General features: G+C 40.8%; 10 protein-coding genes across 15 annotated transcripts; 4 read left to right on the top strand and 6 right to left on the bottom strand.

Annotated features, from left to right (window-relative positions):
• Positions 1-12,425: 12,425 nt before the first annotated feature.
• On the bottom strand, positions 12,426-15,639 carry LOC102717724 (zinc finger protein WIP2). Its single transcript, XM_015838403.2, has 2 exons — positions 14,844-15,639; positions 12,426-13,462 (listed from the first exon to the last, which is right to left on the bottom strand). Exons 1-2 carry the CDS (start codon positions 15,591-15,593, stop codon positions 12,965-12,967), a joined length of 1,248 nt encoding a protein of 415 aa, XP_015693889.2. The 5' UTR covers positions 15,594-15,639; the 3' UTR covers positions 12,426-12,964.
• Positions 15,640-43,972: 28,333 nt separating this feature from the next.
• LOC102721283 (DNA-directed RNA polymerase I subunit 1) lies at positions 43,973-65,024 on the bottom strand. Its single transcript, XM_006656181.3, has 21 exons — positions 64,832-65,024; positions 64,288-64,457; positions 62,689-62,848; positions 62,288-62,581; positions 60,527-60,754; positions 60,240-60,419; positions 60,011-60,170; positions 58,124-58,311; positions 57,001-57,264; positions 56,259-56,347; positions 56,038-56,185; positions 55,624-55,836; positions 55,095-55,538; positions 52,899-53,145; positions 51,348-51,553; positions 50,965-51,167; positions 49,946-50,144; positions 49,565-49,842; positions 48,688-48,828; positions 47,540-48,407; positions 43,973-44,897 (listed from the first exon to the last, which is right to left on the bottom strand). The coding sequence occupies exons 1-21, from the start codon at positions 64,853-64,855 to the stop codon at positions 44,331-44,333; spliced, it is 5,271 nt and encodes a 1,756-aa protein (XP_006656244.2). The 5' UTR covers positions 64,856-65,024; the 3' UTR covers positions 43,973-44,330.
• A 1,282-nt stretch (positions 65,025-66,306) lies between these two features.
• Positions 66,307-67,990, bottom strand: LOC102720995 (exopolygalacturonase). Its single transcript, XM_006656180.2, has 3 exons — positions 67,742-67,990; positions 67,342-67,656; positions 66,307-67,237 (listed from the first exon to the last, which is right to left on the bottom strand). Exons 1-3 carry the CDS (start codon positions 67,967-67,969, stop codon positions 66,491-66,493), a joined length of 1,290 nt encoding a protein of 429 aa, XP_006656243.2. The 5' UTR covers positions 67,970-67,990; the 3' UTR covers positions 66,307-66,490.
• A 1,339-nt stretch (positions 67,991-69,329) lies between these two features.
• On the bottom strand, positions 69,330-71,163 carry LOC102720715 (exopolygalacturonase). The gene is made up of 4 exons (XM_006656179.2): positions 70,941-71,163; positions 70,513-70,824; positions 69,892-70,419; positions 69,330-69,793 (listed from the first exon to the last, which is right to left on the bottom strand). Exons 1-4 carry the CDS (start codon positions 71,121-71,123, stop codon positions 69,557-69,559), a joined length of 1,260 nt encoding a protein of 419 aa, XP_006656242.2. The 5' UTR covers positions 71,124-71,163; the 3' UTR covers positions 69,330-69,556.
• A 2,478-nt stretch (positions 71,164-73,641) lies between these two features.
• Positions 73,642-75,469, top strand: LOC102717447 (nucleolin-like). Its single transcript, XM_006657065.3, has 2 exons — positions 73,642-74,293; positions 74,649-75,469. Exons 1-2 carry the CDS (start codon positions 74,279-74,281, stop codon positions 75,225-75,227), a joined length of 594 nt encoding a protein of 197 aa, XP_006657128.2. The 5' UTR covers positions 73,642-74,278; the 3' UTR covers positions 75,228-75,469.
• Positions 75,470-77,215: 1,746 nt separating this feature from the next.
• LOC102717168 (pentatricopeptide repeat-containing protein At1g03540) lies at positions 77,216-83,177 on the top strand. Of its 5 annotated transcripts, none has more exons than XM_040524758.1 (5): positions 77,216-79,607; positions 80,473-80,697; positions 80,835-80,921; positions 81,026-81,109; positions 82,772-83,177. In XM_040524758.1, the coding sequence occupies exon 1, from the start codon at positions 77,327-77,329 to the stop codon at positions 79,205-79,207; it is 1,881 nt and encodes a 626-aa protein (XP_040380692.1). In that variant the 5' UTR covers positions 77,216-77,326; the 3' UTR covers positions 79,208-79,607; positions 80,473-80,697; positions 80,835-80,921; positions 81,026-81,109; positions 82,772-83,177. The 5 variants fall into 5 exon arrangements, with proteins under 5 accessions (XP_040380692.1, XP_040380689.1, XP_040380691.1 ...); XM_040524755.1 differs by having other exon boundaries at positions 82,769-83,177; XM_040524757.1 differs by lacking the exon at positions 82,772-83,177 and adding an exon at positions 81,186-81,525.
• Positions 83,178-85,440: 2,263 nt separating this feature from the next.
• On the top strand, positions 85,441-87,892 carry LOC107304363 (protein IQ-DOMAIN 1). Its single transcript, XM_040525355.1, has 5 exons — positions 85,441-85,650; positions 86,007-86,339; positions 86,429-86,653; positions 86,790-87,326; positions 87,453-87,892. The coding sequence occupies exons 1-5, from the start codon at positions 85,579-85,581 to the stop codon at positions 87,558-87,560; spliced, it is 1,275 nt and encodes a 424-aa protein (XP_040381289.1). The 5' UTR covers positions 85,441-85,578; the 3' UTR covers positions 87,561-87,892.
• Positions 87,893-88,192: 300 nt separating this feature from the next.
• LOC102720247 (65-kDa microtubule-associated protein 1) lies at positions 88,193-92,515 on the bottom strand. 2 transcript variants are annotated; one of them, XM_006656178.3, is made up of 10 exons: positions 92,395-92,515; positions 91,347-91,432; positions 90,975-91,178; positions 90,610-90,867; positions 90,065-90,280; positions 89,806-89,961; positions 89,399-89,710; positions 89,083-89,170; positions 88,774-88,922; positions 88,193-88,675 (listed from the first exon to the last, which is right to left on the bottom strand). In XM_006656178.3, the coding sequence occupies exons 2-10, from the start codon at positions 91,416-91,418 to the stop codon at positions 88,388-88,390; spliced, it is 1,743 nt and encodes a 580-aa protein (XP_006656241.1). In that variant the 5' UTR covers positions 91,419-91,432; positions 92,395-92,515; the 3' UTR covers positions 88,193-88,387. The 2 variants fall into 2 exon arrangements, with proteins under 2 accessions (XP_006656241.1, XP_015693723.1); XM_015838237.2 differs by lacking the exon at positions 92,395-92,515 and adding an exon at positions 91,976-91,994.
• A 2,649-nt stretch (positions 92,516-95,164) lies between these two features.
• LOC102716885 (aspartyl protease family protein At5g10770) lies at positions 95,165-100,848 on the bottom strand. The gene is made up of 4 exons (XM_040525184.1): positions 100,837-100,848; positions 99,265-99,580; positions 96,145-96,782; positions 95,165-96,062 (listed from the first exon to the last, which is right to left on the bottom strand). Exons 1-4 carry the CDS (start codon positions 100,846-100,848, stop codon positions 95,352-95,354), a joined length of 1,677 nt encoding a protein of 558 aa, XP_040381118.1. The 3' UTR covers positions 95,165-95,351.
• A 4,436-nt stretch (positions 100,849-105,284) lies between these two features.
• LOC102716608 (MLO-like protein 13) lies at positions 105,285-112,746 on the top strand. Its single transcript, XM_015838407.2, has 14 exons — positions 105,285-105,848; positions 106,855-106,912; positions 107,067-107,221; positions 107,478-107,594; positions 107,673-107,727; positions 108,812-108,930; positions 109,563-109,637; positions 109,719-109,807; positions 109,891-109,940; positions 111,055-111,095; positions 111,294-111,503; positions 111,588-111,655; positions 111,801-111,861; positions 111,947-112,746. Exons 1-14 carry the CDS (start codon positions 105,738-105,740, stop codon positions 112,241-112,243), a joined length of 1,506 nt encoding a protein of 501 aa, XP_015693893.1. The 5' UTR covers positions 105,285-105,737; the 3' UTR covers positions 112,244-112,746.
• Positions 112,747-113,265: the final 519 nt, after the last annotated feature.

The following is a 113,265-nucleotide window of genomic DNA, read 5'->3' as shown; positions in this document are numbered from 1 at the left end:
GATGGCGCGGGAAGGCGAGGGGGAGAGGAGAGGGGAGATGGGATGCGGCGTTCGATCGCGGAGGCGACGACGGTGCATCGCGGCGACGGCGGCGACGGCCGGGCGGCGCGCGCACGGAGGAAGAGGAGGGGGATGCAGCATGGCGGCGATGCGGGAAAGCGGGGGTGGCAAAACGACGGCGTGACGGCGAAGAGGAAAGAAAGAGGGAGAGAGGAGAGGAGTTGCTCACCGGCAACAGCGAAGGCAGGGGCGCGTCGGCGAGGCGCTGGCACACCCGGTGACGGCCAGCAGTGAGCGAGAGTGGCGGCGGCACGCGAGATAGATCGGTGGCGTGGTTCCGACGGCGGCAAAGCGCGGCGGTGAGGTCGAGCGCGAGGAAGAGGAAAAGGGAAGCCAGCGGCGGCCAGGGGAATTAAGTAGGAGCGGGAGGAGGCGGTGCTCGCGGGAAGGGCGGAGAGGTGGTTGTGATGGCCGGCGCGGGCGCGGAGGAGGCGGGGAGGTTGTTAGGGTGGCGGTCGGCGGTTGCGCGCGGCGGTTAGCGGCGCGGGACAAGCGGCGGTCGGTGCGCGTGACGGTTCTGTGGCGCGAACATGACACGATGAGGCGAGGCGGCGCGGCACAACGTGGCGAGCCAAGGGCGGCCGGCGTGACGGCGGAGCACCACGACAGCGAGGCGAGGGCGCGACGGTGCTAGCACAGGCGAGGCGCGACCGTGCGTGGCGAGCGGCTCGGCGGCGGCGCACATGCGGCATGCCTCAGCGAGGAGGTGCGCTGCGGCGGCGCGAGCACGGTCGGAGGAGGACGATGGGCAGGCAGTGGCGCACGCACGGCCAAGAGGACGAAGAGGCGGTGGGGCGCAGCGAGGCATGGCAGCGGTGCAGTGCGACGGCGCCAGCGAGGTGGCAGGCAGAGGAGGCTGGACGGACGCAGCGTGAGGGCGACGTGGCGAGGCAGCGGCCGACGGCAGCCACGGCGAGGCAGCGGCTAGTGGCTCGGCGCGGCATCTCGACACGAGGGAGAGGCAGGCGCCAGAGGATGAAGACGCCTTCGAAGACGGCGGGGTCACGTCGGCTATGGCGAGGCGGGGGTGACGGCCGGCCGAGGGGCGACGACAACGGCCGGAGCGCGTGAGAGCACGGCGGCGACATCGGCTTGGTCTGGGCGGCTGGAGGGAGACGACGGGGCTGATAGGTAGGGTCCACCTGTCGGCGACCCTGGGGAAAGGGGAAGGTGATCCGGACCTCGGGTGCGGGCGGCCGTGGGCTGGCCCAGCGGGAGAGGGTGAAAAGAGGGGGAGATCGAGCGGGCTAAAATGGGCCGGCCCAGCGGGAGAGGAGGAGGAGGCTGAAGGGAGAGTGAGGGAGGGAGATGGGCTGGTAGGCCGGCGGGGAGGGAAGAAAGGAGGAGATGGGCCGAGGGAGGTGATGCGGACTTTGAGCGCCGGTTGGGACACGACTCGGGAAATTGCAGACAGTACATGCATTCACACGACAGAACCAAATCATGCACGAATTAGAGATTCGTACGACAAATTAGATCCGATACGTGAAACCGTGAACTGTTAGCGGAACAACGGCAGGAGTTAACGACCCGTTAAATTGAGATTTAACGACTCACTAAACTAGAATTAGACGACTTTAATGTTAAACCAATCTACGTGTACGAAATTGAATTTCATACTGTAGATCAATCTCGCGTTAGCTAATTAGATTAGAAAATCTAAGCAATTACACGATAGATCAATAATAGATTGATTCGCATGAGTAAAACATATGTGAACCTGAGATTTGGTGGAGAGATCAGCGACGGATTGCGGTTGTTCCTCGCTGTTTGGCTAGAAAACCTAAACAATTAAACGGTAGATTAATTTAGATTGATTCGCAAGAATAAAATAGATGCGAACCTGAGATTCGGGGGAAGGAAAACCAGCGGACGGCTGCGCTGCTGCTCGCTGCTGGACAGGAGGTGGCAGGAGGGGCACGAGAGAGGGAGACGGGGAAAAGAGGCAAGGGTGTGGGGGTATTTATAGGGGGAAGCTAGAGATAGATCTTGTTACCCATCTCCTATTAAAAAGGAATAAATAAGGTTTCAAAGAGATAAAAGATATATTGGAATTAGTTTTAGGTGGAGAGGGAGGGATGCACGGACCAACCAGGAGGGGAAGGGAGATCGTGCAAAGGGGAAAGGGGCAGAGGGGAGTTCGGCCAGGAGGGGAAAAAAGGGAAAGAGAAAAAGAAAAGGAAAAAGAGAGGAAGAAAGGAGGGAAAAAGAAAAGAAAAAGGAAGGAGGAAAAAAAAACGAAATTGTCTTCAATTTTGCTGATTTTTATTATGTTTATTTAAGCAAATTTTACTGACTGTAATTCAAATATAAATCCTGTTAATAATTTAAAATGTTTTCGGGATATTTTAGAATATCCGAAAAGCTTCCAATTAAATTAAATTAATTTATTACACTGGGTTTTCTCCTGAACTTTAATTAACAAATTATTTTTAATACATTATTTTATTAAATTTTAGCTAAGGTAAAACTCAGGCAGTGATAAATATTGGCCTATACTGCACCTCACGATGGGCTATTGGCAACGGCGGGTGGCCGGGCAGCAACGATTCATAGCTCGATTTCTCTTCGATCTGATTTTGACGAGCCAGCTCGATTCAACCAAGCTGGCTCGATCCCTATTTTTTTTTATCAATGTTGGGTCCATACCCAACACCGATGGCTCTAAAGAACTAACGTAAATATGGCCTTTTGTATGCCGGCTAGAAAATTGTTTTTACTCTTTTTATATTATAAGGTATTTTGGTGTTATATATCTATGTATAGATGCTAATAAATCTAGATATATACAAAATTTATTCATTGATATGTAAATAAATCTAGATAGAATCAAATATCTTATGATACTGATGATATATATAGAAAGAGCTGGCACTGATCGCTATTTCCATAGCATGCAGCGAATGGCTGGTTGGTGACTTGGTGATCAGGCTTGTTGTTATTCATGAGATCGACGCACTGTAGTAAAAGAAACAATATAGACTGAATAAAATAATGTTGCCGCCAATAAAGCTTCTGGATCTTAAGGAAACAACAACGATCACTCAATTGTCTTCATCAAATCTAAGGCCATGAAATCTATTTGTGTATTATATATATTCTGTGTGATATACATAGTTAAAAGAGATAAAGGTATACCTTGATCAGAACTTTGCCGCGCATAAAGGTTTTCTTTGACAGAGAATCTTTATTTTAATTTGTTCAAACAAGAAAGGGCCCCGCTTAAGTAGTAACCTTCAAAAACATCTTTAAATTAAAAAGTGAACGTGTCCAACTAAGGTGAAATATGTTGGAGAAATATTGCATTTTAGGAAAGGCAATTCAGATGAAAATAATATTTAATTCTTTGCTACATTGTTTAAGCTTCCCTGAGGAAGTAAGTACCAATTCGAAAGATACCAATATATCACAATTTATAGTTAGTGCCTTATAGCATGTGCAACAACCATTAATAGTAGCCTCTTAGAGTTGTTAACAAAATAGATTTACTGGCATAAAAAAGAGAGGAAAGGAGAGGAACACACCGATGTTAAGCTTAACAACGGTTTGACATAGACTCTTAACACATTTATAAAAGAAAATTTTGCTGCATACAAAGATGGGAAATAGGAAAGAAGATTGTTTCATACACTAATGATTACAGCTTTTATCGTATCAAATTATAAGAAAATAGTATCTGAATATATAGACTAAGAGCCTATACTAGGCTAGCTCTATATTAGAACCTGTTATTGCTGATAAATCTTTGTAAGTTCTCAAGCAAATATGATAGAAAGGTACTTCCTCCGTTTAGAGAAAACAAAATCCTAGTTATATATGAACCTGTACATAAGCTATCTAAATTCGTAGTTAGAAATTTATTTTTTCTAAGATGGGATAGTAGGATCTACTGTTCCATCCCAAAATATATGAATGTTTAGGTTATTTAACAAATATCTATGTTAAGAAGAAAAGATTGTGGTATCTTAAAAATGAGAAATGAATAAGATGAGAAGGTAGGTAGAGGTAAAATGAAAAAAAATCAATGAGAAACGATTGACATAACAAGTAATAGCTAGAAATATATATATATATATATATATATATATAACTAAAATATTTAATCCTAAAAATAATTATACCTTGGAGTTCAATATGTGCAACTAGGTCGAATGCGCCTAACCCAGAAGTGGATAGGACGGTTAGGCGCCAAATGGTATAAAAAGCTTATTAAAAAGCCATTATGGTTCTCTTTCTATTCTTTATCCTAGACAGTGACGACACTCGGTGCCATTTTCCTTGATCCAACGGTCCCTGATCCACACCCTGTTCGATGGATAGATCGATTCTTAGTCTGATATGACCTCTCAAACGAATACTCTTCTTCCTTCGACTCTCCCTCATACAGCACACACACAGCCAAAACTGATGCATATATCCCTGCAGCAATGACAGGTTTCTACTACGCGGCAGGAAGTCCGAAGATTAATTATTCCTCCGTTTTTGCACGATCGTTCTCAAACTGCTGCTCCCTCACTTGTAAAAGTAATTTATTTTTTCTATGTCCAGCATTTGATCATCGGGCTTATATCAAATCTTTAAAAAATACTTTAAAATTATTCACATGTAAAATTTCATTTATATTTTATCATCTAATAATAATAATAATAATAATAATAATAATTATTATTATTATAACAAATATCAAAAACAGAAAAGCAAACATTATATCGCAAAACTAAAAAATAAATTTATTTTAGGTGGGATTAAATTAATATACTTTTTAAAAACTTTTATACAGAAATTACTCTTGCATATACAGAAATTACTCAAATCGTGGCAAACAACTCTTGCATATTTCTGCAGAAGCTATGATGAAGCAGGAGTACGTTAGCAGCAGCGCGAATATTAAATACTGGAAGAGCAGGTTCAATAGTATAAACAACTACTAGCCTAATTTTTATATAGTTAATCTAATAGTCACATCATATAATAGTTACCTACAAAACATTAATGCATGGTTCACATGTCATACGCACTAAATATTTTAGAATCCATGGTACAAATAGCTACAAATTAGTAGCCCACTGCTCTCTTTTTTCTCTTTAAAATATGTATATAGTCAGTTTATAGTCACTGCTCTAAGGCTGTACCTGCCATTGCTTTGCCTTGCATCAATGCTGAGGCAGAAGCTTTGAAAAGCCACATCCAACTGCATTTGGTGCAGGGAGAGCCATCCAGCAAGAACTACTATACCTTGCTGGGACTAGACCTCAACTTGTTTCTCTCTCTCTCTCTCTCATCTGACATCTCACTCACTGTACAGTCCATGGTATCTGGAAGAAATAAAGCATATGAACAGAATGGAGTGTACATGGAGCAGGGTGAAAGTGCTCACTTGTTGTGCTCAAGAAAAGCAATGGTGACAGGGATAAATGAGTAGCTAGAGAATATCTTCTTTCTTATCATGAAAAATAATAACCACTACTCCTAGGACAGTATATTTGCTGCAGTCAATTATGACATGCTCTTGGCCTTATTTGAAAGAATCTAGTGACCGGTCATGCAAGAAGCTAGCAATGCGACAAGTATATATTATCTTTATAGATAGAGCGAAAGAAAGGGCTTTCGATCTTGCAGTCCCCAGAAGAGCAAATGGACAGGGTAATGAATATATATTAACTCAAATTCACACTAGTCCGGCCCACAAAAAACCAACTTTCGGTTTTTATATCAGCATATAACCATTCGTCTTATTTAAAAAAATTTCAAGAAAATTTTTTAAAAAAATTAGTTACACATAGAGTACTATTCATATTTTATCATCTAATAAAAATAAAACTATTAATCGTAAACTTATTTAATAAGACGAAGAGTTAAACATTGTATAAAAACTGAAAAGTTAATTTGTTTTGGGACAGATGGAGTAAGTACGTGTAGAGAGATGGAATGATGGGCGTGTTTCTTAAGTCTGATTACTTGGCGTTTATAGGCAAATTACTCTGTGAACTATAAAAACAAATACAACAGCTGTTTTATAATGTAATATATTTGACTTTTCTGGTTTCAACGTTTGACCATTCGTCTTATTCAAAAATTTAGTACAAATATAAAAAATGATAAGTCGTGCTTAAAGTTTTTTTTATAATAAAGGAAGTCACAAGAAAAATAAATGATATTTTCATAATTTTTTGAATAAGACAAATGGTCAAGCATTGCAACAAAAAATATCAAACATCTTACGTTATGAAACGGATGGAGTAGTTTGTAATTCATTGAATGCAATAATAATAAAAAAGCTGACATGTCATTGATCTACCGTAGGTAATAGATCATGCTCCCTCTAGTTTTTCTTAATTGATGCAGTTAACTTTTGGGCCTGACCATACGTCTTATTTAATAATTTATATAATTATTAACTATTTTGTTATAATTTAAGTTAGTACTAAAATAATTTTAAGAATGACTTATAATTTTGTACATATATTTATATAAATTATTTGACTAAGAAGAATAGTCTAAATCTAAAAGTTAATGATATCAAATAAAAAAATCAGTGGGAGTATTATGTTCTACGTGCCCCTTATGATACCTCATTTGTGATGTTTTTTTACCTTGGTGAAAATCTGGGGTAAATTTCTGAGGAAAGTGAGCTCATGTTATATGATGGTGTATATATTTCTAAAAAATAATGGTGTAGATTACTTGATATAGTCGCATGCAAAATAAAATTGCATCTACAGAAATAGAAACTAATCATTGTATACAATATTTAAGCCTATAGAAATATAATCTAAGAGTTGTATATGAAATCCAAATATTATAGAAATAGAACGAGAAGTTAAGAGTTATATGTGAATCCAATATATGGATATATTGTATCTATAAAAATAAAGTTTTAGAGTTGTATATTAAATCAAACTATACATGAATTATCTAGCTCCTTGCAAGACTTGCACAAGGTAATCCCTAGATATTTTAATATTAGAAGCTTTGGTCCTATGGTCGGATGTTCCCGTAGGATGTCGATCTTTGCCCCCAAAAAACTAGCACATGGGATCTCGTTGGGGGCACGGGATAAATTAAGGGATAAAAACTATCATCGTATATGATTCTCTCATTGATTCATTTTTCTCATTTTTACCAGATTCGTCTCCCTCACTGATTTCTTCTTACTCATGTCAAGTAGTCAGTTGCTTCATCCTCCTCCTCCCTCCCTTGACTTCTTGATCATCATCCCCAATGCCACGACATCCCCTATCCTATTTCTCTCCTTCCTACACTGGATCCATGACATGAGAGAGAGTGGAAGCTCACGATGACATGGGGGTTGTCGGATTAGTGAGGTCTACATGAAGGGATCTAGTTGTGACAATGAGATTGAGGAGTTTTCATGTGTGAGAAGGAGGGAGACAGTGAGGCCAAGAGAACCGAGATCGTCTGCAGTACTGTCCCTGTAGTACTGCAGACTAATATGTGGGCCCTACGACCTGTGAGGCCCACCTGTCAGTCTGCAGTACTGCACGGGATATGCACCCGAGGTCAAGGAGGAGATCCATGGCACCGATAAGAAGAGGTGGAGGCAATTGGTCTCGACATGGAGGGCGATCTTGGAGTTGATGAAGAGGACAGGAGGCCATCGGGGTTCTTCATGCTGGCCTTAAGGTTATTGTGCAAACAACACTTGAAGCTGTCATGCTCCTTGCCATCCAGTTGCTTCTACTTGCTAGTGTTGCATGTAGATACAGTCAACATCCTATATGGTACTAAAAAACAGACGTGGTACCTAGGTACAAGGGGTCTAATAATTGTGTACCCATTGGTACCAAGTGCTTGGTATCGGGTACCATGCCAAGGCCAGGGAGAGGGAGCATGTTAAGTTACCTATCGTCGATGTCTCCTCTCATCGACACCTCCCTAATTTCCAGTTGTTGTTGAAGTCAGACGGGGCATGGAATAGACCGGGTTGCCACTGATTTGCTCCTTGTAGTGTGGGAGCTGGGCCGTATGGAAGTGGGAGGGGTGTGATCATATTTATAAAGTAAGCCGTTCTCACGGTACTATATGCTGCAGGAGTATAAAAAAATTTAGGATCCAAATATCAGATGTTATCAATAAGTATTTCTGTAGACATATATAGTCGCATCGGTTAATTAGCTCTTATATATGGGAAGCTAGCTAAAACTATTACTGGCTGCCGTGGTCTGCCATGGAGTACTCCACATCAGGGTTTTCCTTACCGCGCAAGCCGCCAAAACCGCGGTACCGCGCTCCCACGGATCCCGCACGGTAACCGCAAAAAACCAGGATAAATTTGAACCCAAAAAATTTGAATTTAAACTCGCGCGGTTTTCGTGGCTTACCGCGTGGTAGGCCACGAAAACCGCGGCACCTACCTGCTGGAACAACACACGAGAACGGCAATTACCGTGGCTTACCGCGCGATTTTTTAGCCGAAACCGTAGTTACCGCGAGGAAACCGAGGTTACTGCAAGGAGACCGCGGGTGTGATGTCAAATGCAAAAAAAACTTTAAAAAATCTAAAAATAGGAAAATATTTTGTGACTATATTTATGACAATAGGACATGTTATAGGGGAAACAAGAAAATTTTCACATGATATTTTCTAAATTCTTAATATATGTAACATACACATACACCGGCTTATCACCCTTCAGCAAATAATTCACTCCAATAACAAGTAATAACAATTTTATTTTGATTGTTGCGTCACGACTATACCTACTACCCATTATTACGAATAAAACTATTATGTACGTACTAAGATGCACGTATAATTTTTCTCTATACATATTTTCCATATATCCATCGTTGTATATTTATATTTCAACATTATATACCTTAGTGTCTAGTGTAAATTAATTATGACTCAACAAAAATATTTTTGATCATCTTCCTATGAAATATTACTTGCAATAGGCTATTTTATAATTTTGTTTTCCGAAATACTCGTTTATAATTTTTAATTACGCTAGGAATACATTTTTTTATTAATTTATTTGACAAAACTACATTATATATCGACATATACCACATTTTTTTTCATTAAATATCCTCAAATTTTTTAAATTTCCCTTAAATTTAAACTCGGTTACCGCGGCTTACCGAAACCGTGCCTCCGCGAAGAGCACGGTTACCACGATAACCGCCGCGGTTTTCGCAGTTTTGCAAACCCTGCTCCACATAGCTATGCTCGGCAACGAGAAGAGACGAAGAAGAAATTAACGGATAGGGAAGGCTTTATTTATTTTTCTTGAGAATTCAATGACAGAGCTACAGTAGTAGAGGTAGACAGCTAGTAGAACCCGGTACGCAGGCTGCCGGCAGTCATGAAAAAGAAACCAAAAGCTAACAAACAAAACGCTATCATGACACATTTTCTACATGACGCTTAAAACTGTATGTTGGCGCTAGTTGCGTCATATGGCTGACAGGTAAACAGGTCTCCACTGTGGAAATCTACAGTTAACCTAGTACTCGCATATATATGCATATACGTATTTCTTTCAAAAAAAACTCATTTTAAACCGATTTGCAACTTAAATTAATCAACTAATAATTATATATGCTTGCACAGGTCAGTGGCTGATATAGCATGCATCCATGCACTATCAGTTCTTGTTATGAGATGGAAAATGGAATTTTTTGTAAATAGTGCATATATAATTTCATCTTTCATTTCTTTTTTTGTCGTTGGTATCGATTATATATTCCTCTAAATAAACCTGAAAAAGGCATGCAGCAAAGCTAAAAGCTAAGAAAAGAAGAAAAGCTAGCTCAAGGTATCAAGGCAAGAGGAAAAGAAAAAAACTTTAAGCCCTCTTTTATAGCTTTGATCATTGCAGGGTGTAATCAGAGGCGGGTAAAGATAAAAGAAACTGTAGAGGACAAGGCATAGTTCATCAGATATAGGCCATTAGATTTTATGCAATCATTTATACCTTTATCTTTTATCACTCCCTTTTTTTCAATTAACCCATGCAAATTGGACAGGGATATATATATTGACCCATATATCTCGTGATTCTTTACTCTCTATCTGAAAGCACATTGCATTTGCCAAAGCTAGCTTGCATGCTTGGGCTTTCACACCCTTTGAAAGTGTTCTCTCAGGGGCTCAAGGCTTAGGTTAGGGAGGTCGCTCAAAGATATAAAGCCTAGCAAAGCACACATCTTTATGCAAAAGATGAGAGCATTAAAGCAAAACTAGCTATGAGATTCTCATGAATTGGGATCCACCAGGGTGTGTTGCATGCAGGCATGCATACTGAAAGAGCTACATGAAGCATATACACAGCTCCATATATATCTTCTATTTTTGTGAAAAACAAAACTATTCCTCTTTCCTTACAACTTATATGTCTGCATCTTGCTTGCCTATTGCATATGGCTGTTTTTTCCATTAAGTAATTAATATTATAAGATTAAGCTAAACAAACTTATTCCACCAACTATCCCATAATTAATTAAGTCAGTCTTCGGGGTTTAACTAATTGTTTCTATATATATGTATATATGTGTCTCCGTGCACCTTTAAGATAAACTTTTCCCTGTTCTCCCCATGCATTGCTAATTGAATGTGTCTCATCAGGAAAAAAAATGAATTTACTAGATTTTCCAATTAATATATATATCAGTGGGTACACACAATTAAACTGATCCACAGGGCAGTTCTACACAGGTCTAAATTAAGAAAAAATATATTCGAATGGTGTTAAAACACTGCATATGTATGAGGAAATGCTTATATTAACATATGTTGAATATAGGGGCTTTTATATAGCACTTATAATTATATTACTTTTATGTAATGCAGATGGGTCAAAGGGTAGAGACCTCTGCAGTTCCAAACATCTAAACACACCTATGAAAAATCATCTACGTGCATCCAGACAGTTGTGACGTTAGCTAGCTAAACCATCAACATAGACATTTGGTTATTTGATATATTTGCAATGAAGAAAACCCTTGCAAAATAACTCTGAATTGCATCTGTTCTATTTCAAAAGGAAATATCATTTTTTATTGTGCATAGGTTGTTAAATATGCACAGCATCTGTTCTGTTTCAAAATTAAATATCAGATTTTATATATTGTGCATCACAGGTTCAATTCACCACTGTTAATTATAAGTAAAAGATGTCCTTACCTTGTAGACACATTCAGAAAGACAATGTAATATATCCATGTAGTTGTACAATCAAGTTCCACACCTATACTTCATTTACAAAATTAAAGAAAATGTGCATGCACATAAATTATACTACGTTAGTATTTTTAGTCATAATTAATACGGAGAGGTATTACCAAGTTGATGTTGTTCTAATGTTAGTATCAATGCGTGTGTCACACACATGTACACGCACCTATATACACTACCACTGTTGCAGACCATTCGTATAACACTATCATTATGGTTTGGAAATACCGGTATTGATAAGGGGTTTCCCGCCCACCCCACCTAATCCAGGCCCGGTATATTGAGATGTAAATGTAGATTTACTGACGCATATATATATATCAAAATTTATTACCACCTGAGATACACGCATAAGAGCAAGTATAATAGCAGACTGTAAGTTGGCTAAATACTGATGTGGAGAAGAAAGGAGAGGAAAAAGAGGAGAAGCGGACTGTAAGCTTATAGCTAACTCGGACACAAGAACCAAGAAACTTTGTGAGAGAGATAAATAAGTCATGTATTAATAATGAAGAGCTAACTACTATATGAATAAGCTAAGAGAATGCTATAAAGAGTCTTATAACCGATTTGCTAACTATATTATTAGCCTCGCTCGATCTAAGGACTAAAACCTGCTATAACCTTTTCTAAGACCATAAAAACCCCATTGTATATACATGCACGCGCTTTGCCAAAGAATAAAACACATCAACCTCTTGCCTGGCAATACGTGCTGGATTTTCATTTATTTTGCATCATGGAAGAAGAGAAGCAAAACAGTAATGGCTCAGCGTAGGGAGTAGCTAGCACTAGCTCGTTATCTTTTGTATAACTCGGTCGGCCGTGTAAATTTTCCACTAAGAAATTTAAGCTGGCAAGGTTTAAATTAGATAACAACTTTTCTAGCTAATTATTTGCTGATCCTGTTCTCAGTCAAAATATATGCAACATTATAACTGTAAATATATATATAAGTATGTAAACAAAATCTTGGCTTTCATATATAAAGAAACAAGCAATTTTATATATAGTCTTTGAGAAGATACAAGAGATACCAAAATTTTAACCTAGGTACTAGAAGGTATCAAATTTTACACTAAAATTTTGGTACTCATAGTACCTACTCAATGCTAGTAAAATTGCTCTAAAGAAACACATGCGATGGCGCCAATCCACAGCAGGATCAATAGAAATCAACAAAGCTAGGAGCCTAGGACTAGTTAGCCAGTAAAATGAAAAGGGCAAACCCTGCTTGCATGCATGCATAATGCCACAATGAAAATATATATAATTCCTCTAAAATAACACTGATATATATAGTTAATTTAATTAACCCGTATCACCAATTTGACCATATACCAAATCAAATTAATAAGTCTGCACATACAATGAAGCCGCTAGGGTTTGTATATCCATCCATCCGAACGATTAGAACTCAACTCACGTAGGTAGTACTAACAAAGTACACATCTGCTCTTGCTTGCAGTAATTCATTAATCTGTTTCTCAACTAATTAATACCCCCGAAAAAACCCTGAAAAAAATTCGCACTATCATCATCATCATCGTCTATACCCCACAACAGCTTCAATTCGTGTAACACACACGGATCATCATATATAGCACGTACGTACTACCACCACCACGTATTGATCTGATCGACGATGATCATGCAACAATTATATATAATTAGCTCGATCGATCCTGTGGTACGTAGTGGTACTCACCGGATCAGGGGGCGATCGGCGAGGGGTCGTCGTGAGGCGGCGGCGGAGGAGGAGGCGTGGTCGAGGTCGGAGGAGGGGTCGTCGTCGGGGTCGAGGTCGAGGTCGTCGGCGTCGAAGGAGTCGATGCCGCAGGCGGCGTGGCCGCGGCCGAAGGCGCGGATGTGGTCCTTGAGGGAGCGCTTGTGCTTGAAGTCGGAGCCGCAGGCGCAGTACCAGAGCTTGCCGCAGTTCTTCTCGTGGGTGCGCCAGTCGCCGCGGACGGCGAAGGCCTTGCCGCACTTGCGGCACATGAAGGGCTTGATCCCGTGCTTCCGCTTGTAGTGCGTCTGCAGCGTCCGGAAGTCCTTGAGCGGCCGCGCCCGCGGGTGGTCGATGTTGTTCCTGCACCCCGCCGCGCAGCAGTAGCACGGCAGCCGCAGCATCGCCGTCGGCTGCGTCCCCCTCAGCGACTCCGGCCCCTTCCTGTACTGCGACCCATGCCCCCACATATGCATCTGCACCCCCACCACCCTAGCTTAATCAATTCCAGCTCTCCTTGCATTTGCATTCGATTCGCATTCCTAGGCTAGCTTAGCATAGCTAGATAGAAGTGTATACAACTGTGCAAGTGAAGTGTGCGTCACTCCCTCTCTCTCTCTCTCCTCGACTTGTCGTCTTCACGCGTTGGAGAGGCAGCGAGAGATGGGAGGAATAAGTTAAGCTTGCAGAGGGACCAGCTGGATCGATGTATCAGCAGAGAGCTGCTCTCTCTCTATCTCTCATCTCTCTCCGATCCTTGATTGATGTATCTACGCAGAGATAGCAGCAGTGAGAGGCATCCAAAGAAGAGGAGAGTAGAGAGAGAGAAGAGCAAGCAAGCAAGCTGCAAAAGGGATGTAACGAAGGAGAGGACTGAGCAGAAAGGACAGTAGTGGCAAGAGGAGGAGGGGAGTGAAGGCCGATCTGAATGGCACTGCTCGTGGTGGGGTTCGTTGCTTGCACTGACAAAATAGGGAGAGTGAGATCAGAGAGAGAAAGATGGAGGGAGAGACGTCGTCAGGGAAGGAGAGGCAAATGTGTTGCTTGAGATGCACATCTGTGTGAGCTTGAAGGAACTGATCGATCTGGGGGAAAGGAAAGATAAAGATGCCTTTTTGCTACTACTCCAGATCTTTCTCCTTCTCTCCATCAGATTTCAGATCTCTTTCTCTCCTCTTCTCTCTCCAAGCTATCTTGCACAAACTCCAAGAACACTGGCCACCGTAGCTAGCTTGCTAGGACGACGAGCTCAGAGTGATCGATCGATCGATCGATCTATGGCCGTTTGCCATTACTGCATGGTGCATGCCCCTGTCTGTCTGTCTGTCTGTCGCCATGGCTCTGCCTCTGCCCCGGTTCAATCAAATCATCAGAGATCCGGCGCCGGACACGGCGAGAGATGACGAGAGAGAAAGAGGGGACGTCAGAGAGATCAAAGCTACGACACTACTCGCTGTGGGTACAGTTCGTAGTACGTAGCAGTACTCGACTCCAGCAGCGGCTCTTCCTCCCAGATCCACCCCCACACATACACACAAAGCTACAGCTAGTCAACTACTGATCCCAGACAGCGTCTCATACACAGAGACACAAACACAAACCCTGCGGTTGCACAGATCGATGGATATATGGACCATGGATGCATGCACTCTCTCCTCCACTAATTCGATCGATCATGCAATCTATCAGCTCAAATTAACCCACACCAAGAATTTGTATTAGCTAGGCAAAAGATGCACGCCGACGAAGAAGGAAGAACGAAGAGATCGAAACCGGATCAAATCGATCGGATGAGAGTATGAGGTGCAAGAATATCATCAGATATGGTCAGGAAGCACGATGATGATGATCACGAACCTGCATGTTGTTGTATCTGTTGAAGGTCTTGTAGCAGACGGGGCAGGAGAATTGGGTGGGGCCAATGAGGATCTGGGACGGGGTGGGGATCCAGTACTGCCCCTTGGTCAGCTTCCCGATCCCTATGGACGCGCACCCCAGCGGCAGCGTCGTCGTCGAGCCCTCCTCCCCTCCTTCTTCTTCTTCCTCCTCCACCGCTACCTCCCGATCTCCTCCTCCTCCTCCTCCCTCCTCTCGCATCCTGCTGCTTCCTCCTCCTCCTCCAGATGCTTCTGCTGCTGCTGCTGCTGCTTCTTGGTGGCCTGCGTTGGCGGCGGCGGAGGGGCTGGGGCTCGGGAGGCCGATGTGCAGGGCGACGGTGACCTCCCCGGCGGCATGATCGCCAGCGGCGCCTTGCTGCTCGTCGTCGTCGTTGCTGCAGCTCTTGTTCTTGTAAGCGTCGTCTCTCTTGCCCTTCTGCTCGGCATCTTCGTGATCCTGATCATGGCGGCGGAGGGCGCCGTGCCGGTGGTCGTCGTGGTGCGGTGGTGGGTTGGCGCTGCAGGAGGGAGTGAGGCTGAGGAGCGGGAGGGCTTCCCTGATGGGAGGGGAGGAAGGGGGAGGTGGTGGGTGGTGGAGGTAGGAGGAGTAGAGGCCGGAGAAGGAGGAGGACGCGGCGGCGTAGGGCTGCGGCTGCGGCCGATGAGGGAACTGAAGTGGGTGCGAGCGGTGGTGGTAGCCTCTCAAGAAATTGGTGTAGGGGTCTCCCATGGAAGAGGATTGGTTTGGAGCTCAAGGTAGAAGAAGGAGAAGGAGAGGAGGAGATAGTATAATGGATGGAGAAGGCAACTATTATAAATAGAGAGAGAGAGAAAGATGTGGAGGTAAAGTAGTTGTGTGTGCATCTAGCCCTAAAGTTGTAATGAGGTTGTAGAGGAAGAAAGGCAAGTTCACTAGAGAGAGTGAGAGAGAGAAGGCAAGTTCACTAGAGAAAGAGTAATAGATGAGGATCATATCATCACTCACCTGGCTGACAAGCATAGAGAGAGAGAGAGGCTGGGGAGGAAAAAGCTGATGGTGAGAATGGAGGAACAAAAGAATCAAGAGGTTTGGAAGAGACTCTGGAGGGATATATATTCAATTACCACACATGTAGCATGCATATATGTCTGTGTGCTCAGTAAATGGTGACAATAGTTCTTGGGACTTGAAAACCATGAAGAAGAAACTACCCCTTGTTATCCATGCATGTTCTTCATCATGGAAGAGTATGGGTGCCAAATATCCCCTGCAATAATTTAATTGCCAACAGACAAAACTTGTTAATTATTTCGCTCACTAATTTTCTTTGCTTGCCAAGCAGTATACCCTGCAATGATAGTTATGCGACAATACTCCCTTATTAGAAAACATACTTTTGTTTGTTAAAATTATAAGAACTCCATCCGTACTAAAATATATAAAGAGTAAAAAGACTTGGGTCTACCTACTGATCAAATGTTTGAGATTTTAATTCCATCAATCAAATCCGTTCACTACCGTTGGATGATAATCTGAAGACATAAACGCAAGTTAAAAAATACCATGCACACCCTCCCCTAGTCCCCCATACATTACGTGCGTGTTTGACAGAAGAATAAAAAATCAAACAATAGCAAAAGTGAAAAGACTTATATGCCTTCTCAGGGTGGATCAGGTGTGGACCTAGACTAATTGGGGTGATAACATACGAAGATCGGGGATAGTATGGATAGTGTTGTAGTAAAATTCATTTTTTTCTAATATATTGGGCTGTTATATTTGAAACAAAATGTAAACCGTAAAATTGATATATTTTAGGACGAGAGAGTAGTAACCTGCAATGCAACATGAGAAGCACCAAGTCTAAGAAAAACAAGAGAAGTACCACCATTTGATTTATTATCAATATTCAGAGATTAATTTGTGCAATATCAAAGAACAGAAATTATAATATCATATGGTAATTATCACAACAAAAAATATTCAGGAATATATATTCTTTTAGCAGTAATCAAAAATATATATTCGAAGGATGAATTAGTATTCAGTCCAAGGCGCACATGCCATGACATGCATGCACCATGTCGTAAACAGAGAGAGAATCACAGAGAAGAAGAGACTAGATGGCACCAAGACAAGAGCCTTGCATATATTGCATGCTCGGCCGGCCCCCACAAAGAGAAAAAGGGTTAGAGAGAGATGTGTATAGAGCTACTAGTACCAACAAACAACACCACTACTATTCTACCATGTCCATCAATAGCTACAAATTGTTTCGAGCACTATGCATTACACCTATATTCTCAAAATAATGATATCTTTAAATACGTGCAGTTAAATCTAGAAAAAAATCAAAAATTTGTCAAGAAAATACTTTTATATAAGAGTTTTACTCACATCTTTCCTTTTGTATCTCGAGGTACCAAGTCGTTTCTCACCATTAGATCTAGCTAAGTAGGATGTGCACTGTTAGATCCAACGATCAGAAATGATTTGGTACTGCGAGATACCGGTACCTCGAGGTACAAAATGAATGATGGGAGTAAAACTCTTTATATAAACATGAACCTTTTTGTATACACATATATTTATTTATAATTTAAATGTATTGATAATATATATATATATATATTAAAAATTATATATGTCAATGTTCAAAATATGAGTAAAAGAACAGATCGAGTGATATCTCTCTCGATCGCCTACACTATCAAGAAAACTAATTTTGTGCTGTCGTATGCCTGCCTAGCTATGCCCAACTTTTGCTTTGTGTAGTGGAATACTAAAGCAAAAACCTTTTGGGCCTACAAAGCTTTTGCAAGTTAAGTCATAGATTGCCTTCGTGATTAATTAATGATGAGTAGTGTGTGTGGCTGTTGGTTTGTTGTTTGTATACATTAATATATATTTGTGTGTTTAATTAACTACGAGTGGCATGTCATGATTAATTAAATCTGCAATTCTTCTGGGCAGGGAACAGTCGATGCACCTTGACGGGCGAGCTACTTGTTTTCACGGCCGGCTTGAGAGAATAATAATTAATTAAGCCCGGGAAATATGGTACATGTGTATAACTCGGTGCTTGAGAGCTACTGGCCGTCAGGGAAAAAAAATAAAAAAAAGGCAAGAAATGTTAATTAAATACTCCTGCTATATATTTTAATAGAGAACATCATTGACTTTTTAATATGTGTTTGACCATTCGTGTTATTCGGATTCTTTTTGCAAATTTACAAAAATATAAGTTATGATTAAAATATATTTAATAATAAATCTAATTAAAAAATAAATGATATCAGTGCTCCTTCTAATGCAGAAATATTGTAAGATTTTTAGAGAAAACAATTCGATCATTCCCCTCCAAAATTCATGCGAAAGTTCTCCAAACCAAATAGGCCCTTGGAATAATTAATAAACAAGAAGGATATCCTTTTCCTTAGCCTTATAGGAGTTGCGGAGGTGGCCTGGTTCGGAGAGCGCAATTTGGGTTGCTAATGTAATGAAATGACACATAATCACCGATGCATCACATTGATTTTTTTTATAAAAAGTGTATTATATACTATAATGTAGAAAACTATAATTTTCTCAAATCTAAAACTGCATAAAAATAATAATATCAATGGCTATCAAAATATATAGATAGATGTACAGAATGCAATAATTTTGTAAAATGTTACACACAACCATACTTACCTTAGCCCACCTGCAATAATTTCACGCAGAAAACATATCAAAAGTTCAAAACCATCTCACCAGCTAGTATTTTAAGTCGTAAAGATGTAGGGAAAATAGTTCTTATATATCTACTCCCTCTGTCCCTGAATGTTTGATGTCGTTACTTTTTTATATATGTTTAATTATTCTTTTTATTCAAAAATTTACATGGTTATTAATTATTATTATATCATTTTATTTATTGTTAAATATACTTTTATTCATATATATAATTTTATATATTTTACAAAAGAATTTAAATAAAACAAACAGTCAAGCATGTGTTAAAAAATCAACAACGTTAGAAGTAGTATATAACAATTTCATAAATATTGTAGATGATAGTGAGGTTACTGATCGATGAGGAACATGTAACGTGTCATCGAAGGAAATAGTGATGTCGGCACTCACCATGTTAATAGAGCTGGGGTTGAGTGAGCCAACGCATATTTGAATCGAGCAGAGAAGTGGATGTTTGTGGTGGAGATAACGGTGAAAGTAACTTTGATGTTGACCATTTTCTTTTCTAGAGATTCCCTTACTTTCTAAAATAACATATTTGGAAAATAATAAGATTAATTTCTTTATAACTAGGAATATACTATTTCTCCACTAATTAATTTTTTTATAACTAGGAATATACTATTTCCCCACTAATTAATATTTGTTACCAAACACACTATCTACGTACCCAATGGTTTAGGTGATATTCATCGAAAGAGGTGATTGTTTGGTTTTTTTATAGAAAACCAAACGACATATTTACAAATAAAAAATATTTTATGAATAAAATTTTTATATACGTATTTTTAGCAATCTAAAAGCTAAATTGGAAAATAATCTACGGTGAAAACCCCTATAATCAACTCAAAATTTTAGATTGAAAATTCAAATTTTGGTGTATGAGCATAAGAATAAATGAAAAGACGTGGGTGCAATTTTTTTCTATACTATCAACTTGTAGTACATCGCCCATTCTTCGCATTAATTAACCGCATCATAATTCTTCTGTTTCTTTAATTGATGTTTTGAGATTAGTTTTGCTGGAATTGACAGGACAAAGATGACAAGGGGGCACAAGAAACAGATGCAAATCTTTCTTCAGTTGGGATATAACCTTGAAGATATTTTGGACGTCTCACTATGTGTACACACCCTTAATTACATTGTATTTTATTTTATAAAATTAGACCTGATTCATATGTCCAGCAATACATTCTTTTTCGCGTTTATCAGTAACTGAATAAACAAAAATAGAGTGCATCACCACAAACTAGGGATGAAAACGGTTTGGAATCTTTCTGGATTCTGGACCAGTTTTTGGAAACGGAAATCGTCGGTCGGAATTTTTTCAGAATTTATCAGAAACGGAAACGGATTTGGAATTTTTTTTCGGAAACGGAAACGGATACGGTAAGGGCACTATCCGTCGGAAATCGGAATCGGTCGGAATTTTTCTCGGAAACTTTCCGGAATGATTTTCAGAATTTTTCTGTAGGCCTATATGACATAAATTCACAATATCAACCAAAATGGCCCAGCCCACTTCAGCAAGTTAGCCTTATGGCCTTATCAAAAAACATATAAAGTCACTTTACTTTATATCAACTTGTATGATACATATTTTATTATATAATATGATATGTGAATTTTTATAATAATCCGTGTGATTTGTATTTACTATAATAATTTATAAATTATAGCCTTTACTTGGTATTTAGACAATCATTAACAACGTGATTTATGAACTTGGTTGTAATGGTAAAAAACATTGTGGTTGGTTGCTAATGTTTAAAATTTGATCTACTGTTTTAGAAAAAAAATTGAAACCTCGGTTCGAGAGTTTTCATAATATGATAAATATCCGTTACCGTATCTGCTCCGATTCGAATTCGATCCGTTTTCGTATTCGATAATATTCGATTCCGTTTTCATATTCGAGGTTTTCGATTTTGATTTCGATTCCGAAAAAAATACGGAAACGAAAACGGTAAAGGTGGTTTCCGTCCATTTCCGATCCGATTTCATCCCTACCACAAACCGCTGAGCAAGTACTACCCCCTCCCTATTTTTAAATAGTTACTTTAACCTACTAATAACAGAAATAATAATGTTTGGTATGCAAAAATCATATTAGCATTTTTTCAATAAAAAGGTTCTAGATGTAGTTATATTTTAATATTTGTATGAATATATGATATGTGCAACTAGAAAGAGAAGTGCATTGGAAATCGTGTGGTTAACGTTCTAATTAATTAAGCGTCATTAAAAGCAAAATCATAAAAGAAACATAGACAAATTACAAAAAATACGTTTATCATCATTGTTGAAAAATATTGTTGACTGCATATGTAAAATGATGAGAGTTAGTGATCGAAATTGAGCCATTCTAGCACTTACAATATAGTACCTGTCAGCAAGTATATAGATCGATGATATGCTTGAGGTAGATGTACGACACACAGTACGTAGTAGTAGTACATATTCAAATAAAAAAAGTCCCAACTGTAATAATTTGTTCTGAAATTTATTGTGAGATCAATCAACTAGATTGATATATGTTTATTCAATAAGAAAGCTAACAAATAAAATTAGCTAGGCTGATTCGTAATTTAGCCACAGCAACGAGAGCTAGGCAACAAAACTCTGAACAGAGTGTCTAACTAGTCATGCATGCAAAAGGTTGAGAGCCAAAAAGAAAGTCATCGATGCCATGAGTATGTATATTGTCGGTGCACCAACATGTGGGCCCCACATGATCATGTCTTGATCGATCATGCACCACTCGAGATTAAGTAATTAAGCCCCAAACTAATACATAATTGATCAGGAATTAATTAGAAATTAATTCTTGTTAATCAGTGTTTGTCAAACCATGCCCAAACAAATACCTTCTTCTTAATTAGTTGGAAATATTTTTACATGGCATTGCTTGCATGTCGCATTTCCTAATTTCTTGGTACACATTATCCAAAGTAGGGACCAGGGACACTGTATGTACAGCGCTTCTAGAGCTAATTCGTGAGGTGGTCAAATGGTTCATCTGATATTTATCCTAAAAATCACTGTAGCATGCAGTCAACAATGACGCCCTACATTGTTTGAAAATATAAATATTTTTAAATTATTTTGTATAGGCTAAGCAGATATTAAAAATATCTCTTGTAGTCACTTTAGTAGTCCATTTTTAAATTATGAAATAATTAGATTTTATAATCTGATTGACTCGGAACCATTGGAATAATGAAGTTAATTTCTCATAGTCGCTTTTGAGGGGATCTATCATAAGCTTAGTAAACTAATGGCATCATTAATTTGAAATAAAAATATGAGGATTTTTTAGAGATGGCCTAAATTATATAAAATTTATGTGTACAAACGAGCCCATAAACGGCATGTGTCGTACTTACGTGTGTACCTAGTCATATCAAATTTGTTGATTTATTTCTGTCGTTTAAATTCTTGCTAGGTTATTTTACTTATCCCATACGTTTGGAAACTTGTACACTGAAACATACATGATACAACATATGTATAATATATACGAATTTCACGAGAAACTGATAAAATAATTGTCGTTGGCAAATTTAATTAAAGTAACCAATCACAGGAAAATAAAGTACTATCTCCGTTTCACAATACATTTTTAATCATTACACTGGATTTGTATGGATTCTAATAAATATAGACATATGTATAATGATCTATATATAGACTAAAAAATTTTATATATATATATATATAGCAAGACTAATACGCGCACCTCTTATTATAAACTATTCTACACCCCTCACTTCCAATGCCTCCTAAGGCCCATCCTACCTCCCACCCCTTTTTACTAGGTCCAAAAATCATCCCCACCTTAATTAAATGTTGGTCAAAGAGTTTCTCACATGGGTCAATCCCTTATGGGCTTCTCCTCTTGTCTATCTAAGCCCACCCCTTGTCTCCGAGGAATTCTGCAGTAACACGAAGGAAAAAATACAGTAACATGACAACTAATTGACAGTAACAACGTCGAAACATAACCATGAGGGATCTACTTTTTAAAAGCATTTTTTTCTAATAATTCAATAGAAACATTTTTAAAAAATAGTATATGAGGTGAAAGATAAAGTTGTTTAAAGTTTGGAATCTTAAGAAATATCTATAGGATTTGTATTAGTATATTATGACAATAGCTGCAGTAACGCTATGCATTCTATGTAGCAATTTACTATAAAATATGAGTATTGTTACTGCAATTATGCAGTAACATATCGGTATAAGTGCAGTAACATGTGCGCGACAGTAATATCATGATATAAATATAATAACATCATGATCGAAAGACGGTATCACAAAGTGTGACTATATACTATTGCTACAACACAATTAATACATGTGGGAGAGCTAAAAGGTTGTATTTCTAATCTTTAGAGAGCAATATCTCATGTGTCTTATATTATTTTATAAAACCGTTTTCACTACCGTGGTTAAAAAAATATGATTTAAAAAACTAGATCTGTCATAATGTTGTTACTGTATTTTATTAGGTATGTTACTGTATTCTTGCATTCGTGTTACTGCACTTTTCAAACAGACGAGACTGGACAAATGTAAGGTGTGGAGAAAGTTTAAATAACGGATTTGACCGACGTGGGAGAGGTTTGATCAGGCCATTAGAGAGGTTTTCGGCCCTTAGAAAGAGGTAGGAGATGAGTTTGGGCCTTACGAGAGGAAAGGGCATAGAATAGTGTGTGTATATATATATATATATATATATATATATATATATATATATATATGTGTGTGTGTGAGAGAGAGAGAGAGAAACAGAGGGAGTATGTTTTTGATCCCACGTGATGATAGCCATCTGCAGCAGGCAGGCCCTGATAAAATGAAACCTGCAAAAGGAGAGGATCAACAGCACAATCAATCAATTTCCCTGACTCAACTGAACAGTGAATGGTTGGACCAGCTTTAGCTGCAGCGACCAACATCCAGCGCCTGCCAGACCTAGCTAGCTTACCTAAGCCCAGATGGCTGACATTTTGGGCCCCCATCTGGGCCTAAAACCCACAAGCCCCACAACCAGATATATGGGTCCATCCGTACGTACGTTCATGTGCAGGCACACGTGTATGAAACAAGGGGGTAATTAATAACGTCCAATATGATCTTGATCATTTGGGAGGGAAAGTATCATGAACAGATTTCGACTTAAGAAACAATTTCGAAAAAAAAATATTTTAAGTAACCCTTACAGATTTGAAATCCTCTAGAACTTTTTTTTGAAAAAAAAAATTAGTGAGCTATGTTCAGTGTCATCGGAGTTGTAGTGCATATGTGTCATTTCCGGTGAAGAGTTTCATTTCACGATATCCAATAGTTCCATGTCATCTTTTGAGGTTTCTGGTTGATGAAATAAAAGAACGTCTCTAAAATGCATGATTTTATTTTATGGTTTAATAGATTTGTTATAGTATTTAACAATGATACATGTGATTTGTTAGGTGTACGGGAAATGAAACTCGGTAGCCTCTGGTGTCAGTTTCAACTAGTTTTATAATGTTGGAAACAATATATACCCAGTTGATCATCTAGATAAAACTTATTCTCTCCCTATAATTATATTGCCATGTCATCAATTTTGTTTATATGACCTCTCATTTATTGAGAATAAAACCAAACTCCTGCTAAACTACCATTGGGATTGACCTAGCTAACACAGTCACCACTCACCAATGGTCATGCACTCATTTAATATAATGTAAGAACACAAGTGTATATGAGTTACATATGTTGTTGTTTGTGGATGTGCATGTGCAACTTAGGATGCAACTGGGAAAAAAATGAAAAAAGATCCAAGATAGCTCTTGGCGAGGCAAAACCCTAGAGATCACATGTAACAGTTGGAAACTAGTCGCTTGCCTTTGATCTTGAATGCCAAACAGTGGCTTAATTCTTATGGCGTTTTCTCCCTGCAGCGTACGTGGCCCTAGCTAACTAGCTATAACTATTTATATGTAAGCTATATATGCAAGATGAGATTTTCTTTGAATATATACCGTCTAGCTAGTATACTACAAGTATTAATTAATTCGTACAAGTGTATGGTTGCTTCTTGTAATTGCAATTGCAATTACATAAGCAATTGCTACTACTCTATATATCAGGCTATGATTAGTTTGTCCAAGCACACTGCCCGCACATTTATATATACCACCAAATTAATTAAGAAGCGCTGAATATATATATATATATATGGATAATTATTTGAAGACAATTTATCTATGAAAAAAGTTAACGAGCAAATTAATTAAGTTTGTATGATATGTTAAAGTTACAGCGACAGTACAATAAGAATCCATAATTCTCGATCTTGAGGGCACAACAGCATACCAAGGATAACATCAAAATCGTCAAGAAATTAATTAATTAATTAATTAAGGCAAAATATAGGCTCACGAGAGATACTACAACTTAATTAATTTGATCTGGTAATTAATTAATTAATAGATGGTCCATGAGGAGAGAGATCGAAACTACTCTTGTGAAGCTGTGATGGAAGGCCAGGCAGATGAACAGTGAGAGGCTTAAATGGGAACAGTAGGTGCAGGAAAGAGGTAGGATGCATCGATCGCAAATTCCACAATAGATCGATTAATTGTGCCCCTCCGATCGAGCATTCATGGGCTTGATTGGGACCCTTCTGCCGGCTTCGTACCTCACCTCTCTCTGTTAGGTTGGTAGGAGGTGTTAACGGAGTGGATTCGAATGGATAGTGGTTAAATCATATCCTAAGCCATATCTTTTAAGCGGATACGGATCTTTTTGATATAAATGTGGATACAGATTGTTACGGACGTTGAAAATGGTGCGGAATCGGTGCGGAGTTGGCTCGAAAAAGATTATTACGAGCAGTTGTGATATGTTTATACAATCAATACATTGTCATTTAATATTGGATAAAAAATACTTGGCTATTGATGGACTTTTGATTGAGTGCTTCATGGGCTAAAAAACTTAGATTATTCGTCAAAATGACTATCGGATTATCCGGTAAGAAAATCGAATAATCCACATCCATCGGGTATTAACGATACTCGGATAGTTGCAAACCCATACCATATCCTCGATTTGAGCGGATTCAGATCAGATCGAATTGGATATTATCCGATCCATTAACACTTCTACTGTTAGAGCATTGACAATAGCTAGCAGCCCAAAATCAAGATCTTAATTCTAATTAATATATATGTATAAAGCTCAAATTTGACTTCATTTGTTTCTCTAGTTTACTGTAAAAACATATCGGTCTTCTGTTAGTGGCGTACGTAGGATTTTAATTTTGGGTGGTTCAACTTATATAGTTTTTTAGATAGAGTAAATATACCATACAAAAAAATGTAACTATAAAATCATTGAAATCACTATCACGTTTATTAAGGAAGTTTTTTTCTTTTTTCTCTTCATATATAGAATTTCTTTTCTTTTTCTATACATATTTTAAAAATTTTTGGGTGGGCGGTCCCGGACCTGGATACCCCCACGGTTCTTTGTTGTTCTAACTCTCTTCAACTTAGGGTGCATTTGGTTGGTCGTCAAAGTGGGATGGGATATGGTGATCTATATTTTTAGGGATACGGTGATCCAGTTTTATGTTTGGTTAAACGGATGAGATGATCTAATTTTTTGTTTGGTTGAATAGATGAGAATAGATGGGATGAACATATTGAATTACTAATAAATAATAATATAAATTAATCATCATAGATCTTATCGTAATTAATATAAATTATCAATAAAATATATCTATCATCATTAATTAACACTAATTTAAATTTGGTAATTGCTAATTAATGAAAAAATAAGCTAATTATCACTAATCAATCGCTAATGAACACGGTTAGTGAGGGTGGATGAGCTCATCTGGCCAATTTGACCGGATACAACCATCCAACATCTTCGTAGAATATTCCCTGTCTAGGCCACTATATCCAATTTCGCCCACAAACCAAACGCATCAAAAACCTAGATGATCATCTTCCATCCAAACATATCTCACTAACCAAACACACCCTTAGGGAGTATGCAAGAGGAAAATGTATCACGTAGGGAGGAGATGGGGAGCTATTTTTGTATTTATGGATCTATTCTTTTAACATATAATTGCAAGTCAATTTCCAGTTATCAGTTAGAAAGTGTAACTAATAACAAACCTAAAGTCTGATTGGAGACCTGAAGAAAAAATAGGGTGGATTTTTTAGCAATTTTTTATACTATATATTATTACACTGGCTAATTCGTACAATTTCTTTTCCAATTTATATATAAATAATATATAATATTATTGTTTACATGGCGTAAGGCTAGCCTCATATCTATACCCGTGCCATAATGTGTACGATATCTTTATGGCTGATGTGGCCGGTAATTCGTTCGACTTTACCCGCATCACGTTTCTGAAAGTACTATCCACACCTGGGCCAAAATGTGTACAATATCTTTTTAAAAGTACTATTCATCCTGATCTTTTTGTTTTTCTTATACTTACAAATCAAAATTTGAATTTTCAACCTTAAATGTAGAGTTGATTTTATATTTGTTCATCAAAGTTTATTTTCTAACATTTACTTTTAAATTGCTAATAATATGTAGATAAAAGTTTTATTCATAAATTATTTTTCATTTGAAAATATATTATTTTGTTTTTTCCCGTATTTGTTGGCTTTTATTACATTAATTTTGTCGACCTATTTACATAACATACTATTTAATAATCTATAAATTAATCATATACGACTAATCAGCCTATCACCTCTCTTCATATATGCTAAATGTATACATGACCTCACAACGAACGCTAACTAATTAATTAATTACAGCATCTGAAATAAGGTTATCTAACTTTGTGTCATTGACGTAGGAATAGGTAGCAAAATAGACCATATGCCAGTGATCTAAAGTCACTTGACTCATGTCAAAGAATCTTCTATTGATTATATTTTTTTTTCCTTCTTTCTACAGAACTCCTCTCTCCTTTGTTGTCCACTACTTCACTGTACATAAATTCTCTCTGTTTCATGATTCACACTGCTGCTATCTACTGAATGCAGATATTTTTTTACAAATTAATCAATGCTTCCAATACATATTGATCAGGTACATAAATAATACTTATCCAATGAGTATCTTGCGCGCAGAGCATGATAGGCCTTATTCAAATGCCAAGCGGAAATAAGAGAGAACCACAGATAGCATATACCACTGTATGTATGTATATGATGCATAAGCAATGGTCTCAACTGGAAGAATAATCAACTAGTCAATTATGTTGTCAATTTGCAATGGTCCTTTCTGCCAGCAACAGCTACATTGTGGGCAGAGAAAATTAGGTGCTTGACACGTATGTAGGCGTGCCAAATAGTAAATCTACCTAATAACATAGTTTCACTTTTGCTTAGGCTTATATGTTCAAATTTAAATTTTCAACCTTAATATAAGCTCCGTACAAAACTGCCCTGTCAATCCCCTATTTCTGATATTAATTAATATCAAAATGGACTTTACGTAGCTTTAGTTACTTATCTTGTCGCAGCTAGCAACTTAATTACTATTAATTCCTAATTACCTAGCTAGCTAGTCCAAAAGTAACTGACCGGCGGTTGTTTTTCATTATATATTCCAAACAATAGGGCAATTAGCTGATTAAGACATCATGGCTGGCAGGTCCCTTTCATGGAGGAATTAATGTAGCCTTTGACAGAACGAAGCTTGCAATGTGCTGGAATAGCTCTATCCTTTCACCGTCAAGCCGTTGGGGTACTGTCAGGTGCAGTGCCAATTTTGTTGCTTACTTCGTTTTTATATATCAGTTAGCGTGAATGATCACTACATTATGGATCAGCGAAATGAGTGCCCCACATATTTTGTTTTGAGCGTTCGTTCGTTTGTTTGCTGGTAATCTCATCTACTATATCCGTTGACATGCTTCTGGATATTTTAAAATTAATTTGTATTCTCTCTGATTTTTTTTAATTGACGCAGTTGACTATTTTATTGTCTGTTTTGTTTATTATTGTCTGTTTTGTTTAAGTTGCTACCTAATGCATTTATGTATTTCCATATTTTTACAACCACAACATCTTATAGTTTATCGACAGATGCGAACATCATAATCTTCCTATAGATTGTTTTAAATTGCTACAACTGGTTTAACTACTTAGATATATGACTTATATAAATGATTATAATATTAAATCATGCGTAAGTTTATCAAAATCATGTTCCTACGACTGGGTATCCCTATTTCCACCATTGTTGTGGCGTGATATAAGAGATTTTTTTTATTCTGTTCAATTCGTAATGTAATAGCGTGCCCTGTATGAAAAACTTCACCGTGTAAGTTATAATTTTGTAGGGATAAAAAAAAATTGCTATGTGAACTACAATATCAAGCGATAACCATGCATACATGTACCACATGTGCATAATATTTTGATTACTCTGTCTAGTCAACAATGTATCACAAGTATACTCCCAATTAACATCAAATATTATTGACCGAAGAGATTACATCAGCCAACAAACATGTCCACAAAAGCATTTTCAGAAGAGTTTTAGTTATAAATCTGACCACGACAAAATAAATAATACTCACTTCATTTCATATTATAAGTCGTTTGCATTTTCCTAGTCAAACTTCTTTTAAGTCTGACCAAATTTATATAAAAAAATATTAGTATTTTCAATAATCCCTGTGGGGTTTGAATCCCTAACTTTCCCATAATCCTTTCCATAAAAACATCCGTTTATTTTGACAGGGATTTATAAAAAGTACCAAGTTAGGATTTTACACATTATCACACAAGATGACAGGATTTTTTTTCCACACCACCGATGGATAGGATTAATTCCTTGGCCAAGATAATAGAAAAATCCCGGGATAGGCCGGTCTAGAACCCCGACTAGGCTTAACCGAATACCGATTTTTCTGTGGGCTAAAATTTATTTTGGGAGGAAGAAATCCATGAGAGTTGTGGCCAAATTCCGTCCAATCCTGCTCTAACCAAACAAGGCTTAAAGAATTAATCCTCGTATGTCATAAAACGTACGCGTTGCAAAAAAGATAAAAAAAAGGTCAATCATAGACGTCTTAGCGAGAGACAACACAAGCTCTCTTTTGCCTTGTGTCTCATCATGTATATCCACCATCTAGCTAGCTTTATCAAACGTGGCAGCCAACGACATAAAGATGGATGCATATATGGTTGTTGGTGTGTATAGTGTGTTTATGCCGCGTTGTAAACATCTTGCACGCTACATCTCCATTCATGCATCGTCATCGGCAGGAATATATGGAGCCACAATTTTCTCATGCCTAGAGCTGGTAATTTACACAAAATTTTCCCTTTATATATTTTAAAAATAATGAAAGTGTAATTTTGATGGGTATTTAGGCTCAAGAGTCAGGTACTTTGTCTTTTTTCTTATTCATATGCTTAAGCCAAATTTTAAAATATAAGACTATAATTTAGAGTCTATTTTAGGTTTTTTCATTTAATTTATTTTTAAGTCTTTGCTTTTATATTTATGAGAACATGAATAAAAAATTTTAATTATTAATAAGTCATTTCATTTATATTAAAAAACTAAAAAGGAAATTTTAATGAGTATTTAGGAGTACGGTAGCTAAATACTCATTAAAATTTAGCTACCGTACTCCTATCTGTGGTCTTGGGAGTCGTCATTACACGACATGAACCCTTCTTGCTAAACTAATGAATATTATCATTGTTGCTATATTTCTACTCTTACATTGCCCACTATTTTAATTTTTTGGAACAGGGGTAAGTTCTCTGTAGAATTCTGGCTGGTGGTTCATTTCTCATTAATCTTTATGTTTTTGTAGGATTTTTTTTCTTCTAATTTTCTTCCGTACGTGATTAATTCATCATTAGTCTTATAACAAAATAATTAATTACCCCTTCCGTCTCAAAATAAATGTATTTTTTAGTTTTTGGAAACAATGTTTGACTCTTCGTCTTATTTGATATTTTTTACAATTATTATTATTATTAGATAATAAAATATAAATAATACTTTACGCATGACTAATTTTTATAAGTTCTTTATAATTTTTTTAAATATGATGGATGGTCAAACGCTGAACACAGAAATAAAAAATGAAACTTTTTTTTGACCGATGTAGATTAAGTATGTAGGGGGAGAAAATAAATGACAGATCCATGGCATAGACTGTGCAGTGCAATTTCCTGGACCAGCCAGCCAGCAGCAGGACTGTACCTTTGCTTTCTTTATCTGTACGACGAATTTTGGCACCGGGTTTAAAGCTGATCCGGATGGAGGGAGGTAGGCAGGCAGCTGATATCCTGACAGATCCATATCCTTTATACTGTATTGTTAGATGAAATTACAAGCGGCTATTAATTAGCACCAGCAGCTATGCAAATGCAGCTCTATCTGTGCCGATAAAAAGGAGATAAAGTACTGCTTTTATCTGTAAGGATGGCTACCTTTGCTCCTTTTCCTCTTTTCCATTAATAAATTATGTATGTAGCCCTTTCGTTGTGTAGAAGAAGGCCACATGTTGATCATGTTATGCTTTTGATACACTAGTCCTTGAGGGTCGCAAAGTTTTGTATTCTCCCCCTGTCCAAATATGAATATAAATATTTCTAAGAATTTTTGGAGATTAAAGATAAAAAGTAAACTTTGATATCTCCTATTAAAAGTGAGTATCAGCTACTGATTGACTGAAGTAGTACAAATATTCTAAAATAACACTTATTAGTATTAAATAGGTGATTGTTGGGATACCAAGCATTCTCTTCGTTTCAAAATATAACAAATAATAGCATTGAAATTTTATCATGAAACATGCAACTTATCTACCTACTCTCCCTTCTCTACCTATAACAACAATACCTCATTTAATTTTTCCATATACTTTCTCACCCCCAACTAGACACAACTATTTTCTATTTAATTTTATCCCTATGATTTAATCTCCATTAAAAAACTTCAGAACTACCTATATTTTGAAATGGAAGCAGTATTTCTTGTTCAAAAAATTATATTTATGGATAATTTCAAACACTAAACATGCTTATATTTATATTTATATCTATAGACAGATGAGTACATATATCCTACTAACCAAAGCGAAACATAGGACAACCAGGGGGCTATAACATGAGTACGTACATGACTATTCGATCAGCTCTTTTTACTTATTGTTCCAAAATTCATGTCGCCAAACTTTATATAAATTAGCTATTAATATGTTTAAAGATAATTAAATTACTTATTTGTTTGGAAAAATCATGCTGTTGGAATTAAGCTACTTTCTAATAATTAGTACATTTTTTAAAAATTTCTCAATGCAAAACTAGAATAAGCTGACTGTCAAGGCTACATCTTAAATTAGATTGCAAAGCCCTAATTAATCAAGTTTCGTATGTGAACCTAATTAGATTCACTAAATGGCATTTATTTATTCGTCCCAAAATCAACCTAGGCTTTGACCATGTTTCCTGAACTTATATTTCACACGGACAAGATAGGCTGCGTTCGGAATTGACGATGCACTAAAAATTTTTTCATCGTTTTCCGTGCGCACGCTTTCCAAACTACTGTATGGGGTATATTTTTCAAAAAAAAGTTTATATGAAAGTTATTTTTAAAAAATCAAATTAATCTATTTTTCAAGTTTATAAAAATTAATACTCAATTAATCATATATTAATGACTTTTCTCATTTTACGTGCTTTGATTTGACTAATGGCTAGTGTCAACTTCGAACGCAACCATAGAGAATTTCAACCCTAGGGACAGTATAATTTTTCCACACAGAAGTTACAAAGTATCATTAGCTATTTTTCATAAACCATTTATTGATAACCGTACCCTGAAGGAAAAGTCTTTTGTTTTTCCTCCATGCTCAATCTCTATCTGTATCATATCAATAGAGCTAGCTAGCTAGAGTACTGAAGCACCAATAAAGCCTCTTGCCTGAACCTGTTTCTCCTTTTATGTGGCCGGCCCGGATTCAGCGTCGATACTGTTTCTTGCAGCTCTGCTCTGATCGTTAACGGCAGATGATGCCCATGCATGCATATGGTGTGATATAAATTCAGAGAAAAAGCTACCCCTTCCATCTTACACCATTGCAATGCCTAGCACTCTCATGCCATTCACCGCATTGCATGATGCGTAAATATTACTCCGTGTTGATTTTTAGCTCTATATTTGATCATTCGTATTAGTCAAACTGTTATGCAAATATATAAAATTATAAGTTATTTTAAAAGTTTTTTAGTAATAATAATTATAATTATATAACTATATAATTTTTTAAATAAGACAACTAATGAAATATAAATCTAAAAGTCAATGGCATCAGTTAAAACGTAAATAAAGAAAACTAGAGGGAGTATTTCTCTTGCATCCCCGCAGGCAGCTAGGATGCATGCATGCATTTCAGCTGCAAACTATTAGCTAGCTAGCCAGCTACATATGCCGACCGTACACCAATTAAGTACAGTGTTTGGTCACGTTTTTAGTTGCTTCGACGATCGATCGATGAAGACATCCACGGTTTCTGAATATGTGTGTCAAAAATCAGAAGAAAATCAGCTAATTAGATCCAGTTGGGCGCCACATATAAAAGAATCAGGATCTTTCACCAGGGCAAAAAAAATCGTTCCAGAGGGTCCTCTTTTGTTTTCTTTTTTCTTTCTTTTTTAACCTTTAAGTACATCAGGGCACTTCCTAGGAATCTAGGATAGGTCACGTATAGCTTTTCGTTCATTTAGATAGACGATAAAAGCTCTAATCAGTAATGCGCTGAAATATTCTTGTCATTATCCTTGTTTTCTATTCCCAATCCTCATGCAGATTTTTTTTTTATAGATGCTAAGATTGTCCATGTTAAACTATTGTTAAGGTTAACATCGATGTTTAATTTGTGTCTCATTTCCTCTCGTTTCATGTCAGCAAATTTACCTTGTTAATAATTCTAAGATTATGCTATTAATTATTGTTCTACGTACCCTCGCACGTACCAAACTAAGGGGCTGTTTAGTTTCCAAATAATTTTACCAAAAACATCACATCGAATCTTTGGACATCTAAATAGAGTATTAAATATAGATAAAACGAAAAACTAATTACACAGTTACGTGAGAAATCATGAGACGAATCTTTTGAGCCTAATTAGCACGTGATTAGCCATAAGTGCTACAGTAACCCACGTTCGCTAATGACGGACTAATTAGACTCAGAATATTCGTCTCGCGGTTTCCACGCCAGCCGTGAAATTCGTTTTTTCATTCGTGTCCGAAAACCGCTTCTGACATTCAGTTAAACGTCTAATGTGACATGCAAAAATTTTTATTTCACCAACTAAACACCCCTGACGTACTCATGAATGTGTTCTCTGACACACGCTCAAAGAGGTGGAGGCTTACGGCAAATCTCCGACCTAACTAAATCTTTATTGAAAATGCAGCCACGGATACATTATATCTGTGCGGATTTAAACCGTAGTAGTAGGGGGACTCATGCATGCACCCATAATTTACACCATCACACCACATGTATTTTGTTTTGAAAAAAAAATCTTAATTGTTTGTGATTATGCCATGTTGATCGACATATGAAATCGTAATATATACATCATTTTTTGAAAGAGAAAACCATAAGATATTGCAACAGTGTAGCCAATGCATCTTTGAGTCAGGATCGATCGATCGCCGTAAGAGCAAGTATAATAGCAGGCTATATGCTTATGTGGAGGAAAGAGGAGATGAGAGAGTGTGTAAGCAGGCTGTAAGCTTGTAGCGAGTTTAGGCACAGGAACGAAGAAATTACGTGAGAGTGACATGTGGATTCTACATTAATAATAAAGAGCTAATTAGTATATAGATGAGAAAAAAAGACTATAAAAAATCTTATAACCAATTTATTGGCTATATTATTAGCCTTGCTAACCGGCAATGTCGATGGACACAGGCTTCCCTTGCTGCACGCCGGTCGACGCTGCAACAAACAACCATACACATGCCGCCGTGTTATGTGCTAATAAGTTAATTTAAGTCACGCCATGCATGTGATGGCACATGTTCCCCCTGCAGCTTAATGTCCCTATTTTTGGGAGGAATTATTAAGACTAGATTGACGCGTACCTAATTCTTGACTAAAATTTAATGAGCAATTTTACAATTCTTAAGAAGGTACCATGAGGTACCAAATTTTTAGTACTATATATTCTGAGATTAAAATGTAAGAGCTTTTTATCATCGTTTAAATGTCATGTGAGTAATTATGTATGGTAATTTGGTCGACAAATGATTTGTGCAATACTCCCTCCGTTTCATAGTATAAGATGTTTGAATTTTTTAATTACAATATTTGACCATTTGTCTTATTTAAAAAATTATGAAAATATCATTTATTTTGCTTGTGACTTACTTTATTATCAAAAGAACTTTAAGCACGACTAGTAATTTTTATATTTGTACTAAATTTTTGAATAAGACAAATGGTCAAACATTGCAACCAAAAAAGTTAAATATCTTGCATTATGAAACGGAGGTGGTAGTTTTTTATGATTCCAACTATCTGTTGTTTTATAAATATGCAATCATTCAAGTTTAAAATTATGAAATATTTATTTAAAAACAGTTTGTAACGTTTACAGTTAAGTTGCTACCATGCGTGTATATTGTTCAAGGTGAAACGTACAATAATTTTACCTAATTAATTACCTTATTCAAAAAGAGCAATGCTTCAATCATGGACGTACCTAAAAGAATCATATACAGCACTCTTAAAGACAAAACTCACAACAGAATGATCTAACTAGACGGTATATATGTTATAGAAAATTAACTAATTTTAACTAATCAATGTCTCACACGTACATCAACGTTTTCAAGAGTTTAATTTTACAAGAATTTTTTTTCTGCGCATTCAGAACCCCAGGACAAACACTCGCGGATCGAGGTATATTAAATGTAGGTGTTGTTTATTCCTTTTGTTCGTCCTCCACAAGTAATTGTTCTTCGTCCTCCTCCGATCCATCAATGTAGCAGAGGTGCAACCAATGCATGCTTGCAGCCTACAGTAGCAGCAGGACGGCATGTCCCCGCCCGGCGCAGCTAAGCTAATCTAACCCCATGCATCAGTGTTCACCGTTTCCCCAAACCTCTAGAATGGCAGGCTCTTCGGTTCGAAGGATTTTCAAAGGAAAAATAAAGAAATTGAACTGTTTGTTCTAAAAATTCTATAAAATTAAATTCTTATGATTCAAAGAAGCTCTAAATCCCAATGGGTTCCATGCCTTTCTTCCTGCATCCACAGTGCTAGCTAGCTCCATCTCTACCGCATATACATGTGTTCATGGATGTGCAGTATAGTTAGCTAGCTATGGCCTATGGTTAAGTTAGCTGCTGCAAAATTGCATGGAGCTAGTTTTTGTTAGTTTTGGAGGAGGAGGAAGACGACGACGATGAGGACGCTGCCAACAGCGACATTATCTATCATGCCGACCTTGCCGCCGGCGACTACTGCATACACGGAGAAGAAGTGAAGGAGACTATTCTTATCATCTCTAAGAGAGAGAGAGAGAGAGAGAGAGAGAGATGGAGATCGACATGTGTAGATACAGGGAGGGAGGGAGAGGTAATAAGGAGTTTGGAGCACAGTGATCTGATGCCGCTCGCTCGCTGTGAGAGCTACAGGGTGAAGTGGTCCTGCCTGCCATGCAAAAGGAATCTTATGATCTAATGCAGTACTGTTCGCAGTGCTAACATCAAGCCGGCCCATGCCGTGTGCCTCATCTGCCTCCCTCCCTGCTACTCAAACAGTAACGTATCTTGTTGTACACATATGCACCAGGTATAGCACATTTTAATTAATTAGTGTTTTTTCTTAGCTATATATATATATATATATATCCAGAAGGTTATGGTCGATGGAGTTTTATCCTACATGTGTATGTGCCAACTTCGTCCTGTCCAAATATTGGTCCTCTACTATGGTACGTGGTGTTGTTTGTGTCAATGGGAATTGAAGAAAGAATGATCAAATTATCCTCGCAACAATTTAAATTCTGGAGACGATTCTAACCATTTTCTTTTCAAACTGCTACCTACATAGTCTGTTTAGCAGATACTAGGATTATTTCAAAAGATTCTCATTTAAGTCGTTTCAGTTTGAGTGGTCAATTTTGATTTTTTTTTTATTTATATTCCGTTTTCAGCATCTATGCTCTAGAATCATTAGAATGATTTGAATCATCCTAATCAGCGCATGAATGTTTACATTTTGGAATGAAGAGAGTTTTTTTCACAAAACGATCTAATATTTTTCTTTGCAAATTATTTTACAAAACTACTCTTGTTAAGAGTACTTTTTTAAATAGCTAGCTTTTACTGTACATTCGAAGTTTTGTGAAATTTAACTACTATCATTTGCTGTCCTAAAATGCATACTAGCTCCAAATTAAGCACTATATATACCTGTTTTGACCACTGATGTGTGACAGACAAAATAATCCAATTGTCAGGTGGACAAGAAGGTCAAAACAAGTGGGTAATTAATTCGACTACACGAAAGATTGATCAGAATCGTGTGAACATTTTGACACTCTTTTAACTTTTTTTTCGTCGGAGATTTTAATTACTGTAAAATTTGGGTTAGCACTCGATCTGCCCTATAGGAACTTTTTTGAGAGGACTCCATATATAGAAACAACCAAGAAATAGCATAATGTATACGCCACCTAAGTTGGGCTGATAGTGGTCCGGGCCACCAGTTAACACACAGCAGCCTAATGGGCTCAATCATGATAACTAATTAATCTGCTTTGAATTACATGAGGAATACATCCGAATAGAGTGTTCTTGGTTTTCGTCTTTTTTTTTTAAGTATATGTTAGGGCATATATATGTATTAGTAGGGCAACTCTCCGGTGCATTTTACTTGTAATATTATACTGCCAGTCGAAAAAAGGTATTTTTTACTTTGTTAATTACTTGATTAGCATTATTGTGTAATTTTATTTTTTTGCCATAAATATCACAATAAAAAAGACGATATTACCCCTTCGAATTTCTACTACATTATAATTTAATCAATCACAGCCGTCTGATAAAAATAGATCAGCGGTATGGATTAAATTCTAATACTAGTAAAATGCACCGGAGTCAGCCCCGTATTAGTATGGTGTTGCGTGTGTAGTGTGTGTGTGCAGTGTAATCGCCGCAAAAAAACAAAAACAAAACAAAATGCAGAACGAAAAGGAAGAACAGTACCCCGAGTTGTTCTAGCTAACAATCTCCCAAATTGAAGGTGACCACCTGCAGTGCATCTTAGGTACACACCACATGACCCACAGAGCTAGACGACCTAAACCGAAAACCCAATCGGGCCGGCCGGTCATAGACTCATCATTATATTATGCATGCATGCAGAGATGCAGATGCAGCCATTCCGTGAAAGCCAGATCGAGCACTGTTGATGCATACATTGCTGTCCCGATCTTTAATTTTCTGCATCTCTCTCGATCCTTATCGATCCCAGCAAATCTCACCTAGGTCGCCATTACCCTGATCATCTCTATCATCGATCAGATCGAAGCAGCACGTATGGTCGTCGTCGACGAGTCGCCGGCCGGACGCCGGCAGGCAGGACAGCACAATTACTCCCCTGCGTGTATGCAGGCAGGCAGGGGCATGTATGTATGCATGTCAGTATGTATTTACAGAGTGTAGCTAGCTAGCATGCATATTACTGTAGTATGTATTGCAGATTGGCATGCTGCTGTGGCGACTGACGAGAGAGAGACTACTGTTTCCTGCTTCTTATTTGATGTGCAGTTCTGCAGCTAGGCATGCATGCATGTCGAGATGTAGACCTTGTAGCCATAGCTGCAGACACGCACGCGATCGAGCGGAATGATGAGTGGATGCAGCACTGCAGCTAACTACTACCATGCAAGGCAAGAGCTAGGAGGACTGGAGGAGGACCGTGTACTGTGGATGAACAGGAGGCGTGGTTATGTTGATTGGTGGTCGTCTCGTCCATCGATCGATCGCCATGAACGGCGGCCCATCCGGCCGGGTAGCAATTAACGACGACGGCGATCGACTTGGTCGCGGCGCCGGCCGGCCGGGGAGGGGAGACCGAACACGTACAATAGCTAGCTAGCTAGTACAGTCTATTAGTTTCTTCGTTCAGAGTTAGTACAGGTAATGAACAGTAAGATCAGTGTCTTCTTGATTATCTCTTCACAATTCGATTAATATCTCTCTCTCTCTCTCTCTGGCGATATATAGATCGTCTGTATATCAGGGCAGGCACGGTATATGTGAAGAGCATGTGCAAAAGGCATGCACAGCTTGAAATTAATGCTTGATCATGGGAAGCAATTTTTTAGCACACGGGTATATATACACCCGTTGCTTGTATGTCATCTAAATAGTCATCAAAAATTATGAAAAAATTAATAAGATAGTTTAATATCATTTCACCAACATGCAAGTTTAAATTCAACTTCTCCAAGTTGTAGCAAAAATAACAAAAGCAATTATAAATATGCGTATACTTAGTTTTAGTTTTGTTTTTTTTTTTTGCTACAACTTGTAGGAGTTGAATTTAAACTTATATGTTTGTGGAGTGATATAAATCATATTAATCTATCTTGTCAAATTTTTTTATATTTTTTATGTCTATTTATATGACATACAAGCACATAGGTGTATCCATACCCATGTGCTAAAAACTGTCCTTATCATGTGCTTTGCTCGCTGCAGTTGTACTGCACAAACAACGAGGACTAGTCGACGACGGCGATGTGTGTGTTTAGGTCTAGATCGCAGCAGGTGGAAGCATTCATGCGGATTGTTTTGCCCTCGTCTTTTCGCTTCTACTATATATAAGCTAAAATTTAAATTTCTATATATGTTTAAATTTAAAGTTAATTTTGAGTTTTTTCACTTAATTTATTTTATAGTCTTTACTTTTATGTTACTATGAATGTGTGTGTATATATAGAGTCTAGCTACGGTGAGTTACAACTCACGGGTTGTTCCGTGAGTCAGGGTCAAAAACATATCAAATCACCTCTAAATTTCGATTTATATGAATCACTAGATTCTTTGTATCAAAATCTTGTAGCACGCAAAAAAAAATTTATTTTTGGAGATTTTTAAGTATTTGTTTGAGATTTTTAAAAGTGATATATAACACATTGATTATTTTATTAATATAGTATAATCACTTTTAAAAATCTCAAACAAATACTTAAAAATCTTCAAAGATGAAAAAAATTTGTGTGCTACAAGATTTTGATATGAAGAATCTAGTGAGCTATATAAATCAAAATTTAGAGGTGATTTGATATGTTTTTGGACCTCGACTCACGGAGCAGCCTGTGAGTTGCAACTCACCGTAACTAAAATATATATATACTACCAGGTGTAGCTACTCCCTTCACGTCCATAATAAAAAACATTTTCATAACTGTTTCTACTCCCACCCAGCAGAAAGTATAGACACTATTAAATTCCATATGAATGATACAACTATATGTATAGAGGTTGTACTTTCTGTTAAAAGAGAGCAAAAATATGTATGGAGGTGTTTCTGCATCTTAGACGTGAAAGGAGTAGCTACACCTGGTAGTAGCTACTCACTTGATGTCCATGATGAGAAACAGTTTCTGTTCTCACCCAACATCCCTTTCAGTCGATCGATGCATGGGCATCCACTCGACGAATGGATCGATCGACCGATCTGAAGAACAATCTGCACGCAAATTAATTAACGGAATATTGTACTCGATGCATGATTACATGATCGGTGGTGTGGGTGTGTGTGTGCGCGCGTATATATATGGACATAGTTTCATTAGCTGGTATATGGTACAATTTTGTTGTATTGTGCGCGCACACGATAGATATATGCAGAGCTTGGTAGCAATATCACCTCCAGATCGAGACCGATCTATGCGCTGCGTTGCGTTGCGTGCATATATGCAGCGCGTGTCGTTTTGCTGATGAATGATAGAGCCTGTACTGCTTAGCAAGAGGACAGATCTTTCTCCTGGCGAAGAACAGTGCCAGTAATCAGGCGGCAGCAGAGGATGGCATCGATCGCCAGCCCGTATTATCGCCATCCATATCTATCTATGCATCTATGCAGATCGATCGATCGATCGACCAGGATGATTGCATGCATGCATGGCGCGGCCGGCAGATCGGCTGTCGGATGGTGCCGGCCGTGCCCTGGCCGTACGTAGCCGGTGGCCAGCCTGTACGTCGCCGTGGTGTGTGACGTCGAGGGTGCTCGATGGCACAGTGCCCGGACGGCAACGCTTGGCGCATGCGATATGTGTGCGATCGAATGCAGCATGCAGCTTATTAGCGAGCGAGCGCGCAGGACGACGGCGACGGGTGTTGTGACGATTCGATCATCGCTTGCAAGATCGCCAAGGAATCTTCTTCTCCGGCGTGACAGGCGGCCATGAGCTCGCCGTCGGCGGCGGCCGCGCGCTTTAACCGAAACTCTCTCTGCTCGGCGGCTGGGGGCGGAGGGCCGGACTAAAATTCCCTCGAGGCCATAAGGCCGAAACTGTGTTCCTACGAAGGAAAAAGTCTATCACAGTCCATGAATTTACATGCGAGTCTGTTTTTCGTTTCTTAACCGGAATATCAGAAATGTGTATCCCTAAACTTGTATAATCCGTTTAAAAAAAAGATTCTTTGGCAGTATTGACTTAATTTTTACCCGGTTTTGCTGACGTGGCGTCGGTAGGTCCCACCTGTAAGACTTTTTTTTATTTTTTTTCTTTCTCCTTTTCTTTCCTTGGCTCTTCCCGGCCAGTTCGCTCGCGCATGGTGGTCACCGTCGGCCTGTGCTGCTTCTTCTACGTGCTCCAGCGCTGCTGCGACGACCGGCGTCGCGTCGTGTCGACGAGTGGACCGGTGGCTGGGAGCGGCGGTGGGGTTGACCCGAAGGTGCTGTGGTCGCTGCCGAGGGTGGAGAGCTCGGCAATGGTGGGCATGACGTTCGTGACCCACGACTTGCGGGAGAAGACGACGGCGGCGAAGCCTCCCACGCCAACGTTCATGTCCATGATGTTCCAGTACCGGTTGCCGTCGAGCCTGCGGTTCACCTTCTTGTACGCCCTCACGTGCTTGTCCCACCACCAATTCCCTCCGCGTACGACTCGGCGATCAGCCCGGGCACCTCGCCGGAGGCCACGCGCGACGGCACCGCGGCGTTCAGCCTCCTCGGGAACGGCTGTAGCTCGTCGGAGCCTGGGGTGGCGGCGGCCGGCGTGATGCACGTCTCCATGTTCTTTTACGAGACGTCGTCTGGGTTGGCCGCGGCGTCGCACGTCCGCACGTCGGCCGGTCCTACTCCTAGACGTTCACATAATCACTTTTGCATGCATGGTTAACTAATTATAGCTGGATGTACTCTCACCTCCTGGCAACAGTTGAGCAACACGATCAGCCACTACTCACTGTCAATCTGTCTACTCACTCAGCCATGCAGCACAACCACTAAGCTAGCACTCATGCCATTCAACACACATACATGTGACTTCTAGTCAGCTACCACCATATGACAATAAAGAAGCTGAAACTAAAACAACAAGATTATATTTCTTCTAACAATCTCCTAGATCTCGGCGAGCTTCTCCCAGCAAAACATCTGGGCGTACTCCTTGATCCGCTGCTGCTCGGCGGTGAGGTCCGCCTCCGTGCGCTCCCACACCTTGTGGTTCGTCTTCTAGTTGATCGGCGGGCCGGAGAGCACCTAGTAGCCGCCCGGCCGGAGCGCCCGGTCGATCTCCATATGTACATCCCACCTGCATCATCAAATTTTGTGCTTGTTACTAATGCAAAGTTCGTCGCCGCCGGTGGCGGCAGCGAGAGTGGCTTACCGTTGCCGGACGGATGAGGCAGCGGGACCAATGGGCCATGTCGAACGCGCGGGGCAGGAAGGGGAGCTTGACGGAGCTGTGGACACCGATGAAGGCCGGCACGCCGCGCTCCAGCGCGAACTGCACCTACCAGTTCATCGCAGGCCGCCGCCGTCTGCCGGTTCAACGTCATCGCGATTTTGTCACCCTGGCCATAGCCGCTGCGCTGCCACGCGCCGAGCACGTAGAAGAAGCAGCACAAGCCGACGGCGACCACCATGCTAGAACTGGCCGGGAAGAGCTAAGGAAAGAAAAGGAAGAAAATGAGAGAGAGAAAAATTAAAAAACGCCATGTCAGCAAAACCGGGTAAAAATTGAGTCAATACTGGCAAGGGACACTTTTTGAATGGATTATGTAAGTTTAGGGATACACATTTCTGGTATTCTGATTAAGGGACGAAAAACGGACTCGCGTGTAAGTTTAGAGACCTTGGATAGACTTTTTCCTTCCTACGAACGGGACTTGGGTCCGTTCGGATCTCGAAATTTTTTATTTTTTGTTAAAATTTTCAGAAATATACTTTTGTTTTAAAATAGTATCTCAGTGCTATAAAACACCCGGCCAGTGAACGTGAAATAGGTAGACGTGGCAACCGACGATACGAGCGAGGTGATAGCAGTCACAACAGTTGGACGGAGGATGATAGATTTGCAGGCGACATCATTTTCACCCTATAGTTGAACGTCTCATCCTCTAGCAGGAGACTGCTTGCAAATATTGTGAACCAAGCGAGAGGAGGGATCGGAGGCTTAGCTATTTTTGCATGTGGCCCTCTTCACTCAACTGCATAGATGTTTTATGTCCGAGCATGGGGCACCTGCAAATTCACTCTAGAGGCATAAAAACTCTATTTCAAGAGCACTTACTTAAAACAGTGATAACTTTCTCATACGGACTCGTAAGCGGACACAATTTATGTCCAAGGACACCTACATGAAAAAGTTACATCCGTCTCTCCTTGGTGCTGATGGCTACTACCTTATCCCATGTGTTAGATCAACTCCTTGCAGCCAGAACAGCTCTTTGCAGCCAGAACCTCATCTGCTGCAGCATTTGCAGCTAGTGGATAATCCATAGTCTACACAAGGACGGTGCAGTTTCATTTAAGAGAATCCAAAACCTTATGAACTTCCGGCAGTAAATATTTGATTTCCTTGAGGGATAGATTCTTCAGTTTGCACTGAATTTCATGTGCTCCTTGTTCCCCGGCTGGAGGTTTCAATTGGCACGATAAGCAAAAAAAAAAAAAGTTTCAAAACAAATTAGAGCTAACTTCTCCAATCAGGATTGATGTTGACACGCAGAAACAGGAAGAGGTAGGGAGTTAACCAAACAACAGAGGCTAAAGCATAATATAGCCAACTAATGATGTTGTATGGAAACCAGGACAAATGGTATGCGAGATTAAACTTGCAAAGATTTGTCTACCATATACAATAATTTAGCAATATAAGAGGAAGTATTCAAGAGCAAGATTACACTACTGGCATTTCAAAGAGAATTTTGATAACACAAATTCAGAGACCTACTAGTTGAGCAAGGGCTCTAAATTATTGCATTCTTCCTATTTTGAATTAGCAGCAGGAGAAACAAGTCCTGCATGTTACATCAAATTCTTCTCATTGATTTGTGACCGAACATCAAAATGATTCAACCAGTATATAAGGGTTCATTTCGTTTTCTACAACACAAAATGACAAAACTTGCAGCACTTGGTAAAGAAAAGTGCCCTATATTTAACTAATTCCAGCTGCTACATGCAGGACTACATTGCAGCAGGTTGCTCTAGGCAAAAATTCTGCAGCAAGCCGAAGGTACCAGTTCCCATCTTAACCGGTTTCCCAAGACAGATGCTTGCCGAAGGGCTGTCGAGTGTGTCAGACTCTCCATGAGAAGCTGCTTCCACGATAAATTTGGTTGCCGTTTCAAAAGTCATCTTGCCAAATGGCGAGGTGCTGAACTGGCCCATCCCATTCCTGCTCATCGGTCGGTAACCGCCGTCGAAGGTCATGAAATCCGCAATCAAACTCAGATGCCTCTTGTTAACATCTATACCATAAGCACCGAATACACCGCTCACTTCCTCAATGATGGTTGCCCTTGCAGCCTCTACCCCATATGTCTTCAGCACAGCATATATATCATTGGATCTGACCTCATTGATATCGAGATAGTCCACTAAATTCCAAAATACCCCAAAGTTCACCCCTACTGTTTGTAGAACAATGGCTTCATCTATCTTGTCTGAATCCACATCTATTTTATTCACTGTACATTGATCAATATTACTACAGGCCTTGATAAAAACGGATCTAGCTGTTCTCTGAGCAATCTGGAAGAGAAGTATCAAAAAAGATCCATCAATAGTGTAGAAAACAAAGCATAATTATATTACAACAGCATCACTCAGGGCGAACCATTAACAATATGATCCGATATATGCTGCAATATGAGCGACAAATTTATTTGCAAATAATTAAAAGAATATAGTGCTAAAAAGTGTAACAAAAGGTGTTATATAGCCAGCGACTTCAATACTGTTTTCAGACTTATCCCAAACCCACACCAATGGTATACAATAATAAGCAGAGGCAATTTTTTTTCACGTATTTTTTTCCCACCAAAATTTGATAGCAAAACATAGCCTATAAAGTGCTTCTAGAAACACTAACAAATATGGTTAGCGTAACCTGCATATTTGTAACCATGCTCTAGTCAATAAATATACACCTACAAATAAGCTTACAACGCAAATGAGGAAACTAGTACATGTTTTACTATGTTCAGTATCTCTTAGCAGATACTTATGCCATTTTTTGAAGAAGGTTAGGGAGAAATGGTCGTGACTGGTTGAGGTGAGAAATGAGAAAGTATGTAAAGAAATTAAATGGGGGAATCTGTGATTGGTTGAGATGGGGAGGTAGGTGTAGTAGTAGTAGTACTGTGAGACAAATCTGAATCCTAGAAGTGGTAGTATTTGCTGTCTGCAATCTATTGTATCAAAAAAAATCAACATGGCAGCAACAACTTGGAGGTGGCAAGTGAGATGATATAATAAAAGGAAATATCAGATCAGAACAGGGACATAGCTGGATAGAATAAGTTGTAAGCATTACAGAATATCAGGAATAAGGCATGTTTCAACAACTTACCATGTGCGTGTAAGAACTGACCATGTGCAATATTAGCAAATTTGATGCATATGACAGCAGCATTAACAAAGTTCGTACACGTTTCTTGTTTGCATTTTGTTTGTTGGCAATTGCCACTGTTGCCAGGATGACACCCTTTATGTTCCCTTTTTTTATCTACAGGGCTGCATTACCTCTAAATAACAAGGCTACGTTGAATTAAAATTTACACAGAAAGAAAAGGAAAAGATCAACCCCAAGTCTATGGTCTCCACTCTCCTGTCTACTGACCCTCCAAGGCAGTTTGGCGTTTCTCTGCGGACTGATTTCAGAAATATAATTTAATGGTAATTAAAATAGGCTCAGTGGAATTCAGGTATACTGACAATGTGTCCAACAAGACAGTCAAGCAAAACTTGAATATCCGCCAGCTCAAGATACACTTAATATAGCAGCACCATGTATTGCTTGAACTCCAACATGAGCTCGCTTATTCCTATATGGATGGGGGAGGGAACAGACGGGCGGCGGTAGGGGAAAAAGACAACCAGTAAAAAATGAACAATCATAAGAAGTTGTTCCCTTAAACACGTGCAGGTAAAGGGTGTTATGGTTTGTGCAGACAGCAGACCCCAGCAGCAGTAGATTGATAATTCCAAAAAAAGGTAAATTTAATTCAAGGTTTCAAGACTTTTTTTTTTCTGAAACTTCCTGTTAGCAAGAAATCAAGGCAGCCCAACTTTTTTTATAGAAGATGAGGTTCCAATTCCAGGACAGAAATCTTTGGTTTGGAGAGATCAAAGGAATTAGGATTGACACCAGCTTGAATGGTTTTCAGGGCTTTTTAGCTTTCAGTACCAACGACACAATGGACATTATACCCTTCGGCCAATTCCCTGTATGCCCCTGTAATTTCCTCCAACCCCTTCTGTGTCCTGAGATTTGCTTGACCTCTTATATACCCCTGAGTTATTATTTGGATCCCTTACATGCCCATTCCGTCAGTTGGCCGTTAGTTTGACCATTAATTATCATAGAAATGACTTTAATGTCCATGGTATATTGCTAAAAGCTAGAAATGTTTGATGTGTAAATTATTTGGATTGTGAATAACAATAAGAGATAAATTACTAAATATTTTTTAAAAAATAAAACAAAATTTCATTATCAATTTAAAAATATTTATTTGAAACAAATCAAGCTTCCCATCAATTTGAAAATTGCCTTTCAACGAATGCAGTGAAAAAAGATTCGTTTTAAAAAAACAAAGGGGGTGAAATTATTTCATCACAAACTAAAAAAACATATTTAAAATTAATTTTTGGATTTAATCATATTTTTTTAAAAATATTTTTCTAAAAAAATAAGTTTTATTTTTTAAGTTTAGCATTAACTGATTATATCCCTTTTATTTTAGTATAAGTATTTTTTTGCGCATTAAAATTTATAGCACATATGTATAAGAGGGGTAATATAGTCATTTTAAAAATATTTAACGGTCAACTAATGGTCAACTAACGGAAATTGTATAGAGGAAATCAAAATAAAATCTCAAGAGTATACAAGGGATGAGGTAAAATTCAGGGGTACATAACGGAAATTGTATAGAGGAAATCAAAATAAAATCTCAAGGGTATACAAGGGATGAGGTAAAATTCAGGGGTACATAAAGGATTGAGCAATTTTTCAAGGGCATGTAAGGAATTTTTCCCAAATTAAAGCACCCTATAGTCAGTAAGATCAGTACAAGTTTATAGACACTATTTGAAGTTGCACTGTATTCAGTTCTTAATTGCTGATAGAGAGAAACAAAATGTAAGTTGTCCTGCATAAAAAGAGGTACCTGGGCTAACAGAATATGCGGTTGCTCTTGCAAAGCATAGTGAACCTCAAAATTCAAACCTGTTGATTCATAATGAATAGTCCATTTTATATTTTTCTTGAATTTTATGGTCACTTGTGCTTTTTCATCCGCGACTTTATTTCTTTCATCTTGAAGTCTGGCTGTTGCTTGTGTAGCTTTTGAATTTTTCCCCTTGTAGCTAGAATCTAGCACATGTCCTTCCTCAGTCTCTTCTAACTCTTCACCCAATTTTGGTCGATCATCTTCACTCTCAGGCTTAAATTTGGTATCATCTTCAGATTCACTATCCATATCAGAACTCTCTTCCTTTTCAGCATCATCGTCATATTCCATCTCATCTATCTCTTGCTGTTTCCATTTTTGTGCATCTGCACCCAAATCATCCTCATTTTCACCATCGCTCAGGCCATTGCCATCATCAGTAGGTCCATTTTCAGACTCTTCGACTCCATCAGACGGTTGGCTCTCTGTATCGTTTACTTTAACTGCTTGGATAGCATTAATTTTATGTAGCAAATCTAAATGCTTGCTGATTGCAAGATCCATTGCATCAATAAAAACAGTTCTCAAAGTTTCTTGGCACTCGTCTACAGTAAGTTCTGACTCAGGTGGATATAGCTCTCGTGGGTAGAGTTTCATCTGTAACTTATAAAGGGTTGAAACACAACCATTATTGTTGTGAAAAGGAACTGTGCATACTTCAATTCTCTCCACAACATCAGCTACACGAATCCTCCTTAATTTAACAGCCATTCTTTGAGCATCACGAATCTTCTCCCTTTTAGCAGCCCTTCGTTCAGCATCACGAACCTTCTTTAATTCAGCATCAATTTGTTCATCATCATCCCTGGATTTCATATGCAGAAATTAGTCTCTTTAGATCATGCTAATGTGGTACAAAAGTTTCAGTATAGTTTGTTTGAGATATCTATTTATATCATACCATCTCCATTTCACAATGTAAGATTTTCTAGTATTGCCTAGGTTCATATGGATACTAATGAATCTAGACATAGCTAAAAAGTCTTACGATATGAAACAGAGGGAGTATGATATTCAGCAGGCTATGAGAAATGCAGGAATCAACCTAAGAGACCATCTTTAAAATAGAAACAAATAAAGCTCACCTGGTCTTATCTTCAAGCATAGGGCACTTCATAAAAGGTGTACTAATTTTAGCTGACGCAGTCATTAGAAGTTCTTTCAAACGAGGAATACCAAGTGTAACATTCATCTCACCTCGTCCAGCAAGATGAAAAGTGTTGAGTCTGCAAGGGTGAGGCAAACAAAGTAGGTAATTTTATCACGGAGATTCTGACAGGTCCTTGGATAAGAGAGTAATACATCATGAATAAACAAATCAAGCGTACTCACTTCATGGCAACAATGACAGATATCTATTGGATGGCCTTTGGTCAAGTAAAATTTAGTTCAAAGAAATTTGAAATGTCATGCATATATTTTCCAAGGGATTACATACAAATCTAGCTCTTTTATATATCTCACACATTTAGTCTTTCCCCGTAAGCTAATTTTTAGATGGAGCTCTTTTTAGTTTTCCAACACTTAAGTACTATCACAGAAATATATATGCATTATGTGGTTAGTATAATCATTATATTTTAGTATGGTTCAAGAAATAGGCCAAAACTATTTTTATCTCAGGAATTAACCAAGCACTGGATACACAAAGAACCTAACTAGAATGCATAACAAAGTACATATCTATACTACTTTAAATGTCTCTACTCTAGTGGTGGTGGATGGTGGCAGTGAATCTGCTACCACATTGCTTTTTATAACTTTTTTACAATTAGCCCTTGTTTTTTCCTGATATTATGGAATAATCTAGATTTGGTTCAAACAAGTGATATTAGAATAGTTCATAAAAAAATCGATAATATTTTGTAATATATTTCCATAGCAAACCATGGGTATTTTGCTAGTAAGTACATATATGGAATACATGGTGAATTTAAAACCACAGTCAATAGAAGGTCTTACGTCATCTGGGTTGATGGTTCTCCTATGGACTGAGCAGCAACCACACCAACAGCTTCCCCAGGATCTACAAGACTAGATAGGTATTTGGCTTTCAGTAACTTCATTAGCTCCTCCTCCTCAATGTCATAACGGCAGAGTTTCTTTTTTTCTGTTTCCTTTAGAAACTTCATTGCACTGCCAATCAGCTTGACAGGCAATTTAGAAATGTATCCATTTGGATTTGATAACAGGTGCTTGTCATTAAGGCCATCAAGCTTATGAAGGACAGCTTTTCTATTCTGTAAGTTGGGCAAACCATTAGCAACCCCAAATAAATGCATAGAGAAAGGCGCATTACAATTTAAGGCAGAAATAAGTTGATATCAGGATTTAGTGTTTTACATCAGCAAGCTCTTTGAATTTGTCTAGGAAGCTAGTTTTGAGCACATCAACTCCATCTTCTCCATAGCAAAACTGTATGATTGATCCATCAACATCACGTACAGTGTGATCATATGAGACTTTTAATGATTCGAGACTTTTGATAAGACAACGCTGAAGGTATCCGCTACGAGAAGTTTTGACTGCTGTGTCAACCAACCTGCAGTTAATATGCACAAGCTAAATATCATGACATGTAAAGCCAATATGGTTGTAATGATGTATTCCCTCTGTCCCAAACTCAGTCCCAAAATGAAGATATTTCTACCACCCACCTTTTGTCCCAAAATGAAGCTACCTCTCCACCTACCTACTCATCTCAAACTATCACAACCATTCTCCATTTAATTTTTCCACCTAAATTCTCTTCTCAACCAATCACAACCTTCATCCAATCATTCTCACCTACATTCTTAGTACCCATGCCCAGCTCTAGAAATGGTTATATTTTGCGACAGATGAAGTATCATGTTAAACAGACTATTACTTCAATGGCAAAACTACAACATCCTATATGTAACAGAATTCCATAAAATAAAGATGCAATGCAAGCTCATACATGCAGTGGAATAGGCAATGAATGGATATGGTTTGGATATCTATAGGTCCAACTTAAAATCAGCAAATTATCCAGTTCGTATAAAAATATCAACAAATCTATAGCCAAACTGTTATAGTCCAACAAAAAATAGCAGTTCAAAACATCACTGTCTGCCTTTCACCAATGCTGCCTGCAAAAATGCCAAGCAGTTGGTGTGCACATGAGAGCATGAAATTCCGTTCAAAAATACAGCCACACGTATGTGCCGAACAAAGATGAAAAGGGGGATTTTTTGAGGTCCCGAATAAACTTATAAGAATGAATAATTCATGGCAAGAAGAAATTTGTAATCTATTTTCCACAATTCCACCCCGTTAATTGAAGGTCAAGAACTCAAGAAAAACTGTTTCATCCATCAGAAAAGTTCAAGAAAGTTTACCCCTCCCTGCCAGCCATACAGTGAAAATAGTACTCTTGAGGACGGAGACCAGTTAAAAATCGATCACTGATGAAACCACCAGCTCTTGCAGAAGTATCCCATGATGGAAAGCAAGGTAACGTCTTCCCAGAAATCATTCGTGGAACACGCTTTCCTTCTAACTCTTGCTGTCCTAGCAATGACGAAATTTGTGTCATGTTGACCTAACAAAAAATGACATGGAAGCACATTAGCCCAAGCACGTGAAGTACATCCAAGTACAGGATTTTATGATTTGCAAAACAGTCCAGTTCTCCATATCATTCAATGAAGCGTGATCAATCCAAAGCAAAATGTCATGTGTATTTATGAAGTAGGCCCCCTACAGGAAAAAAAAAACTTACCAAACCACCTTTTGCTCCAGTCTGAGTCATAAGAGAGAGACAATTTCCAGGAAAAGGCTTCTGTAGACCATAAGGAAACAATTCTTGATTGACTTTAGATGTTATAACATTCAGAGTATTGGACATTTTTCTATCCAACATAACCGTTGCACTTTCTCTGTTCCTTCGTATAACTCGTTCGACTTCCATTTGCAACTTCACTTGATCTGTGTAATTTAGAAATTAAATAACCAGCATGCAGCTGCATTTTGATTCAAAAGGTCGCACTTTTTATATTTTGACCAATAGTACATTTACTATACAAAATTATATTATACCAACAGGTTCATATTTCAAGTTTATAAACTATTGATTGTATATATAGAGTATTTTATGAGAAATTAATGACCAAAATTTAATCTTGAAATCTTTGAAGGTATGCCTTACAAAAATCAATGAAGTAGTGGTTAGCTGTCATTGCTCAAAGGTAACACTAATCGATGTTGAGCTATTAGAGAAAGTAAATGACACTCACGTAAATTAGCTATCAATAGAACAAAATTTAACAATGAGGCACAAATATAAGATGATTGAGTAAAGCTTCATTTTATTTCTTCCCGTTGACTATAACATGATCATGTAGCGATCATAAACAAAATGTCACAAATAAATAAATATGCATTTCACAAAGATTGAACGAACACAATCCTGAGTCCTAATATTAACAGAATGAAGTTTCTGTTTCAGGCCTAAGAAATTATTGACGAACAAAGACAGATGGACTAATTTCTGGCATCAAGAAGTGGTCTTTGGATGGATACCTAGGCCCTGATTGTTTCCACTTAGGATTATTGTAATCCAGATTATTAGAAATAATCTGAAACAAACAAATAGATTATTATGACAGATTATTATAATCTAGAGCCCAGATTATTGGGTGGCTAGAGACCCACTACCCTTGGATACTTTAAAGTAATTACCCACATTACCATCCATTACCTACTTCAGATTATAGTAATTTGACTCAATAATCTAGAGTAAAATACTTCTAAGTGGAAACAAGCAGGGCCCTAGTTAGCCAAGTCAGCTTTTATGTTCCATCCATTTTCAGTGTTTTCCTGTTAACTTCTGACCATGCTAAGAAATATTACTATGATAGATTTGGTAGCTTAGAGCCTTCCATTACCTCCCCCTTTGAAAAGTACAAAGAGCAGTGGAGCACGCATTCCGAGATTCAAACTTTAGAGCTGTCTCTAACAATTATGTCTAGGTTTGATGATCCAAAAATTAATCGTTGATGCACTTCCATAAGATGTTGGTTTCACTACGAATAATAATATAATTGAGAGAAAATGATGGTAGAAATTTGACGTTTGAAACTGTGCCAAGCCAAACAACCACACCTTATATTTTCCAATGGGGGGAGTGGTACTTCTCTACTTGCCTTTAGCATCCTTACAGCTATCTAAATGGACTGTGTGCATATGCGTTCGTGTGAGTGACAGTAAAAGAGAATCAATGTTCTCAACAAATTGTAGAATGTATTTGCAGTAACGACAATATTCCACAAACCTTCAACACCCTCTTTGGAACGTGTATCTTCAGCTTCATTATCCTCTTTGAGACACATATCTTCAGCTTTACCATCTTCTTTGGGTCGTGTATCTTCAGCTTCATCACCCTTTTTGTTTTGGGGGCATATAAACTCTTTATGCACTATTTTACTGCATTCTTCACTTGTCCCAAGAATTTCCTTTCTCAGCTCATCTGACGCTTGGCATAGCAACAGATCATCTACTCCACATGTAAATCCATGGAACTAAAAGAAAATAAATGTTCTTAATTTTACAATTAAGATATCACAAAAAAGCACAAAAAAAAAACTAAACTCAAACAACAAGAAAATACAATTTTATGCTGAGCCAAAAGAAAGTTAAATGCAAAGCAATGAAGCTTGGAAGAAAGGAGAGGACAAGTAGACTACACTGGTGATCATATCTGGCATATCAGCTTATAGCTGTTGATCAGATAGAGTTTATTCAGATTCAAATTCAAAACTGACCTAACAATGTCAGCCATGATAATGGGGCCAACCAATTACAATTAAATCCACAACTATATTTGAATATTTATAAACCTAGTACAAATCATTAATATGATGACATTACTAAGCAGGGATCAATTAGATGGTATTTAATTATTTATAAGACAGACTTGATTACAACTTAACTTTCATATGGTAATAAAAGAATTAACTTTAGGTGAAAAGGGTGGATCGACATACTATTTCAGACTTTCAGTATAGAACACAGCTTTCTGGACAGGGACAACCATCAACATGGATTAGCTTCTAAAGCTTTAGTTTACTCGTCCAAAACAACACTGGCAAACAAGTTGGGGAAGGCAAGGTTCCCTAGTCCAAAAGATTGGTTTAAAAACTGAGAAGGTATTTTGATTATCCATTGAGTACTCTTATGTTATAGTGTTATATACCAAAAAAAAAAATGGAGGAAGCAGTCATATGTGAATGAAATAGAAAGTGGGCAGTACCTAGTTACTTGGCAGCTGAGAAACTCTCACATGATACACTGTTTATATGTCCATAGGTACTAGTTATGGATTACCATAAAACTGAAATTTCTGTGCTAGCCACTTGACAAGCCAGATATGGTCCAAAGTTCAGCTAGTGCCATTTAGGGCTTGTATGGTTCTTAGCCAAACTCAACCATGCCAAATATTTGGCATTGCCCAAAAAACCGTGTCATCCATTTGGTTTGTTACCAAAATTTTGGCATTGCCAAAATATTTGGTTTGGCTAAGTTTGGCGAGGGTAAAAAAACTCTGGAAGCAATTCAAATAAGCAACTTTCCAAAATTTTAGTAATGGCCATATCTTACCATTCCCAAAATATTGGCAACACAAGCAATGGCAAAGAGCCAAACAACCCCTTAGCTCATTTTTAAAAAGAAAAAAGAAAAAAGAAAAGGCAAGACAAGAAATGGCAAAGAACCAAACAACCCCTTAGCCCCAAATGGCCAAATCATACAACTCTAGAAGGGAATCATCCTTCCACTTTCCACCCCACCACAACCGTGCAGAGTGCACCACATACATGAAAAGGAAAAAGATCTGGGCCCCTTTCACACGAAAAAGCACCTTTCCTCTAAAAACCAGGCAAAAATCTAGTAATCCATGATTTTTATCTATACATACTCCAAGTCTATTACTAGCCATATGGGCCAGTGGGTCCATGAAGAAAACTAATCCCTACAGAAACTAATGCTCGCTGCATATACTATTAGAAAATTAAAGAATGAGCTCAAGAATGTGGATTATGCTGTTCAAGTTCAAAGCAGTCTGAACCCCTGGTCCAACTCAGTATTTATTTTATTTGCTCTCCTTAGCCCCTCTACATGATCAGAAGTGTGATATAGTATAAACATGTTTCAGCCAAGAAATCAAATGAAAAGTTCCAGCAAGGAACTACTGCCAATATCTATTGTAGGAGCCAAGACCATAATGGGATGGAGAATTTAAAGACCAAAAAACAACTGCTGAAGATAAATCAACAGCCTCAACTATGCTCTATTGCCCAACATCAACAATCTAGAAAAGCTTGGGCAGATACATTTGATGATATTTTAATTGTCTTGATACATTCAAGAAAGTGTGCTTTTGTTACTAGTGAATGACTCTGATACAAACTTTTTAGTTGATTCTAGTGAGTCATGGACAATGAAAAGATGGAAACAATGTATTGAAGCTGACCTGCAAGACCATTGTAAACAAGCGGCTGAATGATGACAGTAGTACGCCAGCTGCATCTGGACCATATAATTCATGAACTGTATGAACAATCCCATCCTTCCCAAACTGGGCCTTATCTATCATGCCTTTTATGAGCTCATTGTCATGAACATACAAAACTAGCTCAGAACGATCTCTAGTTTTATCTTCATTGCCACGCTCTTTAGGATCTTTAGTTTTATCTTTAGAACCATCGCACTTTCTTTTTTTCACATGAATACCATCACACTTTTTATGCTCTTTAGGATCTCTAGTTTTATCTTTAGCATCATCACACTTTCTTTTATTGAACTGAACAGCATCACACTTTTTAGGGAGTAGATATTCTTTTGAAATTTTCCCCGTTTGCATCACAGTAAATGGAGGGTGGCCTTTTGTCACATGGTTCAAGATGGTTGTTATAACCTGTAAACCGAAGAGGTGAGCACCTAAGTTCAAAGAAATTGTGAAGATTGAAGCCAATAGTAACAAGTTATTTAAAGCATCTAACCTGTTTTCCTGTCCATAGAGGCTTTGGCTTCCAAATAGCAGGAGGTACAGGTTCGAGTGCATCATCATCCATAATAATAGATATTTTTTTACCAAACTTTGCAGATCTACGAGTTGAAGAGAACACGCAAGACCCATATACAAGTTGATTATACTCCTCGCGGCTAAGAAAGGTGTCCAGCTTTGTCAGGAGTACAGCACCGACAATATGATCCTACAAAAGGTGGAATATCACAAGGTAATTATAAAAATAACTGCTACTTTTGTTAGTTACAGAAATAACAAAAATACTGTGATTTTTAAGCTATTACAGACAAGATGAGTTCGTTACTTCAAATAGATAGATGCACAGAAAACCTGACTATACAACTGAATGTGTAAATAGAATATGCTCAACAGCAACTGCGTATGTTACCTGAATGAGGCCTCTGACAGCATCCCCACTCCTTGGACCAATGTACTGCTTATTTGCATCAACAATGTTGATGGCCTCAGCACGAGATATTTCATCTTGTGGGAAGTGCACATTCATTTCATCTCCATCAAAATCAGCATTGTATGTGCTAAAAATAAATAGTGTTTGGTCAGCAGAAGTAGACAGAAAGGCACAGTGCTGCTGAAGATATGTTGTAATACCTGCAATTGGCATAGTGCATTCGAATTGTCTTCTCTCCAGGCAGCACACGAACAAAATGCGCCATCATGCTGGGCTTGTGAAGAGTAGGCTTAACATCACAGGAGAAAAATGAATTAGAGACATCGCAGTGCTACAACATTGCTGACAGATAAAATGGGTAATAGTAACATACTCTCATAAAGACCATGCTGCATGACATCTTAGTAATGTATGCTTATAGTGTAGTAGATGGTGGTTGTAAATCATATTTTCAATTTGCTTTTAAAACTGGGTATCCTTTCCGGAAACAAATGAAACAATTAGTCAAACTGAGATATGTGCACCATTCTGATACTGATCTGACCAATATTGATAGTTGCTACAACTGATAGACCTACTCACAAAAGGATGAATGTATGTCATCTCAAAATCCTTATCTCACGCGATATTCCAATGGTCTATTTTGGTTCTATCGCGTAGAATATGTTAGTTCAATTTCACAAATGACACTGATCTAATAAACTAATGCGGATAAGTGACGAGTATGGGTATTTGGAGAAACAAGTGTTCTGTAAGGCTCTAGGCATTATTCAGGTGGTAGATGTCACCCTAGGGGGGAATGAATGGGCTAGGCAGACACCTTTATAATATTGGTTTGGAGGGGGAATTGACTGGATATGCCAAAATAACCATGCAGAAAAGAACCATTAAATGAGACTTGTACTGCTGAAGAAAAGGCAATCTTACTAGCACAAGTTATACCTGCCTGTTGACTAGTACAACATCACCATCTTGAAGGTGTCGATATACCACTTTGCTCTCAAATTCACACTTAGGATCTTTCCCTGCCTGAGAAATTGATCCTCTAGAAGCAGGTAGCATCTTAGCAATGGCACGGCGTTTGGCAGGGGCAGCTTGTAGCTTATACATGTTATTGTTATCCCTGTAATGGGTTGCACCTGGATGAATGTCAGCACCATTGTTTATAGCTTCTTGTAGCTTTCTGGCATTCCAGGGTGTCACTTTCTGCCCATGAAACAATATAGAAAATGATGTAAATCAATCAGTTGAACTTCTCAAAGCTGCTCTGGGAAGTAAGCAAAAGTTATTAATTCACTTCTAAACTGAAGTCTGTCTAAGTCTAGCACCCTGAACTTCAAACCAGCCGCTAACCCCCTTGATTTTGCAGTACCATTCATATAACCCCCCTAAAGTGGTTTTGGATGGTGGTTTCAAGAATTTGGATGCTTAACCTAGCAGTTTTAGCTAACTGGCATTTAGACTTGTTAGTTAGATTGGTCATTTGACTGTTGTCATGACTTGTGGATATGCTTCAATACGTTGAATCAATAGCCATTTTCTGTTGTTAACTATCCTTGTTTTTTAATGCTGTAGTCAAAAAATGCCAATATGACATTATAATAGTATAATTAAACTGGTTTCCAAAGTGGAGAAATAGTTTTCTGATGGATGATTTTCATGCACATATCACAGGGCTCCTACCCTTATAGCTTACAAAAACGGAAATAGAAAAGTTAGAAAGTGACTCAATATACAAAATATTTTCCTGCTCACATCATTAAGAAACAGTTGTATGCAACTGCAAGTTCGCTCATGTGAAAGATGTTGTGTGTTTTCATAATAACCAGTTTAAATGTAATTTGAGCTTCAAACAACAAAGAAAACATCATGGCTCATAATCCAACCCTAAATTTTCACTGCAAGAAATTTGGAGTTTTTAGGACTTTATTGTATATTATCATCATAGTAACATAATAACAAATCTACAGCAATGAACAAGAGGATGACAATTGATATATACAGTTGCATATAATCATAACAAAAGAAAAACATATACATTTTTAGTTTAGGACAATGCAGATACCTCAGGATATGTCAACCGTGTGGCAAAAACGGGAGGAATCCCAATTTCATTTACAGCCAAATATGGATCTGGAGATATAACGGACCGGCATGCATAATTAACTCTTTTCCCCATCATCTTCTGTCGAAGAATCCCTTCTTTCTTTTCCAACAACTGCCTTATACCATTTGCATTCTTCTCGTTTTTTGCTGTCATGACATAAACATTAGAGGCCACTCATTTTCTTAGTCAGGGCAAAGCAAATAATGGCATATTTATGCCTGTAGCGACAAGCCGAGCTAGTGAGGATAATATTATATATCACCTAGTTTTGGGTAAAAAAAAGAAACATAAACTTCATCAAATAAAACAAAATGCATGCATAGCTTTTTCTTAAGCATTTCCTAAATTAACAGTTCATCCCAACACTACCAAAATGGACCAGGGCACCAGGCATTTTTTTAGATTAATCACAATTCACAAAAAAAAGGCACATAATTATTTTTTTTCATTCACTTTTCATCTGGAAAAACATATGTAACCCTTAACCTAAAGTGATTAAGTTCATAATCAACAACAACATTTACAGCAGAATCTCTAGAACCCAGATAAACAAGCACAGTCAGGGACAAGATTGTCCAAGTGGCTCACTCTATTATATTTTCATGGTCCATGAATGCATCTACAAAATAAAGTAACAAGCATTCATGATCTGCTCCAACTAGTACATGGGCCAATAATCCAGGAAGTTATTGATTTGAATTGAATCTGTTCTTCTGTGATGAATTTTGCAGCGTAAGCTGTTTACAATCCCGTCCTACAACAATGTTTCCTATGCAATACATGCAGCACAAACACATAAGACTTGGCTATGTAATGTTGACATCAAATTTCAAGAATTTGACCAGGTAGTGATGTGATCCAGGAAGCAGTGTTGTTAAGGTGGTAAGGCGTCTTGCGGCGATGCCACACCGCCTTAGCACTATAGCGGTAAGGCGTAAGGCGTTGCGACGCATTAAGAGATGGCCGAGGCATGATTTGTAAGGAAAATAGTGTAGAGAAATCAGCAAGAAAATGGGGGAATTGATAAAAGTCTCAACTAAGCCAAGCAACCAGCCCACCAAAGCCCAACATTACCCTCACAGGCTCATTACCACATGTTTTATGCCCTAAGAGGCATCATACACCATACACCACCAGGCACCAGCAACCGCAATGAGCAGATGCATCAACCGCCATTGATGTCTCTGGCTGCCGACCACCTCTGCATGAGCACTCATCTTAGGTTGTTACCACCACCATTAGAGATTGATGCCTCTCCTCATCTCGCTGCCTGCTACCACTGCTGCCACTAGAGATACAAAGGCTGCAGCAAGGTGCAACAACTGCAATCTGGAGCTAGATCTGAAGGCAATAGTGTGGGATTTGTGAACAAGCCATCTGCGGCAAGAAAGGAAGCGACTGCAAGCTAGATAGGGTTCTAGGATGAGCTTACCCCATTCTTCATTCCCTCTCTCCACTGGTTTTGCCCGTAAGGTAAAGGAAACATAAGGTAGAGGGACACCTTATCCCCTGCAACTGCTTTACCGCTATGGCGATGCTATAGTGATGCCTTAACAACCATGCCAGGAAGTTACAGGTTTGAATTGAATATACTCTTCTCTGATGAATTTCGTCATATAAGACCTTAAGTTGTTGTTTACAATCCTATCCTATAGCAGTTTGAACGTACCATACGCGGCAGAAACACACAAGACAGGGCTACGTACTATGCTGAGATCGAATTTCAAGAAGATGACCAGGTAGTGATTTGAAAAGAGACAGCCCAGCTTTTTACATGTTTTGTTAAAGTTACACCAAAAATAAAGGGGACTGTTCGACATCATTAATAGAAGAAGACATGCTTACCAAGGCCTTTACTACTGTCATACAGCACATTTACACTTCTTTGCATATCCATCCATCTTCGAAGAACTTCCATATGATTAGAAGCAGCATTGCTCTGCTGAAGCGCAAGATTGGCCTCTTGCACTTTACTGAGCAGAATATTTTGAGGATGTTCCATGATCTACAGCATATACCAAAAACAGTTACTCCAGAACAGGATTTAATCAGTTTACCAGCAGGATTTACTTACTCCAAGACTAGAGTGAATTGAAGGGCGGAATCTGTTCGGTGCCACAAGCAGATTCTTCAAGAAAAACATCTCATAGCCCCTTTTCTTTTCTGATACATTCAGTGTATTCTGTTGGAAATCACAAAGTAACATGCAGAACCTTGCTTCGTTTTTCCACAAATCTTTCAGAATAGATTCAACCTGAAGCAGTTAAGAAAGGATCTTAGTAGAGTGGATTTGCAACTTGCATAAGGTACTGCATTGATGAAGGCTTCCTTTAAACTCAAATAGATAGCAGTATTTATAACCTCTGTAGCTAAGAGATGTTTCTTTCCTGATGATGCCACCATTTCTTTGATTGTGTCATCAGAAATGCGTCTTGTTTCATTGGTTGATCCTCTGGACGAAGTTCCAGGTGAAGTTAGTTCTTCATCAAGACCAGAAACACCAGTTTCCCTTGAGTCATGAAAACGAACATCTCCACTCAGTTTAGCATCAGCAATCGCATTTGCTCTTACAGCGGAAATATCTGCATCCTACAAATCACATGTAGTGAAGAATTATATTATAATACAACAAATATACCACTTACAAACAGTATAAAATATTGACAAAAAAGGAAAAGTGAAATTCTAATGCTGGGTGGGTGACGTGTGTTAATCATGCCATGCAAAGGTGCACAACCTCAGCAAAGAGCATAACTACTTACTCAACCAACTTGACCTACCCACATATATACTGTAAAAAAAAATACCAACACGCGATAAGGATGGTTGCCAGTCACTCTGCCGGTACCACTTGACCCAGTATGGTGCGATAAAATTAACGAAATACACTTTTTTCTAATGCATACTATGTATTTCATTCATTTAGTTGAAGACTTGAAGTAGAGTGGATAAACAGGTTTCCATCAAATGACCCCACCATCCCTACCCACAGCACACCCTCCCCTTTCCAAAGGGCGGATGGAAAAGCATAAGCTTAATTCAAGGAGAGAGATGTTATGAAAGTATGAAACCTTAAAAAATAGGTCAAAAAAGACAGAAGCAATTTATAAAAACAAATAGTACTGATGGACAATACTAAATGACAGCTTATACCAAACTTTATCTCTGCCATTTATTCAAATGTGCCACTGGATCAAACCATAAAATATTATTTGGATGTATAACATACTCCTTCAACATCCAAAATTTTGCTAGAAGATTATATTTGAAGTTCATGCTTTACACAACTGGGTGATAACACAGAGCAATTTGTCTGCCACTCCGGTTTAATAGCACCATTCTATCACTCATGTTAGGTTAATTGCTTCCATGGCACTAGAATGGATTTTTTTTGTATGGGTCTGCTCTTAAGGCGACAAGGTGAGGCAAGGGGACCAACCCCTGCCCAATTGCCTAGGCAACACCTAGGCGTTTAAGGCGAGTGTAAGGAGACGCCTTATACACATGAGCATAAGAGGCATACTAGAGATCTAATTATATTCTCAATTGGAATATGAAAATAAGGGAAAAGGTCAACAAGTCAACAAGAACGCTAAGCTGTGGCGACACACTTTGCTTCCTGGTGGCGGTCAGACGCTTAGACGCCTAGGCGACACTTTAAGAACCAAGGTACAGATACTTCCCACCCCACTGTTAAAGGGAATTCCATCACTATGCAATCAATCATCTTTTACTGAACCAAAGCCAGCTCTGTCCCCACCAAATACCCCACAAAAGCCAGCTTTCTCTCTGTATCCAACTGGTGATATCTCTGATGCAATCTTCCCTCACATGCGCTCCACCCTCCTGTCATGATCTCTCCCTTTTGGCTTGTTGGCCATGCTCAGGAATCATTGTATTTGCACAATGGTGCATGGGGGGTGGCCCAGCTGGGGAGAACCAGAGAAGTGCCTCTACATCGTGCTGCAAGAGAGAAGCCTGTGTGTCCTCAAGCTTACACCAGGGAGAAGGTCAACCACAACCACCACAGTTGAAAAAGACACAAGCATCTCTAAAAATCCATGTAACCTGTGGATCGGTTAGCACTGCCTAAAAGATTTAAGTCATTAAAATCATTAGTACCTTGATCAACCAACCATATATAGGATGTGAGATCTTTGGATTCTTTTTGTTACAGTGTGTGCATTTCTTCTGTCTTTTCTTCATAAAGTTCGCAAAAATTGAAAGAACCTCCTTCAGTTGGATTGATGTCCAGGTTTTATTCTCGCTCTCAGAACAAGTTGATTTATCACCTGAAGTGGCCTCAGTTTTATCATCTTCCTCCAAAAGTACTTTGCCACCTGAGTCTTCCAAATTTTTAGCATGGGCAATATCACCTTTTACTAACAGTTCAAGCTCATCCGTGTATCTGTCTACCTAATAAAGTAAACAGAAATTAAATCATATAACAACACAACAGGACCTGAATACTCCAAAATTTAAAAAAAAATGAGCCAAAATAAATAAGATAAACATGGACACACCTGTTCTCTGTTCAAGCGGAACTTGTGGCAATGGAAGCATGTCATATGGAGAAGGTTTTTAAGACTCAAAAAAAGCAACGGATTAAATAGTGGCTTTGCCAACTCAATATGGCCGAAATGGCCAGGGCAGCGAACAGAATGCTGACCACAACTCTTGCAGCTGTACATAAAATTTATCCATGGTCAGAAACTGAAATTTAATTTTCCAAAGAAAAGAAAAAAAAGGACTCAAGACACATGGGAAAATAACTTTTAAGGACTCTGAAATATACCCCTGATTAGGGTAAATGAAAGAAAAGGTAGTCCCCCAAACACGTAGCATTATAGATTCAAATAAACTTAGTACTCCGTCACAAAAGGAATGCAGTTGTAACATTCAAATTTTGTCCTGGAAAAATGCAATTATACAGCAGTACTTTTCCGTCTAACCACCCCTCATTAAAATCTCTCCCCAAGTTACCCCCAATCACCCTCCCAATCCCAAACATCCCTTACTTAATGATGGGCATGTAGGTCATTCCCTTCCCTACTAATTTGTCTGTTGGATAGTACAATTGCATTCTTTTGCGGATAGAAGTATCACCTAATAAGACTTATCGTTACAATGATCCAATAAAACAGAAGATCGACATGAGGCAATCCTTATATTATGAGCACTGATAAAAGTTAATTATTGATTATAGATAATTCATTTTCAATTGACCTCTTAGAAATGAGAATTGATTCTTTCATGCATTAAATCTATCTGAAATGCATGAATGGTCTACTGTAATTTGTCTGGAAGTGCAGCACAAATTCAAGTAACTTTCAAAAAAAAGACCTATGACTTTGTGATACCTATTTAATGCTATAAATGATGAAATTAACTGCTACATGGTTGAAAATATATTTTATAAATATGAGATGATGAACTTTTTTTATATAGAAACTTTTTGCAAACAATGTACCGTTTAGCAATTCGGGAAACGCATGCCTAAAAGCCAAGGAAAAATCTTTGCAAAAGAACACAGCCTATCTGTTACAAAAAAAAATTTGTAACAATAAGGATCCTTTTTGCGTGTTTGCGTACGCACATGTGACATGTTGCCAATACATAATTGCTAGTAACCTGACGTGTCTTAATTGAAAAAATCAGAATGGAGAGGCACATAATGCAACATGAAGTTAAATAAATAGCTACACCTCCAAACATCTAATAAAATATAAACTAAAAAATAGCACTCTCAGCCCAGTGATGGTGATTGCTTACTTAACTCAGAGAGATAATTCAAAGAACAGACAGAGAAGAAATTTCCAGTCTACCACATATAGTTATATCATAACCTTACAAGGCAATGGAACGGAGGTAGGAGATGAAACTACTAATGTATGTTAGTATACATCTTTCCTGGGCTAATTACCAAGATACGAATTGATAAAAAAAATAAATGAAAATCTGCTGAACTTTGCTGCCATAATGTTGTGAAATAGCATATGCTACAACATGATAGTTCTTAAGTCAAAGATGGTATCATTTCCATGTGAGCTGATCTCTAGGATTCAGAGTAATTAACAGGTGGACTCTTGAAGTACAAATTCAGTAGTTGGATAAGTACTCACGTGTCGGTATCGCTCGTGGGCCCCATTGCTGGGTCAAGTAACCCACCTGGCACAGGACAGTTCTTGGCATCAAGACGGTCTGGCTTTGTTATCTGTTTAACACTTATCCTCTTAATTTCATCATCATTATAGAAGCTGAAGTGGATAGATTCCACTTCCTCCGATGCAGCCTGCACAAGAAGCAAAACCATTTCACATCAAACCGTAAATGATGATCGCTGTACTAAGTCCAACTAAGTCATTTTAGACAGTCGGTGAGAAGGGATAGAAAACGAAACATTCTTTTTTCTTTCTGACAATTTCTAAACCTTCCAGCCCCAACCATAATTACACGTACTTACACGCCAACGGATTTGGATTATTTGGATTTACAGCACGGGCTTGGGACCCTCACGACTTCTGCAGCCGTGTCAGCGGCACCTCAAACCGACACCGACACGGTTCGCAGCACCCCGGAGGAGGCTCAGCTGGCCCAGATTCTCACTACTACCAAGCACCCAAGCCCGCAAGGAAGAAGAGGAGAAGCGAGTGATCCGGTACCAACCTGGTCGGGCCGCACGTCGGCCATTCCCGAGCTTGTGAGCGCCCACTCTGCTCAGAGGCAGGGGAGGCGGCGGCGGCGGCGGAGGAGGAGCGCGCGCGAGCAAGCGGCGAGGAGCAAGGAGGAGGCGGCCGCCCGCGCGAGACTGGGAGGAAGGGAGGGAAGCGAGAGGTGGAGCCTCTCTCTCGTCCTCACCGCCGCGCAAGGGTGGGGGGAGGCAAGGTTTCGGGGAGCTAGGGTTTAAGGGGGAGGTTACGGCGGCGGCGGGGGAGGCGGGCCATCATGGACCGGGCCAGATTTTGGCCTCGGGCAGTGGTTCGCTCTGGGTTGGGTCTTTGCCTGGTAGAGTCGATGCTTAATAGTAGGAAAAAGTCTATTGTGAAACCCAGGTCGGGTTCGATTTAGGCAATGTTTAGTTTTCAAAAATATCACATCGAATCTTTGAACAACTAAATAAGCATTAAATATATATGAATATTAAAACTAATTACACAGTTATGGAAAAAATCATGAGACGATCTTTTGAATCTAATTAGTACATAATTAATCATAGGTGCTACAGTAACCAACATGTGCTAATGACAGATTAATTAGACACAAAAGATTCGTCTTGTGGTTTCCAGGCGAAATATGAAATTTGTTTTTTAATTAGACCATGTTTAATACTTCAAATGTGACCGTCCGCGTCGATGTGACATCTCTCCCAAAAAATTTTCCCAACTAAACGGGGTATTATCCCTTCACCACCAAGCCAGGAATGGAGGTTCTCTGAACCATAGGTACTAGTTTATTTTGCCTCCCTAGACACGCTTAGGACATGTTTAAAGGCAAAGGCTACTATTGATTATTCTCTCGTTCACATGAGCGACACTAATTTATTGAGCTACTCCGATACCCTATTGTAGTGTATTATATCCAATTACTCTGTATCTAGAGGTACCCAGAATAACGTAAATTTTGGTACCTAAAGGTAATTTTCTGAGGATGGTAGATTTGTCCATTAAAAATGGTAATTATAATTTTTATTGATATATTTTTAGACTATGTAAATCACTATGTCATATGTGCCTACACAACCATTCAATCTATGATCAATTTGACATCCTCAAGAAAGTAATGTGACGTACTACTTCTAGTGTAATCTAGTGTGTCTAGTTATTTTATGCCTTAAGGTACCAAAATTTTAAGTGTAAATTTAGTTTTTTAGTGCAAATTTCTATACGTAGATGGATGTTAAAATTGCCCTCAATCCATACATGCGGAAATAGTAAACAGATAAGACTTTGGGGAAAAAAATGCAATCAACTATCGCGGTTGCATTTTTTTCCATCAATATTTTTGGAGTTGTCAAAACGAACTGGTTTGAAATTTCGAACAATCTCAGTACTACATCGATTTCAGGATCAGCTGGCTTCACGCCGGCACTACATGGACGTCCGTGTGGAAGATCAATCAAGGAACACACAATGGCACAGATGTACGTACATGCGCTCCAAGATCTATCGATCTCGACGATCTGTATCATTTTCAATTCTCTCTCGAACAAGAACCAACCAAGCAACAAGTGAACCAAGAAAGAAGAAGAGAAGAAAAAAGTGGTTCACATGGTGGTATAGCTACTAGGGGAGGAAGAGACCGATCGAGGTCGATCCATGCATCGAATCAGACGCAGGCGAGCTCCTTGAGGCACCCGGTGGCGGTGACCTGGGCGTTGCTGCAGACGGCCATGGTCTTGTTGTCGGTGCCGGCGTACTGGACGTTGACGTCCTGCATCTGGACGCCGCTGCAGGGCAGCTTGTCGGAGCAGACGAGGGTGACGGCCTCCGGCGTGGACGACGTCCCGGTGATGTTCTTGAAGGTGACGTCCTTGACGGTGACCTCGGAGCTGCCACTGCTGGTACAGATCTTGTTGGGGCAGTACTTCTGGTCGATGATGATGGGGTTGGCCACGCCCTCCATCCGGATGTTCTCGTAGGTCAGCCTGGACGCCGTGATGGGGGAGAGGGCGTCCTCGTACGACTTGATGCGGACGCCATTGGTGGTGTTCCTGAGCACGCAGTCCCGGACGGTGACGTCCCTGACGTCCTTCTCGTCCTTGTACCGGCCGAGGCTGCCGACGCTGATGCCGTGCCCCGGGCCGCAGGTGACGCCGGTGATGTTGATGCCGTCGCTGCCGGGCCCGACGGAGATGCAGTCGTCGCCGGTGCCGATGGCGGTGCCGACGATGGAGACCCTGGAGGAGTCCCCCATGTGGATGCCGTCCGTGTTGGGGCTCTCCGCCGGCGCCGTGATCGTCACCCCCTGCACCGTCACGTCCTTGCACCGGAACATGTTCATGTGGAAGAACTTGGCGTCCTTGAGCGTGATCCCGGACACCAGCGCGTTGTTCACCGTGTTCAGCACCAGCGTCTGCAGCAGCAGCAGCAACAAAGAAGATGCACACATGGGAGCTCGTCTCATCGTCATCCATGGCGAGCGACCGATCGACTGAATTAATATTTGCACGCACGTACGTTGGGGAGGATCTTGCAGTTGTAGTTCTTGGCGCAGGAGTTCTTGCCCCAGACGCCGGGGCCCTGGCCGTCGAGCGTGCCCTTGCCGGAGATGACGAGGTTGTCGACCTTGCGCACCTCGATCCAGTTGGCCAGCTTGCCCTTGTACTTGCTCAGGTCGTTGGACCCCAGCAGGTTGCCGTCCAGCTGCACGGTGACGGCGCCCTTGCACGGCCCGGTGAAGTCCATCGGCCCCGTCACGAAGTCGCCCTTGGGGATCACGATCGTCTGCTTCCCGGCGCCGCCGCACGCCGACTTCCACGCCTCCATCACCGCCTGCGCGCACGCCATTAATGGCGGTGACCCATGCATCCATCAATATCTATCGGAGGGATCGAAGCTTTTGCCTTGCATGTCTGACCTTGCTGCTGTCCGTCCTGCCATTGCCGTTGGCGCCGAGCTTGATGATGTCGTAGGACCCGCCGGCGCCGGCCGCCGCCACAGCCGCAGGCGCGTACCCCTTCTCGTCGGGCTTTTTGCCGTCCGCGTCGGCGAAGACGGCGACGGTCGTCGCGACGAGGAGGAAGGAGACCAAGATCCTGCAGGTAGAAGAATGGTTTCTGGAAGCCATTTCTTGTGTTCTTGTCATCAATCTGCCGCGCCCGCTCGCTGCTTCTTTGAGGGTGGAATTCGATCGCCGGCAGCATGTACATATAAGCGGCGGTACGGCGAATAGGTTTGCTATGTTTGTGGCATGCGTTGTTTGGCCTTTTGGCTATTTTCAGGCCATGGCTGGCAGCCGGTAGTTGAGCAGGTCTTCCTCTCGTCCCCTGGTTTCTCCTTAGCCTCCTGGCCCTCCTCTCTTGAAATAAACTATAAAGATCAAAAATATTTTATCGTTTTAGATAAGTTTTGGTTAAATTTGCAAAATTCCGATAAACAGTTTTATGTTATGATAATAAATTTATTAAATCTAATAAGTTTATGATGTTATGATACTTTTCGAGGAGAATCTATTTCAATCATGTCTTATATTCGCACTAAGGATTTAAGAAATTATTGATAGGCATAATTTTAGATGTTTGATTAAAGTTTATCATAAATAGTAAATATTTTTAACCAGAGATAGTAACATTCAGTTGGAAAAAAACTAACATTCAGTTAGGAAAAAATATGAAAGGATTTGCTATATTTCTTTCGACGAAAGTATGGAGAAGGTAGGCGTCGGATGTGTTTTAAGTTTCGTGCAAGTGTGAATATTTTGTTTTCTTTTTACGGGCTGGCTGGCTAGGAATCAAACTCGCGACCACGCAGTTACAAGCACGCCCTGCTAGCCACTGCTTGTGAAAGCTGTTTAGGCTAAATGCATGGTATAGGTTACGTTGTAACTATACTAAATGTAATTATACTATAGGTATTTAAATGATTATTTTAAAATCGTATGAGCAATCAGAAAATTTGAAAGCAAGAGATAGAAAAATGCTACTCCATCCGTTCTAAAATATAATTATTTCTAAAATTTAAATTTTGTATTAAAATACACCATTTCTAGTAGTATTACAGTACTGTCTATCTTATTAATCAGTTTCCATTCAAAATTATTCATATGTTACCCCTACATATCCTCCAATCCCTTTCTATTACTCATTTATTAATGGTACTATAGTATTTTCTTCACATCCTTAATCTCTCCTACCTCCGTCCCATAATAAATTCATTTTTCGTTTTTTCATATCAAACGTTTGACCATTCGTCTTATTTAAATAATTTGTAAAAAACTTAAAAAATTTAGTCACGCATAAAATACTATTCATGTTTTATCATCTAGTAAGAATAAAAATATTAATCACAGAAAATTTTAAATAAGATGAAGAGTCAAAATATTATATAAAAAACTAAAAAATGATCTTATTTTAGAACGGAGGTAGTTACTAAATAAACCAAACAAAAAGTGCTTATATTTTAGGACATACGTGGTATTTTACTATTACTCCCTTTAGTTCTATAATTTCTGTCATCTTGAACCAGGATACAATCGAAAGATAGGATTCGAAAACCGTGCTGTTATCTAAAATAATCGATACAGTTTATTAAATTGGAGGGAGTAATTGAGATGTTTCCCTCCAAAATGATCAATATCGTCATCAGTCGTGTAGAACTAGAAGAACCATAATTTCGTCCATGTCATTTATCCGACTATTCTCTCTCGAAAAAGAAAAAAAGAAAAAACATATTTTCATATGCAAGAGGGAGGCACGAGCGTGCCGCCGGTGACGCCTCCGGCGACGTTGGCGCAGCGCGACACGGTGGCCACCCCGCGCCTGACGTATCTCAGGTCGATGTCCCTGAGCTCCAGCCCCCGGCACGGGCTCGCCGCGCTGCACGACAGCTTCACCGCCACCTGCGTCGCCGACACCCCCCTGATGTTCCTGAACTTCACGTCGCTTATCTTCACCACCGACGGCGGCCGCTCCTGCTCTCCGGCAGCATATCGACACCGGCGACGGTGACAGTGAGTTCTTGAAAAAGAAGGGGGTGTTTGTGTGTGTGTGAGAGAGAGAGTTGTCTGACCGATTGATGGTGGCAGGAGATGTAGGGGCAGTACTCCTGGTCGATGATGATCGGGTTTCGGACCCGCCTCATGACGATGTCCTCGAAGACGAGGCCGGAGGCGGCGGAGCTCGCCGGCCGGGGCCCGCCGCGCCACGTCTTGATCCGCACGCCGTTGGCCGTGCCGGCGATGGTGCAGTTGGACACCCGCAGCCGCCGCACGTCCGCCTCGCCGGGCCTCCTCCCGAGGCTCCCGACGCTGATGCCGTGCCCGGGTCCGCACGACACGCCGGACACGGTCACGTCGGCGCTGCCCGGCCCGACGGAGACGCAGTCGTCGCCGGTGCCGACGGCCGAGTCGGTGACGCGGACGTTGGAGGAGCCCTGGATGTGGACGCCGTCCGTGTTGGGGCTGTCCCCCGGCGCCCGGATGCTGACGTGGCGGATCTCGACGTCGTGGCTGCCGGCGACGACGACGTGGAAGAACTTGCTGTCCAGTGACGTCACCCCGTCTATGGTCGCGTTCCTCACTCGCGCCAGCTTAATCGACTAACCCAAAAATATTACGAACCCTTCCAAACTAAATTTATTTGTAGTGTTTAGATTGAATTTTTGCTGTGGAATTCGCTCGCACTCGCTCACCGAGGGCGGAGGTATACAGTCGGGCTTCCATGGACAGTCGTTGAGGTGCCACGACGAGGCGCCGCGGCCGTCGAACGTGCCATTGCCGGTGACGAGCAGGCCGTCGATGCCGGCGAAGTTGATCCACTCGTGGTACCCCCGGAACGCGTCGAGGCCGGCCGGCGCGCGGACGACGCCGGCGACCCGCACCTCGACGTACCCCCTGCAGGGTCCCCGGAACACCACCGGGTGGAGCAGGTAGTCGCCGCTGGGCACCACCACCGCCGGCCTCCCCGCCGCCGCGCACGCCTCCGTCCACGCCCTCACAAACGCCTTACACAAAAACACAGCCATTGCAAGATGAACACATTTCAAATGCTAACAACTCAAATCTTTTGCATCTTTGAGAGAGAAAAATAGAATTCTAAGGAGTAAGTTGAAGTGATTACCTTGGAATTATCTGTCTCGCCGTCGGTGACAGCGCCGAAGTCTGTGACATCGAAGACCACTTGGCGGCCACAGGAAGCTTGTAGCCAGCACCAGCTAGCCATGATCAGCAAATTCATGGCAGATAGTAACAGAGATGTCATTGCATTTGTGTGCCTTACTGAAAAAAATTGCAAATTCAGCATGCAGCTGGGGGCAAATCTTGCATTAAGAAAGCATGCACGATTCATCATTTATATGAGCATCTAATTAACAGGCTAGCTAACAGCTTTATATTTATCAAGGTTGGCAATTAGCTTGTCATGCATTATGATAGGCTTTCCTGTAACGCGTTCTTGAAACTGGGTGATTGAATAATGGTGTTTGTTAGGCTACTGCTCTTGCCATGATCCCCAAGTTTTCAGTTTTCTTTACCTCTTTTCGTGGCTAGATTGTCTCAGTCTCATACTGGCAACTTGTAGCAAAGAGTAGCAGTTAGTTGCTCATCCGAAGCTGTCTGATGGCGGCCAAACTGCCACAGATTAACGGCCTATTCTGAAGAATGATTGTTTTTTCGTTTAGCCAAAGATTAACTGTTCGACATGGAACGAGCATGACCATTCAGAGAGAATTTGAAGGATCAAAAGGCTAGAAGACAGGAGCGAACATGGATTTCAGAAATTATGCTTCCAGGGTCATCTCCTACTCTCCTTCCACCTAGTAACTGTCTCAACCACCCTGCACAATACTTTAAGCCCTCCATTTTTTTTCATTTATGTTTATGTTTATAAATAAATTTAAATTTTTAAATCTCAAATTTGTAGTTTGTGTTGAGTTTTTTATCATAGTTTATTTACCAACAGTTGCTTTTAGATCAATAAGAACAATAAAAGTTTTACCCAAAATTGTTTTAATTGTTAATAAGTCATTTTGTTTATACTTGATTTCAGCGAAATTTTGAGCCGGTAAGTCAGCTGCAAATTAAAGGAGTGTGTTTTGCCTTTTTTTTAAGATGGCATCACTGTCTTTTAGACATATTTAACCATTTATCTTATTTTGAAAAGTTATATAAGTAACATTTATTTTGGTGCAACTTGCTTTATCAGGAAAGATAATATAATCATGACTATATTATTTGCATTTTAAATAATTTTTTAATATGATGAATGATTAAACATATTTTTATAAGTCAACAGTGTTGTGGCGGAACAAAGAGAGGTCAGGTTTGATGGATTGTTCATGCGTGCCAGAGTGTTTCTCAACCACATGAGAGATGCAACAGTTCGATGTCTGGTTTTTCACCCTCAATTGAAAAACTTATTCTAATTAAAAACCTTTTTCAAAAACTTTGGTTTTTTTTAATTAGGGTCATGTGCCAAGTTAAATCTCAATTTCCCTTTCCTTGACAGCCCAAAGAGAACCCATCTAATAATTTTCACTTAGCTCAAAAGTTAGAACATTTCTACTGGACTCCTTTCTTGGCCCCCTTTCGAAAACCCAGCCTAAAAACTCTCTTCGAATCCCCTTTCATATGATTTGAACTTCAAATTCGCAAAATACCACAAATGTTTACTTCCGAAAAGACCAGAAAACAATAAAATGACTTCAATTGCTTTTTCAGCCCTTTTCCCCTAAACTTTCTCAAGCCCAGCCCCAAACCCATCTCCTTCTCCATCATTTCCTCTTTCCCCTCTCCTCACGGCCCACCAAACCCAACTTCCACCTTATACCCCCCCTCATCCCTCTTAGGCTACATCTTCAAGTATGTAGTAGATGTAAAGTATTACATGTGTCAACTTTTAATTGATAAATAAATGGTGTGGATAAAATTGGAGATAACAATCACCTCTTTCATAAAACTTTTTATCATCTCCTCTATTTTCCCTCGTCATACCACAATGTACTCTAGTTTAGGTGCCACTTCGGGCTAGCGCTTACGTACTGCTTTCAATTTTTAATGTTTGACAAGTTTAACTTTTGGACATATTCTTAATCATTATCTCTATTCAAAATATAACACAAATAATAAAAGGAATATAAGTCATGCTTGAAATATCTTTAGGGATAACACGGATCATGAAAAAAACGATAATGATATATATTTTTTGAATAAGATTAATAGTCAAACATATCTCAAAAATTAATAGTGTATAACATTAAAATTAAACAGAGTAGCTCTTAGGATATGTTCAAAGGTAGAATCCACCATGGACTCGTGTCTAATCCACGTCAGCAATAATGACATTTTATAATGCTACGTGCTAGAGTCAGACTTATTTTCTTCATTAATACAACAAAATAAATTTTATTACACTATTTTCCTTTTTATCTACCCCTACACAACAAAATTTACTTTAATAGAAGTTAAAATTGGCTTTAAACTGTTGTCATCCATGACAATGACTTTCTCTCTCCTTTTCTTTCTTCTCCACCTCACCAAACTTATTTACAAGTCAAACTAATAAACAACTTTATACGTGGAATTATGGTACTCGCTCTTAGGTCTCTTTTGGTCCAACTGGCTTATTATTTTTATTTAAAACTCCGGCATACCCTGGGACCCCTAAATAGGAAACTGTTCCGGTCTTTATTTTCCAAAAATAAAAAGACATACACTCATACTCAATAACATATTTAAATTTTGAAAAAGTTTATGTAGATTAAAAAAAAATCATCCGCAAACCCTGGCGAGGAGTCGTGGGATCGTGGCCCTGTGGGCTCTCCCCAAAAGCCCTTCCATTGGAGGCGGCGAGCGAGGCGGCATCGTGGCGCGGGCGCGGCCCGGGCGGGGCCGCCTGGTGATGGCGGCGGTGGCCGGCGACGCGTGCATGGGCAATCGGGAGAAACGGATCGGAGCCCACCGCGCGCGTAGCTCGAGGCGCCTGCCCGGCCATGCACGCCGAAATATCTGCGCCCATCGACGCCGGCAGCGGGCAGCCTCTCGGCGAGTTGGCCGGGTGAATGAATCAGTGGCCGATCTGATGATCCCGAGTTCGATCTTGATCTGTCGCCTCCGGGCAGGACACCTCCCGGAAGGCCGGCCGGGGTGCAGGTCTTGAGATCTCAAATTCACCGATCTCCATCTATCCCAAGCCGAACTTGATCCAAGAAGATGATCACGTACTCTAGCTAGCTCTCGGCTCTCTGATCGATCGATCCATGATTTCATTTCACCGCTTCATTTTTTTTTACTGTGTTGCGCGCTGCTCCCTGTTTGCCCTACCTTGCCGGGCGGGCGCCTCTATAAAAGCAGTAGCGTGGCATTGCACTCCTTGCGTACCAAAGCCATCCTACCTAGCTAATCTTGCTCCGCCATCGTCGAAGAAAAAGGTTGGGGAAAGATCACTGCCAGCTGCAGAATATGGCAACGGCTGAGGTTTAATATTTACTGTCTCTGACCTAAAATAAGATAATTTTTGTGTATTATAGCTTATATCAAGATAAGTTTATTTCTGAGTAACCATTGCATTGGAGTTTGTAAAATTAAGAAAATAATTGTACTGTGATTTGATAAAGTAGATGACATCATATTATTTTTGCTTTTGTATTGATATATACGTGATGAGTGGAAATAAAACTATTTTTTGGAGCAGATGGATTAATTAGGTATAGCTCTTCACTAAATGTAGAAAAAAATCATGCAGCATTTAGAACACGTACAAGAGAATAGTTGAAATGTTAAGTTTATGTAAAAACTTCGGTCCTTTGATTTAATTTCTCCCCGCTTGCAGGTTCAACAAGTGGTTGCAATATCTGTGTACGACAACAAGTGTGACGAGGTCCATGACATGCCCACCATCACCAAAGTAGAAGAGGTAGCACCACCTCTCGTAGGAGAGGAGGAGCTGCACAACAATGGCGGCTCCAAGGAAGAGGCGATCGTCAGCGAGGAGCAAGAAGCCATTGCCGCCGTTGACGACGACAATACAGATGCAGACGAGGACGGGGAGGGTCATATCCACGACGACGTCATAGAGGAAGTCAAAGCCAAGCTCGCCATCCAGACCACCCCTGCGGCGGCGGGAGCAGTCGAAGCGAAAGAGCCCGAGGAGGAAGAAGGAGGTGAAGGTCGACGCCGCCTGCTGGAAGCAAAGAAGAAGACAACGACCACAGAGAAAGCAGTGTCCAAGGCGGTGGTTATCCCCGTCGACGATGACGACGACGATGATCACGGCAAGCATCGTCAGGAGGCGGCGGCTGCTGCTGCCGTCGAGGAGGAAGAAGAGGCTAAGGGCGATCACCAGCGAGCGCTGGAAGACAACAAGGAGAACGCCGGCGAGAAGAGCAAGGCTCAAGAGAATGATGAGTAGGGTTGAAACTGGATCAAAATTGCAGATCTGTTTGATCTGCACCTGCACGTACGTGTCCTTTGTCGTAGTAGGACTACGGTCTAAGTGAATGGCAACCATGATCGTTATAATGGTCAAGGCAAAATAAGGCTAAGGTCAACAAGTTTAAAGTAGTATGAAGTTAATCACTTAATTATATACTACCTCCTGTCATTATTAATATTTGACATTATATGATATCGGTGATAGCCGCGTAATGTTAGATCTCACTATTCATTTGTCTAGTGAAGTTAATCACTAATATTTTCTCTATATACTTATCTAAAAATTTACTAAGTCTCACGTGCCATTGGAGAGTCCACAGGGTGATCGAGGGGAGAGAGGTGGTGGGACCCATCTTGGGCAAAGTTTAAGGACTTACTTTTGGTTTGCTAAATGTAGCAAGTAAAAGTGGAGGAGTTTGATAAGCTGGATGACAAGACAAACTGTTTGGCAAATATATCTCTAAGGTCAATAATATATTTTAGTTATCTGTCAGCGCTGTTAGATTTATTATTAGAGTAATAGAGCTGGTGGATTCAAACAAACTATTTTGCACTCACTTCGTTCCATGTTGTAAGGTTGTCTAGGTTTGCGTAGATTTATTCATGATCAATGTATATGTTTGGTGTATGTGTCAAAAAGTCTTATAATGTGAAATGAGGGAATATACCAATGTGAATGATATGGTTTTAAATGTGCTCAAACCATGGAAATTAAATTATAATCATGTAATGTTTAGCGTAACTTTAGTTTTTTCTTCAATCGCAACGATTTTGCTAGCTAAAAACCAAGTTTCTACTTATAAGTGCAATAGCTCTATTCTAATTAATTCAACCGATTCAATTTCTGTCCTATCTAAATGAATGGAGATTGATAAGGAGGTTGTTAACTATGCTTGACCATGTACAATTTTTGAATGAGTTACTTAGATCCGTGTGACCGTGCCATTACAAATTTGCCTATTTAGAAAATTGCGATTACAATTTTACTATTCGCAAAGATTTACAATTAGTTGAAAATCGCTTCCGTGCCACTTTCTACACCCGAATCGGCATCGTACTCGGTTTGTGTTTATTGTATTAACTTATAGACTAAGATGTCCCTAGCATCGGTACTAAGGAGGAAAAAAAATCCCCAATTCTAGTAAACCAACGTGTTGCCGTTGGGCCGGTGGTGGCTGCGCTAGTGTCGTGGAGCGGCCGACGGTGGTCGTTGACGGCGACGATAACGACGTTGGGGGTGGGGTCCGTGTTGCGGCCTTGTGCTGCTGCTGGCGAGAAGGGCCACGGCCACCATGCATCTACCGCTAAAGCTGCTGCATCTACATCGATGATGGCTGCAGCGAGATGCCGCCGAACCCAGACAATAAGCTAGAAATGCCATTACGCAAGGCGGACCTCGGCCGGCTCCATGGAGAGGAAAGAAAGCTCCTCGACTGAAAACCACGAGACACAAGATCGATGGAAACTAGCGACACAGAGAAAGCAAGAAAGGCCGAGTGGCCGGAGGTGGTTGGCGGCGGCGGACTCGTGCGGCAAGGGCGCTCGATTTGTCTGGGAATGCTACCGCTCCGTTGAGCGAGCTAGCAACCGCCCCTCTTGCCACATAAACACGGATGGACATTTTGGTCAATATGAGATAATCACAGTTAAGTGTGGTCAACAATACAAATTTAGGTGCACAAATTGGCACGTAGTGGAACTGTAATGATATTTTTTAAAATATGTAAATCTGTAATGACACAAATCCAATCATGCACAGAACAATATACTGATGCATGTTTTCTCCCTAGGCCAGTGCATGAATCCCATTAAAAACTCTTGATGAATGTTTGGTTGGGTCATTTTGGGCCGTTACAGGATTCCATCAAATATGTTCGTTTTGAATGGGCGATGCTGGAGACACGCAGCCAGATTAGACCGCTATTCGAGCAGCAGCAGCATCCGCATCCGCATCCGCATCCTTTTTTTGCAGGTCGTTTCTCTCGCTCGCTGGCCTTCGTCGCCGCGCGCCGCGTTCCTCCGCGGAAACGAACACGATGCGGTGACTCCGCGCCGGCGCCGGCGAAACCGGCCACGATGCCCCCGCCGAGGCCACCCACGCCCGCGGCGGCGCACCTCGACGTCCTCCGCCTCATCGACTCGGGGGACCTCCAGGCCGCGGCGCGCCTGGCGGCCGCCGCGCGGCCCTCCTCCCCGGTCTCCCTCGCCGCCGTGCTCCTCCGCCACCCTCCGCCGCGGCTCGGGTACTGCATCCACGCCCGAGCCGCGCGCGGGGGGCTCCTGGCGGACCGGTACCTCGCCAACGCCCTGCTCTCCTTCTACGTCCGCCTCCCGCGCCACCTCCCGCACGCGCTCAGGGCGTTCGACGACCTGCCCCGCCGCGACGTCGTCGCGCACTCGTCGATCCTCGCGGCGTTCCTCCGGGCGGGGATGCCCCGGCGCGCGCTCGCCTCCCTTAGGTCCATGCTCGCCGAAGCCGACGACGTCTCGCCCAACGCCCACGCGTTCTCCGCCGCCGTCAAGGCCTGCTCCGTGCTCCGGGACCGCAATGCGGGCGCGTGTCTCCATGGGAGCATTCTCGTTCGGGGGTTCGGCGACGACGACATCGTGCTAAGCGCGCTGGTGGACATGTACGGCCATGCGTCCGCCCCCAGTGACGCACAGAAGGCGTTCGAGGAAATGCGCGCACCAGACGGGATATGCTACACGTCGTTGATATCTGCCTTTGTTCGGAATGACTGGTTCGAGGAGGCTGTGAGGTGGTTCCGGTCTATGCTGATGATGAATGGGGTTAGGCCAGATGGCTGCACTTTTGGTTCGATGATGACGGCACTGGGGAACTTGAAGAGGGAGAACCAGGGAAGGCAGGCACATGCTCAGGTGGTGACCCGTGGTCTGTGTGGAAATGTGATCGTGGAAAGCAGCACACTGGACATGTATGCCAAGTGTGGGTCCATGGTGGAGGCTCGCAAGGTATTTGACAGAATGCTAGTAAGGAATGAAGTTTCATGGTGTGCACTGCTTGGAGGCTATTGCCAGAATGGGGAGTATGAGAAGGTTGTTGCATTGTTCAGGGAAATGGATAAGAAGGATGGCGACTGGTATAGCTTGGGGACTGTTCTACGGGCATGTGCTGGCCTATCTTCGGTAAAACCAGGAAAGGAGATCCATTGCCGTTTTTTGAGGATGGGAGGGTGGAGAGACGTGGTTGTTGAATCTGCACTTGTGGACCTATATGCAAAATGTGGCGCAGTGGACTATGCATATACCGTTTTTGAAGCAAGCACTGTCCGTAACACAATTACTTGGAATGCTATGATAGGTGGTTTTGCACAGAATGGCCATGGTGAACGAGCTATCAATTTGTTTGATCGGATGGTCAGGGAAGGGCCCAGACCTGATTACATCAGCTTTGTTAGTGTTCTTTTTGCCTGTAGTCATACTGGAATGGTTGAGCAAGGAAGGAAATACTTCAACTCTATGAGCAACAACTATACCATCGCTCCTGGAATTGAACACTACAATTGTATGGTTGACCTTCTTAGCAGAGTTGAGCTTCTAGAAGAGGCCGAAGATTTGATAAACAAGTCACCCTTTAGGGGTGATTCTTCCTTGTGGGCCGCAATCCTCGGTGCTTCTGCAACACATTCTAACCCAGATGTAGCAGAAAGGGTTGCAAAGAAAATGATGGAGTTGCAGCCGCAGTATCATTTGAGCTATGTTCTTCTTGAAAATGTGTACAGAACAGTAGGACGATGGGAAGATGCTTTAGAGATAAGAAGGCTGATGGAATCAAGAAAAGTGAAAAAGGAACCTGGAATGAGTTGGATTGATGCGAACAGAAGCAAATTGTGTGTAGGCGATGTTGATGAGGCTGCTTCAGCTTCAGAACTTGTAGCCTCTAAGGAGATTGATATTTATCAGGACAGTGCATATAATTTTCATGGCTCTGCTTAATGGATTCAGATTAAGGCACTCTGTATATTTTTCATGACTTTGCTTTCTTGGTGATTCTAACATTTGAGACTCCGTTTTAATGGCCATGTGCCATTTCTGAACTGCTTGGCCTGGATGAATTCTACCATGGATTATTCTAAGAAGGCCCTACTGTTATGATCTGCTACTGAAAACTGACAACACCCTGCACGTTTCTAAGTTCAGCCCATCAATGATAGAAACCATGAATAACCGCCTCAGCAAAGACAGTGTTACCCTGTTGACAGCATCTGGTTAATGCTAGTGCATCGTCATAGACTTTTTATGTGTGATAGGCTAGGACAGGATGGCCTCAGCTACCATGGGGATGGAACTGTGAGACAAGCTGTCCACAACTATTGGCTTCTTTTCATATGGACGGGTAATTAATTCTGCACCTGACTTGATGATCTGCTTTTATGTTTCCTTTTACCTGGCCTTATCAATCTGACATACTAGCCTGCACTACGAGTATTTAGCATAATAGTTGCAGACAAATCTGGACATTTTGGATCCAAACTTTTCGAACAAGCTAAGCTAACCAGTTTTAGTTACCCTGCTGCAAAGACGTTTTGGCATATTTTACGATAGCTTTATATGCTTTGTTTCATGGCATCTGTTTTCCTTGTGGAGTTGAGCTTGAGTTCACCAATCTTTGACCTACATGGCAAATAAAGATTACCAAACCGTCTGGTGCATATTATCCTTTATTTCTAGCATATAGTCTTTCTGTTTGTGCTGAAGTTGTGAGTAAATTGTTTTTTTTTACTTCAATTGCTTTATTCTTATTAACGACAGCATTTAATTATATATGTCCTCAACCATGAAGCAATGTTTACAGAAATGAACGTTCTAGAACATGTTTGTGAATGAATCAATTCTAGAAGGTTCACAGACAAGTGCCTGCAGTGTTGCACTGATAATGAGAATATATTGGCCAGCACTTTCAATCGATTCCTTTTATTTTTCATGGAGCCAACATTTCAAAAAGGATTACTGGTTTTTGTAAAAATTAGTATGCAATTATCTTTTGTGCAGAATATTAAGTTTTTAACTGTTTTATGACACAATGAAGATATCTGTATTTTTCCTTACACACTGATATAATATGAAGCAGACGTCCAAACAGTAATGCATTACTTGGTTCAGGGCATGCTCAGCTCACGGTTTCCGCACTTAATTGCTACAACTCTATTTGCAAGTTCATCAAGTGTATTTTCTTATCTGATTTACTTGTCTGTTGTCAGGATTTGTGAAGCCTACGGAACTATATTAAGGAGTTGATAGTTAGCTCATGGAGTGGTTTTTCAGGGAACTCTATTGTGAGCTTGACCTGATCATAATACACTGCCGAATAGCTGATTTGGAGCTTGAAATGACCGAGGAGGAATGGATGATATTTGATAATTTGGTATGCTAAGAGAGTAAGAGATAGAGCTCTCACTGTGTGGCTGTGACCAATTGATCTGTTGGTACGTACTAACAATGCTAACTATACTATTCTGCAAAATCAGCCTTGGAAGCATTTGTATGATCATATCTCAGATACAGTTCGACCTATTAGCTGCCATTTCATTTTCTATGTTGATTGGGTGTGTTGCTCGGATAGGTACTCGAAGAGGCAATGGAGACACACTTCTGGCCTACCTATGTCAATGATGCTTCATCTTAGATCTTGGAGTGCAGGCCTCCAGCTGTTAGAATTCTACTCCTTGTTCTCGTACAAACTTGACCTTTTCTGCCACATTTACCTAGTCCTACATTCTGATCTGTTCTTATCATTTGGTTTCATCTCATCAGCTGGTTACCATATGTGCTGGATTAAACTAGGCAACAAGGGGAAAACTCCATCCATTCGGACTTGGTTGAAGCAGAGTCAAACTGGTAAGAACTCTGCCCCTATTCTCGGTCCCTACTGAAACCCATAAATTTAAAGCAGGTTGAATTTCACCTTCAATAGATCTTGATCTGAGACCATGCTTATGTGCTGGTGGATGAACCGACACTTCCACAGCAATCAGCAGTCGCATTGCATTTGCACGCATTCAAGTACAGCATTTGCACGCATTAAGTACATGTAACTACAACTCTTTTTTTTGTTATAATATATTTTGGTTTTTTTTATATTTATTTATGAACCAATGTATATGCTATATATATATGACCGGATTCATTAGTATCGACAAAAACATGTTATAACCTGAAACGGAGCTAATACGTAATAGCTATGAACTTGTGACCATGAAAATTTGTTTAACATGTGCGGGTAGACAAAGCATGAGAGTAAGGAAAAGAAAAAGAATTTAAAAAACATGAGTACGAATAAAATACCGAGGGTTAGGCTTTGCTTGCTTGGTTGCTCGGCTCTATGATGATGCTGAACTAAAGCAGCCAGGATGATTTGGTAGTTTCATCTTATGTAAACTGGCCTGCCTTCTTAGTAATTGCTCTTTTGGGGATAATGGTTTATTGGCTCGTGCAAGTGTTGCTCCGACTATTGATCGCATGAGCTTCCGTACGAGGTGAGTCCTGAGCGCATCGTGTCGGCACGGGGTTTCTAGTTTTCTACCATGACCGGAAAGGCCAGTCGACACGGCTTGCACATGTCGTTGGGAAATGGAGACCGGCACAGTACTTGTGTCGTCGCTCAGGACCGGTTTCTGTCTGGGCTTAGATGGGTGCCGAACCTGGCGTGTTTTTCTCATTTGTTATTCCTCCTTTTTGATATTACAAGTCACCTTTAAAGTGTTTATTATAACTCCAACTCATTTAAATTTAACTATGTTTATAAAAAAAATACAGCAACATTTTCTAATATAAAATAAATATGTTATAAAAGTATATTTAATAGTGAGTTTAATGGCACTAATTTAGTGTTGTTGATATGATATTAGTAATTTTCTAGTTAAATTTGATTTAGGATAAATCCAGAGTGACTTCTAATATGAAATTAATATGAAATAAATTGAGTATATTTATTTGGTCGTGCATCCATGCTCTCCATAGTCCGTATACCCCTTGGGTGTTGCTTTGAGATTGGTGAGGGAGAACAGTATGGGAATAGTTTACATCACACACTCTCTGATTGGCTCTTAACACTCTCTGAGTGTTGGAGGATAGCGGTAAAATGCATTTAGCAAGTCACTAACATCTGTTAAGCTCACCAAATTTGTTGTGGAGAAAGAGGGCGTGGGAAATTAGTAAGGATATATATATATATATATATATATATATATATAATGGTTGATATTTATAAGTATATGGGATAAGACTACTGCTCCATCCGTTTCAAAATATAAACATTTTTAGTATTCAAACTTTATACCAGTATTTTTGCACTAATTTCCATAATTTAACCATTTCAATAATTTTAGAACCAATTAGATGCTTAGAAAGGATAATCCAATCAATTTAAAATTTAAAAATGACAACTGAAAAGACTAAGAGAGAATCTTTTAACATCTTTTTAATCTATATACTGATTAATATAGAAATAATTATATTTTAGAATAGAGGTAATACTGTTTAACTTCCTGTGAATAGAAGTGATGAGAAGTGGCGGACAAAGTAGTTCGGGAGGATTAACAAGTGAGGATCGACGTGGAGCTGGAAAGGTAAGGGGGAGGAATATGATGCCTACACCCAAGAGCAAGCAAAACCAAGATTAGGTTGAATGAAGCAAGCCATGTGACTGTTCAGTAAAAAAAAGGGTGCACATCTAGAACCTTTATTTCCGGACCCTTCCAACATTCTTTCCTTCTGCCATTTTTTTTCCTCTCAAAATGCTAAGCTTACAAGTGACTGCCGACACATTTCAGTCTGGGCCAAATTGCAGACAAAAAAAATGTACGGCGACCTAACGACTCCCAATCAACCTACTAACGAGATATACTTAGTTGCTGACACTGAGACCTCGCCTTGGGGCATACTGACATTAACACGCAACAAAACATTCCCGCCGTTGTCATACTTTTGTGACCAGGAGAGAAATTCGTAAGGGCATTCGCAGTCCAAGCCCCCTCCCAAGTAGTCTCATTTTGCTATACGGAATGAGGCCATGCCATTAAAAAAGTTGGTACTCCACAATGCAAGTGCTCTCAAGCAGTGTCTTCAGTTTGTAAATCAGCCCCTCATATTTTGCCTTCAATCCCGCTGTACGTACGACTTAATTATATTACCTATGTACGACTGAAACACTACGAACATTGATTAGGCAAAGGGGGTTACGTGAGTGGCACTATGGCTGTTGATCAATTAGGTCGTACATAAGTCGAATGATTGAGTCGTATGCATAACAATTTTCTTTTGCATTTTAGTTCTCCCAACTTTTCAAATTACATAGAAATTCATTATGTTATAGCAAGAACCATCAAAATCACAAAATGCTATAAAATAGATCCTTGACCTGTTGACCAACACATCCTCCTCATCTGTGACGCCTCTTCCTCTCCTCCAGTCCTCCTTCCCGTTCTGGCTGCGACGATGTAGATTGGCCGGCGATGGCACCCCCCCTAGTGGTGGCTGCGTAGATCGAGAAGGGTGATGGCGGTGGAGCTAGTAGAGGAAGGCGAAGGCGGTGGAGCTGCTGCTGCTACGAGATCGAGAGGGGGCGACGAGGCTACTACGAATGGAGTAGACATGCTTGATGTGGTGGCACGGCTTCGGCCACGTGGATATAGAATTGGCGACGTGACACATCTTAGGTAGCGTGGTACGACTTCGGCGACACAGATCAGGTGAGTTCCAAGCCGCTCCTTCTCCTCTACCCCATTAACTCCGCATGTCGGCCCTTCTCCGACCGTTGTTTTCTCTCTCCTTTCTTCGATGGGCCCATGCTAGGCGTAACAAGGCGAAGGTGTGACCTCCACAACACAGATCGCGGTTGTCCCCTTGCGCCAACCTCTGCCGAGGTCCTCGCGTCCTGCAGAGGATGCAAGTGGCTTGGTGAGGCTGCACGCTATGCCCCTTCTCTCCACCACGACGATCGATGACATACGTGGCGTGGTGAGACCACTCGCCACGCTGTAAATGGCCTAAGGATGACTGTTTCGACTAAGGCACAACAAATACATGTTGTCTCTAGTGCTATTCATTTGTGACTAGACACTAAAGATAGCATCTGTCTCATCCTTGAAAATACCCTTAGTTACATCTTTCTTATTTTTATCATTGGTAATAAATAATATGCTGAACCACCTTAAAAAGAAACTGAAACCAACAATCCAAAAAGAAAATACAGCAGTAAAATAGGAGTCTCGAGCAAAAACCTTGCTGCAAACTAGGACCAGTAGTACTTGTGAGAAGGTTCACAATCCCGATATTGGATTAAAAACCGCTCAAGTGGTATCCCCGGATTTCGTGAAAACATATGACAAGCTGACAGAACCAATGAAATCCGAACCTTTTTTTTTGTCAGTAGTTTAAAATCTACCTCGGTTTTTAAAAACTTAACTGAAAAACCGAGTGGTTTATGCTGTCGATCCTGTTTGGAAAGTCTGGATTTCCGTTTCGGTCGACTTTGGGGTGATTGGTTGGTATTTTCACGAAAAAAGTCAAATGACATATTTGCAAATGAAAAATAATTTTGTAAATAAAACGTTTATCTATATATTTATAGCGACGTAAAAGCTAATGCTAAAATATAAACTTTAGTAAAAAACTCAAAATCAAATACAAATTTAAGGTTAAATTTAAATTTTTGCATATAAATATAAACATAAACGAAAAGATTTTGTATTCCCTCCTCGTGAGCTTAGCAGTTACACCAATTCTTTGCACACTCCTTCCAGCAACAGTGAAAAACAAGATTCTCAAGCCCAACTCCTCCAGCTCTAAAGCCTCTACCCCTCCTCTCCTCCTCTGCCAGACCAAAATATAACCTAACACATGGGTCCTCTTCTTCCTCCTCTTCTCTCTCTCACTCTCATCATGAATGCCACCACAGTAGTGTGCTCCACATTTCCCTCCATGGATCCACCAATGAGACGCCCGCTCCGGCGCCTTTACACAAAGCTACTTGCGCCAAAGCGCATCTCGCTCGCGTCGCTTTTTGCCCAAACCAAAACCGGTTCTGGTCTTGTGGATTTTTTTTCTAGCTAGCCACCTCCCACCAGCCTGGCTTTTACTACTTGCTGCTACCTCTGCACGGTCGTTGGCCCCGTCGCTTGCTATAAGTGGGAAAGCCGTTGCAGCCGCGCGCCACCGTCATCGCCACTGTGGAGTGAGAGGCAGAAGCTCAGCTCGGCCTGCCCATGGCGATGCCAACATCGCCGCCGGCGTCCCGCACTTGGACGTAAAAGCCAGCGAGTTGATAGAGAGACAGAGAAGGTAGCTCTGTTCCGGCGACGGCGGGCATGGGCCTCGCCGGCGGCATCGTCCGGCGAGTCTTCTCCAAGAGCCCCTGCGGCGGCCGCGGTTGCCACAATGTACGTCCTCTCTCGCTCTCTCTCTGTATGCTTTTGCTGCTGTTCGTGTAGGGCTGGCTGTGCACTTGTGCTGGTGCAGTGCAGTGCAGGCGATGTTGGGTTTAGTACGAAAAAAAGTTGAAAGATCTCCCGATAGTCGGTACACCAATCAGTGGCCGGCGATGAGGCCAATGTACTTTCGCTTCTGTACTTGCGATGGCACCACGTTTAGAATCGCACATGCTTTTGCAATTTGCTCGAGTGATTGCGTGCGGCATAAACAATTAATCTGAACGAAAATGGAGTTTAATTGGAGCTGATTAACTAGATGCTGCATCTGAAAAAAAAAATGTGTTCTTCCTTGGTTTGGTTTGCAGGACAAGGGCGCTGCTGATCACAAGAGGAGGTGGAGCTCTCTCCGGCTGTACCTCTGCGGAGACGAGATCACGGCGGCCGCCGAGGACGAGAACGACGACGACGATGACGGGACGGTCTCTGTCAAGAGCTTCCAGAGCTGCGCAATGCCGCAAAAGCCGCATGCGGCGGCGGCGGCGGATGACGTGGACGGCGCCGACGACGCCGAGGGTCACCCTAAAGAGCAGGGGAGCATCAGCGCTCCCGTGAAAGAAACCTCGCCGGCGATCGAACCGGCCACTGCCAGCCGACACGAAGCGGCGACGCTGATCCAATCCGCGTTCAGGGGATTCATGGTGCGATTCTTGAACCAAATTCTAAGCAACTTGGAAGTAAAAAGAAGGGAAAAAAAAAGATTGCTCATGCAGATCCGTTGGTGTTCCAGGTGAGGAGGCAGTTGCAGGAGCTCAAAAAATCTTCAGAAAACGGCAGCTGCGCCGACGAGCCAAGGAGCCCCACGTCGGCGTCCATTGCGGCGTCAGTGGAGGTCCAGGTCGGCGAGTCGGTGAGCAACCTCCGGCTCAGCGATGACAGCGCCGCCGCCGCCGCAGCCGCGTCGGCGCAGCACCGGGGCAGCCAGCGGTCGCGGCCGCAGGCGTTCAGAGTGAAGGTATATATATACAAACCAAAGAAGCTGTGTGCGATGCAGTGCAAGTAGATCAAATGGACGATGATGGAACAGTGATCTGATCAGCGAGTTGGTCTCGAGATTTTGGAATGTGATGAACTCTGGTGGTGCGTGGCAGGAGGAGTGGGACGACAGCACGGTGAGCTCGAACGTGTCGAGGATGCGCATGCAGAGCAGGATCGAGGCGACGACGCGGCGGGAGCGGGCGCTGGCCTACGCCTTCTCGCAGCAGCTGCGGAGCTGTGGTGGCGGCGGGGCCGCCGGCGGCGGCGCCGGGACGAAGAAGCGGGTGGCGCGCTCCGACCAGGCGGAGTTCAACGTTGGGTGGAGCTGGCTGGAGCGGTGGATGGCGACGCGGCAGGCGTCGGAGGCCTCGGCCGACGACTGCATGAGCAAGAACGCGGCGGAGTCCGTGGGGTCGGCGGCGGCCGGGCGGCGGGTGATCGTGGTGAGGCGGCGGCACGACCTCGCCGGCGGCGAGGAGAAGGAGAGCTGCGGATCCAACGACGTGTCCGTCGTCAGCTTCGACGGCTCCAGCGGCAGCCTCAGCTGCTACAAGCCGGGCAGCAAGAGCCGCCTCCGGGGCGGCGGCCGGAGCCTGCCTCGCCGGAAGGTGGCGTCCTCCGACCACCGCCTCCACGCAAGATCACACAAGGTAAACCAATCAATCCAATCCAATCCTTCGCAAATCCCTTCACGGATGCAACATTTTCCAAACAAGAATCATCAATCTTTGCAAATTCCTCTTGCACCGACCCAACATTTTGCGATGTGAATCAAGGTGAGCAAGAAGGTGCACCGGCGAGATCAGGAGCAGGAACAGCAGCAGCAGAGGGATCAAGCCGCGGCGGAGGCCTACGACGGCAACCAACCACCGACGGATTACTGAGAAGAACACCACCAGAAAAACTGATGGAGGAGCAGATCGATGATGTACATAACATAGCTTTCTCCAATTTGCATGGACACTCCACCGAACCGTGTGCTTGTGTTGTTTGCAGTAAAATTGCTATGAACTTTGCCCTTTCTTCTTGTTTTGATTACTTGGTTTAGTTGATTGTCCACCTAAACCGATGAAGTGAATGGTGATTTAGTGTGGAGATCCAAAGGACTATCAAGTGTTCAGCTGCAGTTGTCTATATGTTGTGTCGGTAGCGTAAATTGTTAGTGTTTAAATAAAGTACGCAATTGGCCTACATCATACCAAAAATTTGAAGTTTTGGGTTACCTGCGTAAAGAAGGTTCATATTTAAATTCATGGCCTTCCAGCTGATAACCCACCAACCGGCACTCTGGTAGGGTTCGCAAAAACTGTCGATTATCCATCGATGTGAATCAGTAAAACCTGATAGGTTTCGATAGATTTTGACCGAAATTCATGCAATCGACGAATCGCCAAGTCGAATGCCAACAACCGACAGTGACAGGTGAAAGAAACTCCAACGGGACACGACATGAGCTCAGCTTCCATCCATGGCGGCTGCACCTGCACATGCACCTGCACGGCTTGCACCCACTGGATTCGTTACACTTCCAGCAGATGGACAGCAACAAATCGAGGCAAATCCTGCCAAAAATACTGGTACTATCATTCGAATCACTTGTCCTAATACTGTATCTTGCTATAGTTTTCTCTTTTTCAGCTACTGCACAGATATATCTCTCTACCACTGGCATCAAGAAATGTATGGTCAATCATGGCTGGGATGATGATCATCAAGGGGAAGAAGCCACCGTGTTGTTGCTGAACTCTTCCTTGCAGATGGCAACGTAGTTCACCGGAGCAGCAGGCCGGCCGCTGTCCCTCCGCCCGTCCCGGCTCACCGACCTGCCGCCGCCGTTCTGGTGGACCGATAGCCTCCGGTTCGGTGTGCCATTGGCTGCACCACCGTTGGCCCGGGGTCCAGGCATCTTCCTTGAGGATTGGGGCCGGACCGGGCTCGGTTTCGAGCCGAAAAGCTTCTCCTGCTCTGCAGCTAGCTGGTCGTTTATCTTCTTCTGGTCCTGCAATGAGTTTAGAAGAGAGCACACGGAATGAGAGATGATTTTGTAGCCATCCATGTGGAAGATACAGCCATACAGAGGGTTAGACACAAGATTACCCTCATTCGTCGCTTCTCTTCTTCCTTTTCCTGCCTTAGAATTTTGTACTCATCCAGCATTGCAAGAAGATGAACGCCATCGTAGTTGAACGGCGTACCATGCTCTTGTTCCCATGCCCGGGTCTTTGTCATCAGTGTGTCAACAATGGCTACACACAGTACAGTCAGAGATGTCCTCGAAAAGTCAGATTAGGAACAGAATAAATTTTCCATGCAAGACACTGCATGGATATAAGACAGTGGAAGGCTGGAAGCTACTTTAGGAATAACTACAAAGGAAAGAAGTCCAGGTAAACGTTCAGGGCATACCTGGAATTTTACTGACCAAAACACGAGCTTTTTCTGCACGTTTGAGGTTCAGATGTGCACCTCTGGTTGCACTGTATCTGTTGTCGTCCTGCCAATAGGAAAATACTGATGTAAGATCCTGTGATACTATACGAAGAGAACCTACTGTGAATGTATAACTTAAAGTTGTAAATAAGTGGTTGCAAGTATGAAGTGTGGAGAATAGACTTGAAAGACAATGCTAATGCATCGGATAAGGTTTGTAGGTATTTTTCTATTTCAGAAAACTATTCATGGAATCAAACAAGGAAGTAGCAGAATATATGCTTTTTATTACCCTGCTATAGTCTTCAAGCCAGCTCTCTTCCTCGCACGCTGACATCCACCTGTCAACCTTCTCCAGTATGTCCTTTCTGCTTAATGCCTCTTCTTTTGCTTTAAGTATCTGGTTCTCCATATCAGCCAGTAGTTCTGAAGGCTCAAACATACTAGAATCAATGACTGTCAGTATTCTATCTCTTGCAGCACTGGTATCTATTGCAATGTGAGCCTGGGCATATATATCTTCAAGTTCAGTCTGCCTTTTGAATGCAATATCCTTCATCCTGCTAGCTTTTAGCTGATCCAGCCTTTCAACTTCAAGTTCAGCCTTGGGAGTGCAAAAAATACATTAGATGGAAGGTGAAATATATGCTACTCTCTCCAGAAGGTCAAGCAGCACTTAGAGAAGAAATGTTTCCTAACCTGCTTGATCAAATCAAGATCAAGAGCTCCTGGTACTGTTACTTCATCCAATATTGATGACATATTGCATGTGACATGGTGAAAAAGATGGCGTTCCTCCACAGAGGTGTCCATTAAGTTCCAAAGATCAGTTAGCTGGGAAGCTAGAGCTTGAATCTGAGAAACATAGCATTTAATGAAAAATAATATCCACGCAGTATGTTACAGAGATACAAAAAGGGTTAGGTGAGAAAGAACAAGAGGCTCATTGTAGAATTACCTTTTCAAGCCTCTTTAATTTCTCTTCTTTAAGTTCAATCACCATCTTGGACAGCTTAGATAATGTGGCATCACTAATACTCTTGGACTCGGCACCAACCGAGTCGTTGAGACTAGGATGAACTTCAGTAACAGTGCTTAGGAAATCCATCCCAAGGACAGAACAGAGATCATGCACTGAACTCACCAAGTCAAGAATCTTGTGCAGTCTATTGCTCTGCAATGCAAAGAGACATCAAGAAATACAATTTCAGGTCAAAGATTTTAAGTATTAAAAATGTGTATATACTGCAATGATTATCATGAGCTGTAACAGTTGCCTAATTGCCTGTTTCTGTGATCAATATGATATGCCAAAATTTACAAATTTGTCCACCACAAGGATGTTTGATGTTTACACAAAGCTTATTAAGAGCATTTGCCCAGCGATAATATGTGGAAAGTTATGAGTTCAGAATGGTTTGGCTCTGATGTTTGGAAGATTGGTCCATCAGCAGGTCCACAAAAGGGTGGTAGATTGCGCAAATGAAAAAAAATAGGACCAACCTTTTCCTTTTGTAGCACTTGCAATTCATAAAGAAATTCATTTAATTTCTTTGTTGAGAGATCGCCCTCATTGACACGGGGTGTTTCCATGTGCTCACCAACTTGCAAACTCCCAGCAATTTCACCACGTATTGTTTGAATTTGAAGTTGTACATCAGCAAACTCTCTAACCCTCTTATCTTTTTCCCTGCATAGTTTCTCCAAGAATGGTGATATCGCTGCTAGTTGCTCCTTGATAGTACCATTTGTCTTGTCAGGCTGTAAGTATGCAGTAATGAGCCAGATGCACGATATTGTTTGTGCAAGTGTACTTTCAGGGAAAATGAAGCATTATATCGATGAAGATATTTATCAAAAATACTTACAATGCCAGAAACAGACAGCTCGCCTAGTGCACAAAGTACTCTAGAAAGCTCAGACTTGGCATTAGCAAGCTGTTGAAGGAGTAGTGCCCTGGAATTAGATGCCTGATCAACCTTTCTCCTGTAAACGTCCAAGCATTCCTGTTCTAGCTGAAGTAACATATTGTCACGATCGTCATCGGTCTCACCAACTTCATCCCATATCAGCTGCAATAACACTGATCAGTCAGTTGTCCAATTCTATGCATTACTCTTAACTTTTCGTTGCACAGGTGTTATGATCTAGTAGTAGATAGGGAACTAATGGCTTGTTGCTTCCTTAGTTGCAGTTATTATAAAGCACACATACAAAAAAAATGGAAAAGAGAAGGGCACCTGAAGCTGCTGCAGCAAAGATCCACATGTCGTTTCACCTATCAAAGGATCATTGTGCCCTGCCACTCCCATTTTACCTCAACAACCTGCTAAAAGTAACTATGTAAGTCTTTAAACATATTGATGGCGTTTCATGATAGTTAGTTAGCTGCACATTCTGACCATATTCATTTATTTATATCCTGAGAAACCCTGGATTTTTTGAAGACTTAAAACAAGAAAACATACAAAGCCAACACGATCTCTGAAGTTAACAAATAAATTGCCACAAAGCAAAATATAATGCACATATAGGTTCCCACACTTGAAAGGCTGAATTTATCAGTGCCTTCATAAATTAGAACTAGTGCACCAACAGTTACGAAATAAACCGTCTACTAAATGTCCAGCCTAAAGAAACACATAAAAAAAAGCAGCTTTCTTGTATGGAACATAACCATTTAAGACCCTACCAGGATCCCATAAGAATTAATCCAGCTTACCACCAACCTCCCTCAAAATGGTGAAATAAAAGGGGACACAAACTGCCTTAGAGCACTAAAATTCACCCCCAAAAAACAAATCATACCCTTTCCCACATTAAACAATGGGTGCTGATATAAAGTGGTACATTCAACATTAAAGCTTACATCTTGCTACAAAACTTTTTTTTTTGATGTACATGCTAAGATGGCGTTCGTCACAAGCCCTCGGTCAGGGCGTGCAAAAGATGCAGCAAATTCCAAGCATTGCGCGTCTCGGCGGAACGCGTTGAAGAATCGCAACCCGTCAGCCCTACGAGACGGCGCACGCAGCTGATGCAGCCCACCTTGCCCCACCCCCCATCCTCCACGCAGAAACCCTCCCAAAACCCACGCAACCCCTCCTCCAAGAAGCACCTAGGAAAGAAGCGCGCGCGCGCGCCGCGCAAGCCCCAGGCGACCCAACTACCCAAGAAATAGGGCAGGCAAGAATCTCCCGCCCCCACCCCAAGAACCGCCCATCCCCGGCGAGATCCCCGCCCAAACAGATGCGAACAGACGAGAGACAAAATGGCGGGCGGGCTCACCGGGAGCCCGGCGGTCGGTGCGGCAGGGGCGCCTCTTGCTCCCTCCCGCCCTCGTCGCCGTCGGGAGGAGGTGGGATCCGGGGGGATGCGCAAGCGCGGGGGTGGCCGGCGGATTGCTCCGGTGGGGAGAGAGAGAGAGGAGAGAGAGACGCCGCCGCGAGAAGGAGAGAGAGACGAAGGTTTGATACGACGACAGCAACGCGGGGGTGGTGAGATCGGACGGTCCTCCGCGCTCCGTGAGTCCTGGTCCGTCGCATCCAGGCCGTTCGTTCCCCCCTCTGGGCCGAGATCCACGGCTCGGCTACTTCCTAGCTAGTACTACTGTATATACGGCATACGGTATTTATACGTGTACTGTTGCTAGTACTCGTGGTGGTACTGATACGGAGTCGTGTACGTTGGTCGGTACTACGTGGTAGGGTGGGTCTGGGCCGGCGCAGCTGCAGTGCACTTGCTTCTGCTGAGCTGTCCCCGGCCCGGGGCCCGAGCCCATGGGCCCACGGTGGAGGCCCATGCGTCCTGGTTTCGCTGTGTCAGGAGTGTGGCAGAAGGAAACACCGTGGGCTCGCTTGCTAGAGCTGATTTGCGGTAGAACACACTTATGTGTTGTTTGGGAAAGGGACTTATTTCTAGTTTTGTGTCTCATTGAATGTTTGGATGTTTATTATAAATAGTAAACATAGACTATTAATTAAATTCATCTATAATCTTGGACTAATTCGCGAGACGAATCTATTGAACCTAATTAATCCATTATTAGCCTACGTGATGCTACAGTAAACATGCTCTAACTATGGATTAATTAGGCTTAAAAAATTTGTCTCGCAGATTACTACTCATTTATGAAATTAGTTTTTTATTAGTCTATGTCTAATACTTTAAATTAGTGTCCAAACATCCGATGTGACATGGGGCTAAAAAGTTTAGCCCCATCTAAACACCCTCTTAGACCCTGTTTAGTTCCTAAATTTTTTTCCCAAAAATATCACATCGAATCTTTGGACACTTAAATAAAGCATTAAATATATATGAACATTAAAACTAATTACACAGTTACGGGGAAAATCATGAGACGAATCGTTTGAGCCTAATTAGAATGCGATTAGCTATAAGTGCTACAGCAACCAACATGTGCTAATGACAGATTAATTAGACTTAAAAGATTCGTTTTGCGGTTTTCAAACGGAATCTAAAATTTATTTTGTAATTAGACTATGTTTAATACTTCAAATATGTGCGTAAAAGTTTGATGTAATCTTTTTGCAAAAAAAAATTTGAAAACTAAACAAGGGCTTAAAATCGAGATTTTTCATCTTTTAGCACTCAATTCGCATGCCTTTCATCTTTTACACACTAATTCGCGTGTCTTTCACAGTATACCACAGGAAGTCCGAATTCCTTTATTCCACACCACTTTCTCATCTTTTCTTCTATTTCATTTTTTCCTTCCCATTTTGTCTTTTATTTTCAGTTGGATGGACTGTTTTGCCCTTGGGTCCACCTGTCAGGATATCTGTATGCGACCTGCTAGGAGATAGTACCGGGGAGTTAAAATGACGATATCTGCATGCTGCCAGGTACGAGATCCCTCGAGCAGACGAGGATAATCGAGTCTCCTTCTCCGATCCGATCGATCTCAGTTTTTCAGCATCTGTATTCTGGCAGGTGGACCTAGGGGCAAAACAGTCCACCCAACTGAAAAGAAAAGAAAAAATGGGAAAGAAAAAAAGAAATAGAAGAAAAGATAAGAAAGTGGTGTGGAATAAAGAAATTCGTACTCCCTATGGTATTTTGTGAAAGTTGTGCGAATTAGATGGTAAAAGATAAAAGGCATGCGAATTGAGTGCTATTTTAGCACTTAATTCACATGCCTTTCAGCACTCAATTCGCATGCCTTTCATCTTTTACTATCTAATTCGCGTGTCTTTCACAATATATCACAAGAAGTGCGAATTTCTTTATTCCACGCCACTTTCTCATCTTTTCTTCTATTTCATTTTTTCCTTCCCATTTTGTCTTTTATTTTCAGCTGGGGATATATATTCTTCAGGTTTGTCCTAAAATACGAAGGGTTTTTGATATCTTGAAATATACTACATCCGTTTCATAATACAAGATATTTGATTTTTCATTTGTCTTATTCAAAAATTTAGTACAAATATAAAAAATAACAAGTTGCGCTTAAAGTTTTTTGATAATAAAGTAAGTCACAAGCAATATAAATGATATTTTTATATTTTTTTAATAAGACTAATGATCAAACATTTAAAAAAAAGTCAAACATTACATTATGAAATGGATTACATTATAGGTAGTAACTTTATTTCATATATATTAACTAACTTTTGTATTAGCTTCCTGCTTTCGGTATATCAACTTATATAATACTTCCCTTGTCCCATAATAAATACTCCCTCCGTCCTAAATGTTTGACGCCGTTGATTTTTTTATATACGTTTGACCATTCGTCTTATTCAAATTCTTTTGTGCAATAGGTAAACATATATATATATATATATATATATATATGCATAAAAGTATATTTAACGATAAATGAAATGATATAAAAATAATTAATAATTATGTAATTTTTTTTTGAATAAAACGAATGATCAAATGTGCTTGAAAAAGTCAACGACGTTAAATATTTAAGGACGGAGGTAGTATATTTTTACACGGTTTATATTGAATGTTCGGTCTCCGTCTTTTTTTTTTTGAAAAAATATGATTATTTTTTTATTGTTATTAGATGTCAAAGAAGAAAGCTCGCTGGAATTCATCAGGACACAAGTCTTGGAGCAAATCATAACCATGTGAGAATAATATTGCGTATTTGACTTTATATAATAGTATGATTAAGTAACCAGATCACTTTGACCACTTTTGGCGTGTGCAGCATTCTTTGCAGACTGCTAAGCTAGCGACCGATTGACTCGTGCGTACGTGTAGCATTTTAATCAGCAGGCCCCGGGGCAGAAGCCGACCACCTTGCTGGCGATGTCGTACACGACGCCGAACGTCTTGAGCTGCGTGTTCCCGACGATGGCGACGTCGTCGGCCGCCTCGTTGCCGGCGAACCCGAGGCAGGCCTGCGACACGCTCGCCGCGTAGATGATCCCGGACGCGTCGACGTCCAGCGACACGCCGCCCTGGAACAGCAGCGACACCGTCGGGATCGCCACCTCGCTCGCCCCGGTGAGGTCGTAGCAGGTGTCGAGGAGGGACAGCGCCGGCGCCCTCTTGTACCCGCGCGCCGCCATGGACGCGGCGAAGGCCGAGCGGAGGGAGGAGTAGGCCGCCGGCGGGAGGCGGGTGATCACCGTGCCGGAGTCGACGATCGTGCCGGCGGCGGCGAACACCGACTGCGGGATGGGCAGCAGCTTCCCGCCGACGCGGATGCCCGTCATGCCGACGTAGTAGAACGTCGGCCCGGTGTCGATCAGCATCGGCGTCGTCGACAGCTTCGCGCTCACCGCCGGCGAGCTCCCCGGCCCGAATTCCAGGTACCCCGTCCCGCTCGACCTCGCCGGGAAGCAGTGCGCGAACACGCCGCCGTACTTGTCGTAGGTCTGCACCGGCAGCGACGTCTTCCCGCGGCCGAGGCCGAGAAGCCCCGCCGCCTCCCCGAACAGCCCCTCGTTCCTCTCGCCGCATCCGAACCGGAACCCCTGCACGCACGCGGCCATGCGAGCCAGCACACGTCATCCTCAAGCTCTGACGTCACCGCGCCATGCATGTGATGAGATGCACCTTGATGGCGTCGTGGGAGGAGAGGGTGAGGGTGTCCATGGCGAAGAAGCCGATGGTGTAGGAGCCGTCGCCGTACTGGACGCCGTAGAGGCAGTGGCCGCCGGAACACCCCCTGGTGTCGAGGTCGGAGCAGGCGGCGGCGGCGCAGGAGATGTTGGCGTAGGTCGACGACCTCGCCGGGTCGAACAGCTTCTCCCGCTGCTTGTAGCACACCACCACGCACGGCTGGCATTGCACCCACGTCGTGTCGCTGCCGGTGTCGAACACCACCGTGTACCGCGCCGCCGGCGTGCCGAGGCCGACGGTCACCACGTAGTTGCCCGTGCCCAGCGCGCGCCCCGACGACGCCGGGAGCGACGCGGCCGACGACGACAGCGACGCGGCCGGAGCCGGAGCAGAGGCCACCGGTGGCTGCTGCCGGCGTGGCGGCGGCGACGCCCGGCTGCGCCTCGGTTTGCCCCGGGCGGTGGTGGTGGATACCCGGTGCTGGATCGACTCGGCGCGGTTCTGGTCGGCGGCGAGGATCTCCTCGTGGGACGGCGGCTTGCCGTCGTGCGCGTCGGCCAGCGGCGAGCACGGGCCGTGCCGGTGGACGACCGTCATCCTTGTCCCTGATGACGTCGACCTATGTTCGTATTCTGAATTTGCAGCGAGATGTTCAGCTAATGGAATCAGGATTATTCACAAACAGAATCCAAAATTTTGTTTTTTTTTATACCCTCTCTGTTTTTTAAGGAAAATTTAACATTTTGCCACACTAAACGAGTAAGTGGCAACAGTTTTACCACTCTTTTCTCACAAGTACCGTCTGAGGGATTAAACTCACATTCTAAATAGTGATAAATAGTTAAAAGCTCTGTTTTTCTAAAACCTTCAACTATGCAGCAGAAAATAAAAATGTAGCTTTTTGGGAAACCAAAACAAAACATGTTCTGAAGAAGGTTATAATTATTTACTTGTCTCATAGTAAACTGTAATTATAAGTTTGGAATAAGTTACACCCTGGTTTCTCTCATGAACAGAACTTCCCTTTCATATGTACTCCCTCCTCTCCCTCCATACAAATGTATAAGACATATTTTATTTTGTTAGAATATGGCCTTGAGAAAATATTTTATTTATAAATATATTATTTACGTGACACAAAAGTATAATTATAAGAATATATTTTAAATAAAATTATGATAAATTTTTGACAAAGATTCTATTTTAATAGAAAATAGCTGTTAGTAGTTGTTTATGGTGGTAGTGGAACAAAATGTCTCTCACGTTTTTATACGGAGAGAGCACTTAGATATTTATTGGACCAATCTCTATTCACTGATGGAGCAGCCTTTTCTTCTGACGTTGTATCATTGTATCAACAGCCAACGACTCACATAATTACCTCTTTTATTACGGTCTAACATATAATGCTTAAAACTAACGAGAATAACACACTTTTATTATTTCTTCAAACAAAGGACCACAATCAATAGCAACATAGAAAACATCTGTAGCTAGCTAAACCCAATAAAGCAAACTAAAAGTTAATAAAGTTATTTGAAAGCTACAATTTTGTATATTGTGCAAATTTACATATTCGACGAATAGCTAAACCCAAGAAAGCAAACTAAAAAGTAATAATTACCTTCATTTTATTCTCACGTATACTTATATGATCCTTAGCTTGATCATCATATGACTTTTTGGTAGCTATCTTATAATATAAATAATAAAATTAACTAGTACAAAGTTATATATATATATATATATATAAACTTTTTATAAAAAATATACTACATTATTTGAGTGCAAACGACAGCAACCTTATTGGTATAGTTTTTTTTAAGTATGTACTAGTACGAGTGTGATTGACTGCTTGTTTGGTGTAAAAAAACAGACATGTAATTTGTGCCTTGTTTGTAAGGTCTTTAGGTATTGTCTAAGCTTTGGGAGCATTTTAAGGACACACAAGCTTTGAGTGTGTGTCCTTGTCGTACTTTTTTTTTTTGTTGTTGTTGTTTTCGCACTTAACAGCCTTCAAAATATAAACTTAACCTTTTTTACGTGCACCAAAAAATTTGAGAGCCAAAATTTTAAATTAAGAGGGTGATCGAAACAGTATATCTTGTAAATAAAAAATTTATGAATAAAACTTTTATATACATGTTCTTATTGATTTAAAAGTAAAGTTTGAAAAATAAAATATGATAAATACCCCCATTTTAACCTAAAACTTAAGGTTGAGAATTTAAATTTTAGCTTATAAGTATAATAAGAGCCGAAAGCAATAAGTATTTAAAAGTCATTTATTCTTTTGAAAATCACTGTCAGGTATATGGCCCTGTGTACTGGCCATCAATTGGTAGCTTTCTTACGCTTGCCGCATACCATACAAAAACAGGGAGGATGGGGGTGGCTGTTTGGCTTTTGCGTGCAATATATTTACAAATGAAACATAATTTATAAATAAAATTTTTATATACGTATTTTTAGCTATCTAAAAGCTAATACTGAAAATAAACTTCAATGAAGACCCCAAAATTAACTCTAAATTTAAGCTTAAAATTTAAAATTTGGTTTATTAATATAAACCGAAAAAAAGGATGGGTGGCAGTATTCACTATTCAGATAATGAACGAACAAAAACAGAAACTTCAGCAGATAACGACAGGGTACGACTCTCCTGTTGTTAGCTCCGTTGTTTGAACTGCAGCGGCATTTTGGAAACACTCTACTATATGAATTATTAGTTATGCTTCTTGAAAGTATTTGGATCAGAGCAGTAAGTAAATGCACATGAATCTTTTTACTCCCATGCAAGCAAAATTCATATCACAGAACAAAACAAACAACCACACACAAAAAAAATAGTTTTTACACTAGACTAGACCAAATCTAAAATTCATAAAAACGCTATTGATCAATTAAGTAGGCAAACAAACAAATTAAATTAACTAAACAAAAAGAAAATAAAGGAAGAGACACTGAGGCAGTGAAGAATCTTGAAGCATATCCATCCATATCCATGCCTGTAAATGCAGGATGGATCATGGAGAGATTCACAGAAACTTGGGAAGAGATCGAAGAGCTCAAGAAGAGGTGACCATGGCAGGTCAGCTAGCTAATGGACTCAACCTGCCGGCATGTCGCACGACGACGACGGGGCAGCCGCCAACACGTCCTCCACACGCAGCATCACCACATGGCGATGATGTCCTCTCCCCGCCGCCGCCGCGGCGGCGCCCGCACCCACAGCATCGTCGGCGGCGGCGCCACCAGCAGCAGCAGCAGCAGCAGCACACGGCGCGAGCCCAAACGCCGCCAGCACCGCGACGGCGGCGAGCAGCCGCCGTCGGAGCGAAGAACAGCCGCCGCCATGGCCGGCGCATCGAGCAGCAACCATGGCTACAAGCAAGCAGCCGCTCCTGGTGGCTAGGCTAGCTAAGCTAATCTAAGCTAGTGGAGGGAACGCACGCGTCTCCTAATATATATATATATGTATATGTATATGTATATCCACAGCTTTGATATGGTGTGGTTAGCCACGATCGATCGATGCATCGTTGCCAACAATGGCTGTCGCCGTTGCGCTGAAATGCAGATATGCAAAACGCTGGTCCATCCTTCTTGCGTTGGTGTCCTCCACTCCTCCACCACCATGCCATCGCTAAGGCGCAACGCAATATGGCATTTTGCGTGCGTGGCCGGGCCGTGCTAGCTGACCGGTTGGCCGTTTGCTAGCTATAGCCTGTGAGCCCATGCATTGTGTGTTCTCTGAATCTTTTTTCCCCTTCAGATAAGTTTTGGATATGCAGAGATGCAGGGACGCCACTGCTGCATTGCACACGAACAAGTCGTTTTTGCGTCACCTAACTCTCAGGGTTTGCAGGAACCTGAATTATGTCTGCAACTGCCCGGGACACTGGAAAAAGGGGCTGCAAAGAACAGCCTGCAACTGTGCCAAACGACCAGATTCTGCATCAGTTCCTGAACAAGCAGAATCTGCCGTTTTGTCACCTTCTCCCGTGCTCCCTCTCTAAAAAAACGAATTCTCCGGTTTTCGTGTTCAACGTTTGACTATCCGTCTTATTTAAAATTTTTTTAGGAAATTAAAAAAAATTAGTTACACGTAAAATACTATTCATGATTTATCATCTAATAAAAATAAAAATATCAATCACAAATTTTTTTTAAATAAGATAAAAAGTCAAAAATTAAAGGTAAAAGTAAAAAAATAATTTATTTTGGGACAGATGGGGTACGCTCTATTCTACGGATGCAGAGTAATTTTCACAGGTACAGAATCTACAGATGACATTTACTGCTGTCTAGGCTCTGGCTGATGAGTGACAGAATCCACAGGTTTCTGTGCTAGTTTAGCTTAGTGAGAGCATCCTGCTCCAGGACAGCTCTGATGGACCAATGTCTCCGAACCGGATTCTCTGCAGAGAATCTCGTAATTGACGTGTGGACCTAGCGTCTTCCAATCTACATATCAGTGGCAGTTGCAGGGGAAGTCGACTGACTGCAGAGGGATCGCTCCCAATCTCAATGTCTATGTCTGCTGCTGTGCAGCTAGCAATCTTCAATGGTTTATGTCTGTCACTCGTGTTGCACCGACGCCATAACCAAGTTCAGCGTGCACGCTTGATTAACACTCGATAATTAAGCTAATACGATGGAATTGGATGCGTGGTTTACACGTACTTCATCGTCCATGCCACTGTCAGCTGACGGCGTCGTCCAGTCCTTGCAAGAACAAGAACGTACGTTGCCCTCTCAATGGTTAGGACGAAACAGAAATTTCAGATAAGAACAGTTCAGTCCTTGCAAGAGCGTTGCCTCTCAACGGGAAAGATTGTAGCTAAAGATAGGATTCCATTGGAGCTGAAGGGCTCACAAGAGCAGAGGCGTCCACGTCTCCACGAGATGGCCGGGCAGGCAGCTAGCTGGAATGTATCGGTATCGTGATTTATTTCGGAGGGACAAATCCGAAATTTCAGAATCATTTTGGAAATTTCAACAAAATTTTCAAACAAAATTTAATTTTAAATTAAAATTCGATTGAATTTTATTAAAAATTAAATTTAAATTGGTAGCCCGTTTTCCGTCCCTCTTCCTCCCCTCTATTTCACGTATGCACGAATCAGATGTGTCAATTTTTATATACCATTTATATTACCCTATTGTACTCGCTTTAAGTACCCTTTCTTTCATAAAAATTTGTATTTTTAAATTATTTAGTATAGATTAAAGTAAAGAAGAAAAATTTTGATGTATATCCATAAATAAGGGATATATAAGGATGTGAGAGTAGATGATGGTAAAATGAAAAGAGATTTAAACGGATTGATGGGACAAATAGCATAAGAAATGTGTATATTTTGAAATAAATAAATGGTAAAAGTTAGTATATCTCAGAACGGAGAGAGTAGCTCCCTTGTAATAAAATAAGAATACACTTGCTTCCCAAGCTCCTAAAAGTCACGTTTTTGTAAATTTTTCAACATATAAATTTCTTTGAAAATTCTATTTAAATTCATTTATCAACTATTATAATGTTAATCCGTTCCGTTGTACGCCAAATCATTCAGTTATTCAGCATTCTTTTCCATTCCATTCAGTTCAAATGCCCAGATGCTAGAAATTTGTCGTTGGTCTTTGCTATTTGAGTTCGATCGAATTAGGAGTATACGTAGTGCTATGTGTGCGTGCGAGTGGCTCTTTCGTGAGTTGAAGATAAACAAGAGGAAAACAATAAAAATGAAATGTGATAAAAGTAACAAATAAAAGTTATCATTAATCAAAGAAAAAAAATTCATGTAACACAATACCTGCCCACGGGTGACACGCCTAGCGACACGATTAAGGCCGCGTTTGTCGCCCCATTAACACGATTAAGGCCGCGTTTGTCGCCCCCATTAGTTAATTTATCCCCTCTTATTTTCCACGCGCACGTTTCCTAAACTACTAAACGGTATATCTTTTTAAAAAATTTCTATAAAAAAATTATTTTAAAAAATCATATTAATATATTTTATATTTTTTTAATAATTAATAATTAATTAATCATGTACTAATATATTACTATTTTTTCTGCGTGAGGCCATAAGTTAACTAACTGGCAACGGCCGAACGGGGCCTAAGACAAGTCCAAGAGCTCGCACGGCTCACGATGTCCGGCACAATTAATTTGAGTGCCGTTCCATTGACTTGGAGAGATATGGCCATATATATGGGCAGGGTTTTCTGCTAAATTTTTTCTAAAGAATGCCACTATATTCTTACAAATTCGTGCAAAGAAAAGTATTTTTTTTAAAAATCTCCTGTCTTAGAACCAAAAGGCGGATATCATATGGCATATATATGTTAGCTAGGTCACTCGTTCACAAGGGTCCACACGCATGTAACCTAATTTATAAAGCTCTCTTAGATACTGTAGTTTGGAGCTTCTAGCATCAGCAATTGTTTCTTGCCCATGCACATCATATATAAATAATAAGCTTTTGTTGTGGCGTAGCACAATGTTTAATGGCCTAGCTAGAGTATCATGCAACATGGACCCCTAAATAAATAAATAAATAAAGTGTAAGCTGGCTGCTAATTAACTCCCTTGCATTGAGTGATGGTGGGGGAGGGAGACAGCAAAGGGGAGAAAGATATGTACATGTTAATTCATGATGATCGGTCGTAAGCTTACGGTGCACCAAAAAAAAAAAGCTTGCAACCTTGCGCAATGTGTAAGGTGCACCTTAAGAATATATTTATTGTTTAAGCCTATCTTTTTTTAACGTATTATAAAGCCATTCTCAATGATAGTTTTATGGCATAATTATCAAGACTGTAAACTAGGTAACCAAGCCAAATGAGTTTTATGGGATGAAACTCCTCTCTTATTTAATAAAGGGAAAATTGCAAAGATGCCATTATAATTTTGCGAAATCGTAGATATGCCATCCTGGCCCACTTGTCATTGACTCACGTGGACCCTACATGTCATTGAGATACCAGTGATATATTTCTAACTTTGCAAAATTATAATGGCACGGTTGCAAATTTCCCTTTAATAAAACTCCCTCATTTAATAATCCTGTCAAGTTACTGATGTGACACCCTATTGAATGGTATGACACCTCATGAAACATGTATTGAGGCTGGCCTAAGCACCCTCTCAATACTTCTGGCTTTTGAAATAGTCTATGTTTATAATTTTGATTATAAGAAACAAACAAACAAACAATAGGTTAAAAAATAACTAGTAACCAGATGATGGTTTTATAGGTTTTCCACACATAACTTCGTTTGTTTCAACGAAATAAATAAACCGAACACTCGTACAAAGTGGCGGTTCTATATGATGATGGACACCATCGATTTTCGTCTAGAAGGAGATCTAACACTAAATTCGGTTCAAATACACCTTATAGGCACAACATATTGAACTAGTTATATTTTGATATTGTAGGTTTGCAACTTACGAAGCCAAAATGTTAGGTTTTAATTAATGGATTTATAATACTATTGCTATATTTATATAACACTTTGATAAAATATCGTAGGTGTATACGAAGTTCGCAACACTATAAAATTTTAGAACATAGAGTAGGACCATCTCGCGAAAAATTTCTGAAGCCGTCACTTGTAACAAGTGGCCCATTCCCTGCGCGGACAAGCTGCACGCTTATAGTCATAGCTGTTGTCCAGTTGCTCCGCACACGCTACCTCGTGTAAAGTTTCACGCAGTTATGCAGGTGTGCTTTTGGCACCAATAGCCCCATGTAGCCAACACACGTACACAATGGATAGTAAACTACTATATATAAATATATTGGATTGATGGATTGCGTTTGGTCGTCAATTAATTGCTTTGCATTGCATGCCTACGTACTCCATTTGCGTACGTGATGCTGGCGAGCATTCCACTAGGCATGCAGCCCCACCATTTTGGATCGAATTGGTTGCCAACCATATACCAAGCCCCCATTTCATTTGGTTCAAATTAACGGGTACGTTATGGGTATGTTTGGTTGCTCGCATCATTCTAGCCAGGCTCATCTTTCCCATCCAGAATAAGTCCGGCCTGAAGATACGAATACAGTTGTTTGGTTGTTTGCATCATCCTGATATTTATTTGAGACTTGAGAGCATAAATAAATAAACTTATACTCCCTCTGCTCCATATTATAAAAATGTTTTGGTCCCACCTAGATTCAATCATGGATCAATGAATATGTTATATATATATGTGTACGAGTGTATCTATATTCATAGTATTCATATGAATCTACCGAGGATAAAAAAAATCTTATAACGTAAATCAAATGTAACATATGCTAAAAGTTATCCTAGGAAAATATTCCAGATGAATTTTATGGAAGAATATTCGTACGAAACCTATCGTTTATGACCTAAAAACTTTTCGATAGAAACTCAAAATTCAGAACCGGAAAAATAATTGAACCTAACTACGCGCAAGACATCGAAGCTTTAGGAATTGTTTGCTTCAATTTACCAAAGTTAAGGTGTGGCATCACATAATTTATGTTGCTTATTAAAAATCATTGACCATAAATTAGGTAAGCCATAAAAAATATGACTATGGTATATAAAAACACAAAACTAAAAAAAAAACATAGCATGACAAGTGCATGCATCACGGTAGGGCATCACAAGTGACGAGTCCACGCTACACAGCACCATCGGTGAGTTGAGTACTAATGCGAGCGTGCATGTCTCACTGAATCCTCAAGTACCAGTGCATGCACGCCGAGTTGCCGACCACATTAATTAATCAACCAATTAATTGATTGATTGATTAATTAGTTAGTCATCCCAGCAAAGCACCATCCATCCTTGATCCTACAATTAGATAATTTGCTATTTTGATTATATTAATACTCGCGAATATAATTAATACATAAGTTGATGAAGTCATAATCAATATGCTAAATAATCGGACTAACTTAATAATATCATTTATTTTGTTTAATTGGTTTTATTAATCAAATACATTTTAATTATAAGTTATTTTTTTAATATTTTATACCCAAAATGAACAGCATCATTTATTTATTAAAATATACGGAGGATAGTCTTGGGCCTACAGATGGGCCGAGTCCACCCCACGCGTGGGCCGGCCCAGGCAGACGCCACCAGCTGCCCGCGGCAGGAGAGGAGGTAGCCGTTGGCCGCCGCCGCCGCCGCCGCCGTCTCGGGGACGACGGGGAGGGAGGCGACGAGACCGGCGGCGGAAGCAAGGATGGCCGTCTCCGATGCTTTAACTGCCTAGCTTCAGCTACCCTCCTACTCGCCCCGCATCGCTCGCGCCACGCTAGGCTGGAAGGGGATATAGGGATATATGGAATCCTGCCGGCGGCGGTGGCAAGCAACCGAGCATGCCGACCGGGGGAAGGCAAAGCCACCAACGCAGCCACGCGGCGAGGTGGCGCGGAGGGGAGGGCGCGCGCCGATTCCTTCCGTGCCCGCCGCCGGCGGCCGAGCCCCCCTTTTAAGCCGCGGAGCCACGCCACGGGCATGGTTGCCTTGCCCCACCACGACGACGACGGCGGCGGCGGCGGAGAAACGGGGCTGGGAGTTGGGTGAGGTCCATGGAGGAGGAGTCGATCGCGCACACGCCCACCTGGGTGGTGGCCGTCGTCTGCTTCGTCATCGTCGCCATCTCCCTCGCCGCGGAGCGCTTCCTCCACTACCTCGGCAAGGCACGCGCCTCCCCATGCTTCGTTTCTATCATCTCCTCTCCTCAATTATCCCTACGCTATGCACCCGCCGATTTGTGTTGGATTCGTTGGTATGGGATTTACTGGATCGAGCTACAATTTTAGTGTTGTATTGGAATGTTCCGTGTAGAATATCGCATCTATCATATGTGAACTGATTTTTCACGCTGCTATGGTTATAGAAAAATTACATGGTTATGACCAAATGTAGTACTGCGCTTACAAGCTAGTTGACACAATGCCACATTTTTTTTTCCTGATAGCATCATCATGTAACCACACTTCGTCTGTTTCTCTAGGACGGCATTTTTATTGTTAGGTGAAGGTGACAGCTCATATCCTCAGCGTATCATTTTTCTCGTTGGCAAGGCAGTTCATTTGTCAGCTCAATATAGCTATTCTTCCTTTGATGCAGTTAACTTTACTCCCTCGTTTCTTTGCTGTATTATGGTCGGTTAGCTCTTCTGGGTTAGCCGGTTAGGTGTCAAATTATGGTATTTGCGTCTTCTATTACTCCTCCGATTTTTTTTTGTTTGACATCGTTGACTTTTTTATCTACGTTTGACCTTTCGTCTTATCAAAAAAATTATATAATTATTGACTATTTTGTTTTGATTTGATTTATTACTAAAATAACTTTAAGTATGATTTATAGTTTTTGTATATTTGGACAAAAATTTTGAATAAGATGAAGGGTCAAACGTAAATAAAAAAGTCAACGGCATCAACCAAAAAAAAACCGGAGGGAGTACTTGATTTCATTACTGGCTTTTTTTTTGTTGGGACTTCTAAGAAAGCTACTACCCTTTTTATGCCCTGTCAAAACATTAGCAGAGCTCAACTTTCATTCCTGTCCATTAAAAAATTCAGTGCATTGTTCAATATTCAATGTTAGTTTTAATACTCAACACATTTGTTGAATTGACACAGTAATGGTTGACAATGCTTTAAGTATTGCTAAGTTTTTTTTTCCTTCATACTCATGCAGTTATTGAAACATAAACGGCAGAAGGCATTGTATTCAGCTCTCGAGAGGCTAAAAGAAGGTATCATTCAGGAGTATCTTCATTTGCTTAATTATTGTTAACTGGACTGCTATATATAAACAGGGTACATCTGTTGTAGAATTTGACTTAATTTGGTGGGAAAAAATATTCAAAATAGCTGCAGTGTATGATATGTTTCATGCACTTTATGCAGAGTTAATGCTTCTGGGATTCATTTCCTTCGTCCTGAGCCTTTCTCAGGGTTTTATTGTTCACATTTGCATTTCGGAAAATGCTATGCGTTTGATGCTTCCGTGCAAGAAAGAGAATTACCGGCATGAAGAAGGTGTTAAGCTTTGCAAGAAAAAGGTTGGGGATATACAACATTAATACATTATCGAATATTAAGGGTTCCAATAGTAATAACATATATGATTGTTTTCTATAAAGTTTTTTTTTTGGTGGGAAGTTGTTTCTTGGAAGTGGATGTCTGATTCTTTGATGTTTGAAATTCCATTCTGACATACGAATTCTCCATTGTTATTTTGCAAAACCTTGCGTTAGTTTTGTTTCTTAGAAATGTTTCAAGAATAATCATTATAAAAACAGGTTTGCTCTGTTTTAGGGTGAAGTTCCCTTGTTATCACTGGAGGCATTGCATCAGCTGCACATCTTCATATTTATACTTGGTTTGGTCCATGTTGTGTTCTGTGCTACAACAATATTACTTGGTGGGGCAAAGGTACGTATGCACAGATGAGTCTTGCTACACGTGACCATGCTACTTTTTGATTAACTTTTACTTGGTTAAATTTTGTAGATAAGAAAATGGAAGAATTGGGAGACAACAATTCACGAGGATATGAAGAAAAACTGTATGTCCTTTCCCTATTCTTTGCTTCTGTTTTAAATACCTTGTGTTCCATAATAAATTATAATTACAAAAGTTTCCTTGAATGTGTATTGAAGCGTAGGAAGGGTCAGCTTTTACAAGACAGTATTACCTCCACTGATTTAAGTTAGAACAAACATATTCTGTAACCTTTTACAGCCCCTCAGCTTATATTTTCCCACCGTATCTTGAATTTTATCAGAGTTTTTCACATTGGCTTGTTCCTGCCATCCTTTGGGGTTTCAAGACGTTTTAAGGCATAAGCATGTATTGATATGTGATTTGCAAGTGACTGAACAACTTTCAGCTTCTTTTTACCATTGTCATTGTTTCTGAAATCCACTTTTCATAAATCTCTTAATGGTGGTTGCATCACCTGTCTTTCCATAATCAATAGGTGAGTTTATGACTTATACGTATTGGTGAATAACCTTTTTTCCTAGACTGAGCTGGCCTCAAAGACCTTATCATCGGTTCATCACTAATAACTATATATGCTTGTACAGTTGGACGTTCAATGTTTCTCACCTGATGCTGAAATGGATTTGTGCATTATTCCAATGTGTGAAACCTATATTTACTGCTCCAGTTTTCCATTGAATGAACTACATAAGCACTTTGCATTATTCCAAAAAGTGAAAAAGATATTTAAATGCCTTCAAATTTCAGTAATGTGTGGGGTTGCTTGTACCCGTTACTCACTGTTGTGCCAGTTCCTCCTCACGGCATTACCTTTTGTCCTTTTATATACTTACTTATATGCAATTCCTTTGGTCAAATTCTATTTTCTTTGTGGTTGATACCCTAGCTAGATTCATCATTCATGAAGAAGACAACCATCATAACATGGATAAACCATACATATGGAGTGTCCAATTGTCCAGTCATTCCTAATGTGCTGCTCTGATTCTTCCCTTTTCAAACTTACTGGTTACTTCTATTGGGAAGTTCTATATAAAAAAAAAATCATATATCTGTTTTCCTGTTAGAAGCACTAGGCTGCTGCCATTTTAGAATCTTCATTCTTTGTTTAATGATTTTATTTTTATTGGAAAAAATGGTTGCAGTAACGCAAACAGAAGCTACACCTGTTACACCTGTGCGTATTGCACACAATCATCAGGGTGATTTATTAAGTGAGCGAACAAAGGGGTTTTGCATGAAGCTGGCTGTTGTAAGCTGGATAGTAAGTCATCTGCCAAAGACAAAACTTTTGCATTCTTCTCAATTCACTTATTTTGGAATGTGATATCTGCATACTGCCATGCCTCTAAGTTGATCCAAATCATGATTGATTTAAATAAGTAATTATTATCTCATGCAAGAATTGCACACCAATATTGAGGACAAAGTTTTCAACTTATATTAACTAGCAGTAGGTAAAATAATAATTTCTCTGTCCCGAAATAACTTCATCTTTCAAATTATTTTGGTATGGAGGAAGTAGAATATTACATGTCGTACTCATACTTACATATAGGTCTTCTTAATAAAACCGCAATATCCTTTTGTCCCAAGCAAATTAGGTAGGTTAGCTGCTTTGTATCTTACCAAGACTGCCAACTGTAAATGATTTTTTGGTGGTGTGTATATCTATTGCCTATTGCATCGGGGCTGTTGGCTGATAGCCTTATGTCTCAAAAGCACAATGTTATTATAGTACGGAGAATATGCAACAAAATTTTATCTCTCAAAGTGGTCCTATATCTGATATCATATTGTATCAACACATTCAGTATCAATGCCTCATCGTATCTATATTCTATAACTTTATCAAGGCAGTTTTTTTTTAAAAAAATATGTCTACATATATTGCAGGCTGCATTCTTGAAGCAATTTCATGATTCCGTGAATATATCAGATTATAAAGCACTTAGATCAGCATTTGGCTTGGTAAGACACATCATTTATTACAATCCTTGCTCATTGGTTTACATTGCTGTTGAAGTGATCAGTGTGCTTTTGTTTCCACAGAGACATTTCCCAAGGCGTCCATACTTTGATTTCCACAAGTACATAGTTCGGGCTCTTGAACATGACTTTAAGAGAGTAGTTACTATCAGGTTGGTGTTTTTACTGTTTTCATAGAACAGTTCTAACTTTTGATTAAATTTTTGTGACCTTAACATTAGCTAGTTGTGTGCAGCTGGTATCTGTGGCTATTTGTCATCATTTTCCTATTGCTGAATATAAACGGTTAGTATACATATAACCTGTAAGCTGTAACATATCTCCTTGTGAATAGGGCTGTCAACAATCCGGGCTCAATACAAGCCTGAGCTGAGCCTATTCCACCCTCAAGCTTAAAACTAAGCTCGATCAAGCTCAGGATCGGTGGCAGAGCTTGATGGTAACCAGTATAACATATATTTTAATGACTAGCAAAATACCCATGCTTTGCTATAGAAATATATTACAAAATGTTATAAGAATTCTTATCAATTATACTAATATCACTTATTTGAACCAAATATGAACTATTCCATAATATCAAGAAATATCATGGGCTTGGCAAAAAAACTATAGAAAGCAATAGGGTGGCGGATTCACTGCCATCACCACTAGAAACATTTAAAAGTATAGATAATCTCGTGATAAATATAATTAGTTTCTAGTTATACTAATAAAAAAGTAGACAGGAAACTAAGATAAATATATGTTGTTAATACATGCTTATTTACTGTATAGATAAAAAATAATATATATTTATCTATTAGTTTGTCAATCATCAAGGTTAATAAACAAGAAAACCGCTAGAAGCTCGAGCTCAATTCGGAAAAGCTCGTGAGCTTTGGCTTAGCCTCGAGCTCGGCTAGTTTGGAGCCTGAGCTAAGCTTAAATCGAGACTATTACAAGCCAAGGTCGAACTACTTGCCAGCCTTGAGCTTTTTTCAGTCCTACTTGTGAATAACATGGTGTTTGTGCATTGTATGCTACTAATGCTGTATGAATTATCATGCCTTTTGTATATTAACTTTAGGATTCAGAAATGGTGGTACCAGTTCTCTTATGAACAAACATATGTAATACTCCTTTTGGTTTTTAATGTTTTACGCTGTTGACTTTTTGACATAAGTTTGACCATTCATCTTATTAATTTTTTTTAAATATATAAAAATATAAGTCACGCTTAAAGTACTAATAGTGATAGAACAGATTACAGCAAAATAAGTAAAATTACTTAGTTTTTAAATAAGACGAATAGTCAAACATATGTCTAAAAATCAACTATATCCAGTAATAAAAATCTGAGGGAGTAGTTTTGTATGGTGGTGTATGCTCTTCATCTTTTGATTACTGTCCAATGCAGGATGGCACATATACTTCTGGTTAGCTTTCTTGCCTCTGTTTGTAAGTATCAAATATTCTCCTTTTTACATGGGTTCTATTGAATCCATATACTCTACTTACTGCCATCTGCTTTTGAATTCTTCTGTTTTTTGCGATACATTTACTTTTGAATTCTGACTCAAATCTACATTAGCTTTTAATTTTTTTTAAAAAAAGTAAAACATAGATTAAATTTATATCTGAATGAGTAAATTTCAGCTCCTGCTTGTTGTTGGTGCAAAACTGGAGCATATTATTACCCGATTAGCTCAAGAGGCAGTGGCATTATCAGAGAAAACGCAGGGAGTTCCGAATATAAAGCCATCGAAGGAACATTTCTGGTTTGGCAGACCTGAAATTATCCTTCAATTGATCCATTTCGTCCTGTTTCAGAACTCTTTCGAGATTGGCTTTTTCATCTGGGTCTTGGTATTGTCCATTGCGCTCCCACCTCAAGCATTTCATGATTAAGACTTTGCAGAATTGCAGCTAATAAAGCGATTTATTGCACAGGTAACATATGGGTTCGACTCGTGCATTATGGAAAAGAAGGTGTACTCCATCTCTAGGCTTGTTATTGGGTCAGTAAAGTTCTGAATTACCTGCACGATTCTCAAGTCTGTCCTTGTTTCTCACATGCATGGAGCTTATGATCCATTGACCTTATGCAATAGTTATGCTAAATTAGACTCTTCTTAACAACGAATTATGTGGTGTTTTACGCAGTGTGCTCATCCAGGTGATCTCCAGCTACGTCACTCTACCGCTCTACGCCATCGTTACCCATGTACGCTCCAGAAAAAAAATACTTTCTTTTAATGTTTCGTTCCATGAAACATCTCACTTTTACTCCTCTGGTGACTTGGCCCCAGATGGACGGAGGCATCAAGCTGGAAGGGATTGGGTCGGGCCTGCAGGAGTCTGTCGCGGAGTGGGCGTCGGGAGCCCGGAAGAGCAAGGGGGAGCAGCCACGCGCCAGTCTCCCCAAGGGGCCCAGCGGGAACGGCCGCGCCGCCGGAGCCGTCGAGGCAACATGGGCGCGGAGCAGCTACGAGCACGTCAGCGGCTCACCGCGAAACGCTCTGGCGCCGTCCCCCGATCGGGGCGAGGACGAGATCGTGTCTGTGGTGGTCGAAGACGGCGGCGGCGGCGACCATCACCGGAGGTGAAGGACAGGGGCTTTGCCTGACCGCGCGGACCGACGCGGGCGGCGCGGCGGCCGGCGTCGTCGCGCGCTCCTCATGCGTCCGTCTCATCGTCGTCGTCGTCGATCGTCTGCAGGGCAGCTGTAACGTCAGCGTCGTGGTGGCTGCGAGGGGTACGGGCGGGGGGCCGACGGGACGCGTCGTCCGCCGGCGAGCCGGGGCGGGCCGGCAGGGGAGGCAGGCGTTGTGACATGTCGTGGTGTGAGACAGTGAGGCTCGCCCTCGCCACAACGTTGTTGGCTGGCTCGTGTTTTCTGCGTCTGCCCCCGGCCGGAGCCCACGCGGCTGGCATGCATGCATATTGGTGCTTTTTCCTCGATGATAAAAAAAGAAACGCCTCCCTGTTTTGTAAGAAAAATAATCCTGTGCACAAAGGTAGATTTACCCTGTGCACTGCCGTCCGTCGTGTGCATATGTAAACCACTATTTTACAAAGCTACACAGTAACTGAAGGGTGTACTGCTTCTTACTGCACATGGTGAGCTGAAGCTTCCGGATGTCTTCAAGGCTTCAAGCTAATTAATCTGCTCGACGGCCCGCCAGTGCAGGTACAGTTATATATGCGTCGTCGTCGCATGTGCCGTGTGCCATGCATGGCCGGCTGGCGGCCGGAGCACGACGACGACGACGTTGCCGGGGGCCGGGGGCCGGGGGCCGGCTACTCCCAATTATTGGCGAAAGGCACGCCGAGTCGTCGGCGTTGGTCGAGGCGGCCGGCCGGCGAGGCGTCTCGTCATCGATCCTGATGCCCAGATCGAAACATGTCGCACGCACGCACGTCCGGCCGGCCGGCCGCCGTGCGTGGCTGCGCCTGCGGCCTGGGGCACGCACGCATCGATCGATCACGTCGTCAGGGAGGGAGAGGGACACGCATGGCAGATCTCGCAGAGGAGTCAGCGGTGACGGGTCTAGCTAGGCTGATGAGCCTAGCTACGCATGCAGTACTAGCTGGACGACAGACTTGAGGCTTCATGCATGCTGGCTGC

Source organism: Oryza brachyantha, chromosome 6, assembly GCF_000231095.2.
Source record: "Oryza brachyantha chromosome 6, ObraRS2, whole genome shotgun sequence".
Taxonomy (NCBI): Eukaryota; Viridiplantae; Streptophyta; class Magnoliopsida; order Poales; family Poaceae; genus Oryza; species Oryza brachyantha.
The sequence above is the reverse complement of the archived record's forward strand: the minus strand, read 5'-3'. Positions and strand labels throughout refer to the sequence as shown.

Excerpts from the sequence above, each read along its gene's own strand:
- LOC102720995 (XM_006656180.2), bottom strand. The coding sequence starts at position 67,969 with ATGACAAGAACACAAGAAATGGCTTCCAGAAACCATTCTTCTACCTGC. Across the intron at positions 67,657-67,741 it reads GCAGGACGGACAGCAGCAAG|GCGGTGATGGAGGCGTGGAA; the intron begins GTCAGACATGCA and ends GCGTGCGCGCAG. Across the intron at positions 67,238-67,341 it reads ACTGCAAGATCCTCCCCAAC|ACGCTGGTGCTGAACACGGT; the intron begins GTACGTGCGTGC and ends CTGCTGCTGCAG.
- LOC102720715 (XM_006656179.2), bottom strand. The coding sequence starts at position 71,123 with ATGCTGAATTTGCAATTTTTTTCAGTAAGGCACACAAATGCAATGACA. Across the intron at positions 70,825-70,940 it reads GCGAGACAGATAATTCCAAG|GCGTTTGTGAGGGCGTGGAC; the intron begins GTAATCACTTCA and ends TTTTTGTGTAAG. Across the intron at positions 70,420-70,512 it reads ACTGTATACCTCCGCCCTCG|TCGATTAAGCTGGCGCGAGT; the intron begins GTGAGCGAGTGC and ends TTTTTGGGTTAG.
- LOC102717168 (XM_040524758.1), top strand. The coding sequence starts at position 77,327 with ATGCCCCCGCCGAGGCCACCCACGCCCGCGGCGGCGCACCTCGACGTC.
- LOC102716608 (XM_015838407.2), top strand. The coding sequence starts at position 105,738 with ATGGAGGAGGAGTCGATCGCGCACACGCCCACCTGGGTGGTGGCCGTC. Across the intron at positions 107,728-108,811 it reads CGAGGATATGAAGAAAAACT|TAACGCAAACAGAAGCTACA; the intron begins GTATGTCCTTTC and ends AAATGGTTGCAG. Across the intron at positions 111,504-111,587 it reads GCTTTTTCATCTGGGTCTTG|GTAACATATGGGTTCGACTC; the intron begins GTATTGTCCATT and ends TTTATTGCACAG.
- LOC107304363 (XM_040525355.1), top strand. The coding sequence starts at position 85,579 with ATGGGCCTCGCCGGCGGCATCGTCCGGCGAGTCTTCTCCAAGAGCCCC. Across the intron at positions 86,340-86,428 it reads CCGCGTTCAGGGGATTCATG|GTGAGGAGGCAGTTGCAGGA; the intron begins GTGCGATTCTTG and ends TTGGTGTTCCAG. Across the intron at positions 87,327-87,452 it reads TCCACGCAAGATCACACAAG|GTGAGCAAGAAGGTGCACCG; the intron begins GTAAACCAATCA and ends ATGTGAATCAAG.
- LOC102721283 (XM_006656181.3), bottom strand. The coding sequence starts at position 64,855 with ATGGCCGACGTGCGGCCCGACCAG. Across the intron at positions 55,837-56,037 it reads CTGTCAGAGGCCTCATTCAG|GATCATATTGTCGGTGCTGT; the intron begins GTAACATACGCA and ends CACCTTTTGTAG. Across the intron at positions 53,146-55,094 it reads TGTTTACAATGGTCTTGCAG|TTCCATGGATTTACATGTGG; the intron begins GTCAGCTTCAAT and ends ATTTTCTTTTAG.
- LOC102717724 (XM_015838403.2), bottom strand. The coding sequence starts at position 15,593 with ATGGGAGACCCCTACACCAATTTCTTGAGAGGCTACCACCACCGCTCG. Across the intron at positions 13,463-14,843 it reads ACAGATACAACAACATGCAG|ATGCATATGTGGGGGCATGG; the intron begins GTTCGTGATCAT and ends GTGGGGGTGCAG.
- LOC102716885 (XM_040525184.1), bottom strand. Across the intron at positions 96,783-99,264 it reads GTCGTGCGACATGCCGGCAG|AATACGAACATAGGTCGACG; the intron begins GTTGAGTCCATT and ends CTGCAAATTCAG. Across the intron at positions 96,063-96,144 it reads CCTCCCACGACGCCATCAAG|GGGTTCCGGTTCGGATGCGG; the intron begins GTGCATCTCATC and ends GCGTGCGTGCAG.
- LOC102720247 (XM_006656178.3), bottom strand. The coding sequence starts at position 91,418 with ATGGGAGTGGCAGGGCACAATGATCCTTTGATAGGTGAAACGACATGT. Across the intron at positions 90,868-90,974 it reads AGCTGTCTGTTTCTGGCATT|CCTGACAAGACAAATGGTAC; the intron begins GTAAGTATTTTT and ends GCATACTTACAG. Across the intron at positions 89,962-90,064 it reads AATTAAAGAGGCTTGAAAAG|ATTCAAGCTCTAGCTTCCCA; the intron begins GTAATTCTACAA and ends TATGTTTCTCAG.